This window comes from Sturnira hondurensis, unplaced genomic scaffold, assembly GCF_014824575.4.
Source record: "Sturnira hondurensis isolate 20B ecotype Veracruz unplaced genomic scaffold, ASM1482457v3 Scaffold0015596, whole genome shotgun sequence".
Lineage (NCBI taxonomy): Eukaryota > Metazoa > Chordata > Mammalia > Chiroptera > Phyllostomidae > Sturnira > Sturnira hondurensis.
The window spans coordinates 16,770,859-16,892,754 of NW_028088227.1; the positions used below are offsets into that span (position 1 = coordinate 16,770,859).

Here is a 121,896-nt window from a genome sequence, read left to right on the forward strand (position 1 = left end):
CACCCTGTGGTTCGGTCAAGTTTACACATAAAATTAACCATCACAAAACCGACAAAGTATTCATTTTTATTTTTAAAATACGGCTTCTGGTTTCTCTTGGCATCATTTAAATTGTATGGCAACAGTGGAAACTCCTTTCTACGTAGTAACAAAAAGACAGAGGTGAGTAAAGGTTGTCACTCTCCCTCTCTCTCCCTTTGACACTGCACCCCCACGTTCACTTGACTTTCCTGACTGGCTTCAGCACACATTTGAATTCAAGACCCACTAGTTTAAGCTGTGCTGCCTATAAGGGCTGATGTTGGTCTTTGGGAAGGATGTGAATGTGTGTGTCTATGTGCATGCCAATGGTTATTATTTTAGACATTAGAAGAACTAAGAGGCATATATAGAAGTTATATTAATAGAAAGACCTCAAAGGATAACCAAACTGGGGTGCACATGGCCAGCCACCCCAATTTGTCCTAAAGGATTTGAAAAACCAAGATCCCTTCTCCTGTCCCCCGACTATCCTGAGGTGCAGTGAATAACAAAAGCCACCCCAGACTGCCTTACTGGAACCACTGGGGCATCGTTCTAGGCTAAATTGTACAAATACAAGAGCATGTTATGTTGGGGAAAAGGAAATAGATGTTGAGAAAGGATAATAAATTCTACAGCTTTTGTATTGACTTGAAATAGAAGTGATTCTGAAAGTGAGTAAGTAAATACCCTAAGAGATTGGTCACTATGCACTTTTTAAATATTGATTTCTCAATCCTTAATTTCAGACAAATATTAGCTGTTTCTTAATGCAAGGAGGCATAAGTAAAGATTAAGCATGGAACCAGAGAGCAGCTTTGGGCTAAAGGGAAAGAAACTCAAACTTCATTTCAAAGTGTTGAACCCAAGTACTGAGTTAATCAGTAGCGTCTACCTACCTGGGTGCCTGGGTTCCTCTAACACCTTCTCCCACCATTAATGAATAAACCTGCAGATGAACTTCTATAAGCTTCCTTCTGAACTCTGGTGGACTCTAAGTTCCTTTAAAGGGAAAAGCATTGTATTCTTCTATTCCCCATAAAAGATCTATGACGAAAAAGATCTCCACATAATAATAGGCCAATGAACATATATTAAATGAATACATTTAATTTCTTTATGTATATATGTGTGTATATATATACACATATATATTCTTCATAGTTTAATACAACATTCATGTTAGCCAAAGGGCTATTGACTAGAAAAAAATTTAATTGTGAAAGATTATCACACACACACAGAGAGAGCTAAAGCATCCTGCCTTGTTATTTAACCAACATGGGGGTGCAGGAAGAGGGAGTCAAATCTCACATTTATAAATATGTTCTCAGTCACGTGTGTATAATCCCTTTGCAATATATATTAACTGAATTTTCTAAATATTAACAGATTCCTAAATTAACAAGGTTTTCCCCACAACCAACATGTTCACCCAATTTATACTTGATGGCAATGTTAAACACAGAATTCCTGATTTCTCCATGGGTATAAAATAATAGAGAAATTAGAAAATCAGGTGCAGAAGACCCAAGATAAAGCAAAAGAATATAGACAGGGGATTTAGGATAAAGAGAGCAGAGCTAGGTTGCAAAGCACTGTTTAAAAAGGAAATAACAGGATGACTTGGTTTTCTAGGAAAAATTAATCTAGACACTTCTTCAGACTTTCACCTTCTGAGGGAGGGGAGGCAGTAATCCAGCAGTCCAGGGCTCATATTAACAATTGCTGGTAAGAATAAAAAGACAGTGACATATACGAGAGGTTTTGAAGGGAATACTGACAAGAATTCATGCCTAATAAAGGGGAGGCGATTAAGAAATATCAAGGGTAACATCAAAGTTTCTACCCTATGTGATTGAGATAATGAGAATTGCATTAGTGTTACCGAACAAGGGTCCGAGGGCGGGGCAATACTTGACCCACCAAGGGATGCCAAAAAACTGCTTCAGAAAACAGGGGCCCCTCCCAAGGACTGTATACTAATATCTATTGGGCTCTTCTGTCCGCAGCCAATTGGAAAGACCTCTCTCAATGCCAGAGATTTGTGAAAAGGAAACAAAATGTTTATTTAATGCTATTCAGGCCTAATGCCTTCATTAAAATATTAAAGTCTTTAAGGGTATACACCTACACACACACACAGTGCTCCCTTCTCCCACTGTCCCAACTCCAGGTGTCGTAAATCAGGAAAAGAACACATGTCCGTTTTTCAGGTCGCTGGCACACCGTGAGCTGTGTCGCCTGTCCAGGCAGGATCTCCAATTAATCCAAAGTCATGTGGCACCTTCCACTGGCAAGAGTTCTTTGTACCAAGTTCCAGTCAAAGTCTCTCCTGCTTTCCAGGCCACTCAGCCAAAGGGAACACCCCAAAGCCGCATAGTCTTCTTCTACCAAAGTCACACTCCACCAAAAGCGCATCTTTCTTCTTCACCTGGCCGCAGGGATCTCCATTCTGGCAAAGCTGAGTGGTCTTCCCTTTCACCTGGCCAAGAGGGGGTCTGCACTCTGCTGAAAACCGTGTGGCTCTCTCTCCTAATGGCTACAGGGGTCTACATCTTTCCAAAACAGCGTGGCTCTCCCCCTCACCTGGCCAAGAGGGGGTCCTCACTCTGCTAAAGCCACATGCCTCTCCCACAGGCACTCTCTCAGAGAAGCAGCCCCCAATTCCATCCTGGGTAGCAGCCACTCACTTCTCCCTGGCCCAAAACTTGGCCACAGCTATTTAACATATCTATGAAACCAGTTAAATGTTATAGATATGTTAAATGAGCATTCCAGAGGTTAGCTGCAAAACTGTTGCTATGCAAAACAGCTCTCAATGGCCCTGCTCCATTCGTCCCTTCCCCCAACTGACACCTGGGGGCGGGGGTAAGGACATCTTAATATTTCCTCCAATATTCCTGTACATTATGAGTTCTGGACACCATTCCAAATCTTTTCTGGGCCCCCCCTTGGCTGCACCCTGTATCATTAGTATAATAAGATTGACAGAATTAGAGATGATAAAATTGGCCCTGGATCTGCCAAGTCTGAGATGACAATAAGCGACTTTCAACCAGTGCACCACAAGAATTTTCTAAAAATTCAATACCTGACTATTTAGTCAGGGGCACTGACCTCTTTTCCCTTATGTTGTCAAATTAAAAAAATGATAACAGCCAACACAATAATAGCTGTCCAGTGTGAATGCCTTGTCTTGAACCATAAACGTCGATATATAGATTATATACTAGAGTTGCACCTTATTTTTTAAAAGATTTTATTTATTTATTTATCTTTAGAGGGGAAAGGAAGGAGAGAGAGAGAGAAATATCAATGTATGGTTGCCTCTGGTGTGTCCCCTGCCAGGAACTGGCATGCAACCCAGGCATGTGCACTGGCTGGGAACTGAACTGCAATCGTCTGGTTCGCAGGCCCACACTCAATCCACTGAGCTACACCAGCCAGGGCTGAGTTGCACCTTATTGGTCTTATATACTTATTGCATCTTATATACTTAGTTGCATCTAAAGGTTGCAGCTGATTGGTTTTCCTGGTACCAGAAATTCTTATATAGAAGTCACACTTGATTTTTTTAAAAAGCCACTTTGGGGCAAAAAGTATAGGTAATTACTAATTTTTTTGTAAGTCAATCAAAATTATTTGTCAGATCGGCAAAAATATATTTTTTGGTGTGCTGCAGAATTTTAGCAATTAGTTTCTGTGTGCCATGAGATGGAAAGGGTTGAAAATCGCAGGAAAAAGGACGCCACTTCTCTGTGCCACCGTTTCCTCCTCTATAGGGAAAAAAGCATCTGTTTTTAAGATTTTCATGAAAATCAAACGAGATCACGTAAAGCATTTACAGCAGTGTCTGGTACTTGGCAAGTATGATCTGATTATCTATTCAATATATAAATATTCATCTACAAAAAGTTTCAGGGGTTAAGAGGAGACTTTAGATATGAGGTCTATCAACTCAGATTTGGGTTTAAGTATCACCTACCTCCTTCCTGCCTCAGTCCCTTTGTATTTGCTTATTGTTTTCACCTGTCCTTCAAATGCCTGGCTTATTTATAATCATTAATATCTTACCTCATTTGCTACCCCCACGGGAATACATATCCCTGTCTAAATTAGCTCACCCTCCAATCTCCACATGTGCTTGTCCTGTATAACCTCCTACTGCTCTCATAAACGTCACCACAATGGTAATTGCTGTTTTTACAGGGCACATACAAGAATCAGCCAATGAATGCACAAATAAGTGAGACAAAAACTTTTATATCTCACTCTCTCACACATCAAATTAAAAAATCTCAAGTGATAAATATAATAAAAGAGGGAAGATCATTTGATTGCAATCACTATATGGTTAAGCAAATTACTCAAACTACTTTTAAATGTAAAGTTAGGCAAGGTGAAGTAAACAAATATCAAAATGCATGGCTTTATTGGGCAAGTCAGAAAAGGAGAGGAGTGCAAAATCATGAAAAACATAACAGACAAAAAAAGAGGAGGGTCAATATTAAACCCGAAGAATTTAAAGAGACATTTCCCAACTTAGAGATGGAGCAGACTTCCCCTGAGCAATTCAGGAGATGCACACCTATGTAGCACAATTGCTATCTGGAGCCCAATCCCTGCACACAGTTAATTGGAATGCCCACAAAGTGTTGGACATTCACAGTCCAAGACAAGCTCGAAATATTTTGGCAACAAGAGGTCTCATAAGGCGCTTCTCTGCTTTGGTCTACTGATCAGATGTTTAAAAGATCACGAAGGGGTTTTTGTTGTTGTTGCTCTCTGAACTGCAGAAACACTGCAGTTGAAGAAACTCAGACCCTCACAGTAGAAGTGAGTGAAGTGCCTGTCCGGACATCCCAGGGCTGGTGTTTTCAGTTTCTCTTTCTCTTTTCTTTTCTTTTTTTTTAAATTTAATTATTGTTCAAGTACAGTTTTCCATCCCCAACTCCCATCCCAGCCCACTCCCCCCATGCTCCCCACCTCCCTCCCATTTCCACCCCCCTTAGTTGTTCTCCATGTGTCCTTTATACTAGTTTTTGTGAATCCTTCCCCTTTTCCCCTGAAATTCTCTCCCCTCTCCCCTCTGGTCCCTGTCAGCCTGTTCTGTATTTCAGTGTCTTCGGTCATATTTTGCTTGCTTGTTTGTTTTGTTGTTTAGCTTCTTGTTAAAGGTGATATCATATGGTATTTGTCTTTCACCACCTGGCTTATTTCACTCAGCATAATGCTTTCCAGATCCATCCATGCTGTTGGAAAGGGTAGTAGCTCCTTCTTTCTTTCTGCCGCATAGAATTCCATTGTGTAAATGTACCATAGTTTTTTGATCCATTCATTTACCGATGGGCATCTAGGTTGCTTCCAACTCTTGGCTATTGTAAATTATGCTGCTATGAACATTGGGGTGCATAGGTTCTTTTAAATGGGTGCTTTAGGGTTCTTAGGATATAATCCCAGCAGTGGAATTGCTGGTCCATTTTTAGTTTTCTGAGAAAATTCCATACTGTTTTCCATAGTGGTTGTACCAGTCTGCAGTCCCACCAACAGTGAAATAGTGTTCCTTTTCCCCACAATCTTGCCAACATTTGTTGTCTGTTGCTTTGTTTATGATGGCCATTCTGACTGGTGTAAAGTGATATCTCATTGTGGTTTTAATTTGCATCTCTCTGATAGCTAGCGATATTGAGCATCTTTTTATGTGTCTCAGGATCCTCTGTATGTCCTCCTTGGCTCAAGGAGTGTCTGCTCAAGTCCTTTGTTCATTTTTTATTGGGTTGCTTGTCTTCTTAGAGTGTAGTCCAGTAAATTATTTGTATATTTTGGAGATTAAACCTTTGTCTGAGGTATCATTGGCAAATATGTTTTCCCAAACAGTTGGTTCTCTTTTTATCTTAATACTGTTTTCTTTAGCTGTGCAAAAGCTTTTTATTTTGATGAGATCCCATTTGTCTATTCTTTCCTTTATCTTCCTTGCTCTAGGGGTAAGTTTCTCTTTTATAAGACCTACAATTACCAGCAGTGCCCTGTGGTAGCTCCCTTAATATAAAGCATGGTAACCTAAGCATTGAAACATTACATTTGTTGCAAAAGTACTAAACACAGCCACTAAGATCATTTCATAATTTTCATTAGAAATTTTCTAGGTTGAGACAAAAATCTGCTAATCTTATTTAACCAAAATGTGGGATTGTCAAGTCTCTGTTTTCTAGGCACAGGGATGTTGAGACTGACTTTAAACAATCATCAATGAACAAACAAGCAAAATATAACCAAAGACACTGAAATAGATAACAGGCTGACAGTGACCAGAGGGGAGAGGGGAGGGAATTTCAGGGGGAAAGTGGAAGGGTTTACAGGAGCAAATATGAAGAACACATGGACAAAAACTAGAGTGGGGTGGAAATGGAAAGGAGGTGGAGAGGGGTGGGGAGGGGGGGCTGGGATGGGAGTAAAACACAGAAAACTGTACTTGAACAACAATTTTTTAAAGTTTTAAAAAAATAATCATCAAGTCCTTGGAATTTTGTTTGAGAAAAAGCTCAACCATACATCAGTGTAAGTAGACAATTAGAGTCTTTTAGAACTTAGAAGATTAACTACATATTTAGAAACAATTTTAGCTCCATTTCACCTTTATATACCAGTGATATTACCCTTCTGGTTATAGAAATTCAGGCAGGAATACTGGGTCAGAGTAAGGTTAAGAGATAAATTACCTTTAGAATATGGGGCAGAGACTGGGTCTATTATGTTTGCCCCATTATCCTCAGGGCCTAGAAAACACCTGGCACATAATAAGCACTCAATAAATAGTTCCTGACTTAAAAATGAGTGAATGAACGATCACTAACTAGCTCTAAAAAATCCATCTCCAAAATGGGAAGCACTAATAGTGAATCATTCTGAGACCTTGAGTGAAAACTGAGCCTGAGGGTGGCTGAATTAGCTTATAATGATGTGTGTTTGACCTGAAAATTCCTTTATGGTTCAGGAAGCTCTGCTTAAAGAACCAGCCCGTAGCATGGAAACTTCCCAGTCTATGATTTGACAGGCCATGTCCTATCCTGATATTTGTCTCCTTAAATTATTGAATCACAAACCTGACAATCTGATATCAACAATAGCAAGGTTCATGTATACTTAATTTTTGTTCTTAGCATGGATGAAATTTGAAACAACAAAAGTTCTCTTTATTTCGCTTATGTAAGTGAGCTATTCCATCTTCACACAAAATTCTGTCTCTTCATCCCACACACAGGTAATTTCTTTGATTTCAGATTGACAGAAGGGAATAGAGATAAAGATTCCTTGAAATATTCAGCCCCAAAGGAAAATGAATTTAATTCATTTTTTAAAAATTTATTCTGGAAGTGAATATTCTAATAAATGAGTCAGGAACCCTATCCTGTCCTTCCCAGGAGAAAACTTTCAAATAAAGATTCAGCACCATCTGATTTTTTTCTTTTTGTAGAAATAGAATTGTGAGTAGACAATTAGAGGAACCATCTTTTGATTTGGCTTTCAGGCCACATTTTTCACATTTACTCTGGTACCAACTACATGATGTCCTAACTGGAGGTAGGAAATTATGCCACTTGGCCACCAAGCACCAGCTGATCTGCGTGTAAGCAAATTGCATCATCTTTAATATTCCCTTAAGGAAATGTTTAACTCGCCTTCTCCTGAGAGGCCAGAAGCTGTAATTTTAGTTGTGGAGGTTTGGGCTGTCCCACTTTTCATTTGCTCATGCAGATAACATGTATTGGTCACCTACTAGGTGCCCACACCACGCTAAAAGTCGATCACCTTCGGTGTGAGGCCAACTCTCTCTAGGACAAGGAAACCATGCAAAATGGAAGGAGACTCTGTTCATGAGCATGAAAAAGACTCAACTCATACTGCTCAGAACTTTCCTTGTGGGGGCCATTTCTACACTTACTATTCCATGTGATGCTCCTGTTTTAGAAAATTTTTAGAATGAGATTAGAGTGATTAGTCAGCTCAAGATAACAGAGTTAAGAAACAGGACTCCCCCTCCTCCACACACGGATCTCTCTACCAAACCCCATTCTGCTGCATTTGCCACCCTAGAACCAGCTGCCCTAAATCAGCATTTTCCCTTCCCCATTATATATAAGTCAGATGTGAATGAAAATGTGAGGTAAAGTTTATTTTATAAGGGCAAATAAATTCCAAAATTCTCTTAAAAATACATTAAATTTTAAAATAGGAATAAAACTCAGAAAATAAGTATAATAATTTTGTAATGGGGGGTCTGGCCAGATTGCTGGGGAGTGGAGGAAACACCAATCTGGGGGAACCCCAATCTGGCATGAGAGGCTGCTCTACCCAGAAAAGGGAGGTTGTTTGGGGAAGAAACTCCAAGGCAGGACAAGAGCCTGCTCTCCTGGAGAAGGGAGGGGCTGCTGAAGAAGGGAGATTGCCCGGGCAACATTAAACAAACCAGCCTAGTCCACCTTGAGTTTCCCCAGCAAGCAAGAGCCTGTCCTCCCCAGAGGACTCCTGAGATGGGTTGGGAAGTGCCAGAGACAGCCCAGGATAGAAATTGGAGGTTGAGTGTGCTTACCTGTCCCCTGAGAAAGGTAAACAACTAAAGTAGCTCATGACACCCTTGCACAGAGCCTGCCCAGGCTGCACTGGCCCTTCCCTGGGCCAAGATGCTCGTGCCCCTGCACCAGCTGGGGAACCACTACCTGCCTCTGGATCATGGTGGCTAGAGGAGAGGCAAAGATACTGTGTGGGCTGACACTCATGGCATATGTTGGCCTGGAATTGGTTGAGACTTGGACACTCCCACAGCAAGTGGGATTTGGGGGGAAAGATTTAAAATGGAAGGCATGCAGGTCTCTGTTCCTTTCCCCTTGCCCCTGGCTGGGGTGGGGTGCAGAGCATACACTGGACCGCCAGAATGCTGGGACTTGCATAAGGCTCTTGTCTTGTCCTGCTCTCAGGGTCTGAAGCCAGCTCGTTCGTGAGGTGCAACTCAACAGTGCTGGGCTGGCAGGGCACTGCAATCCTAACACTGCATGGCACAAGAGTTCTGGACTGCTTCCATTCTCTTGCCCTGAGAACAGCACACAGACACACAGGCCAGGAAAGTCCTTGGCCCCAGGGGTGCAAGCATTCTTGGGCACCAGGGACCCATGGAGGGAGCTCCTAGCATGACCAGCTGCAGTGATCTGATAGTGTACCCCAGCTCCTGGAGAGGGAGAAAGCTGACACAGGGCAATGGAGACACTGGCCTCACAACCTCACATAACGAGAGAGAGAGACAACTAAGAGCTGGAGAGATGCAGACACATCTTGTGAAGCAGCCTTGGGCTCCAAAAAGGACAGATAAGCTTGAAGGGGGACCTCTGGACATGGGTTTGGATTTTAGTCTTTTTAGGAAACGGGGGTTTCTGTGTTTTGCACAAGAGAATGGCTTGGAGCAGGGGATCCCTGAGCTCCGCCATATTTGGCACCCTGTTAATAAAAACCTTCTTCCTTCCCCACCAGTCTCTGCTTTATGGCTGTGTACAACAGCAGGTGGCCAAATCCCAAACTGTCCTCTAACAATCTGCAAAACATTGCTAATGAAGGTAGATAAAAATAGATTAAACATAAAACTAACTTTTATATTTTTGAAGAGATAAAGGGATCCCTATGAACTAAACCAAATCTTCCATAGACTAAGAAAGTTAAGAGCTAAAGATATAAAACTAAGTTCCTTCACGTCTTAAGAAAGAAGTCACAGGTTAAAAACACTAATTAGGATGTCTGGCACAAAGATCTCTTGAATCTGAAATTCAGACTAGAGGCCTATAGATTATATATAAATATTTTTTCAGATTAAAATAGAGGGTCTCCGGTTTAGCACGCAATTCCTTCAGCATGAAACACCATCAAAACCTGACATTGATACTTTCTTCCTGATTTCAGTGTGTCTCCTGAGCCATTAAAGTAACCCATGCATGTCCAATCACTATACTTGCTACACTGTGTTGTAGTCATTGGTTCCTTATCCATATTCCCCATACATGACTGACTGCCTTGGAGGACAAAGACTGGATCCTCACATCAAATATTTGTTGTAAATATTTGTTGAAAAATCCCCATTTTTTAAGTAAGAAAACAGGTAACAAGTAAGACATTAAATAACATGCTCAAGGCTGACAACTAGTAACTCAAATCTAGAATTCACATCCAAAAGTCTAACCCCAATGCCTTACCATGTACCCACAGCATGGCTTCCTCTATTATTCATTTTCCTAACTCCCAAGCCCAGACCCAGTCCCTACGAGGAGCAGATGTTAGATAAGCGTCGGACTGATGATTGACTGAAAGCTCAAAGCAGTTCCTCCTCCACCGCTCCCCCACAGTCTTATATCTCAGCCTTCATAGCAGATTTACTGCCAAGACTAAAATTAAATTAGATTGCTTTCCTTAACTACACCCTGACTAACTTGAGACAGCTCAGAAATATATGACGTGGCAAGGGGATAGCAGTCCAGAACCAAGTTCTCCACACATGACGCACTGAGTGGTATTTGAAAGTCAGCTGTCTTGGCTAACACATACTTAGATCCAAATATCTCAAGATCTTCATGAAATATTCATGCTTTATGTCTATGAAACCCTCATTGCAATTCATAAATACTAACAATAATATTTTACCAAGAGCAAAAAAAGGCTTATAAAATTAAGTGATTTGACTCCGCAAAGATCTGTCGGTAAATCTCTGGCTGAGACTGAAATAGACCCTATAAATCTACCCATGTGTCTCAAGAGAGAAAAACTAGTTCTCTACCCCTACCTCACCATCTCACTGCTTCACCACATTTTTCTTCTTCCTGGTTCCCTTTTTATATTTTTCCTGTGATCTCATTTCCACCCTCTGCCAAACACAGGGAGTATAAGGTAGGAAAAATAGGACAACCCCTATAGGATGCAAAAAGAAGAAAATTCCTAAATCCCTCAGAGAACACTCACCCTTTCTCATTCTACTGTCTTTGTCTTTTCCTGAAACTACTGGCTACAACCTTTTTTACTAAAATCCTACTGTGTAGGTAAATCAAGTGTTCTCTTAAATAGGCCCCCAGGCAATATTTTCTTAGCCCAGCAGACTGTCAGAACCATATCAGGACTCCAACATTCCCTATTTCCTCATCCTCTCACCCCAGAAACACCGAGACCAAGATATAAAGTCAACCTTCCACTGGCATTTTTCCATTATTAATCAAGCACCACCTTCCTTCATTAAAACCTTCTCACTGTATAAGGGGCTGCCAGAATACAACCAAGTAGTGTAAAAAAATGATATGCATATAAAATCGTATCATATAATGAGTCTTTCCAGATCTTTGTCACAGTATTAGAAACCTAATTATCATAACAGAATAAACCTGAAGGACAGGATTCCTCTTTAGTCAACAAATTCACTTAAAATCATAACATTGAACAGATCATGAAGTCCCAGTAAACTGGTTTTCAGAGCCACCAAAAAGTATCAGTGTGATTTAGATAGCCTTAAGTGTTAACAAAAAAATCAATATTTGACATATATTTAAATTTTATTTTCAAAATGCACTAAAGATTAGTGAGAGAAAATAAAATTATTCTAAGGTTCAAATTAAGTAGAGCTAATGCCACAAACAGCATATCAGTTTTACTGTTTATTGAACTAAAACTTCTAAGGCATAGTGGGGGGAAAATTGCATCATTTTCACTGGTATAATAATAATTTAACTCTCCTCTGATTGAAAAAATGAACTAAGATTAGTTGTCAGTTTTGTGAGTTAGTGTTGAAAATGTTTTACTTTTTCCATTAATAACAATCCAAATGCCTATAATTTTTTGAAAAAATTATACAGAAGTCTATTCATACTTTTTTGTTCAAAGAGTGAATAACAGAAGAAAGCAAGCAAAGATATATAAAAAGTATTTCAATGCTTCCGAAATATAATTGGGCATTTGGGAAGATGTTCAGTGTGCATTATAAAAAATTTATATGGAAAAGGGCTAATATTAGAATACTAGAATCCATGTATCAAAAAAGGAACATGCATGAGCACTGTGTGCCCTTAACTGTACTTTGGAAGGTGCACTCAAAATTACTTAGGTAATTAGGGTTCAGTGAGAACTAAACTAGGTGACTTTGTGTATCTCTAACACTGAAGTATTATATTATAATCTCTAGACAATGCTTTTATTGCAGGCCTGAGCATAAGCAGTTAGGATAAAGAAAACTTTCAGTATTTTTTGTGCAAAGGAATATATGAGAACTTTAGATTATTTTTAAGTTTCTTTTCTTTTCTTCTTCTAATGATAAGGTCTTTGGCAGCAATCTGCTCCCTCATCTTCTGGCCAGCTTGAGAATTCATGAAATTAATTTATTTTATTGTTTTGACTTTTGCTATTACAGTAGCCCCCACTATCCACGGTTTCATTTTCTACTGTTTCAGTTACCCACAGCCAACTTTGGTCCTAATTCATTAAATGAAAAACTCCAGATATAAATAATTTATAAGTTTTCAATTGCATGTCATTCTGAGTAGCGTGATGAAATCCCAGGCCATCCTGTCCCACTGTGCCCCTTTTGTGAATCATCCTTTTGTTCACCATAGACACACTGCAGGGAACCCCAGCTCGAGAGCCAGTTGGCCTCCTGAGTTATCAAATCAACTGTCACCGTATCACAGTGTTTGTATTCAAGTCATCCTTATTTGACTCACTAATACTATATTCACATAACTTTCATACCTTCCATTTTATTATTCATTATTGTTGTTAATCTCTTGTTGTGCCTAATTTAAAATTTAAACTTTATCATAGGTATATATATATATATATTTAAACTTTATCATAGGTATATATATATATATATTTAAACTTTATCATAGGTATATATATATATATATATATATATATATATATATGGAAAAAACATAGTATATATAGGGTTCAGTACTTTGCAAGTTTTCGGTGGCTGCTGGGAGTCTAGGAACACATGCCCACAGACAAGGAGGGATTATTGCACTCAATGTTGGCATCCATTTCCATTTGCACAATATTGCACATCTGGCAAGCTTCAAAATATTTTTAATGTGCAGCCACAAAAATCAAACCTTGAATTATATCTTGCTGTCCTCTAAATTAAGTTGCACAAATTTCACTAAAACACAAGGAAAAGAAAATTAACACGAGACCATTTTATTTATGCTGAGTCTTTCCTTGAAGATTTGCAAATAATTCCACAAGGATTTAGAATGTATGAAGCAGTTTTATTTGCAAAGAAATCTCTCAAATGACTAAATATCCCTTGTTTTTTTATTATTTTTGCATCCAAGTTTTGTTCCAAAAGAAAGAGAGGGAGTCCTGAGATGATGATTTCTAAGGGTTCTATCAGCTCTAAAATTCTGTGGTTCTATGAAAATAGATTAACGAAGAGAATGCCCAAGAAAGAGTTTATTGCAAAATCACTTCCATGTGACCCAGGTCTTAAAACCGGGGTTGGAACTAAAAATATTTTAAAGCCAAACAGAATGTTTCTGCATTAGGCATAAGTTGATTAACCAGATAAAGGAAGAAGCATTTCTCCTAGGACTTTGAAGAAATTTTTACTTTAAAAAGATTTTCCTTCCTTTGTTTTGTTTTCCTTTTTTCCTCTTTCATTTTTTTCTTATAATTTTATTCTTCAGGGTGATTCAAATGTCTTCCATCTGAAATATTAAAACTCCGGCTTCTTAATACTTCCTTGACACTATTTTTTTATTTAATTTTTGTTCAAGTACAGTTTTCTGTCTTATATTCCCAGCCCTGCCCCCCCAGTGCTCCCCACCTCCCTCCCATCTCTGCCCCCCACCTTAGTTATTGTCCATGTGTCCTTTATACTTGTTCATGTGAGTCCTTCCCCTTTTCCCCTGTGATTCTCTCCCCTCTCCCCTCCGGTCCCTGTCAGCCTGTTCTGTATTTCAGTGTCTTTGGTCATATTTAGCTTGCTTGTTTGTTTTGTTGTTTAGATTCCTGTTAAAGGTGAGATCATATGGTATTTGTCTTTCACCACCTGGCTTATTTCGCTCAGCATAATGCTTTCCAGTTCTATCCATGATGTTGCAAAGGGTAGTAGTTCCTTCTTCCTTTCTGCAGCATAGAATTCCATTGTGTAAATGTACCATAGCTTTTTGATCCAGTCATTTACCGATGGGCATCTAGGTTGCTTCCAACTCTTGGCTATCGTAAATTGTACTGCTATGAACATTGGGGTGCATAGGTTCTTTTGGATTGGTGCTTCGGGGTTCTTAGGATATACTCCTAACAGTGGAATTGCTGGGTCAAAAGGCATGTTCATTTTTAGTTTTCTTAGAAAATGCCTTGACACTATTTTAACTTGCTCTTAAATAGATTGCATCATTCATCTGCAATAAGCCATATTGCTTCATTTTGAACAATTAGACCTGACATCCATATTCAAGGAAAATGAATAGATATTTTACTTGGAATCACTTGAATTTTTTCTTTTTATTACTGTTTCTATAATTCAGATAAGACTGACATTTCTAAAGAAAAATTACCTATCTACTCACAGAATATTAGCAAACTAGATCAGTTTTGGGAAAACAGTCAAGGTGTAAACCATAAGCAAAATAAATGGTCCTGGAATAACAGATGCATCAGTTCAAAATAAGTTTCTGGACTCACTTTAGCTCCCCTATAACAAAGATATTTAGTTTAATACCTAAATATCTATATTATAAAATCCATACAAATTAAATGAGGAAGACAGCAGTTATTCTTACAGATTTATTTGAGTCACAAAATGTTCCTACACTATGTATTCTCCTCCTGCTGAAGTAACTTTCAACCATACTAACAGCATTCAAACAAGATTAAGTCTCTCTGAGTTTTAAAAACACACACTCCCCTCTGAATCCCACATTCACTGTTAGCTGCTGTCTGTCTCCTCCTACATTCACAACCGCGTATGGGAAAACCTGCCAGGGCCATAGAAGCTGTCCCCACTCATCATTCCCTTGTGCCCTGGTCCCTCAGTTTCACTTTTGCTCACTTCCCCAGTGAAAAAAGAAACTTCCCACAGACTGCTGTGTTACTTAGAGCTAATGGAAAACGTTTAGCCACTTCTCTGGGTTCTTCTCCACCCAGCTCTCAATGCCCCACCTCTTCAGAGACTACAGTTTCTCATTCCCCACCCCTTCCTTCAGTGGTCGGTGGTCTCCTTCCTTTGCGTGGTTTTCCTTATGCCAACTCCTCCTTGATTTACAGTTGGCTTGATACTTCATTTCTGAGCTCCAGTTACAAATATTCAACTACTTAGTTAACATCTCAAGTTGGAAGTTTCAAAACAACAAACCAGCTAACTAGCTCCTGTCGTTCCATATTTAATTTCTCTTACTTAGAGGACACCCAAAGTCATCCTTGATACCTAATTATTCCTTGTCCACATAGCCAAACAGTTTGCAGGTGCTGTTCATTCCCAAAGTCTCACACGTGTTTATTGTTTACTCTCACTCCGTCATCCACTCATCTGACCCACCATCCTCTCTCCCCCAAACAACTGGTCCTTCTAAATTATCTCCCCATATCCATTCTCCATACATTAGTGAAAATAATATTTAAAAAATTCAAATTAGGTCATGCTACCAATTTAAAAGCTTTCAATATCTGCTCATTAGGATGAAGAATAACATTACAAACCCAGGCTACACAGGCCGCATGCCTGGGACAGGCTTCCCTGGCCAGCTGATTGTGCCTTTCCTCCTCACTCCATACACTCCAGGCAAATATATATATATATAATCATATGTAATCAAATATATATATTATACATAGTCATATGTAATCAAATATATATTATATATAATCACATGTAATATATAATCACATGTAATTATATAATTGTATGAATAATACAATAAATATTATTAAAGGGTATAATATAGAAATACACATGTTTTAGAGGCAAAAATCTCACTGTGGTATTTCAAAGTATACTAATCTGGCTAATTTCCTTGGTCACTTTCTGAATTTACAATTAAATGCAGATTTTTTGAATGATTAAAATCTATGATATCTTTTACCCTGAAAATGTGTGGACCTTAAAAATTAAATATAATCTGGTTAATAACAAGCTACTTATCTTTCACAAATAGTACAATCAAAGCCTCTATTCTAAAATTTCAGCAAATCATTCCTAGAAAATGTTCAACTTCTTCCAAACTAATCAATTTTGATTACTTTTAACCCTTTTTCTCTCACGCGTGGTTTCATGGTCATCACGCTCTAGGACTTGAACCCTCTGCACCACGATACACATACTAGATACTTAAGGCATGTTTGATGTTTTCTACTTTTTTCTGAAAGAGTAGATTATTTTTCATAAGGATAAAAAGATGTTACATTGATGTCTGTTTCTTTAGATGATCAATGAATAAACCCAGACAAGAAAAGTAAGTGGAAATACTTGGTGTCTCTTTCCTTGTAATTTAATCCCCTGTGCAAACAGGACCACTGCAGTAGAGGTTGTAGCTAAACTTGTTGAGGACTCTGAAATTCAAGGTTTGCACACTATTTTTACTCTCCAGTTACTTCTAAATGTATTACATAGTTTATGAGATTTAGTATCACTTGCTTAATATAAAAAGGGAAAAATCTGAAGAAATTTAATGGGGCAATACAGGTAATGAGAGAATGACACTGTGAAAATTAAAGTACTGTTGGGGTCATGGATTTAAAAGATTTGCCAGTAGACTCCACCAAACTTCCTAGCTTTCTTTTTATTATCCTACAACAGTGAATTTTTAATCATGTTGAAGGTTATAGACCAAGACTTCTCTGTATTAATGCTAAGAAATACATGGACCCAACATTTTCAGATGAGCTCACAGGCAATTCCAATACGCAAGTATACAAACCTCAACTACTTTCTCTTTTCAGACCGGCTTTCCTCAACGAAAGAACACAATGGCGCAATTTAAATGAGTGCCCAAATTACCACCATTCTAGTTCACACAACGTATCTTTTCAAAGAGCCCTGAAAATTCACCAAAGGCACATTACCCACCAGGATCTTTGGTCTAGAAACCGTATGTTCAACTGGACTGTGAAAAACATTACAGAGAGGACATATGCTTGGCAAGCCCATTGGTCACCATCTGGGCCCTGCTTCTTCCAGGATGCTCCAGCTGGGTGATAGAATGGCATCTTTCCAAGGGCAATGGTCCCCTTTGGCCCATCAGAGAATCAAAAGACTTTGGGCCCCATATGGTTCAAGCAGCCCAGGGAGTCACCAAGCAGACACATGGTGTAAGTAGCTGCTGTAAATGGGCCCAGCCTGATACTTCCCCATGGCATGCTCTTTGGTGTCCCTTAAGTGTCCCCATTGCCACAACTCAGTTTGCAGATTACTGGTCACTTCAACTTTACCTTTGTTTTTAATGACAAAACATTCAGGTTTCACAACTATTAGTCCACTCTATGCCTCTTTTGACCTTAGGTAAGGTAAACCTATTTCCTTCATAACATTCTTAAAGAGGCTTAATGGGATTTTGATTTTTTTCTATTATAAAAATTCTTAGGTTTTTGTCAAAAGAGATTTGAAATACCACATGAAATCTTGTTCACATCCCTCACCATCACCTCTAAATAACTGCATTACATACATAAAACATTACACAGAAAGTGCTTTGCTACAATTTATGGGTGGTAAATTTAACAAGAGCTGCCCCATTGTAGGAAAATTCAACTTATCTTTTTCCTGATCCTTTTATTCTATACAGAAAAAGAAATTTATGTCAGTTTAAAAAAATCTGTTACTGCTTCTCATAACTGAACCCATTCTTTATCTCCATGATCAATCAGGTGAAAACAAGAATAATAGATTGCTTTGACAGAACCTTGAACATAAACATCTCCAAGAATCAAATGTAGAAAGTTAAATGGGTTTCAGGTGGCATTAAAACAAGAAAGGACCATCTTCGTACATTTCAAAAATCAGTGCTTACTAAAAAAATTATTCTTATTCTTAGCTGCTACAAAAAGACAAATTACATAGTATTTGAATTTTCACAATTAAACTCAATGACTTTAAAGGGTCAACTGATTAAAAAGATCAGTATTTACCTTATTTTACAAATATTTTCTGTTCATAATGGAATCAAGGGGCTCTATAATTGTTAGGCCCACATGACCCATTTTAGTTTCAATGCCACACTGTATATATGTAGTACAGCTACTTCTCTCAAGGGATTTTCTCTTGAATCAACACCTCGTCAGCATCTAATCTTCTCTGATTTTATTCAGATAAGCAAACCTCCCAACTCATCTCTAGGGAAGATGATTGATCACACTTCCAACTTCAGTGGCAAAACTTATTATGAGCCAATTGATACTTAACAATGAGTCTATTACTGATCCAGGGCTGGGCATATAACCCCAGTTTGTCTGGACAGAAAAAGAATGACTTTTATGCAAGATGAAAATGTGAGTATTTTTCCCATTTTCTCTTACCAAAGGAGAAGAGAACAGGGAACCCCAACTGCTACTGGCCGCCACCAGTGACCATGAGAATGAATGCTGGTGGCAGAGGTTAGGATCAGAAAGGACTTGGGACTTAGTGGACATCATTGAATTGCTAATGGCATTCTGCCTAGAGCCCTCCCTACCACTTGTCTTCCAGTTAGAAAGTTTACAAATTTACTCATTGTCTAATACACTTGGAGTTGGGGTCCCTGTGACTGTTCACACATCTTCCCGTTTAAAAACAGATGACAGAATATACTTCTGTTTTCTCAGGGCTGGATTCATTCATATTGCTCTACACCAGAAGATGTTTGAATATGTATTTGATTTTGTAACTACCTTTGAGAACTCTCCCTAACCATTTAATGAGGCACGAAATTTGATATACCAGTTGCTTAAGAGGATAGTGATACTCACAAAGGTTAATGCACATTTAACATGAGTAAGAACCGTCTCGTCCTGCCAGGCCAAAAGTATAGTTTCATAATCAAGGCCTGACATTATTCCTAGTCTCAAGACCTGAAACAGAGCTTGATTTATTTTGTAGTCAACTTTAAACTCTGACCTATATGCCAAAGGCACATTTTTTTAATTATTGAGAAATTGTAGGCCATTGCAAACCTACTGTTCTCTTATTTTCCTAAACAATTTTGATACTTACTTCTCAGATCTCAAAGACAATTAGATGTTCCTTGCATGTTTCAATGGATAATAACTCACCAGCTTTGCAATCTGATTCTTAACATTAAGAGATTAAAACTAATGTAGATGATTCTCAGATGACACATACTGAGGTACATAGAAAAATTCCATCATTTCCTTCTACAAAGTGAGAGAAATTTAATTTTTTTCTCAACAGCTGCTTCATTTTTTATGCATAGGAAAAAACATGTGTGATTACTCCGAGTACGGTCAAGTCATTTAACAAGGCTTTGCCATCATTGTAGTTGCAGGATATTTTGAAAGAAAAAATATCTTAAAGCACAGGCCCTGCTGTGCAGCAAAGCAATAAAATTCCTTCATAATAGCAGTCTGATGGGATCCAGTAATCTGAGGAATAATGAATAAGCACTTTAATCAGTAAACAGGAAAATGCTACAACATTACCGAGTAAAAATCAACTATAATTGGTTGATCCTTTTGACTGACATTTCAAACAATAAATAGAAATGTAAGAATCTTTTAAAAAGAAAAATAACTTTGTTTAGTATGTTCAATTTCATCAAGCAGTGAGAAAATGATAGAACATCTTAGACTGTCCTACAGTATGGCTCAGTCAATGAATGCACATGTGATTTTTTTTATAATACACAGCCAAATTGACCCTCTCACTTGAATATGTCAAGACAAACTCATTTTGCAGTTGGTTAATAAGGCTGTATTCCTGGACTAATTATTGAACTTCATTGCTACTTCATTATTTGATACTCTTCTTCCCTGTTCATTCCGTGAAATTATCTGCATACAAAGCGTCTGTTTCGAAATAGTCCTCAAGCATCCATTGCAGTGTCTCAAACGTGGGCCGTGCCTTAGGCTCTGCGTTCCAGCACGACACCATGATGCTGTAGAGTTGCTCTGGGCACTCAGGTGGTCGAGGGAGCCTGTAGTTCTGACTCAACATATGGATTACCTGAGCACCTGTCATACCTACAGATACAGAATTAAATCAACAAAAAAGTTAAAGATAAGATTATTAAATTCATACAAACATATTCTAGACTACAAAGCAAACTGATTTCCTTGGTGAAGCCAGATCTACCATCTTCTTCCCAGGCTGCAGAGATTAAATTAATTTCTGTAGTAAGTAATGTCTATATGATTGCAATTCAAGAGCAAAGGAGAAGGAGGCAATAAGCCACCTCGTTAGTGCAAATCATTGTCATCGAATTTTATCTCTTATGCTCCCAAAGGCACACAGTGTGGTCATCCTCATAACACTACCCACTAAGTCTGGATGAAGCAGTTAAAATCACACCTAAGTAAGTGACCTGTTACAGGAAGACCCACTTTAGAATTAATTACTCACCACTATAAGGCATTTTGCCATAAGTAATGATTTCATAAAGAAGAATTCCAAATGACCACACATCGGACTTAATGCTGAATTTATTAGTACGAATGGCTTCAGGTGCAGTCCATTTCACTGGCAGCTTTATTTCTTGTTTAGATTCATAAATGTCTTCATTATCTACCTGCTAATGCATTAAAAAAATCAAGCCAAGTTAAAGTATATGTGTGTATATGTGTATACTTTTAAATATATACACACGTATATATGTGTGTATACTTTATATATTTAAAGTATATAAGCATACACTTATATATAAATATATAAGCATGCACTTATTTATATATATAAATATGTATAAAGTATATACATACATATATACACATACATATACATATATATATGCCACCCTCAATCATCTATAACCTGCCACACATTAAAATTTAGAGGGAAAAGATACAATATGTGCATAGTTTAATTGATAACTACAATACCAAACTCTAAAGCTGCCATACAAGACTGAAAAATCTATAAGAGATTATTAATAAAATATTACTTGAAAGCCTACTGCGTGCTAAATATAGCATTAGAAGGAGCCTTCTACTGCATAGGGGAGAATTCATGTATGATGATACTGGCTTTACATCTGGTCTTTAGCAAATGAAAAAAGTGAAAGCAAAGCCCATCTGTTTTCTGATTTACTGCTGGTTTTGAATAAAAATTGACTTTGATAATTACTGTGTAACCACTTTCTGACACTGTAAAGTAGGATCCAAAAGATTTAAATTAATATATGAACTCACTAGGGTTCTAATTAACTTACAAAAAGAAGTGGTGAATTCATGAAGATCAAAAAGAGAATCATCTATGTACCGTTTCATGCCCCACACCCATAGGTTTAGGGTACGCTGTATAAATTAAAAATCAAATTCAGAGAAAAACACCTAATATTGTGTTTCCTAAATCAATGTCTATTAGCCTAATGTCATGCAATGGGAAAGGGGACATTGGAATTTAAAAAGCACAGGATTTTTGAAAAACTCTGGCAGCGTGAATGTTAGTCTGGCAGAAAGTGAGCAAAGGTGGGCTGGGTAACTGTAGCAAGTGTCCTACTCTTAATAAGGGGATTAGAGGCTGACAAACAGAGGCTACCGATACTTATAAGTAGACTATTGATTCAACTACTAACTTAATTACATATTCTGCAATCCTATTGATCATCACTTCCCTATTTTTTCTCCTTAGAACCAGGAGGTAGTTTGTCTGTAAGGCCTTGGCCTACGGAAGTGTTCTATGGACGACAGAACTTGGAGGAACATTGTTATAAAGAATAAGAGTAAATTTATCACTTTACTGGTCTATGAGGTTTTGCCCACCACAAAAACTAATTTAAACAAAAGCAAATCCACCTTAAACACTCTTGCAAGACCAAAATCTGCTACTTTGTAGATATTATGTTCACCAACAAGGACATTTCTGGCAGCCAGGTCTCTGTGGATGTAGTTCTGGGTCTCCAGATAGGCCATCCCAGAGGCCACCTGCGCTGCCATGTCGACCTGTTCTGTCAGGTGGATTTTTGATCCGCCATCATCTAGGCAATAAGAGAAAATAAAAGGTTTACTTTGGGAAATATTTAACCTATGGAAGTAAATTCTGGGAATCTTGATGAATGAGTTAGCAGTGAGATTAAGTACCGTAGCACTGATCTGTTGAGATTATATATATATCTTCACACAAAAGTGTTCCTTTCCTGTAAAGGATCAATTAGGCAACAGTTTTTCAGAGTCTAAACACACTCCTAGGCTGCAGTTTGCTCTTCCCTGAATGGGTCACACACAGAAATTTTCTCCACCTATATAGTGATAACTGTACTTACCTGAAGGTATTGTTGTTAAAGTGAGAATTAAAATTAGTTAATACATGTAAAGCACTTAAAACAGTGCCTGGCACCTAGAAAGAACTCAGTAAACCCTGCCTATCATTGTGACCATTGTTGGTGCTGCCTAATCAGATGTAAACAGCTTAGGACTTGCTGAGCTAGAGATGCACATGGATTACCCAGATGGAAATGCCTAAAAGAAAGCAAGCATATCACTCCGGAGTTCCAGGGAGCACATGCAGCTGGAGATACGACTTAACAGTCACAGTTTTTGAGTGAGAGTTAAACATTCGTGGATGAGAGTGCTAGAAAGCCATAGAATCATGAGAAACACCAACATTTAGAGTGAGAAAAAGAAAGTCACCACCACTGTCAAATCCCACAAATAGGCCCAGCAAGCTAAGGACTAAAGATCATTTGTTAAATGCAATAACTAGGTAGTCATCGGTGACTTCGGTGAAAGGAAAAGTTGTTTCACTGGAGAGGAAATATAAGGTGTTGAGGGCTGGGTGGGGGCTGAGAACATGGAGATAGCAAGGCAGGTGAATTTCCAAAATCTCAGTCAAGAAATGAAGACAACAAGGGCCTGGTAAAGGAAAGCAAGTATTAAATTCATGATGGTGAGGGATTGTCATTAACCAAGTACTCAGAGGGGTTTTGAGCTCATTCTTGATTTGGGGCCTATAATTAATGATGAATTCTACTACATGGTATGTGCACTTTGTACACCCATGCTATATTTTTCAATAAAATAAATGAAAGTACCACAGATATTTTTTAAATGGTAAAGACCTAAGAATGGTGTGTGTGTGTGTGCACATTTACATGTATTTTTTCTTGATGCAAGAAGCATATTTAAGTAAGATGTAAGCTGAAACTAACTAACTGCTCACTGATCTATTTGGTCTTTTTCTTCCCAAACACAGACTTATTCCCTTGCATCTTCTCTTGCAGTTACATTGGGCCATGTCACAAGTTCAGAGAACTGAAATGTTTGCGGAGAAGATGCTCATCACATATAAGACTGGTCCTTAAAATTCTGCATATCTTTCTAGCGAAAGGAGATGAATTGCTAACTGACAGAGCCACATGATGGAAGGAGTCTAAATCTCCATGTCACCATTGGAAGAACAAGTAGCTGATGCATATCAAAACTTTCTATATTTTGTTATATCACTGAGATTTTTGAATGCTGTGTTATAGCAGCTAACATTAATTATTCAAGTCTAAGATGAGATGTAAGCAAAAAGATAAAATACAACTTAATATGCTGCATAATAGCAGAGTTTTGCTGCTGTAATGGCCAAAATAGCTATTCCTCTTGCTATCAAAATGGCTCTAAGAAAATAAATGTAAAAACGTTTAAGATAAACGGGTGCCTAGTCCTGGGCTATGTGGGGGGCAGTCTCTAAAATGACTCCCAATATTCTCTACCTCCTGGTATTCACGCCCTTAGGAAATATCCTTCCATTAAGTGTGGTCTGAACCTAGTAGCTCACTTTCAACAAGTAGAATATGGCATAAGTGATGAGTATCACTTCCCAGATAAGTTATAAAAGATGTGATTTCATCTTGCTGGAACTTGCTCACTGATGAAGCCAACTGCCATGTTTTATGTTGCCCCAATGAGAGGTCCATGTAACATGGAACTTAGAGCAGCTGTCAGCCAACAACCAGCAAGCAACTGACTTCCTCAGTCTAACAGGCCAGAGAAACCAGCTCCTGCCAACAATCGCATGAGTAAGCTTGGAGGTAAAGCAGCTTCCCCTGGAGCCTCCAGGGCACTGGAGCACCTGTGGATGCCTTGAGTGCAGTCTGTGAGAAACCCTGAGCTAGAAAGCCCAGCTCAGCTACACCTGGATTCTTGGCATAGAAAATGTGAGATAAGTGTTTGCTGTTTTAAGCCACTGAGTTTTGGGGTAATTTGTTGTGCAGCAATAGATAACAAATACGGGTTAATGTTAGACTATACCATAGACGAGGACAACGGTGGGGAGGAGGATTGAATGTGGGAGAGGGGGTGGGCAGGGGAGGGGAGAGCAATGAGAGAAAAATGGGAACTGTAATTGAACAATAATAATTTTTTTAAAAAAGCAATGCCATTTACAATGACCCCCAATAAAATACTTGGGAATCAAAAAGAAAAGAAAAGTAAAGTAAATAGCATCGGCGCTATGCATATGGTTAAAAGCATGGGCTATGAAGGCAAATTTCCTAAGTTTGAATCCAGACTCAACCACCTGGAATAAGTTTCTTTGCCCCTCCATCCCTCAGTTGCTCCAACCATAAAACAAGAGCAATAATATTTACTTCATGAGGTTGTTAGAAGGATGAACTAAATTAACATGGTTCAGGACTTACAAAAATGCCTGGTAGATCATAAGTGCTATATAGTATTTTCTAAAGAAAAAATAATTAAATATGTATGCTCCTCTCTCGCCACAATCCCATATGGTTGATTTCCATGAAATCATCTCATTTAATTCTCAGAACAACTACATGAAGTAAGTACTGTTATTATTTGCCCCATCTCCGAGGGTTCCTGCTATACCAGAGGAACAGATAATGTGTTGTAGAGATTCAAATCCAGGCACGTTTAAGGCTGGAATCACATGCTTTCAAGAACTATTCTGTACTGCCTCCCTAAAACTTACCTTACACGCCACTCGGGAGCCCCCTGAAGTGAGGGGCTGCAAAGAAACTTCCATCAGCGTAGGCAGCAGCAAGTCATACAGTTGTACTCAGTTAAAGGGTGTCTCAGTGGGAACATTTCTCCTCCTTCAGTCCACTTAAGTGAACTACCAATGAGAATGATGAGCAACATGGGAGGATTTGATTTATATTTTTAAAAAATAAAACATCCTAACATATGTCAGATCTATAAGAATTTATTGGAAAGAAAACAAGCCCAACTAAACTGAAAAAAATGCAGATGTTTATCCATTTCAAAATTTCTGTAAGAAACACCACCTGCATCAATTATCCTCAATGCTAACGATTTTTGACAAGCATCTCCCATTTGGGAAAAATTTATTGCAAAAAAATATTCAGCCAAGCTTAGGGATGATAAACATGGTTCTATAGAAAAATATGTATTTCGGCTATCAAATACAACATCTAATACTATTACAGGGGCTATAAAAAGATCTTCCCTGACAGTTGTGGCAGAGGAGGAAATTGAGTAGTAACGAGTTTCCTGCCCCGAAAGAGTGCAGTAGCCTAGGAACAGCCTACCTCCACGTCAGAGCACACTTCGAGTAAAATGGCCACATGTCCAAACTGACATAAAAGTTCACAGACCTGCAACAATTTACATCTGCAGAAGGAAAACATTTTCAATTGTGTTCCATTACTCAAGAGTCTCTCAGCTTAATATTCACCATGATAGACCATTTATAAGTGGTACATTCATTAAAGACCACTTTATTGAATTTAAACCCTCTTGCTTGGGAAAGGATTGTCCATAATGAGCATATCTTCACCAGTCCTCCTTGCTGCTAAGTACCCTGGCAAATGACAGCCTTGGTAAACTTGACCCTCATGTCCCAACCCAGATGACAGGGTTCGTGCTTAGCCCCAAGGAAAACGCATCAACAAACCACAGAAATTCTCAATGCCAAAGGAGTTGGCAGTGTAATAAGTGGGTCTTTTTAAACTGATAACAAGAGGCTTAAAACAAGCTTGGCCCCAAATTAATCTTATTTGGTTCAGAATAGCCCCAGCTTAATCTATCCACTAATTGATTCACTCAGTCTTTCAATACCTAATCAGTGCATACCGTCTGTGTGCCAGATACCTCCTAACACACAAAAAAAGAAAAAGCTCTGCCCTCATGGAATTGTACTTTGAAGATACTCAAGATAAGCTACATAGTGTTGTGCAATATAAGATAATGAAGAGCTAAAAGAAAAAAAAAACAAAAAGCAGGAAAGAGGAATGTGAAGAGTCAATAGAGAGAGATTAAAATTTAAATAGAATTCAGAGGGTGATCAGTGAAGGACTCAATACAATGGGAATGTCTGAGGATATTTCAGGAAGACTTTCAGGAAATTAAAACCTGCACCATGTGGATAAGTAATGGGAAACCATCCCAGATCTAAAAAACAGCGAATGTGACGCGCCTAAAGGAAAGCACATCTGGAAGATGCAAAGAGCAGCAGAGGAGGGTGGTGTCACCAACGGGGCGAACAAGGAAGAAGCTGTGGGAGATGTGGTCAGAGAGGGAGGAGGGAGCCAGCTCACAGAGGACTTCGCGGGTTTTACAGAGAGAAGAACTGAAGTGAGCCACTGAAAGTTTTGAGCTGAGGAGAGACATGATCTGATTTACATTTTAACAGGATCTCTCTGGCTACCATATTCAGCAAAGAATAAAGAGAATAAGAACCCAAAGAGGGAACCAATCAGGATGCGATTGCAGAATCCAGGAGAGAGTTGATGATGGCTTGGACCAGAGCTGAAAAGCAGCAATATTCTGGATAAATTGGGAAAGGAAGACAATAGGATTTTCAGGTTAGTTAGACATGGGATGTGAGAAGAAGCAGAAATGACTCTTACATATTAGGCCTGAGTGTTGATATTGTCGAAGAAAGAAAAACCACAAGAGTAGATTACTGGGGATAATGCTAGCTGATCAGTTTGGGACAGGTTTTAAAATGCCTAATAGACGTGGGGGTAGAGCTGTTCACATACATTTATTTTTATCTCCTTTTAAGCACTTTAGAGAATCACACTCCCTTACTCCCTTTGACTTGATTAGGCCAAATAAAGAGGACACAAATTCACCTGTCACTCAAGGTCAGAAGCTTTAAGAGCCAGTAAAAGATTAGTCACATGCTCTGCTCCTGCCAAGGCAATCAAAAGAGCTGAAGCACCCGTCCATCCATTTTGCACATTCATTGTGAGCAAAATAAACTTGTTGTTTTAAGTCTCTGGGACTGAGAGGCTGTTTCTTACTGCATCATACCCACATTATCCAGACTGACACAGCTTTTAAGAAGAGAAGTTAAGAAAGCAATTGGATATAGGATTCTAAAGTAATGGAAGAATACAAATTGGGGGATTTTTAATTCATAAATGTTACTAAACAATGCAACTGGTTGAGATTATCAAGGGAATTACTGAATTGAAAAATAACCCTGGAAAATTCCAAGGTATCTGGGCCATGAGAGAAATTACATAAATTGAGAAGAACCAGCAAAAAGCAGGGGGAAAGGTCATTCAGCAAAATGTCCTGGAAGCCAAATGAACAAAGCGTTTCTGGAAGGAGAAACCGTCCCTTGAATAAAATACTGCTGATTGGTCAGGGGATTAAAAATTGACTATTAGATTTAATACTGTGAATGTTACAAGTGACCTTGACAAAGCTTTTTTGTTAGTGATGACCCGAGATAGCTCCTGTACTCTTATCCCTGGGAATAAGGACAAAGAGGTTAATGGTTGAAGCTGCTCTTTCTATAGAACTTAATATATACTGGTACTGTTAAATTTTATAACTGTATGCAAGGAGCTAGGTGTATTTTTGTTTTAAACAGCATTTAAGAGGCCTTATGTTCTTAGTTCTTCTAATCTACTTTTTCAGTTTAATATTACCAGTTTCACAAGTCACCCTGAAGTAAGAGAAGACTTGTATATTTCTCATATGGTCGACACATTATTCTTATCTCCTTTAACTTTCTATGTATTATACCAATCCCACTCTGACATCTGAAAAAGTATAGAAAAGTCTCTTTTTTAAGCATGAATTACAGCCAACTCTTAAACAACCCAAGTTCGAACTGCACAGGTTCAGGGGATTTTTTTCAGTAAATACCTGTACTGTTTTTGACCCACAGGAGGAAGTCCACAGATACAGAGGGACAACCAGATTCATTGACCTACACCATTTCATCTGGGGGATTTGGAGCAACTGAGGATTTCGATATCTCTGGGGAACCCCAGAAGCAATCTCCTATGAATACTGAATGACAACTGCAGTAGTTAAGTTTTGGGGGGGGAATCAAAAGTTACACACAAATTTTCAACTACAGAGGAGTCAACACCAGTAACTCTACATTGTTCAAGAGTCAACTATATTCTCTCAGTACTTGATCTCAACAACTTTAAACATCTCTTTTTAAGGCTTATCATATTGTGGCTGATGAAATTATTCATTAATAAGCATGCAAATTTTACAATGCTCTTAAGTCTTCCCTGACTACAGAAAGCAGACATAGAAATAAAGCTATAGTAGATTTCTGCTGTTTAGTCGAAAAATTCTAATGTTGCTTAATCTTGGAGGTATTTTAAACATGAACAAGTATAATGTAGTCAAATACTGACAAAGAAAAATGAGGGTACCTCTCCCCCTCTTTTTCCAAAAGCATTTTCTGTCCCCTAATTCCAGGCCACACAAAATGTTGGTCCATGACACATAATGTTCAATTAGTTATTGTAGGAAACAAAGCATCATGAAAAACAACTATTCTTCAATTTTCTGTATTACATTTAAGTACTTCAATGTGCCTGTGGTGAACAATTTGTTCTTCCACTACATAAATCTTTTTTCTTCCTGTGAGTACACAGCATATATCCTATTAAAAAGTAGTTGAGCAATTCAGGGTGAAGACATTCATTCTCACAGATATGCACATAGTAAATATCCTTTAGGTTATAGAAAGCTTTCTAAATTGACATTTATAGGACATACTAAAACTAAATTACTCTTTTTCCCCCTTTTATTAAGTCTTTAGCTTACTTTGGAGATATTCTTGCAGACTTCCATGTCTCATCAACTCTGTAATAATATAAACTGGATCTTCTAAAGTACAAACAGCATAAAGCTGGATAAGCTTTGGATGTCTTAGGTTCTTCATTATCTGGGCCTCCCTCAGGAAGTCATTTCGATTCATTGAACCTGAAATGAGAAGAGGAAGAAATCACTTTATGCTGTTGAGGCATTCCTATGCTCACAGCAGCCAGGTAGGAATCACCGAGATTGTTTCCTGCCTCTCAGTAAAGTAAGAACATTGGTGTCACAAATCTTCCGATTTATCAAAGAAGAGAATCAGTTCATCCAGGGCAACTTAGTAATTGATGTGTTGGTGCATTTGGGTGTGCAGTTTGTGTGTTATGACCTGTAGGTGAAGAAAGGTCAGCTCAGGTCCATATGAGAAACAAACAAAAAAGAAGAGACTGATAGTCTAATTGACAAACAAGGCAGCATCTTAAGAACACAAAGAGAAAACACTCTATGAACTTGAATGCTGGAGGACACTGAATGTTTAATTACTGCATCCAGAGCTTTTGGGTCAGGATGCAGGGAAGACTGATGGCCGCCCTGTCTTTGGTACCCACTGGGGGAACAGCTGTTAACAATCCTAAAGCAATGACATTCAGCCATATTTATGTCTTCAGTACTGTAGGGACATATGGTACAGACCAAGTAGAAAGCATTCAATGGCCACCCCCCAAACTTGGTGTTTTTCCACCAGTGTTTTTATGTCTATTTAGAAAGCAGTATTCAACATTTTCTCCTGTATTAGCATTTCCACAGTCAGGGTCCTAACAGTTTCATCAAACGATAAGGGAGACAGTATTGCGACCTATTCTGAAGACTCGTCTACAATACAATTAAACTGCATTTAAATGGCTCAGGTCTGACTCACCATGCAGAGTGCCAAGTAATTAACATCAGATAAAATCTGGGAGGCAAAAGGATACTTGGAGTTTACATTTCATCAGTAATTTTTAAATCTTTAACTTCTCGTGGGATATGATGTTTCAGAGGTATTACTGTAATTGAAGACATACTATAATTTTACATTTCTGTATTCACAATGAATAGTGCAAATATTTCCACTGATGCTCAGAAAGACTGTTCCCTTCCTCATCCTCTCATGTTGAAGACTTCAGGACTGATACTTTAACCCAAGCAGGAGGATAAACTTTGACATTCTAAGCTTATTAGTAAACAAGCTCTGACTTGTTTACTAATGTGATGTTAAGAAGAGTTACATGTGACCTGCAGATCATTCCACAGACATGATTTGGGTACAATCTATCCATTAACAGGCTCTTGGAGAGTCTAGAATTTCAGAACCCAGGCTCAATAAAACTCTAGATTCTGAACAAATCCTGGTTTGCTGCGTGATTTTTTTCAAGTTATCAAACATCTCTGAACTTCAGTTTCTCCATCTTTAAAACATGGCTAATAATCTCACTGGCATCATAAAATGATTATCAGGATAATAGTAATGCCTTGACCATTATTAGTAATATTATTAATATGCATATCTGGGCTAAACCAAAAAAAATCAACAGTATGCATTTTTTGACAGGCTGAGGAGGGGAAGGGGCAAAGATTTAAAAAAGGAGGATAAGGAGAAATGGCCTATTATTCTTCTTTCCATCACATTTTGCTGAGCTTCCTCAATTTCATCCCCACCATTGATTTGCTCCATATAATCAAATGGTATTCTAACCTTGAATCACAGTGGCAAAATGGAGCTGAATATAAAAGAGGCACTTGAACCATAATAAAGGACTTTATTCTTGGTTGTTACAACTAGTTTGGCCTATGGTCAAATGTGAATATAGTGGGATCCACCTCATCCCCCCAAAATAATCTGATTCATGAAGCTTCCAGTGATACCATAATCACCACTCAGACGAGTTATGTCTACATGCAATATGTTTCTATGTCAATGCTTTGGGTGGGTATCAGATTCACGGAATGAAGGACATTCAAATCTTTGCCAAATCAGACTGTTCACAATAGTTGAAACCACAATATGTTGGGAGCTTTTGCAGGTGAAGGCTGGCCACACTGGTTACAGCTGACCAGCAGCACAGCAAAGGAGACCAAATCTCAACTCTGCTTGTAATGCAACATTAAATATTAATTTCTGCCTGTCAAAGCTACTGTGGGAGTTGATTTCAGGCCCGTCTTTATTGTACGGTAGTCTGCTAAGCAATAAATAGCTGCTAAGATTGATTAATGGCCCCAGTGAAGTGAAGACATTTAACCAATCACCAAAGCTGTTTGCTGCTATTACACAGTAAATCAATAATAATTATTCCTGTTGGAGAGAAAGCTATTATGGCACATTTTTAATATAAGAACTCTGATTTTTTTTGTTCTTTTTTGACCTCCAGAAGGCTGTCCTTGGAGAGCAGTGTTAGGATGGATAGCTAGCTGCTTCTCTTTTGGAAAAGAATTAGATTGGACATTAAAGTTTAGTGTCAATTGTCAACAAGATTAGGAATCAAACACATAAACACACACCAACTGTGGAAATCTCAGGTGCTAGAACAAACTGTCCTCACCTGGGGTACTCACACAGCATCAGGCCACTTAAAAGTGCTTCTCCAGTGTTTCATGGGGCAGGTGTAAGTGCTGAGACTGGACTCCTACACTAGCGAATGTGGACATCAGCGGACATCTGTCAGCAGCCTACTGAAGCTACCATTTATTAAGAACTCGCTGCACGTATTTCATGTAAATTTACTCAATTTGTCCTAATATATATATCCTATAAAGTAGGAACTAATATAATTTCCACTCTCAGATGAGGAGATTCAGAAAGGTTCATAAACTGTCCAAAGTCACAGAGGGCAGAGCCAGGTTAGGACCGTGGTTTATCCTGCACCAAATTTTATGCCCTCAACTACTATACCAGAGGGTCCCGAAATTACTCAGTTCAGGACACACTCACTGTCTTGGTAACTTTTTTCAAAATGCCCCTTAGCCAAGATGAATGTCTAATAGTGCTATTGAGTATTTGATTAAATTCAAACAACTTAGGAAGTATTTGTATCCCTACAAAAATAATTTTTAACTTTTTATTCTTAGCTACAATTAATTACTAAAAGGATATGTACATCTGCTGGGGCTACACAGAACAGTCTTATTTCTCAGGTCTTGAAATCAGATAGAATATTGCTACCCACATTTCCTGGTCCACATTGATTTCTGTGTGGACCTTGCATTTGATCACAGCAACCGCCAAAAACCTGATTCACAAAGATGTGATATCATCCAAAGGACTATAACATGATCTAACACTAAAGCAACAAATTCCTTTACAATGTAGCAGTTTGTGCAGTATTTGAGGTGTTGACCTCAGAGCTTTATATATCCCATGATACCCTGTGAATTCCATGTGCTGCCCCAGTGGTTCCCTGGCACACAGTTTGGGAACTGTGGTGTATACTAGACTGCTGGCCTGCAGCACCAGGCACAAAAACGCTGTTATCTGGTGGCTTTCTAAACTTCTAATAATTCTGGACTAGGTCAATCATGGAGGTGCCCAGAGAGTCCTATTCTAGTTTCTGGCCATTATTCTTTCCTATGTTATTAGAAGTAGATATGGGGCTACTGCAGTAACAGTGCACTTTCATGGAATGTCGTCCCCTTGGGGTGTGATGCAATGATAGTAGTTGTGAGTTCAAGTACTAGCTCTGCCGTNGAGGTGTTGACCTCAGAGCTTTATATATCCCATGATACCCTGTGAATTCAATGTGCTGCCCCAGTGGTTCCCTGGCACACAGTTTGGGAACTGTGGTGTATACTAGACTGCTGGCCTGCAGCACCAGGCACAAAAGCGCTGTTATCTGGTGGCTTTCTAAACGTCTAATAATTCTGGACTAGGTCAATCATGGAGGTGCCCAGAGAGTCCTATTCTGGTTTCTGGCCATTATTCTTTCCTATGTTATTAGAAGTAGATATGGGGCTACTGCAGTAACAGTGCACTTTCATGGAATGTCGTCCCCTTGGGGTGTGATGCAATGATAGTAGTTGTGAGTTCAAGTACTAGCTCTGCCGTTGCGTGAGTCTGTAATAATAATAATAATTATTATTATTATAAAAGTTTGGATTGGCCGTGTACTATGAACCAGACATTATATAAAACATTTCCACTAATGACCTAATTTAATCTTCATAACAACCTGCTAGTTTGGTCTTACCTCTATTAACTCTATTTTACAAATGATAAAACTAAGATAAAGAGTAGCTCAAAATTTACTCAAGATTATATGATTAGTAAGTCTTAAGAAAGTTACTTAGTCTCTCTAAATTTCCTATCTCACCTTTAAAATGGAGGAAATAATGTCTGGTTGAATAACTATTGATTTTAGTATACATTTAATTTTTACTACTGGGAAAAAGAAGATGGAAGACAAGACAGTTCTTACATTTTCAATAGGAAATCTTTGAGATGGACCACTTTGCCTTTGACCACAGGCAATTAATTTGTAATAAAATAGTTATTTCCTGAATTAACTCCGGGATTCCACTGATGTTTTTAGAAATATTTTCAGTAAGTGAGTATTTTTTAATGAAATCTAGGGGGGAAGGGGAGAGAAGGACACTGGAGGGTTGGATCCTAACCCTAGAGAAGAGATGCCGTATTGAAATCTTACACTGGGAATATGTTAAGACCTACTTTACCGGGGAGCGTGCTCTTGCCCTTGCAGGCCAGAGCCTTGGCCTTAGGCTGCAAGGTCTGGGCAGAGAGAGCGATTGCAACACTTGTTTGGTGCCCGAATTGGCTGTCCTGTGACCTCTTGGACACATACAGCAGAAAGTTGAAATTAGAGAAATCAACATATACCATTGAACCTTTGATGCTCTCATTTTGGTACCTGGTTTTAATGTTTTTACTGCTACTGGAGTAGTGTTGTTCCATAGGCCTTCCCACACTTCACCAAACTGGCCGGATCCTAATCGCTTCAGAAGCTGGACAGAGTTGCGGTCTATCTCCCACTGGTCCACAGTCTTATATGACAAATCGAAAGGACTTGGGACTTGTATCTGTGTCACAGAATAATAAGAATACTTGTAAGAAATAAGATTCAACAATTTTTAATGCAAATAATAGTCTATGTAGTTTTCTTAAAGATATCGTTTTAAAAAACAAAATATTATCAATTTTAATTATAGTTACTTTAAAAGGAAAAGCAGTTGTGGCAGAATCTGTATAGTTACTTCTTCAAGTTGTTCTCCCCCCGCATCCTGCTGACTCAGGCACCTGCTGTCCATCTGTCCCACCCCGCACCCAGCCCTTCCCTCACGCAGGTCTGGCGTGATTTCTCTCTGCCTCTTCGCCTAGCTAAATCCTCCTAATCTTAAGGCCAAATTGAAATTTCCACCTCATTTACAATTACTTCCCAAACTCTTTGGCTTATAACAATTACTTTATGTATCACATATTTTTGCATAACTAGATTTCTTGTTTTTTAAAGTTCATTTATTTGTCTATTAATTCATTTACTCGTCCATTTAAAAAATAAATATTTCAAGCACAAACTAGGTTCCACTCTGTTACCAACAAGGCAAGGCCACTGCTCTCCTAGAGTTCGTAGTCTAGTTTACCATCTACCATTGAAAACGTATCTTGTCTCCTCTACTAAGTCATCATCCTCTTGAGCACAGAGAAGGTTGCCTATTCTTCTTTTCCCAGTGAATTGAACAATATTGGTTAAACTGAGTATTATGTAGCCTTGGTGTATAAGCTTATATTTTAAAAAGATAAAAGATAAGCTGTATCTTTTTAAGCCATGTCTTATTATGAGCTTAGATACTCTTGTGGGGTCATTTCTGTACTAACATGTACATTCTTATAACAAAATTGCCTATTAACTTGGCAGAGTTTAACTCACTATATTCTATACATACTAGGTAACATTCTTCAGCTTCTACTTGTCCATAAAATTCTGATCAGGTGTCGCCATGAAGCCTCCATCCATCCCTCAGGTGTAAACCATAGTGCTGGCTGCCCTGCTACCATATATGACACCTGGACTCTGGAGGAGCTGAGGGCTTGCTCCACTATAGTATATGACCAGTGCATAATTTTAAATACATTTAGGTAACACAACTGAACAACGAAATAATGATAGATGTGGATACACCCTAAAAATGTTGTCTTCTTTCACCAGAGAGGCCAGGTCAAAAGATCAAACTGTTAGAACAATTAGTTAAAGGATGTCTATATGCAGACAATTCAACCAGATAATTAATCGAATGATTTCATATTAAGATTCTTGAATACAGATCTAAGTAAGAATTATATTCTGGCATTTTCCTTCCCACCATATCATTAACTGCTCCAATGGCAGGATACTGTATTCATTTCTTAGTGCAAAGGATGAATATTTTCTGCCTTCAGTGCTGCCTTGGGTTAAGGGTTAGCAAACTTTTTCTGAAAAGAATGAGATGGTAAGTACTACAGGCTTTGTGGGCCACACAGTCTCTGCGGCATCTACTAAACTCTGCTATTACAGTAAAAAAGCAAAGACAACTTGTAAACAAATGAGCCTGTCTATGTCCCAATAAAACTTACAAAAGTAAGTGTGGAACAGTATCAGCACATGACCACAGTCTGCTTATCCCTGCCTTCGGTAATCAAATGACTTATTTTCCCCAAAACTGACATAACACATGAAAACTATCCAGTATCTGAAGGGAAAATGTTAACTTCAAAAATAAATGAACACAGCTTGAAAGTTTTTCACCTTTAAGCATGGTTTTCCCAGTCTGACACACAGGCCACCGCTTGTCTTTGAATAGTGGCTCACGAACTCATTCAGTGTCGAAAAAGTTCTTCTCCGGGTGAGGAAAAAGCCCCCTTCATCCAGTCTTCGGATTCTGTAGTGCTTCACAACACTTCCGTATAAAACTGGAGCCCAAAATAAGTCCTGTTAATAAACTTCTTGCCAAAGCCAAGAAGGTTTGCTTATTTTGTGGTGATCGTTTCAATGCACAGAGTACAATTTTCACAAATTCTATATATTTCTCAACTTTGCTTCAGAAAAGATTTCATTAAATTTATAAAGGCCAGGTAGCAGAATAGAAAAAGAGTTATGAAATTATAATTGAAATGGAATATAAGATAAAATAAAAGAGGGATATTAGCACTAAAAAACTGTGTATTGAGGTATAGTATATTTGACTAAAACAAGCTATAATATTGATTCTATCACTCTATCAGTGCAAAGCGGAAATATCAGTTTCAAAAAGCATAGTGTTTATGAGATAAAAATCCTGAAAGGTGTTTAGAAAAAGTTCAATTCCTCTTGACCACACCAAGACACATCATAATTAAAATGCCAGTGGTTAAAGGCAAGGAGACTAAGTGGTAGTGAAAAAAAAATAAAGATTAAATTTTAAGAAAAGAAAATTTTTTTAAAAGAGAGAATTTTAAAAGCAGCACGAGAAAAGCAGATAATAACCTACAAAGGGGTTCCCATAAGATTGGCCTTAGGCTGATTTCTCGAAAGTAACTTTGCAGGCTTATAGGGATTGGCAAGAAGTATTCAAAATGGTGAAAAGCAAGGACCCACAACATAGATTACTCAGTCCAGCAAAGCTATTGTTTACAATGGAAAGGCAGATAAAGTGTTTCCCAGACAAGATAAAGCTAAAAGAGTTCATCATCACCAAGCCCTTTTATATGAAATGTTCAAGGGACTTATTTAAGAAAAGGGAGATCAAAACTATGAACATTAAAATGGCAATAAATACAAAACTATCAACAACTGAATCTAAAAACCCAACATCACAGATATGATGCCCAGGGGGAAGGAGGCATGAGGCGATGAGGGGAGAGTTGCAGGGATTAAGAAGTACACATTGGTAGGTACAGAATAGGCAGGGGGAGGTTAAGAGTGAGTATAGGAAATGGAGAAGCCAGAGAACTTACATGCACGATCCATGGACATGAACAAAGGAGGGGATATCGCCGGAGGAGGCTGGGGATGCTGAATGGAGAGGGACAGAGAAGGAAAAATTGGGACAACTGTAACAGCATAACCAATAGAATTAATATGAAAAGGGGACAAGGAAAGAGTTAAGGAACAAAATGGAATGATCATAGCCAAGCTAACGAAATTACTTTAATCAGAATGGACTGAAACATGAGAAATAGACTTTATTTCACTTTAATGAGCCCGAGGACTTAAACTTTTGAAACTTTCAGTTTGTACATCAGTATATATGTACTGTGAATATATCCATATATCTATATGTACATAGATATGTGTATAATATATCTATGTACATATATATACATACACACACTCTTTCTAGATAAGTCTCTTAAGAACTTAGGAGAGAATGTTCAAGTATCCAGATGGCTTGACATCTGCAAGATCACCATCTCAGACCAGTAGGGAAGTTAAGAATGCAGGATCGATTTTTCTCAAGAATGTACTTTTTACTTGCAAAAACTCTCAACTTTTTTCTTCAGAACACTATCTTAAGACCCTTGAATAAAACTTTGTCATTTAATTCTGGAAGGTAGGAAGGAAGAAAGGAAGAAAGAAAGGGAGGAAGGGAGGGAAGGAAGGAAGGAAAGAAATAAAGGAAGGAAGCAAGCAAGCAAGAAAACAGCTCAAGTCTTCTTGATACAAAGAATAGGAAGAATTTTCCCCCATGAAATCCTATAACATGGACAGTGAAATAGACTAAACAGTGTCCTCCGTAGTACTTTACAGTAACATAAGAAATTCTGCAGGGCCATTCATTACACACTCTCTCTCAATGCAGGCTGACAACAGAATGTCCTATAACATTTCAATAAAAGCAGCAGCACAGGGCCTAAAACAATGGAGTCTAGGTATACAATTTTCCAGCAGTTTTGCTTAATCCAGAAGTACATGCTATAGCATCTAGAAGAATAGACCACTTGCCCCTTTTTAAGTCTCCTGACTTGTAGTGGATATCCTGTTGCTTTTGCTTGCCACCAATCATTTTCCTCGACTCTCCTGGTAATGACACCCTAATATTTCTTGAAGAATTATTGCTCCTGCAAGAGTATATGGTTCAAAGGGACCTGGTACCAACCCTGAGCCATAGAAGGCACAGTCAGGGCCAAGAAGACTGAATTCTAGGACTTGGAGAGCTCTAGAAATACAGGAAGAAATGTCTTACTTTGTTGTTTTGATTTTATTTCTGTCTAACTTCTGGGAGTTTGGAGCTACTAGAAAATGTCTTGCATTTCAGGGAAAGAAAGACAAAGGTTGCCTAAGAAAAAAAAGGCTGCTCAGTGGAATAACAGAGTCTTGATAGAAAAAATGAAGCTTAACCCCTGGGGCCAGGCAAGTCTGTTTCATCAGCTACAAGAACCAATTAATTACATTTTTTGCTTTGAACTCGTTTAAAGGACATCTTTTTGCACTTGCATTTAAAATATTTACTGAAGCTGTTCATACCTACTCTTTTACTTAACAAACATATTGACAAGTACTGAGTCGCATTTATCTGGGACACAGATACTCAGAATTGATAAATGGAGAAACTTATGCTACAACCACCCGCATGTTGGAGCAATGCTCTCATGAAAGGAAAGAAACTGAGAAGACATCCCAATCCCAGCACAGACGTTCACCAAGGACATGCCAGTGGCTAGCATGATACTTTCCTCACAAAATCATTGGCATACACCAGAATAGCTATAATAAAAAAGACATTATCAAGTGTTAACAAGCAAGTAGAATAAATAGTATACTCTCTCCCTACAGAACTGATGAAAACTGTAATTTTTACAACCCCTTTGGAAAACGACTTTGTTAAAGAATATAATAAATAAGGCCCTGGCTGGCGTAGCTCAGTGGATTGAGCGCGGGCCTGCGAACCAGACGATCGCGGTTCGATTCCCAGTCAGGGCACATGCCTGGGTTGCAGGCCGGTTCCTTGCAGGCTAACTACCAGCAAGGGATGCACAAAAGGCAACCATACATTGATGTTTCTCTCCCTCTCCCCTTCCCCTCTAAAGATAAATAAATAAATAAAATCTTTTAAAAAAAAAAGAATATAATAAATAGAAATGTACAATCTATTCACCGAAACACATAAATGAGAAAGCTTTTAGTGGCATTTTTTGTAAGGCCTAAATCTGGAAACAATCTACATGTCCATCAACTATAGAATGGACTAATAAATTGTTCTATAGTTGTCCAGTGGAATACTATAAAGATTTGTAAATAAACAAACTAGGAATACACACCATAACATGAATGAATCTCACAAACACAAATTATGTTTCCATTATTTACAGATGCAAAAACAAGCAAAACTATTGATAGTAAGAGTTGGACTGGTACATTGATAACATTCTGTTTCTTGCCTGGGTTCAGGTTACATGAGTATATTCATTTTATAGGTGTATAAACTTTCATGAGTTGTACACTTTTATTATGTGTGTCATAAATCAACTTTTAAAATATGAAAAAAAATGGTTTTCCTTAGGGAAGATGGGAGTGGAGAACACTATGCTAAGTGACATAAGCCAGTTGGTGAAAGACAAACACCATATGATCTCGCTTATAAGAGGAATAAGTTTGTTTGTTCTACTAAGAAAATAAACTACTAAGAAAAATAAACCACAGACATGGATACATGGGACAGACTGATACTGGCCAGAGAAGGTGGGTGGATAATAGTGGAAATAAGAGGAAAGGTCTAGTCCAAGAACAAGTATGAATGACCATGGACATGGACAACGATATGCGAGCAGGGGATGGGCAGGGCAGAGGAGGGTCAAGGGGGAAAAATTGGGACAACTGTAATACATAACAATTTTTAAAAAGAAAAATGGTTGTGTAGTTCATAGACAAATGGAAAATCAAGTCCCCTAAGAATTACATAATGGCACATGCTGAATTACTTCAGTTTTCAAAGTTATTGAGGCAAATGTTATATATTTCTATAATGGAATAGTATTCAGCCTTTAAAAAGAAGCAAATCCTGTCTTGGAAATACATGAATGAAACTGGAGGGCACTGTGCAAAGTGAAATAAACCAAACAGAGAAAGGCAAATACTTCATAGTATCACTTACATAAATGATCTTTTAAAAGGAAATGAACTTACAGACACAGGAAGTAGAAAGGCCGTCTCCAGGGGCTGGGAGGACTAAGAACTGAGAGAGGTCGGGAAAGGCGCAAACTTTCAGCTGTGAGATGAGTCATAAACATTCTCACAAAAATGATGTGATATAATGAATGTGTTACTTAACACATTCAATGTGGAATCCTTTTGCAATATATGCTTATAGCAAATCGTACTGTACACTTTAATTGTTTTATAATTTTGTCAATTATACCTCACTGAAACTGAAAAAAATCCTGTTATCTACATATAAAAATATTCTACATGTCTGTGGTTTTTTGTATTAAAATAGAGAAGGAAAGAGTATATTTAGCCCCTCCAAAAGCAATGTAAGTTCTTTAAATTAAAATTTTTTAGGTGTGTGGAAAACATCCCAGTGCTCTCTGATCTGTCGAGTTAGCATTCCCACTAGCTATGACTTTGGGACAGTGTTGATTGGCCTGTATAATCATTACCAAGTAAAAGAGTTTTCTAAAGCTATAGAGCTAAATTCTTAACAGATTCTTATATATGGATTAAAAGGCTAGCAAAATATCAACAAAAGCTCTAACAGTATTAGCCCCAGTTCATTGCTCCACAAAGTAATAAAATATTAGAAGTAGAAAGGTAGCTAAATATAAAGTATGTCTGCAGTTTATATAAATCACTGCCCTGAAAATTCAATCTTTGTCATTTATCAAAAAGAAAAATACACAAATTATAGCTGAGATGTCTAGCTAGCCAATAGGTCTATAATTGGAAATGATGAAAAGCAATAAAAAAAATTCCCGCATATAAACAAGATGAACAATGTCTGGTTCCAAATGGACTACACAGAAATGAAACATAAACTTAGAAATTCCTTTTAGGCACCACAAAAGCCCTAATGGTATCCAAGCTAGAGACTAAAGTTAATAGATGACTGAAGGGTTAAAGGGTTCCTTGGGATTTCCTTCACAGGGAGGAAAGTCAGGATGATTGATACGAATTATAAAGAAAGCCTAAATAAATATTTGCCAACTATTTGCAGATAAAGGCTTAAACTCTCAGTTGCAAAAACCAGTACTGTGTGATACATCTAGAGTTGCCAAGCACAATAAAAGTAATTGGGCTAATTGAAAAAGATAAAGATGAGGAGAAAGGAGTGCCAGGTTACAATTTAACTAGTATATGACCAAAATATGTCAATCACGCTGAGCCTCCATTTCTGCCTCATTAAAATAAAAAAGCAGGCTGTTAGAAATCTTCATATTTCTGAATGTTTCCACCATAGTGTTCCAACATTTCTAACAGCCGTTGGTTGCTCTCTCTACATTCCCACTTCTTTTCCAGTCCTTTCACAATACTTTCTTCTCCCCCAGAACCTTGAATACCACTAGAAAGCTTTTCCTGTGAATCTGCTAGTAACCAACTCCTTCCTTCTAGTCTCAGTTTCAGCCTTCCCCACCCATTTTAGGGAATATAACCCTGCCCTGACCCTGCTTAATGGTATTTACGTATTTATATATCCTGTGATGCTATTTATCTCAGTAGAGGTAGCTCATGTAGAGCAAAGTTTCTGCTGTCTTAGTCTGGTACCTATCTAGAGCTTGGTACAGAGTAACAATTAACATAAACATCTGCTAGATGAATGAACAATGTCACTAACTCTTGGATTTTCAGTGAAAAATATAAGTGTCTGGAATGACAGCTGTAAAATTAAATAGGTAATTATAAAATACTTTCAGGACAAGAGTCCCTGGGATTTTATTTTTTAAAGGGAGAAAAACAAACTTAGCCTGAGGACATAAATACTATTAGAGTATAGTCATTCATGTTTATATCCAACTTATTTTTTTTTGCAACATAACACAGAAACAACTTCTCCATCTCTTGCTGACATCAAGGGTATTTTTATGTGGTTCATTCAAGTTTTCAATCTAAACAAGATTGAAAGATATATATTTAAAAATTAGATCACAGAAGTTACATCAAGGAAATTCAATACATTATAGTCAGGATGAAGGCAGTATTAATATTGTATTCTTGAATAATCAAATCCAAAATATATGATTGATTTACAAAAGGGGTTTTAATTTGCTAGCTGTGAATCCGCACATTTGCATTGACATTCTGAATGAAGATTGAATTCAGAGGGTCTCAGAACTAGGAAGAAATAAATTTTCTATTCCTTTTCTGGGTCACTGTAATCTTTAATATTGAACCAAACCTACTCCAAGTTCTATACACCAGAAGTGAATGATAATACTTGTGTCATTCTTATTGAGAATTACTGTGAGTTCAAATTAGTTAAGCATTTTAGTAGTTCCACTGCAAAAATACATAAGGCTAACTATAAAATATAATGGAATCATTCATCAAAAAATTCAGTATCATGATTGAATGGACTTAGCCGAAAGGCCAGGCATCCTGAGTTCACGTCTTGACTCTCATTTATGCTGTTTGGCCTAGGGAAAAATGTTTCACCCGCCAAATGATTAATCTACCAGAACATGTCCAAAAATCAGGATGTATTGCAGAGCTGTAGGTAAGCATGTACGAGGAATGCAATAAAGGTTTGTTGAATATTGAAAGAATTCATCTATTTTTGCTCATAAGCATCTATAGGGACACTGATACAAGTCACTTGATTATTTGGCCACTTTCACATCCAGAGTAACTGATTCTGGGGAATTCAAATGACTCCCAGGAAATGGAGCCTTGTGATTTCAGTGCTATTTGGAGGCCCGAGTGTTTTTCAAGCAGTCGATGGCTACCATAGAAGCCCAACTTTCTCCTAGTAGAGAGATCTTATTTTACACTCTCTCTCTCACAGTAGAAACAGGTTCATCCACTGCTGCACAAAAGAGTGCTGTGAGCTGTCATCACACAGCCGTTTCAGAGCCCTGTCCCCACTCTACCACACCACTGATGTGTTATTCAGAACATACTATATCATTGTGAGATACATGATGCTCCAAAGTTAGGTTTTTTTAAAGGCAGAACGTCCAGAAATTACATTTTGAATACAATCAATGAAGTCAGAGTGTGTGTGTCTGAAGCACACAAAGACAACCTACTACACTCGGAGAAAAATCAGTACAACCAGGAGTTTGACATTTTAGAGATAAACAAATGGTTGAATGAGCTGGTTTTCATTTTTCAGCTGGTCCTCTGGCATCATTTGGGCATAGGCTTATTCCTCCTGACGGATCATAGTCTGTTCCCACACTGAGTAAAACAGTAAGACTTAGATGATTGAGCAAAAGATTGAAAATCAAGAACTCACTGCCCTAATCTTATTCTGCCAATGATTTGTTCTTTGACCCTAGGCAAGGAATTCCATTTCAGTTTCTTTATCTAGAGAATGAGAATAATGATCTTATCTATATACCCCCACAGGGATAGTTTGAGTGCCATTATTCACAAAGCATGATGGATATATCCAAATGTCCAATGTGTGAGTACTATATTAGAATATCAGGGTTATCAAGCAGCATTATCAGCAAAAGAGAGCCACTTCCAAAGTGAAATTTTCCACTCTTTGAACAATAATGGCTACAAAGCATAGGGATGACCAAACATATGAAGTGAGGAAAATGCTATTAATTCTGTGTGAGAGAATTCCTACATTTATAAACTCCTGCGTACTTGGTTTCTCTGTGGAAGCTTTGTTTTTACTTTTTAAGAACTATGACAGAAATAATCATTGTAACTCCTCCCAAGCAATTGCCTCAGAAATCATGTTGCAAAAAAAATAAATTGGAGATTGGGTCTACACCAATATGTAAATAACATTTCATTGAATTATTATATCGTATCCCCCATTAAAACGAAATTCAGGACATATGCATTTCAAACTGCATTTTGTTCTACAGCAAATAGAACAGGATGCTGGTATGTGGTTTGGAAAGAAGAAAGTCCATTTGTCTTAAAATATTAGTCTGTCAGGTAGAAAAGTTGTCCTCTCCTTTTCTGGGTAAAAAAGAAAAATCCACTGAAACCAAAGGGAACAAGCAGAACTCTTTTTCATGCATACAACTCAAATAGTAAATTCGCTAGGGCTCCTGCCGCCCCGCTAGGCACATTGAGTATGCTGTGGATACCGGCCAGTGAGTTTGACTGTTAAACTCGTAGGCTGAGTGAGTTAAGTGAAGACCTATTAAAAGAATGTCTATGTCAAGTGACTCAGAAAAGTTCTTAGCTCTTTGAAGAAACATCTGCTAGCTCTCCTATCCTGAAGTTGTCCAGGATTGTTACTTACTGATCCAGGAGACCAGATGAGATGCCTTTATAGTCAAAGACAACATAATCAAACTCTACACACAGAAATAGACTACCTCTTTCATATATGATATAGCATAGAAATCGTGAGTCCCAACCATATGTTTGTCCATACAGTGATGATATTTTTAGGGAAGTGTTGGTCTTATCCTCAAGACCCCTATGGTCTATCAGGGGTGCCTAACCTATGGCCCGTGGGCATCATGTAGCCCAGAATGACTCTAATGCAGCGCCAACACAAAATCATAAATTTTCTTAACACATTATGAGATTTTTTTGTGTGATTACATGTTGTGACGTAGTCAATGTGTGGTCCAAGACAACTCTTCTTCTACCAGAGTGGCCCAGAGATGCCAAAAGGTGGGTTACCCCTGGGAATCATTACAAAAATAGACCAATACCCTATGAAAGCTGGCTCCTAAATTTTCAGAATAGAATTTCAACTTTACCTTTTATATATGACACCTAAAGATGAGTACATCTGTAATTCACAATACATAACTGCACATCAGTATTTTGTCAGATAATTCAACTTAAAAATGTCTATCACACGGAAGTGGCCTTTGCAGCATGATATTGCAGAAGAAGGCCCTGAGAAACGACTAGACTCTTTATTCCTCTCAGGACTCCAACTTCTCATTCAGCATTAGATTTGCAATAAATCACCAGGAATTTACATACTTGGATTATATCAGCTCAGTTTCCTACAGAAAATCTTCCACTAGGTTATGCTTTACTGAGACGTGAACGCCAGTGCTTCTGCCTTTCAAAACTTACCCCAAGGAAATGTTTCAAATATTTGCATACATTTATTTTAGTCATTTCCCTGCTTGGCTCAAAAAAAATCCAGAGACTTGCATAAATTATGAACTTTTTTTGTAAATTCAAATGAATGGATGAAGGCAGTAGGACAGAAAGGAAAGGAGAGGACAATGATCCGGGAACAAGGCTGGTGCGCGCTTTGTGTGAGGAATTCTTTAGCTGCAGTTCATGTTCGGTAGGTGGCGGCCAAAAATTTGGTGCCCTGCACTTCTGGAGCTCGTAGCCAAAAAAGAAAGAAATTCAGTTACCTGATTCCCTGAAGAAAAATATTAGCAAAGTGTTACTCAGAATGAGAGTAGAAACAGAAATCAACAAACAAAAAAGAAAACACTACTCCTGGTACTGAATTGAGAAAGAAATTTCTCACATAGGTCCTCAGAAAGAAAACAGAAAATGCAGTGAGCAATATCATCAGCAACAGTCTTCACGTCTAAGGGCTGGTTCTTACAATGTCCGTTAATGTGGGCTCTTTTCCAACATAAAATTCAACAAAATCATTTGTATGGGAAGCTAAACAAAGTTCATCTGGGAGGAGCCGTATGTATAAAGCTGTTTACTGCGGCATTTGCATAGCATTGACTGCTATATTGTAAGAAATCTGAAAATAGAGTTAAAATACAATCACTAAAACCATGGAGTAACAAGAAAAAACATACTGTGTTAAGTGAAATAAGTGGGTACAAAATGAAGAGAATAATACAAATGTAAACCTCAGGTGTAAATCTGGCAGCTCACGCGTCCTGGGGTCATTTACCACTAAAGGAAACCAGCTGTGAGGTTCCTCATAAAAACAATAATTGCATAAGGACAAAGATGATTAAATTTGCCAACATGAAAATAGTCTTGTTACACTGGCAGATCTGTGAGTATTTTTCTATTTCCAAACCAAATGTGATGAAAGTACAGTGGCTTTAAAATAAGAACATGTACATAATACTTCTAGCTTTCTTAGAAAGGCTATGTGAGAATTAAGCACCTGAGACAATGTCCACACTGTCTGATACTTGATAGTGTCTATGTAAAGACCCACAGGAACTGATATCTCTTTGAACTTCATGCTTGAAATCAGAATGCATCTCTTCGTACACAAGCCAGTAAGAAGCACTGTTTGCCTTTTTGCCTTGTCTGCCAGAGATCCTCCCAGAGAACCTGACTTCTAAACTGTGACAATTATCTCCCCTTACACGCTCAGCAAGATCTATTTCTTTGCTCTTTTCCATTGGATTTGTCTTTTTGTTGTTGTTGTTGTTTAGCTTTATTTTATATTGTTTCAGCACTATAAGCCAACCTGAAACCTCTTGTAGAAGTAGACACATGCACCTAAAAAATAATAACTAATGAAATGAAATGACCCATCTGCTAAACATGAGAAAGAATTTCCACTGAAATTAGCTATCCAACAATGAAGTAGACTCAGGTCTCTGTTCACATGCAGTTTGACACTCTTCTTAGGAGGAGCTTCAAATTTTTTTTAAATTTCCCAGAAATAGCAATATTATAGTAAAGAGCCTTTGTGAATTCTACTACCTTGAAAAATCAAGAAAAAGATACAGAAAATAGGATGTGATATGGGAACGACCAGACAGTTAGAAATAATTTAGTCTAAATCTTTCCTCTACTGATGACAAAAACAAAGCCTGGAGGCCAGAAAAAACCTCAGTGGTTTTCAGGGCTGGAACCCACATCTAGCCACCGAGGGTGTTGTAGGAATGTCAGTAGAAACCTTTAACCGTTTGTTTCCTCTTTTCTGTTTTTTAAAGAAAAGGACACATGGACAATAACTAAGGGTGGGGGGCGGAAATGGGAGGGAGGCGGGGAGCATGGGGCGGGGGGCGGGTGGGCAGGGTTGGGAATATAAGACAGAAAGCTGTACTTGAACAAGAATTAAATTAAAAAATTATTTAAAAAAAGAAAATAATAATTTGCTAATTTCTTGGTAGGCATCTTAGATCTCAAAGTTTTCTGAATGCCATTTTCCCCCTCGCTCTAAAAATTCTCTCTGAATTCTCAGGAAGGCTTCCTTTAATTGCTCTCCTCCCCACCCAGTTTCAGTAAACAGCAGATGTGTTAAACAGAGTGAACAAGAAAGTCACTGAGAAATGTAATGCACGATAATTAAAATACCTTGGAATCAGTCTTTATCTTCCTATGAAAATACAAGGGTTTTTTTGTGTAGAAGGTAATTTATTTTCCTAGCTGAACATTGTCTCCTACATTTTTTTCATTGTTGTTAACACATGCAAGGAATCTATGGGTAATTTGCTCATTATTCATTTGTATTTTCAAAAGCAGATAGCTCTCATTCTTGGAAATTTCTTCATATTGAATGAGGACCCATGATATAAGGTACACTCCTGGTTTTTATTTCAGACAGGTAATAGATGAAGGGTATGCAAGGTAGGATCTGTTTCGGATTAGTTTCATTTGTTACTGTTCAGTGCAAACGCAGTTCAGGTCACGTTCAGGTAAACACTTCACATAAAGGACAAACCATCCCTGAGTCCCAGCCTATACTTACTTAGAAGGCTGGCCAACCTTCTTCCTAATAACTCTCAGTACTAGTTCAGGGGTGAACCAGGTGAACAACTGTGAATACTCAGCATGATCCATCACTACTCCCAGAAAAAAACAGTTCCAAGCACATGCTCCAGTGCAAAATGGGCCAACACCTCTAACGTTCTTTGCAAAAGGTAGCTCCGTTTATGCAACAATAATCAAAGCAGTTGGATTTTTATTGCGCCCTGCCCTTCAGCAAGCACTGTGCTAAGTGTTTTTTATGTAATATTTTCTTTAATCTTCATAACAACCCTATGGGATATGGATATTATTTTCATCATTTTACAGAGGGGAAACTAAAGTGTGTAGAGAAATGAAGTCATTTGTCCCTGAATACAAAGCAGGTAAATATTAGTGCTATGATTCAAACCCAGGCAATGAGACTCTGAATCCCACACTCTAAATCCCTCCACCCAGTGGCTCCCTACTTGCCACAAAGCAAGTAGGTTTAGGTAGCTCTCATAAGGCACCCATCACAGCTCTAGAAGCAAGTCAATTTACTGCTACTGTTTCATAATAAAATGGTGATAAGTAGCAGATCAAGTCGGTTTCTGCTACTGACACCTTTTAAAAGGAAACAGGCTGGACATTCCCTCCCTGAAACATTGGCTACATCTCATACCATAACTCCACTTGTCTTTTTACTACTTCTCAGGCTTCTCTGCTTTCTCTGCTCCACCCATATTGGTTCTGACCTGGGAAATCATATAATCTCTCACAACTGTTACTGGTTGTATTGCAGACATTTAGCTTCCAGTGATTGTCATGAATGTGGGATGACTCCCCAGTCCCTCTGCAATGCAGCCCTCACTCTGGCCTTCGACATCCCTGCAGGCATCTACCTCAAAGGGACCAAGTCAAAATGTTAATTCATATTATCTTACGCTCTAAGTTTCCTCTCAGCTTAAATACTCTATCTCAATGAGTAACACTGCCTTCCTGAAACCCACACAGGAAAGCCAAAGAGTTGGGGGTCACCATCAGTTCCCCTCTCTTTCCAACATTTCTGACTAAGCTCAGGTTCTACCATGGGTACTCCCACTGCCGCCCCCTTGTGGGGGGACCCCTAAATTTCTTTCTCCTGGACTACTGTAGTAAGCTCATACACTGCTTTCTCTGTCTCCACATCACATCTGCCTTCCACAGTCATCAGAGTAGGCTTTTAAGATATCAATCGGAACTCATTCTTCTATTTAAAGTTCTTTCATTGCCTAGAGTTCAGATGCCTTAACGGCGTTCTCTGTGGTACCTATCCTCACGGTATAAACACTCATCTATAATTTCTTGACTGCACCATGCTGATCCCTGTTTCTGCAATGGGCACAAACTGTTAGTGCCAACTGAAAAGCCATTCTGTGCACATACGATTTGCAAATTCTATAGTCGAGGCCCCGCTCACACATCTCCTCCCCAATGTCTCCTTAAGCAATGTCAGTGCACTTGGTCCTTCGTAGCCCACTGTACACCAACATCTATTACTGAATTCATTCCACAGTGTTGCTCCTATATATTTACATGTACTGTGCCTCTCCTACTGGATTTTGAGCCCTTTGTTTAAATTTATTTATACAAGACATGAGGTCAATAAACCATTTTCTCTTGGCCATGGCCATGGCTTCCAATAGGTAGAACATCATTCCCCATCCCACTGACTTAAGATGTGGCTATGTGACTTGCTTTGAAGTGGGGCAAACACAGCATATGGCACAACTTAGAAGAGCCTTAAATAGTCTCATAGTTTGATCTTCCCTAGCCCCCATCTTCTGCTCTCTACCATGAGAGTTTCATATCCAGGACAGAAGCTGCTCCTTTGGCCTGAATCCTAGAAGGAAAGACACATGGAGATGAACTGAGGCTTGCTACCCTGACCTGGGCAGTCCCAGCCAAGCACAACCAACAAACAGCCCTCATGGAACATGAGTAAACCACTGAGATTTAGGTCCTCTCTGACCAAGAGAGGACATTTTAAAGAAAGCAGCACTACTTCTGAATAATATTTAAAAAATCTCCAAAGCTCCAATTTTGAAGCTAGCTATAGTCATACCTAGTTGTGTTACCTTGGATGAGTAATGTACTCTATCTGGCCTCCAGTGCCTTCAATTATGAAATGCATGCTTTGAATAAATGTTCTGAAAGTCACTTTCAGTTCAAATTCTCTAATTCTATTATTCTAGCAAGGAGCTTTACAGAAATAATGCAGTCATCATAATATTCAAATGGGGTAGAGAAAAACTATGATTTCTACTTTTGGAAAGAGAAGAACTGAGGCAGCAAATTCACCATTTAGATAAAACCTGGAAATTCCGCCGACTCACCATTGTGACAAAGGGGGATCCATGGAAATGCGGTGCGTTGTACGGAGAGTAACATGCTTGACACTTGGAATTCTGCGCTGCTCATTGGTCATTCCTCCCACCCCAACAGAAATTCCACTAATGTGCTTAATCCTCATTTTTGCAACCTAAACTACCAAAACAAACAAAATAAAATGCTGAAACTACACCACAAATTCCAAACAGAAAAGAAGAAAAACAGTGTCTCCTTCCTTCCCTTGAGCAGAGCAATTATCATAGTTTGAAGGTCTCTCCATTTTGCCATGACACCAAGCAAGGACCAGGAAACAAAATCCCTAAAGGTTCATTATTGCCCAGGCCTGAATGCTAATGACAATAGCAAATATTTATACTGTTTGTGTGGTTGGCAATGTTCTAAGTACTTTTCTACTTTTTATGTATTATGAACTCATCTAATCTAAAAATGCCACCAAGAGGTAGATGCTATTTTTAATCTCCATCTTGCAGAAGAGAATACTGCAAAGTGGCTAGGTGCAAGTGTCTGAATGACTTGCTGAAAAGCCACACAGACAGTAGGGGGAAGAACCCTAACCCAAGCCTCAGGCTGCAGTTTATTACCTGTTATAAACCACAGCATCATTCATGGGAGGATCCACCTGAAGCTCAAATTGCCTATCTTTCCAACCTACATAATTCTAGCATAAAATTCTGCTTTGAGATTTCTTTAAAATTTCCATATAAGAAATCAATCCCCACTTATACTCCAACCCGTTATTATTCTACATAAAAAAAAAACAAAATGTTTCCTTTGCTTTCAACTATTTGCTTACTCTTAAAAACAAAAACAGTAACATAACGAATAAATAGATATCTTTCCTATGTGGGTGTGTCTTTTTATTTAGTTGGAATCTCCCCTCCTCTGTCACCCAGAATGTACATTTCATGAGGGCAGATATTGTGTTGTTTGCCATTGTACCACAGCCTTCTCTATACTAACTGCATATGGTAGGCATTCAATAAATATATGATGAATGAATGAATGAACAAAAATGAGTGAAGGAACAAATCACAAGTTCTTTAAGGCTTGGATCTTGGTCCCCACCACTTATAGGCTTTCAAGACAACAGAAAACAAAATATTTTCTCAATTGTACTTGTGCCAAAGTGTTTAATAACTTAATGCAAAGCATGTTTCTAAAGTGCATCAGAAATGACTTCATGATTGATGGGATGCTGATAGTTATAAAGTAGCTAATATGCATATATCACTTTAAATACATAGTTTAAAATTAGATACTGATTTATTAAATTGAACTGTATTTATTTCATTCACTTTTTACATAATAAACACATTTTATGTAACTGTCACCACATAGAAACCACATACATAAATCATTAAGAAAATTTAAATCTTGGTCAATTTTTTGACATTAATCAAGTAAAATTACCACCCATCGGGTGTGTTTTCATTAGTAGAACAAGTTGCTAGAAAGATTTTAAAATTATAAACTTGTTTTCAACTAAAAACCAGATATTCTTCCCTTTCCTCTAAGTTAATGGCTCATGAAAACTGAACACAAAACAAAGACGTCCTGTGTTGTTCACATGGTGGCATGTTGCTTCCTGTCCTGCCCCAAGAGGTTAAAGCGTCCCTGGTGGCCAGAAGCTGTAAAGGGCGGGAAGCAGTCAGTTGAAGCCAGCAGGAGTTTTGATTATAAAACAAAGGTACATATATGTGGCATTTACCACTGAAAGCACATCCCTATTTGTACAAACATCATATGAAATATGTCACTTAGGCTTAATTTTACGGTATTTTTTAAAGATTATATTTATTTTTTTAGAGAGGAGAAGGAAAGGAGAAAGAGAGGGACAAAAACATCAACTTGTGGTTGCCTCCCGTGCACCCCACACTGGGGACCTGGCTCACAACCCAGGCATATGCCCTGACTGGGAATCGAACTGGCGACCCCTTGGGTCTCAGGCTGGCACTCAATCCACTGAGCCACACCAGGCAGGGCATTTTACAGTATTTTTTCAATAACACATTTTTCCGCTTAGAGTAATGAAAAGAAAGTGCTTAGGCAATTAAAAAATGAGGCGGCCTTGAGATGAAAACACGTATTTATCATTTCCCTGCAGTACAAACTGGACCAAACTGTGCAGGTCACTGAAAAGGAGGAAGAATTGGAAGGACTGTGGGTCGCTGACTTTCATTTCCAGGGAAAATCTTGTTCAGTCAAAAACTCAACCCCATGCTGCCTCAATGTTCTTCCTTCTTCATTCTGCTTCCTTCTGTCTTCCATTGCTCCCCTCTTTTTTTAACCCTATCCTTTCTTTTTCCAGTTTGAAATCATTAAATTTATGTTATCTGGACTCAAGATCTCAAGAGACCTGGGCTCAGATCTCAGCTCTGTCACTCACTGTCTTGCTGTTCAAAAATATAATATAGCCCACACTGGATTTATCAAGATCACAGTTATAGTATTTCCAACCTAGTGCCCTGTTAGTTATTCAAGCATATTAGTGGTAATGGATGAACAATTTACAGATCTCCATTCTATTGGTTAAAAGGTTCCAAAGTCCATCACAGAAAATAATTCTTCATTTTTAATATAAGGAGCATTGTTTGCTTTTTTGAAGTAAAAACGGTTCTTAAGAACAGGCATTATCTAAGCAGAAAAGTACTATTTCTGCTCATAAAAAGTACTATTTCATTCACATTATTTCCATTTATTCTTACCCATTATTACTTATAGAGTTGTCTGTGCTCTCATTTTTCTGTGATGCCTTCCCTTATTAATCTCTTACAGAAAATAATTGTTCTTTTATCTGAGGCCTTAAAGCACTTTGCTTTGGTGTTTTCTATGCGTAATAATCGAAGCCTGATAAAGTGTGAACTAGTTAGTTCTTTGCACAATTTTGCCACATGGCAAACACAACCAAACATTCTGTGATGAACGGGTGACCAAACCAACTAATGAAAAAATGAATGGTCAAAAAGTAGTTCAAAGTATTCTTCCCAATATTTTTGAAAATTTTTCTATATAAAGACAAGATGAGGTGAGAAAAAAATCAGTACCATACTATCGAAACAATTTAACTTTCAGTAAACAAATATGTATCAAAAATATTTTTCAACACTGTGCTCAATCCTAAGTACCTTGCTCAAAGAAAGTGAAAACAAAAGTTACAAGAAGGGAGGTGCAAGGCATGATCATGCAATAGCTGGTGTTCATCCTGCAAGAAGCATAGTGTGACTTAAGGGAGAATGAATGGTTAGGCTAGAAAACGGGTTTCAGCAACATTATGAAGGGCTGAAATGTCCAAGTAGGTAAGAATGTATGTGGTCCGCAAAGGGAAGTTATTAAAGTGTTTTGACTCTTCTAGATGAGGGAGGGAGGTGGGCTAAGCAGGGGAGAACAATGGGGGGGAAACGAGGACAACTGTAGTTGAACAACAATAAAAAAATGTTTGAAGAGGTTAATGAGCTACAATGAACAAATGCAATGCATAATCCTTTATTGTATCAAAAAGCAAAGAAAAAATAAAGAGCAAGATTTGAGTATGTACTGTATAGCAGACAGTATTATTGTATCTGTGAAATTTCTTGGGTGTAATAATGGTATTATGATAATGTAGGAGAGTGTCCTTATCTGTGGAACCTACATACTAATACAAAGTTTTTAAAGGTGAAGTGACATGGTATCTGCAATTAATATATATGTATGTCTGTATAGAGAGATATACAGATATATGAATGATGGAGAGAGAAAATAAATGTCAGTGTTAACCTTTGGTTAATTTAGGTAAAGGTATACAGTTAACTTTTCAACTTTATCGATAAAATTAGGGGAGAAAAAAAGAAAGATTCTCTAAATGTTTATAGCTAGTTTTAATATTTAATGGTGCAGAAAAGAATTCTGAGACCAACTCAATTCTCAGTCTTGGTAATTACTTCCTCCTAGATGCTCACAGAATTTTTCATTTATTCTTGATATTAAAGTATTTTGAAAAGATGGCTTCGGTATGCATGTGTCGATTTGTTATGCTTGTAACAACTTTGAGAACTTTTAGTCTGCCAGCACAGATTTCTTTTTTAAACTCGGGAATTTTTCTTCTATAATGTATATAACTGTAGGTTATATTTATAACCTTAATTAATTGCATTTAATTATTGTAGTAAATTTCAAAGAAATGTCCCCTGTTGGTGCACTATCAGCCCTCACGAATTTTCATCTATTTTTCTTTACTCCCCGAGTGCATCTCAAATTTCTTCCTTACATCCTGCAATAACAATTTTGTTGTTTGCTCTCTCCCACATATTGCCTTTCATGCTGTTTTTATGCCTAGTTTCAGATTTATGTTTTCTTGTATTTTATAATTTCAAATTAAATGCTTTTAAATTTTTCATCTGTTCCTTTTAGTGAATATGGCTCAAAAGTATGAAATTTCCCTGCACGTACAGATTATTATCATCTCTTATACTATTTCTCTTATACTATTATTTTTCCCAAACCCTGTTTTACAGGGGGAAAAATGGTTCTTTAATCAACTGTCTTAGGAAACTCTGGGTTGAAAAGTTAATTTTTTACCCCTGGAAGACTTCTGAGACTTCGATGTGCCTCGTCAAGTCAGGATAAAGAGAATTAATACGAGGTGTTCTTCAAATGCATTCAACTTCTGAACCTTCTGTTCTATGAAATACTTCAGCTTATCAAAGAATTTATGTTATAGAACAGTGATTTGCAATGAGTGTGCTGCAAGAATTTCTAAAATATAAATTTCAAATATAATATCTGACTGTTTAGTCTTGGGCACTGGCCTCTTTTCCCTTAGATAGTCAAATTAAAAATATGACAACAGCCAGCACAATAATCGTTCAATGTGAATAAACCAAAATTCTACCTGTCTTTTTCATATCAGCAAAAGATATATTTTTTGGCGTGCAGCAGAATCTAGTAATCAGTTTACACGCCCATGAGATGAAAACAAGGTTGACAATCACTGTTCTAGTATGTAACTTGGAAAATTTTGTCATTGTGTACTCGGAGTTCCCATGGCTTTCCTTTTTTCCCCCATCATACTCATCACTAAAAGAAAAGGAACTTGGCCTTTAGGAAAGAAACACACGCACTGTCCTCCTCGCCCCCCTCACCCCATCCACCTGGTCGGAACACGTTTCCCTCTCACACTCACACCAGGCCTCGAAGCCTGCTGCCAGTCAGTGTCCGTCCGCTGCTCGCCTGGAGGAAGGGCGGACTTGTGGTCTGCTGGATTGCCTGCTCGCGGTAAGAAACAGAATTCAGTCCTTGGGAATTGCTAGGGACTCAATGTTTGTTTTTCCCTCAAATTCATGTGTTGAAGCCCTAACCTCTAATGTAATGGTCTAGGAAGTGGGCCTTTGGAAGGTAATTAGGGTTAGAAGACATCAGGCATGTGGAATCCTCATGATTTTATCAGTGCTCTTAGAAGAAGAGGAGAAGACCAGATCTGTCTCTCTTTCTCTCTCTCTCTCTGTCTCTCTCTCAAAATATGTCATGAATTACAAAGTGGTAGCAATTTCACCAACCTCCACAGGACTTATCAATATATTTTATATCTGGAATTGCTTATTATTATAAAGTTACATTCAAAGGGCAACAATATGTATCTCTTTTTGCTATGCTTTCCTCCAAATAGCTCAAATTACTCACGCAGAGAGATTTTTTAAATAAGTAAAACAAATTAAGCAAAACCAAAAGAGAAAATTCAGGTAAGTAGATTTCGCTTGCAGACAAGTGAAAGAAGAAAAAAATCAGACTGCAAACCTCCTAAAAAATGTTATGGCCTCTAGAAGTACAAGTCACGGATTCGCAGTGAGGCAGAGGGTTTTTCCACGAGGCAGCGCCCAAAAGAAAATGGGGTTTTGCCTGTGCGTCCATGTGTGTGCAGACACAAACACAGTTTATTATGTACTATGTAATAAACTGTTAATTTAGCTCTATAGAGTATTTAAAACATATGCAATGTAATTTATCAGTAGTATTATTAAGAAAAGACAGAAAATAACACAATTCATGAAATAGTCCACTTGCTATTATAGATGATGATATTTATAATTAAGCTGAGCCATCCAAATTATGACTTTAATTAAAAGGCATTTTGTATGATGGCACCAACATGTTTAAAATTTAATACATTTTATATGAGATATTAGAGTTATTAACATAAAAAGTTCTTTGTAGCATGTGCACTTTGTAGAAAGCAAAACATTTATAACCAATATAAAAATGCTCCTAGAATCCATAAAAGTCTCACTGCATAAATTCAGGGAACAATTTTTTCCAGCCATTTAATATTTGCCCCTACTTGGGATATACAATCATATTCACATTCATGGTTAATACTAATAGAGTTACTGACACACTCTTGTGGCCACTAGGTCCACACTAATTTTGAATGAAGAATGAATGAGTTGCTAAGGGTACTGATAATGAAGCAAACAACCTTTTGCCATCAAACCACTCTCAGATTAGAATGCGTCAACAGACCTAAAAGTTTAGAAGCAATAATGGCATCTCAGTGGTCGGTGGAGAGTAAGTTTGGGGCTGAACACGGTGCCAGGCAGACAAAAGATACAGAGCCACACCGCCAGTGATAATCTTTTCCAATCTTGCCTGCCCTACAGAAGTTTTATTATCTGGATACAACTAGCCGTTCAAGGCGAGAAACTGTCCCTCGAAAACAGGTCTGAAACACAGCAAATAGGAGAATGACATGGTCTGGACTTCAGAGGTTTGGGGAAGTGATGGTGGTCTTACCTTTGTTCCTGATAGAATACAGGGTAAAGAGGTGCGTAAGCATCTGCCATCATTATAAACTTCACTGGAAACCAGGGAGACAGGGAAGAAGCAGGAACAGAAGCCATAAAAGAATCTTTGCTCGAGAAGTTAAAACCTAGTTTGAGAAGTACATTTTTGCCTATGTTGAAAGAGTTACTCATAAATATAAATGAATCTTTGAATGTGTAAGTTCAGCCTGAAGGGCACACACAAGGTCAGCGTGAAATGGTATACATCTTTCCCAGTGAAGCTACTGTTGTCCTCATTACTTCTTTAATTGCTTTCAGAATTAATTTATAAGACAGGCAGAAATGCTTACAAAGTATTAAAATACACGGTGTCGCTCAGGTTAATCATTTAGATTATTCAAAAAGTTGCTTCAAATAATTCTAGCCATTTTCAAGTATCTTTAATGAACACATAATTGCCCCGGCCAAAGGCCTTTAAAATACAGTGATATCTTTTCTATAAAGATACATATACCATTTGTGCAATACTTTGAGCACTGGCAACACTGAAGAATAAGACACATATTTAGTCCTAAAAATTCCAGTATACTTATTGAAAAATGAAATTATGTCACCACAGAAGCATATTTCATATCCTTAAGAAGGGACTTCACAGCAGCCACCAAGTGTTATAAAAGTCCTGCATATTCCATGAGATCTTCATGTTCATTGTAATGGAAATTTATCATAGTAAATACTCTGTTGAAAACCAGCAGAAACAAGTCAAAAACATGATAATGCTATTTGTACGTTCACCTGCAATTGCCCCAGACCCCTCTGAGCTTCTTTCCTTTGCTCCTCTCTTCTCTCTCCCTGTACATCGACCCCTTCTGTATACCTTGTCTTGATAAAGTCACCACTCTGCCCCCGGCACTCAAATCAGAGATCTGAGAGCCAGTTCTAGATTCTGCATTCTCCCTTATTTTGCCCCGTTTATGATCAGCTACCAATTCCTGTTTGTACATATCTTCTAAATATTCTTCATTTCCATTCTCGACTCCCTACTTGTCATACCTCTCCCCTGGGTCAGGCCACCATCTGTGGAGATGAGCAGGAAGGTCTAGTAATAAACCCCGGGAGCTTTCCCTGGGCCCACTGGGACTGTCCTACCATCACCCCCTATGCCCAGCAAGAGGACCTGCACCTGAATTCAACTTCCCACAGACCCCATGGTTTCCTCTTCCATGAAAGAGGAGCATTAAGTTCCCACCATGCCCAAGCCCATTGGTGCTGGGGTTTCCAAACAACCCTGCAATTAATTGATATCCAAACTCACTCTACTTTGCACCAAAGCAAACACTTTCATTCCTACTCCTAGGGCCACACCCACACTTGCCTCATAAAAGACAGGAGAGCAACCCAGGGGCTTGTGGCTTCTGGAGACATCTTGTGCTGGAGCCCAGCGCTAAGGCAGCCCGGGGAGCTTGGGTTCCATTGCCCTTCTCTGCAGAATGCTGACGAACTCCACTGTCTCACACTTGTGATTTTGCACAGCAGCAAGTGATGTCACTGCCTTTGTCTCTCTCACTCCTCCTCAGACTATTCTCTATAAATCTCTCGCCATGCTAGCAAAGGTCAGACCAGGTCACTTTCTGCCTAAGACTTCCTTCTATAGAGTAAGGGCCAAATTCCTTAGCGTAACATGCAAGGCCCTGAGCAGTCTACACACACCTGCACACACACACACACTATCCTCCACCCTTTGCTCCATCGAACACCAGACACGTTCACAATGCTGTGCCCTTGCCTTGCCAGGACCAATCTTCCCACACGGCTAATTTGTGACACAAATTGACACAGAACCCAAATGCTCTGTCCTCTGTGAAACCTTCCTGACTCCCCTGGGGCACTTGGCCCCTGACCTCTCTTATCTTACATCAAGACACTGAATTGTAATATAACCCTCCTGCAGACTGAGCTCAGGGCCTGGGGCCTGTTGTCTTTGCTGCTCTTCACCCAGCAAAGGTCTAGCACACAGTAGGCACCTTGAGTGTCTGTTGAAGAAATAAACAAATATAGAAATAAATGATCTCCACTCCTAGATGAATCACACTGAATATTGCTGATGAGCTTTTATGCCTCATGTGCTCAATGTAGTGATTTTTCAGTCAGAGTCAGTCTGTGATGACTTGCTTTTGAGAGGATTTCCCTGAATGGGAATGAATCTGCAGAGTTGTCTAAAGTAAACTTACAATGTGCAATGTGGAATCTCTTCTGAAAAACTCACCTACAGCTCAGTTCTAGTCCTCCGAGTGCATTTTCCTTAAAATGTACTTTAAACAATAGTACAAGTGCTTATGGGATACCAAACATTGAATTAATATTAGTGATAAAAACAATAATAGTTTTCTTTAAATGAATTGATTGAAGTCAAGAAATAGCCAAACTAGTTCACATGCAGTCAGAATTTTATATTTTTCTTCAGAAAAACAATTCGCTACCAATGACAAATAACAGTAGGGCCACTAAAACTACCTGTCACCCATCTAATGAAGACAGATTCTCCAGCTGCCACATATAATATATGTGACATCCAAAAGCGCCTCTGTAATTCACAGCTAATTAGTGTCTTGCCGTTATGAGAGGTGTCACGGCCCTCACTCTCTTCCCAGATCTACTCAGACCTCACAAGAGCCCACAGCCAGGCAAGGACCCACAACAAGCCAATTAGCACCCACTCCAGCTTTGAGCTGCTGCTTCTGGAGTGCCCCCTCCCCACCACCCCGCCTCAGTAAATCATAAGCTTGTTTCTGACAGCTGCAAGCCACAGCCGTCCAAGGAACAAAGACAATGCTTCTAAGGAAACTCACGTGGGAAAGAGGCAGAGATAGAAAGGAGATATTATTCGCCTGTCTTGAGCAGCATGGCAGTCAGCAAAACTGAAGACCATCCATCAATCTGACTGATTAAGGAAGAAACTGCCCCACGAAACAAATCCATGAGTGGTCTGTCTGAAGATCCTCCGTGGTAATCAACAGTCAGCCATTAGATTGTTTGTTTGTTCATTTTAATGTAGATATACTGAAGACCATTTTCTTTCCATTTTCCTCATGTATAGCCCTCCTTCTGGCTAATAAGAGAACTTTCCTTTCAGTATAGCATAACGGTCTGCATTTACTTTGTCCCCCTGTGAATACACAGCGATCAGATAATTTGTTTGAAACACTCTAAATTGTGTGACTTATTGAAAAAGAATCTGTAATGATATGCTGATCTCCAAGTAGGGCCTACAAAGCTCACTAAATCCGTAAGCAAGCGCTAGAGGATTCTCAGCACCTAACAGCCAACACCGTTGTCATTTGGTCTAAGCCTATAAAGCTGTTTTGTGCCACAGCATTCTACTTAGACAATTTTCAGAACAGCCAAGTATTAGCTTGAGTATTACTCAAAGATGTGACTCAGCTAATTTCACTTTTAGTTTGTTTTTCTCATGATGATGTTATTATTCTATACTTTAATGCTAATCTAAAAGATTTAATCTAGCTTCTGGCTAGATAATGACTACCTCATTTGACATGTAAATACTGGCAAAGGCAAATAAACAAACATGGATGCATTAACGTCTCTAAGGAATTATCCTGCAGCTCTTCTTATCATTAGACATAGAAATTTCAAAACAATTTCTCTTTCTTTTTCTAAATATAGTATTCTCGTGGAAACTCTTCAAATACTTATCTTCAAGGATATGCATTGCATCTTATTTTATAACAGCAATATAACTGAAAATAATGAAAATGCACAAAATATGAAAGTGGTTAAATAAATGATGACCCTCCCAAACGTGGAAAGTAATGTGACTTCTAAAAATAATGATGTAAAAATATTGAATAATGTGAAAAATGTTCACAGGATACTGAGATACAAGGAAAATGAAGCCTAGAGCCACGTCACATACACCCACTCACACATACCAATGCATATAGATTGGCATATACATGTAGGTACACACGCGTATGCCTATATGAGGGGGGACAAAAAATAAAACCAGAATTATCTTCTGGAGGGCAGGTCCTTTGCAGTACAGGCTTCCCCTGCTAGGTGAGTGTTCAAGGACCCATCTGTATTGTTGTTCCAGCTGGCATTGTTGTGAGAGGCTGCATTCGGCTTCAGTGACTTTTTTTGAAGACTCTTTCAACGCATTTGCCAATTTCACGATGGGTGATTTACAAGCGCACCTGCCCGTAGCATGAGGAGTGTTCATCAGTTTGCTGACCAAAACCAGCATGACCCCTGTGCCCCCCACTCCCTTTTCACCTGATCTTACCCCAAGTGACATTTTTTTGTTTTCCCGGATGAAAAAAACTCCTGAAAGGGAAATGTTTTGCTGATGTGGAAGAGGTGAAACAAAAAAAGGGTAGAAGTACTCAAAGACATCAAAATCAACAAGTTCCAACCCCATTTTCAAGAGAAAAAAATGTCTCAACAGGTGTACTGAATCAAATGGAGAGTACTTTGAAGGTGGCCGACATTTAAACATGTAAGAATAAATACATATTTTTATAAATAAATTCCAGGGGTTTGGGGGTCCCCCCTCACTCATATGCACATACACATCTGTTTATATTTTTATTTATAGTATTATCTCAATTTTGTTTTCTGTATGTGTGTTTTTCTGTGTGTGTATTTAAATTAATATATTTAAAGAAGCATAGAAAAAACCTTGCCAGAAAGGCAGTTTAGTGTTTAAAATATATCTTCAGAAAGTTTTATTGTAAATTATTCTTCTTTGAGCTTTCTGTTTCAATAAAAATGATTATATTACTCTCATAGTCAGAAAAAATCTATTATACATAATAAACTGTTCACTTACATCACCTGGATGTATACAGGTGTGGACCAGTGTGAAGGCCCCGCCTGTTTGGGTCAGTTCTTCGTACCTAATGCCCATAACATATATGAGCCATTAAAAATTTTATCACCCTGGGAATTCCAAAATTAGAAAGGTCAGTGTCACATCACAATTGGGAAGGTTTCAAGAGTGGTAATTAGAGAACACCATTTTGTAACTGGGTAGGGGTGGAGCTACATCCACAAGATTCTGTAACACCATGGTGACTAGGTGTCAGAATAGGCAGGAACTGAAAGACAAAACCTGGAAAACCTGCCTCAATACTATTGCCTTTAATTCCCTCCAGCTCCCATCTACCTGCCCTGATATTTGGGACCATCAGATATAGAAGAAAATAGATACCAAACACACCACCTGGCCTTGGTTCAGGTCAGATCAAAGTTCCCAGTACTCGTGGGCTCAGGACCAGGTTCCATACTGTGCCGCGCAGGCGTCCTCACTTCTGGCTCAGAGAGCCAGGCAGACACAACAAGGTGTGTGGGCATGGTGTTCAATAAACTTTTGTTACAGGGCAACAGGGATAGGGGAAGGCAAAAATCTCTTCCCCCAAAAGGCTTGCATCTGGTTGGTGAAGCAAAATAGATGCTTCAAAGGGAATAACAACACAAATGATTAGACAATACAGAGGTCAGAGAAGGGTGAGGAAAAAGTCTCACAGGAGAGATGGACTGGAGCCGTTCTTAAGAGAGGCCATTCTGCAGCATCGGGACACACACCAAGAAGCACAGATTCTTGAAAGCAGAGACATGCATGTGCCTGTCACTCTTAAAGATAATTGTCAGGACTTCTGTGCTTCCTTCCTAGAGCCCTGTAAATTAAACATGTCCTTGACTCTTAGCTGAAAAACTACATTTGACAAAATGTTAGTAAGTCATGGAGTTAATCAAATGCATTTGCATTCAGCATTTCAATTCATTTTCTATTTACCAGACAAAGACAAATGAAGTGCAAAAAAAAATGTATTATGGCCAGGCCAATTTTGACAAGAGTATAGTTTTTGCTTCTTCCTTATTATTTCCCTGGAGGAATTGGATCCTTGATAATGCAAGTGAGAAAAATGCAGCCAGATCCATATGTTTTTTATTTCAAATCTAGAGTGCACGTTATTTGAAACTGTTCATAGAGATTTCTAGCCATAGATATACATTCCAGGCTAATTTTTATATTACTCTGGAGTAGCTCAATATATGTGATTTGGTGCTATTGTGAAAAATAAGAAAAAAGGCAAGTTTAAAATTAACATGTCCAATTCACACAGTAGGTTCGTAACTATAGAAATCAAACCCATGATTAAATCATACAAAACAATGCCCCTACCTGAAAGGGCGAAATCTCCTTTCTGGCTTTCACTTTCTCTGATTAGAAAGGCACCTGTCTGATTTTCTGAATATAATAGTTGCTTTTCTGCATCTGCTCTCTTGATTGCTCCAAAGAACCACCTAAAAAGAGGAAGATGTAAACTTTAATTAACCAATCAACATTCATTTTTTAAGAAACAGGAAGCGTGACAAGAAAGAATGCTAACATAGAAATGTTTGATCATCTCTAGTGAAACAGCTATAGGTATACATGCTTTTGAAACTTAAGATGACTTTTCAGAATGTTTGTAACCCCCACAGAAGCGTCTTTTAAAACGTTGCAGACAAGAAGTTCGGTTGCTTGCTGGCTCCCACATCCTCCTCACACCTGCATTGTCTCCGAGCCCTGAGGAAGGTCCTCAGCCCTTTCATCCTATCAAAGCCTCTGGGTGGGTCCACCCCATAAATGTGGCACATTTCATTACTTCGAAGTTACTCACCATCACCATCCAACCACCCTCTACCTCACCCAACCCCTCCTGGGTATTAGGAGGCAAAGATTCCAATCAAAGGATTCATACATTTTTCTTTAAAGTGTGAGCAATTGAAAATGTAGTACTCTAGACACGAATTCATTTATTTCCTCCCCCCACCATAATGTGATATGATTTTGCATATTTAGGGGGAACTTATTAACATACAGGAAACTTTCATGCATGGAGAGATTATGTGAAAAAGCTGCTTTTGCCAAGGAAGTATTTTCTTAGTCCCACCTCCACTTCTTATCTTCACCCTCTTATCCTTTCAGGCAATAAGTAAACATTCCAGAAATACGAGTCAGATACTGAACACACAGTTTCGAGAATGGGATTAAGTCACACCAACAAATGACTATGACTATTTTAATGTCACAGCCAGTCTGAAATGCATATGGAGTCAGTAGGCACCCGTGTAATAAATAAGGGGGAGCTGAGAAAGTGCCCTCTCACCAACAAGTCCCCACTACAGGGTCATAATGTTGATCTTTCTCAGTAAAGGTTTCAGGTAAAACACTGATCTTTCACCTTTAAAAATGTCAACTCCTCAAGAAAGGAAATGCTGACTTGAAGGAAGAAATACAAGCTGGGTGAGAATTGCAGGCTGGAAGGGGAACTATAGGCCACCAAAAATGGTTCCAATTGGTTTGGCAGGTCTTGAGTATTGAGAAATATGAGTGATGTAGTTAGAAGGAGGGAAAAGGAATTAAAAATAAAAAGAAACATTAAATATAAATACTACCATCTAACAAATGCATGGTGTTTCTTTACCACTTCCTCAATTACTAAATTGCAAATCACGTAGTAACTGTTTCAGTGAGGATATGCCAGGTTATGTTGGAATAGTAATAACTCCAAAACTCTTGGTGGTTTAAGACAACCAAGATTTGTTTTACACTCAACTACATGTCCTCAGGGTTTGGCTCCACATCCATGTCTGTGTTTACAGAGACTTTGCATTTCCACAGGCCCATGATTGCCAGGGCAGGATTGGAAAAGGTGGCAAATCCCCTACTGGTTCCTGGAACTTCAATTTAAAGCTTCTATTCAGGAAAGAACTCACTGACAAGAAAGTCTAATCTCTGGTCATGCTAAATACAAGGAATCGAAAGTGCAATCCCACTACTTTCTGTAAGTCAGAGAACGAGAAAGAGTTGGCGGGCTACACTGACTACTACATTGGTCAACCTCAGGGGCCAAATTTATGCCCGTGGACCATTGTTTGCCCAACTGAAATTTTGAAAGGCCTGGAAGCATTCTGAGGACGATCATGTAGGGAACTCACGGGAAAGTAGAAATGCATGTTTTCTACCACTGCAAAATAGGTCAACAGAATATTGGAACATGACAAAAATTTCACACAGACTCAAGCATATAAATTAGTGATGAAAGGATTAATTATTCAATAAATGGTGCTGGTACTATTAATAATCCACAAGAATCCATAAATCCATGCTACCTACACTATACACAATGATTCTATACAGATTAAAGACCTAATAAAAAGTGCAAACATTTAAAACTCTGACAACACTGGACTAAGAAAGTTTTCTTAGAAAATGCAAAAAGAAAAAGACATACAAATTTTAAAGGAAAAGATTGATAATGTTCAGTACACCACAATTAAAAACTTCTACAACAACAATATTACTATGAAATAAAACTAAAATATAAGTCACAGACCTGAAAAAATTTTTCAAAATATATAACCAAAATAATATTAATTTTCAGATTATATAAAGACATGCAAACAATAAGAAAAAGACAATACATTGTAAAAACTGGCATAGGATATGTTTGACAGTTCACAGAAGAGGAAAACCCAATAACTAATTTTTAAAACAAGAAAGAAAGCACAGCTTCTCTCTGTGTTGATAGTTAGAAGTATTAGGTATGTTAAGAATTAAAAACAATAAAATATAACAACATTCTTCAGGCTGACAAAATTAAAAACTCACATCCTAAAAATTAAAAACTCTCAATCAGTTATTAGGAAAATTGAAAAAAGAACCTTAATACAATGCCAGTGGCAATATAATTAGGCATAAGTAGCTCAGAGACCAATTTGTCAATCTCTAGTAAAGGTGAATATTTGTATAAGATTCAATTTCCTTCCTAGACCATATGTTAAAATATATGCTGTATATGCTACAAGAACATTCACTGAATAATTGTAGCATTAAAAATTTGAAAATGACTTAGATGTCCATAATAGGAAAATAGATAAATTTACTCATAGATCAAATGGAATACTATGCATCGGTTAAAAATAAATTGTTGAAAGGCAAAAAGAAGTTGAATAACACACTGTAATGCATTTTTGTCAAGTTTATGCAAACATATAAAAACACTACATATTTTTGTGAGTGCACACATACTTAGTGAAAGGTAAATGAATAGTTAAAACACACAGGCATTTTTTTTTAGACTTCATTTCCAGAAATGGAAAGATTTCTTTATGCAAATGTTTCAAGCAAAGAAGCAACAGGGATTAAATATACTGATCAATTCCATGCATCTTCCTGATTCCAAGTACATTGAGTATGCATAAATAATAAGATGTTTGATCAAAATGTAAATATGTAAAACTTTATAAGAATTATAATTTATCTAGCAGAAGTATGATTATATCTCCTACAATTCATTATTCTCAAAATAAATACTCCATTATATGTTTTATGTACACACATTACATTTGTATTTTAGATACTACAAATGATGTATTTTCTCTGCCCAGTTTATGTACAAGCAAGCAGTTTTTGTAAATCAAATGATTAGAGATATAGTAATTTTACTCTTGACAGAGAGAAATACTATATTTTTTTAAAATCCTTTCTGACTCACCAATTCTTTAGCCTTGTATAATACGTTGATACAATGACTTTACAAGGTAAAGCACATCAGTATTGAATCCATGATAACAATACAGTGGATGTAAACATTTGACTGGATGCATCCGCTCACTCGACACCTGTAATTTTACTTGGCTGAGCTCCCATCAGAAAGTGAACATAAATAAAAACTTGCTTTCTCTCTGGATACAGTGACATTATAATGTCATCCTTCATATTCAAAGAAGACATAATTGCCACAGTTTGCACTCAGGAGAGCACCTGCTGCTCTAAGGACTAATGGGCTTGTTCCACGCTCTGCACATGTGAAAACTGGTCCTTATCTGTGGGTTGAGCCTCCGGCAGAACTGTCATTCTCTTCAATTCTGTCTTTGGACACCCTGCTGTCCCTATTCTGGGAGGGTGTGCACATCCCAGGTCTGGTTGTCCACCACAGCCATTTCCAACACCCTTGTAAAGCCATCGTTCTTGTCTGTGGTAAACAGCAAGTGCTGAGAAGGGCCAGGATGTCCTGGGAGGTTTGAAGTATGTAACTCCCAGACCTGGAGCATCAGCACCACACGGAGGAGACTGGTGAACTCTGAGGAAGGCGCCCTGCAATCCTGGTTTTCATAAAGGTCCAGATGAAACTATATAAGTTGAGAACTGCTGATGTACAGAAGTAGTCAAGAAGTTAGAAATTTACACAAGATGGCTAAGAATAAGTTACAGTTTGGCACCTACATGTAAAAGTTTATCCAGTAAAATGACAGCATACATGCTCACATACACAAATCCTTACTGATACTGAATATGATATTTCAATGAAAATGATCATTATTGCTATGCCATATGTGCCAGGAAAGAGATCTTGTTTAAGAACCAAAAAAAAAAGAGGAGACCCAAAATAATCTACAACCTTGGAAAATACTTAATTACATGAAAACAGAGCAGGGAGTATGTGACTGAAGTCAAAGATTTGGTTTATTTTGCAAACATTCATCCACCATCTATTGTGTAGAAATTCCACAGCATGGACACAGAAGGAGCTACAAGACACACTGTTCAACAAAAAAGGGTTATGTGCAGGGTGATAGGACATCCTAGTTTTACTTCTATTTTAAAAGCCAACAAACTAAAAACTATACGTACTTATTTTTCTGGATCTTAGTGCGAGATGAGAAAAAGATGACAAAGGACTTTTACTTTTTACTTTACATTCTTTGTAATTTAGATATTTACAATAAAATATAGTTTTATATCATGTTACAAGTCACTTAAACATAAAAAAATAAAAGAAGTCAGGCGGGAATATTCTACAAAAATCTGTGTTTTAAAGATCTATCCTAGAAACTTTGGCAGTTCGAATTGACAGACACAAGGAAACTCTCAAAGGAAAATGGGGCAAGTGATTATAGATAATACACCGGGCAACACCTCAGAAGTAAAAGTATAATAATGGTTAAGAATTACCTATGGCACCTTTTGGAGGAAGTTGTTTTCACTTCCCTATCCCTGTATGTCCTCATGTGTTAGTAAGAATAAAAATAATTACCCTGTAGGCTTATTTTGAGGTTAAAAAATAAAATAAAATGTGTAATGTGCTTGATGCTCAGTAAATAGCACCTATTTGAAGATAATTAATTTAAGGGAGAAATTGTATACTTGGCTTGGATTTGAGGTCATGGTGGAACACAAGTGAATGTACATACACACGATCTCACTTCCCTTTGTATTGAAATTGAAATTTTTCCCCATGTGACCGGCCATTCTTGACTAGGATGTATTTCCACCAGGTGGCAGTAGACCATTTTACTAATCCAAAAGGCTAACAGAAACTTAGCATAACTTTTATTTTATAAAAAAGCCAAGATAAATCTTTTTTAAAAACAACAGAATGTATGCAGTGTTACCTACTATCAACATTTAAAGAGTATAGATATGGGTCAAAATGTAGAGAAATCAACATAACGTTGAGCCCTCCACTCACTGTCTGTCACCCACCATTTCGTCAGTATTATCTTCCCTGACCCTCTGGGCTCCAGGGAAAATTTCCGCCCTTACTGCTTGTTACTCGTAGTGGCGCTGCTTAAACTGGCCTACCCAGAATGCCTGCACTACTGGGTGACTTCCCTTCTATTTTGGCATGTAGTGTGTGCACTAGCTAATGCTGCATTTACTTTCTTTAAATTTTTAAACTATTCCCTGTGTGCACTTGAAGCTGGCAGCCCCCCTCAGCACCAAGACTCGGTCTGCTACAGGCCATGTAGCCTTTGGAGCAGTTAAATACTCACTGAGGAAATAATTAATACATTGTACCTCGATGTGGGCATTTCATAGAGGCTTTCGGTTTCTACTGAATGTTGAATGTTAGGTCAGATAGTGCCTACGTTTTCACGAGGTAGTGCTTGCCACACAGCTTGGAGTTTAAAGTGCTTGAGGGAGAAGGCTTCTCTGCTCCTTTCCAGTGGCAGCTCAGATTCCAAAGTTACTGGCCTCAGACCACAGATTCCAATGTAACCACTCTCCTCTCCCAAAGAGAACACTTGGTATAATGTAAAGATCATAAATGAAACTGACTTCTCTGTCCTCCAAAACACAAACACATCAGGGCTTGGCATGTGTAAATAATGTGTAATAAAGTGACAGTATCTCCCACAATCTCTGAACCAGCATTTGCAGTCACGCAGAAACCAGGAAGCTCCTTGCTTGTGTCATTTGATAAAGGGTTTTTTGTTGTTGTTGCTGTTGTTCACTTTGATAGTCATTATAAAAGGGGATTTTAAAGGAACTTCCCCGAAGAGGAAGTAAGGTAAACTAACTGGTACTTTGCTCCGGGTGGAAGGTACGCTGCTGCGTGTTCATGAAAGAATGTGATTATAACCTGGGAAAATACCTCACCTTACAAGACACCACACAGGTACATTCTGTTCTTTTTAATAAGCCTTTGAGTAGTAGTATTTATTTTTTAACAGTTATACGGGGCATTATTTCCAGACAAGACAGACTACTTGGTTTCCTAGCCCCCCAAAAGCTTTTTCCTTTCATAAAACATTGTCTTGATATTTTGTAATTTAGATATTTACAACAAGGGAATATCTTGCTCTTGGAAATAATTGCTTTTATATAGTTGAGAATAAATATAATTCCCAAGAGGAAAAAATAAAAGGAATTTTAAAATTTATTTAATTTTGGGAAATTTTAATTCCCAGTGTCAGGAATGATATCTCATCTTACTGTATTTAGTCACTGAGTATTCTTTTTAAACTGTACAAACTAACTAGTTCTTTGGGAACTACCTCCATGGAATAAACAAGGTCAAACAGTGACCTCAGTCAGCTGGTAATCTGCAGCTGCACCCTGCCCCAGATGGGTTAGTAATACACTTTGGACTTGGCAGCCCCTTCTGCCTTTCCCCAATCCAGGTTTCTCTTATAAAAATAAAAGGAAGTTTCTGTCCTTTTTAAGTGTTTTGCCTACACCAGGTGATTTTCAAAATATTTTGTGACTGATAAAATATTTTGGTACCCACCATCAGAACAGACGCCAGCAAAACCAGGGACTTCTGTCTGTTTCAGCGAGGTAGCACCCATTTTAACTCTAAATGATGTCCTATATCATTACCTACCTTTCTTAAAGCCTTATCCCAAATAAATAAATCCTTATTGCTACCAGGTACTACTGATACAATTGCGCATGTGCTTTCTATGTTGAAATGTATCAGTAACATTTATTTCATACTAACTATATGGAGGATAGATAAAAAGGCAAAAGAGGAAAAGAAGAATATATTTCTCTTTCTTTGAGAATCTTAGAGACTAGGGAAGGAATAAAAGACCATTTTAACTAGGTAATGTGTCCAAAAAAGTGATAAAAGCAAAAAGGGCATTGAATTGTCAAGGGTGTGCAGTCAGAGAAATGAACCAGCAGGGTGGTAATGGTGGAAGCGTTCTGAAAGAAAATACACTCTGAATAAATGTTTGGAAAAAATGAGAATTTCAGAGACATGAAGGAAGGCCAGAGGTGTAGGACCGCAAGGTCTCTGTAAGATTGGCTTAGTGGGCCATGGTAGGACAGGAGGGTCCACTAGGGGGAAAAGCAAGAAAATATAGCTCTTTGGTGGTTATAGGTAGTTCTGTGTGGAAATGACTAACTTCATGGGGGAAGTGGATCTTCAGCAAAGTAGGGAATTCTAAGTTCTAGGTTCATCAGAGAGAAAAAAAGGCAGGAAAATTTAACTTGTTCTTTAAAAATTGCTTAATGAGCAAACTTAAGAGGTGAAAGTAGAGGGGAGAGCAAAAAGAAGTCTGCCATGGGAGGAAGACAGAATTGTAGAGCTGGAAAGAAATTTTGAGGATCCATGAGTAAACCTCTGAAACTTGTTGTGAACGTGTTTTAACGTGCCTGCATTTTCCTAAGAGTCTGGTGTTTTATTAAATTCCCAATGATGCCTATGACAGAAAATACTCATCTCTTTCAATAAGGCTTAGTGTTTTCTCCAGGTCCCCAAAACAGCTGATGGTAAAGCTATAGCCATAGCCTACCACCATAAAATTAATCCACTCATTCATTCTTCACTCAACAATTGCTTATGGAGCACCTACTATGTGCCGGGCACAGTTCTCATTTGCAGAAATGCAGCAGTGAATGGAACAGACAAAATGTCCTGCCTTTGTGGAGTTCACATACAAGAGGGAAAGACAGACAATAAGCAAAATAAATAAGTAATTACACAATGTCCAAAGGTGACAAGTGCACAGGAGGAAAAAATGGGCAAAGTGAGGAAGGAGGAGAATGCATTTTTAAAATCATTTTTGGCGGGCAGTGATATGTGGCAGGTGAAATTCAGGGATTTTCCTGTGTGTTCTTAAAGTCAAAGTCATAGGAGAATAAATAGAGCTGTGGAGACAATTACACACCAGCTTTGAGAGACCGCACTAGTGAGAATCATATTCCACATTAGGACTGAAGCCTCTATCCAGATCTCCAACTGCAGCTTGGCCAAGATCTATGAGCATTTCCTTCTAATTAAGAAATAAGCAATGTCCACCAACTTCACTCATTTTTATCACTGATGTTTCTGGAGACACAAAACACCAGAAGTTACAAATATCCTCCAGGGAAGGGACTATGGCTCTGCAGACAAAGAAAAGTGAGCAATCTGTTTAACAGGAAGAATACTCTTTTATGGAAAATAACTATACACAGAATAGAAGCCATATTTCTGATCATAATAGAATAATTTAGGTAGGTTCTTCATAATATCTTTTAAATCCATCTAAAAATAAAAGTGTTTAAATGAAATTATTGTTTACACTTGGCAAATACAATGAAGAACAAAGTCTCTACTGTCTATTCCTAACCCATATGGCACATATATATGTATGTATGGGAATGTGGATGCATGGAGAGTGTGTGTGTGCCTGAGGTGTCTGAAGCTACATCACAGATGTACACTAGTTTCATTGCCTTTCTAGGTGTTTGAATCAAGCAGATATCCCCACGCAGACAAGGGGTGAGACAGAGTCCATTAAAGGTCACAGTGGACACACCCATTCTCTTTCGCTTTTCTATTTTTTTAAAAATTGACCCTGTGCACAAAGCTACCCACTAAACATTACTATAATTAATAATTACCAATAATAATACCAGCATGAATTACTGGAGGTTGTTTATAACCCACAGAAATGTTACCCACTGGACTTTGAAATTGTAGAAGTTTGAACACATCTACAAAGTAGCTTGTTGCTATCCAAAGGAAAGTCAGAAGCTGTGCCAGAAAATACACCTTTTGTTTGCAGTGCCAACAAGCTCTTTGTCAGGGAACAAAAAGAAGTCTTGGCCAGCCGTGGTGGATTTTTCAGAAACCTGAAAATTAGTTTGGGGCTTGTTTTTGCTTAGAATTAGAAGGAAAGGCACTTTGTGCAAGTATATTACAGCCTCATTCGTAGGAACTGCTCTGCGGAAAGGCCAGCTGAGAAAAGCAAAAGTGCCCTCCACCCGCAACCCATGGCACAAGCGCACCAGCTCTACTGAACTTCCTCCAGGGTCTCTGCTCTCAGCTCCAGTTGCCTGAGTATGCCCAGGAAGAGTGTGTTCCAGGCAAGGGCTCATATTTGTATTGGTACATACTGGCTGAATATAGCCTGGGTTATAGAATAACTTTACATTTGTTAAAGAAATGATATTTATAATTCAAAACTTTCCACAAAGAAAACTTCATATCCCCAGGGCTTCACAGGTAAATTCCACCAACATTTAAGGAAGAAACAGTATCAATCTTACACACAAACTGTCAGAAAACACAAGACAAAATATTCTCCAATTTATTTTGTGAGGCCAAAGTTATCCTGATATCTAAAACCAAAGGCATTTCCAGGGAATAAAACTACAGAAAATATCTCTCATGTGCACAGATGCATAAAATCCTTAAAATATTTTAGTAAAATCAAATTCAAGAATATAGAAAATAGCCCTGACTGGTGTGGCTCAGTGGGTTGACATCTAGCAAACCAAAAGATTGACGGTTCAATTCCTGGTCAGGGAACACGCCTGGGTTGTAGGCCAGGTCCCCGATTGGGGATATATGAGAGACATCTGATCATGTGTCTCTCACATTCTATATTTTCTGTTTCTCCCTCCTTTCCCCTCTGTCTAAAAAATAAATAAAATCTTTTAAAAATATATAGAAAATATATCATAACTCATTGCAGTTTATCCCAGGGAAAAAGATGGATTATACTTAAAAATCAATAAAACTGATCATGTTAAGGGGCTAAAATTAAAAACCATATAATTAGCTCAATAACTGCAGGAAAAACTTTTGAAAAATTCAATACCTATTCAGGATTAAAAGCAAAAATAGTCAGCAAATTTAAAGTAGAAGAAAATGTCCTCAATCTTAAAAAGGACAACAATAACAACAACCAAAACTGTTCACCTAACATCATACTCCATGGAAAAATAAGAACAGAACAGATATACAAGCAATATTTTCCCATGAAGGAGACAATGTTTGCAGTTAGATTCCAAGCACCATAACTACTCACCATAAAGCAGAAAGCCTGCAATTTTCAAAGGAATGTGATAGAATCCAGAGTAACTACAAAATGTCCTGTATTCAACAAAAAATTGGCCATATTGCAAAAAACAAGAAAGTATGATTTATACTCAAGGAAAAAGAATGCAGTCAATAGAAACTAACTCCAAGTAGGCCTAGATGGTGGGTTTGAAAATGGGCAAAAACTTGAACAGACACTTCACTAAAGGAGATATAAGATTGGCCAACAGGAATGGGTGTCTGACACCTTTGCTTTGACCATTAGTCACTAAGAAAAGGCAGATTGAAACCACAGTAAGATATTTCATACCCAGATGATGGTTAAATTTTAAAAGACTGAGAATATCAACATTAGCAAGACATAAAGCAGCTCTTATATGCTATTGTAAGAGTGGAAAAAGTATAAGCCCTTTGGCGAACTATTTGGCAATATTTTACAAAGTGAAACATAAATATACTCTATGACACAGCGATTCTGCTTTTGGGTATTTACTTAAGAAAGATGAAAACATATGTCCTCAAATAGAGTTACACAAAAATCTTGGTGGTAGCTTTACTCATAATGGCCAATGCTGGGAAATAGCCCAAATGTCCATCAACACGGGAACAAAAAGATGACCTGTACATTGAACTAGCACAATGAACTAGTATTCAGCACTAGAAACCAAACTCATGCTACATGCAACAACATGTTTCAGTCCCCAAATCATTATGATGAACAAAAGAATCAGTATACAAAAAAAGTAAATGTCGCATGATTGCATGTATATCAAGTGCAAGAGTAAATGAAACTAAATGCCAGCGATAGAAACCACAACAGGGCTTGTCCAGGGCAGAGGGATTATGAGGGAACCTTCTGAGATACTGGGCACGTTCTACACCTTCATTGTTGTGTTGTTTATATGGGTGCATACATTTATCAAAATGTAGGCTTCGGATTGTGCACTTTATATAAACTATACTTCATAAAATTAGGTTTTCAAAAACTACGCTATGCTGTTCTTATAATCCAAATATTTACTTAGTTAGACTTGAAAATACCTAGATTGGCATTTGTGAAAAAGATTCTGTGGAAAGTTTGACCTCAGAAATCTCCCCTCAGGTGCCCTGGCACCTGAGTACGCCCCTCCTCCTCTCCTCTTTGTATTCAACAGCCCTGTGTGAATAAAACTTGCCCGCTCCTCCTTCCCTAGGGTCCTATTGCCAGGTGAGGAGTGGGAACAGAAATGTGACTCTCTTGGGGATATTGATATCTGCTTCCCTGGTGAGATATTCATCTAATTTTTTAAATCTTTTGGAGAAGGGGCTTTAACTCAAAGGACAGCAAAAATTTCCGACTCCATGAATAGGAGAAATTGGAATTAGTGGAGTCCCAGAACATCTGTTAAATGATACGGCATAGACTGCCACAGTTTCTTTGCAAAGGTATAGACATATTCCCAATTTTTAGAGGACCAGATGAAGCTCAAAGCCTGGAGTCAGGGAAATAAATATCTAATCTGTAACAGGTTATGCAAAGTTATGCTTCTTGTACCCTTTATTTTAGAAAGGATATATTAAGACTGAGAAACAAATAAAAATATATTGTTTGCTTTCACTTTTATTATAAAAATAACTATAAACTTCATTTATATATATATAATATATGTTGTATTTAACTAAAAAATTTATTTTAAATTTCAGTTCTAAAAGGAAACTTTTATTGGCATTGTTGAAGTCATCATGAACTTATGCCTGGACCATAAACATATTTTCAAAATAAGATAGTCCTTTCTAGAAATAATAAAGCTTGATGCCACACCCTTATAATTTTGATCTTTTGACCGTGTGATTGAATCTTTCTTTGTGATAGTCTGTTTTCAACAGTGTCCTTAATATGACTAAGCAATTGTGTGTTATCCTTTGTTAATATAAGTGATCTACCATCAGTTCCATAATCCAGGATGTTAAACACTCCGAGAAGAAAAAGCTACAGTTCTCTGTTTTGCTCGACTCCAAAGTCTGCCACTTACCCACCGTAAATGAGTATGTTTCACATGTTGCATGACTTCTGGCCTCAGTTTCCTCCTTGACACTTTTATTGGAAGCTCCTCATCCCATATTCTACCAGGAACCCCATAAAGTACAGAGAACAAGGGTCCTATCTCTCCACACTGTTCTTTCCTTCAGGACAAAACCTGGAGAAGAGGGAGGCATTTTGTGTTTCTTTGTATATAGACTATGGCCTATTCATTCAAACATTCATTTACATAGTTTCAACTTTGAAATCAAGGCTACTGATTTCAGTGGAGAAGAGTTATTAATTAAAATGCACTGCTCTAATTAAAATGCTCTAATTAAAATGCACTGCTATACCAAAACAAGGAGAAAATCTTCAGGGTCCTGGCAAAGAGATCATAAACATTTTATAAAAAGCATGATTCATAATAGCAAAACATGGTAAGTTGAACCTCAGGAAAATTAAAAACTTTTATTCTGTGAAAGATCTTTTTAAGAGGATAAAAAGACAATCACATACCAAGAGAAAATATGTAAGATATTTGCAAACCACATATCTGACAAAGGACTAGTATCTCAAACATATAAAGAACTCTCAAAACTCAAAAGTAGAAAAAAATTGATTAAGAAAATGGACAAAAGACATAAAGAGATATGTTATAGAAGAGGATATACAAAGGGCAAACAAATACATGAAAAACTGTTCACCACCATTACCCATTAGGGAAATGCAAATTAAAATAACAAGATATCATTACCACTTATCAGAATAACTAAACCAAAAATCCATGACAATACTTAATGCTGGATCACTCACACATTGCTGCTGGGATTATAAAGTGGCACAGCCACTGGACAAAAATTTCATAGATTTTATAAAATTAAAAATGCAACTACCATATGCTCAGCAATTGCATTCTAGGGAATTCATCCCAGAGAAATGAAAACTTACATTCACACAAATCCTGTGTAAGAATATTCATAGAGGCTTTATTTGTAATAGCCAGAGAAAAGAAAATAAATTGGGCACCCTTCAATGGGTGAATGGTTAAACAAAACATGCATGTGCATACCACGAAATACTATTCAGCAATATAAAGGAATAAACTGTCAACACAAACAGCAACCTGCATAAATCACCAGGGAATTGTGCTGAGTGGGATGCAAAATCAATCTCAAAGCTTATGATTCCTGGGGAGGGCTGGGTAGGTGGGCTGGAATGGGAGTAAAAGACAGAAAACTGTACTTGAACAACAATTAAAATAAATAAATAAAAATTTTATTATTCCATGTATATAACATTATTGAAATAAAACTAAAGAAGTGGAAATTAGTAGCTGCCCATGGTTAGTCCCAGGGGCTGGAAGAGCCAGGGATAGGAGGCTGAGAAGCAGGGCAGTGAGGACTACAAAGCAGTAAGAAGAGGGAGTCTTTTGGTGATGGAACTGTCCGAATCTCGACTGCAGCAGTATCAATAGCCTGGCTCCGATACTGCAGTGGAGTACAGCACAGTCTCAGCACCAATTTTCCAGTAACATGTTTGAAGTCAGTGAGATGATGAATAAGACATACTAATCAGTAAGGACATTCAAAGCGACTTAAGAAGAGATGAACCTAGAGTAATTCTTGAGTTATAGTGCAAAAATTCAATCTCGTTGTTATTTAAGTAGTCCCCACATTCATGGCAAAGCATAACAGGGGCAAATAGAGGGGCCAAAGTAGACCAAACATGAATGATAGAACATACATATATAGATGATAGGTAGGTAGATAGATAGATAGACAGATACAGACAGACAACTATTCGGTTTGTTTTTTCTGTCAGAAATGTGAATAAGGCATCCTTCAAGGAGCCAAGTTCTCTGGGACTCATGTTAGAGCTGGCAGCTCTTCCAACAACAGTGATCAAGAAAGAAAAGGCTGCAAAAAGTCAAAAGGTAAGTTATTAAAGAGAAAAATCCTTGCAAATGATTTAACAGAATAAAAGAAAGGCAGCACACAAATAAATGATGCCATTAATTGGGACCTGGAAAAATGAAGTAAGATGTGTCAAAATGGGGTAAGAATGAAGGGTATAAAATAGAGATGCTAAATTCATAATAAATCTCAAAGAGTATTGGATATTGACCATCATGTTTGCTTTATGCAGAATGATGTGCTTCCACAGAGATAGGAGCAGGACTTAAAAGAGCTGACAAAGGGCCATCCTAAACTGTGAGATGTGTTGAAAATAGTTATTGTTTCACGTAGTGATTGCAAGGACTAATGAGAGAATATATTTAAATTATCTAGCAGTGTTCAAATACTCCTACTATTTAAGATACTAATAGGACAAAATAAAACAGTCCCAAATAAAGACCCTCAGCAGAAAAAGAGACAAGGAGACAAAAATTTTTAAGTACCAAATAGCAAAATAGATAATATTTATAGTAATATTACATAAGCAAATAAATATTATATAATGAATGATGGCTAAAGGCAGCCCAAATGGTCCAATAGGTAATAGAATTTAAGATTGGTTTAAAAAATCTAATTGTATGCTTATTTCTTGAAAAAGAAATAAACCAAAGATATTGGTTTAGTGGCACCAAAGGTAGAAAGAAACAGAGATGATAAATGTTAGACAAATATGTATCCATGTTTCCTAATTTAGAAAAACAATATTACTTTAGAAAAAGTAGAGTTTGGAATTTTTCTTTAGGGCAACAAAATAAAGAAGTTCTTATAATTGGCACCAGTCATAGTGAAAAATTGAAATATGTTAATATACATAAAGTAGGGTAAATCAAAATAACATTCAGTAAGAACTACTTGAAATTAAAAAGGAAAACAGGACATATTTAATCTAATTTATAGGTCTATAATTGATTCAATAAACAGAAAATCTTAATGGTTTAAAGGAGTAAAAAGAATATGATTTTTAAAACATTAAGATGAGAAGACATTGGTTGAAAACTTCAAAATGAAATAGGAACTTTGAAGTTTGTTTGTTTTTTTTAATGCTAAGGAATTGTTCAGAGATAGGTTCAGGGCTCAAGAGTGTAGCCAGGCAATATCTATAGGGAAAGAAACTGAAAATCATCATAATATTCATAAAAAGTACCAAGGAAGGGACAGTACAATGTCATGTCATGAGGAGATGGTTGCCTAAGGCACAAAGCCATTCTAGCCACACGTTGCTTGAATAAAAATTAACAATACAGATATTATGAATGAACAGAATCCCCAAATAGTGCCACCTAGGGAGTGCTTTTGGCCGAGTTCTTAGATTCATTGGAAGTAAGTTAGCGATAGCATAGCATGGTCAGGCATAACACACCAAAAGAAACAGCATTTTATGGGATATGTGAAGGATCATTTTCTCTCCTTCCCCACTGCCCCCACCTTAGGACTTCAGAGAAATTCTTGGAGAGGGCTGAACTGTGGAGTGGTGGGCTCATCGTCATCTTGCTATCTGCCTGTACTACAATGAGGCAGGAAAAAATAACCATGTAGCACACAAATGCAAATTATACCTTCTTAAGAGGGATCCATGATTCATAAATAAAAACTGATCAGGTTATGCTACCAAAAAATTCAATAAACTTAAGAGTATTTGCACTGTGGGGTTTTTTTTGTGACAGTCAGAAAATAAGACCTAGAATTACTAAAGTTAACTTAACCAGAATCATCAAGAGAGAGAGAGAGAGAGACCCAGATTAATAAAACTAGAAATGAAAGAGAAATGACAACTGATAACACAGAAATAGAAAGAATTATAAGAAAATACTAAGAACAACTATATGCCAAAAAATTGGACAACCTGGGAAAAATAGATAAATTTGTAGAAACATACAATCTTCCAAAACTGAATCAGGAAGAAGCAAAAAACCTAAATAGGCCAATAACTAATGAAATTGAAGGTGTAATCAAAAAACTCCCAGCAAACAAAAGTCCTGGACCAGATGGCTTCACAGACCAATTTTACCAAACATTCAACTTATCCTTCTCAAAATATTGTAAAAAATTCAAGAAGTGGGAAGACTTCCAAGCTGTTTTTACAAGACCATTATTACCCTAATTCCAAAACCAGGTAAGCCCAGAGACATATGAAAGCATTACTGGCCATCAGAGAGATGCACATTAAAACCACAATGAGTTACCACTTTACAGCAATCAGAATGGCCATCATAAACAAATAAAAAAACAAGTGCTGGTGAGGTTGTGGAGAAAAGGGAACCCTAGTACATTGTTGGTAGGAATGCAGACTTCTGCAGCCACTGAAAAACAGTATGGAATTTCCTCAAAAAACTAGAAATGGAATTGCCTTTGACCCAGCAATTCCACTGCTAGGATTATACCCTAAGAATCCTGAAACACCCATTCAAAAGAATCTATGCAACCCTATATTCATAGCAGCACAGTTTGTAATAGCTAAGTGCTGGAAGCAACCTAAGTGCCCATTAGTAAATGAGTGGATAAAAAACTATGGTATATTCACACAATGGAATGTTGTGCTACACAGCAGAAAGAAAGAAGCAGCTCCTACCATTCACAACAGCATGGATGGAACTGGAGAGCATTATGCTAAGTGAAAGAAGCCAGGCAATGAAATACAAATACCATTTGATCTCACTTATAAGTAGAACTTAATCAACAAAACAAACAAGCAACCAAATATAACCAAAGACAGTGAAATAAAGAACAAACTGACAGTAACCAGAGGGGCAGGAGGAAGGGGATAATGGGAGAAAGAAAGGAGCAGGGTCATCAAGGAACATGTATGAAGGACACATGGGTAAAGCCAAAGAGGGGTAGTAGGATCAAGGGTGGGAGGTGGGAATGAGTAGGGTGGGGAAGAGCGGTGGTGGGGGAAATGGAGACAACTGTACTTGAACAACAATAAAAAAAAAAGGTACAACAAAGAAAGGAAACTATAGGCCAATATCCCTAGTGAACACAGATGCTAAAATTCTCAACAAAGTATTAGCAAACCGGATCCAGCAATACATTAAAAAGATTACACACCATGATCAAGTGGGAGTTATCCCTTGGATGCAAATCAAGAAATGTGATGTATTACATAAACAAACTGAAAGATAAATATCACATGATCATATCAACAGATGCAGAAATAGCATTTGATACATTCTAGCACCTATTTATGACAAAAAACTCTCAGCAAAGTGAGAATGGAGGGATGCTTCAACAATATAAAGGCTATCTACAAAAAGTCTACAGCAAACATCATACTCAACAGCCAAATACTAAGTGTTTGCCTTAAGATGAGGAACAAGACAGGGATGTCTGCTTCCACCCCTCTTATTCAACATAGTCCTGGAAGTCCTAGCCACAGCAATCAGACATGAAGAAGAAATAAAAAGCATCCAAATTAGAGAGGAGTGAGTAAAACTGTCATTATGTGCAGATGATATGATATCGTACATAGAAAACCTTACTAGACCTAATTACTAGGTCTAATAATAAGTGAGTATGACAATGTAGTAGGGTATAAAATCAATACTTAGAAATTAATAGTATTTTTATACACCAATAATGAACTATAAGAAAGAGAAACAAAGAAAACAATCCCATTTACCACTGCAAGAACAATAACAACAAATACAGTACCTAGGAACAAATTTAACCAATGAGGTAAAAGACCTGTACTCAGAAAACTATAGGACACTCAAGAAAGAAACTGAGGGAGATACAAATAAGTGGAAGCATATAAATTATTCATGGACTGGAAGAATTAACATCATTAAAATGTCCATACTACCCAAAGCAATCTACAGATTCAATGCAATTCCTATTAAAATACCAATGGCATATTTCACAGATCTAGAACAATTATTATGAAGATTTATATGAAACCAAAAAAGACCCCCCCCAAAAAAAATAGCCTCAGCAATCTTGAGAAAGAACAAAGTTGGAGGGATCACAGTACCTGATACTAAACTACACTATAAAGCCATCGTAATCAGAAGAATCTAGTACTTACATAAGAACAGACACATAGATCAATGGAACAGAATAGAGAGCCCACACTTTTTGGCTTAATTAACACTTGACAAAGAAGGCAAAAGCATATAATGGAGTAAAGACAGTCTCTTCAAAAAATGGTGTTGGGAGAACTGGACTAGTACTTGCAAACAATGAAACTACACCACTGACTTACACCACACACTAGAATAAATTCAAAATGGCTAAAAAACTTACATATAAGTCCTGATACCATAAAAATCCTAGAGGAAAACATAGGCAATAAAATTGCAGTTATCTCACTTTGCAATATTTTTGCCAATATATTTCCTAGGACAAGGAAAACAAAAGGAAAAATAAACAAATGGGACTACATCAAATCAAAAGCTTGCACACAGATAAAGAAGCCATCATCAAAATAGAAAGAGAACCAACTGTATGGGAGAACATTTGGCAATGATAAATCAGACAAGGGTTTAATCTCCAAAGTATATAAAGAACTCATATGACTCAACACTAGGAAGACAATCCAATTTAAAAATAGCCAAAGGACCTGAGTAGACACTTCTCCAAGGAGAACATACAGATGGTGCATAGACACAGAAAAAAATGCTCAATTTCCTCAGGCATCTGCAAATTAAAACCACAATGAGGTATCACCTCACCACTGCCAAGATGGCCGTCATTAATGAGTCATTAAACAAGCGTTGGTGAGGACGTGGAGAAAAGGGAATTCTTTTGTACTGTTGGTGGGAATACAGACTGCTGCAGACACTGAGGAAAACAGTATGAAATTTCCTTAAAAAAATTAGAAATGGAGCTGCCTTTTGACCCAGCGATTCCACTTCTGGGAATATCCAAAATTTTAGTACCCCAAAATACCAAGTCAAAAGAATATGTGCACCCCTATTCATAGCAGCTTTATTTACAATAGCCAAGATTTGGAAACAGGCTAAGTGCCAATAAGTAGAGGAGTGGATAAAAAAGCTTTAGTACATTTATACAATGGAATACGATGCAGCAGTAAAAAAGAAAGAATTCTTACATTTTGTAATAGCATGGATAGAATTGGAGGCTAAGTGAAATAAGCCAATCAGTGAAATACAAATACTGTATGATCTCACTTACAAGTAGAATCTAATGAACAAAATAAACTTAAGAGCAAAATACAGTCAGAGGCATAGACACATGGAAAAGAGTAACAGCTGTCAGAGGGGAGGGGGAAGGTGGGGACTGCTTGACAGACGGTGAAGGAGTTTGTCAAAGAACATCTGTACATGACCCCTGGACTTGGACGACAGGGACTGACTGTGGAAATGGGGCATGGGCTGGGTGGAGGGGAGCAAGGGGGGAAAAGTGAGACAACTGCGATCGAATAAACAATAATGTATTTAAATGAAAAAATTTAAAAATAAAAAACCACGAAAATAAAAAAATAATTGGAAAATTAAATTCTCCTAAGAAAAATCAGGTTAAAGATTTATTGTATCAGAATACAATAGAGTATTTTAATTTCTAGAAGAATGATGCCAAACTAAAGAATCTCCAGACAGCAAAAGGGGCAGCTAGTATATTCGGATTTGGATTCCAGCCCTGAGTCTTGCTACTTAAAAGGTTTCTAATCTACATTTGTACAGAGAATTGAAGGAAGGAAAGGAGCAAGACTCACAGACATCTAGTGAAAGAATAGTCCAGGCAGAGGAAAGAGAAAGTGCAAAGTACCTGAGGAAAGACCGTGCCTACTGTGCCCCAGAAGGAGCCCAGTGTAGCTGAATGAATGAAACATTTAGCAGGAAGCTCCACATCTAAACTTTTAGCTCCATGAGGGCAGGAAGTTTCTCTTTCATCCCTGCTTAACATTGTAGGAATCACTACATAAATGTTCATTGCCTAAATAAATAATCAATAAACATTATCAATAAACATTGATAAGTGAATTACTGAGTAAGTTGAATTATGTTCCCCTAACATTCATATGTTGAAGTCCAAACTGCCTGTATCTCAAGAATGTGACCCTATTTGTAGACAGGGTCATTTCAGATATAATTAGTTAAGAGATCATACTGAAGTAGGATTGGGCTCCTCAGCCGATTTGACTAATGTCTCTATAAAAATCAGACACACACACACACACACACACACACACACACACACACACGGGCAGGATGCCATGGGAACATGATGTCAGAGATCCAGGTGATGCATCTACGAGCCAAGCCAAAGATTGCCAGAAACCGCCAGAAGTTAGAAGAGAGACATAGAAGATTCTCCCTCGTAACTCTCAGAAAGAACCAAAATCTTCATCTCAGACTCCTAGCTTTGAGAACTGTAAGCCACCGAGTTTGTGATACTTTGTTGTGGCTGCCCTAACACACTAATACACTCAATGAATGTTTTCCTTTGACAGAGCCCACCCACAATGTTAAAAAAATAAGACCCAATTTTTAAACATCAAAGGATTAAAAATTCATTACAGGAAAGCATAATGAGTAAAAGATCAAGTGCAAGAAGTTCAAATTTGCTAGTATAAAAAGTTTTAGAAAATTGTAATTTCTGGTAGAAAAATGATGATAATAAGTGGTGACAATGTTTTGAGAGAATATAACTATTATATATGGTATCAGTGGACTCATCTTTTGAAGGAAATTTGTCAATAAGCACTAAGAACCTTAAAAATGTTCATTACCTTTGGCTCAGTAATTCAGATTCTGGGGACATACCCTAAAAAATCATACAAAATATGAAAAAATTTTCATATAGAAACTTATTCATTGCTATGCTATTCAAAACACTGTAAAAATAAAAATGAAAAAAACTAAATGCTAACTATTAAGAAAAGGGTTAAATAAACTATGACACATTTACTGATAAGAATGGTATGGAAATTACAAAAATTAATATAAAAACTGTGTAGTAGCATTAAATGCATAGGGGTAAAAAACAGAATATGTACACTGATTATTTTCATGCAGAATAATGTGCATATGAAAACCAAAAATACATTTTTATATTTTTATTTCTTTTGTATATGTGTATCATTTAGGAAGTGTTTTAAATAATTTTCAAAATATCAACACAAGGCAATATATGATTAAGTCCCAAAAATATGAGAATTTCAGAGAAGCAAAAATCACATCTAGCTGTAGCAGTGAGGGAGTGATGTAATATAACAAGTGGATCTAAACTGAACCTCTAATTTGCATTCAGAGAAATGAGAAAAGCACATTCAGAACAATAATTTTAGTATCTGTGCCATTCTCCACATCAGCCCCCTTTAGAGAAGGAGGGAATCTACTCAGCAGACCTATGCACATCTGGGCCCATCAGAATTAGGGCCCACAGAGTTCCATCAAGTCGTGTGACCTCCATTTGCACCACCAAAAAGACATGAAGATCAACTGGTAGTAGATGCAGTGTAGTTTTCTTTCAATCTGATATTTGGAAGCTAAAACTGTCACAAAAGTACATTATCATTAGCTTTAACCAATCATGTACAAAATCCGACATAATGGATTGGGAATAAAATTTGTTTTAAGAAATGTCATGATCGTTCACACGAAATATGTCTCGATATCTCAGATAGAAATTCCTGAAATATGTTCACTATGGCTTCTGTTAGACTATTTAGTACAAGATGTCAGTCTAGCAAAGTAGGTAGTAAACTGAACACTCTAAAACCTACCAGTCTTTCCATTCTTTCCAGACTTATGGAAAATGACTTATCATTACTCCATTCTAATAGAGCCTCACTATAATTCTGAAATTATAATGAAACTGAGATAGGAGGGAAAGTAATAGAGAAATTTCCAAAATATGCTCTCTTTGTTAGGGAAAAATAGTAATAAGAATTTAGGGAGAAAATCTTTCAAACTCCCCTACTGAATCCTGCCGTCTGCGTCTCACTCCTCACACTTGCCCACAGTGTTGGGCACATGGAAGGCAACAAATTTCCTTCTGAGAAAATCAACACAGGCAAAAATCATAAAATTAAGGACTTTAAATAATAGATAATATGTAAAAATTATAAACTATATTTTAAAAACCACCATATCAATCTCAAAAGGTCATCTCTATGCTGAAAAACATTATTTGCAACATCTTTGAGAGAAAAAGGGTTGTTTTCCTTATAATGTTCTCTTATATATGAAAAAGAAAAGATCCAAGAAAAAAGAAACAAGACATGAATGTCAGTTTACAAAAGGAACATTTTAAATAACCAATTAGTAAAACAAATGTGTTCAATTCTACTAATTTTTAAAAATGCAAACTAATGAAAGATATTATTATTTTTCACATAACAAAAATGCAAAGGTGAAAAGGAAAAACAATATTAAGTCTAGGTGCAGGTATATGGTTAAGGGGTGAAGATTCACCCAGTGTATACAGTATAATGGATTATTTTTTCTCTAATAAAAATCTATGCACTAGGGTTGCCTTTTCTTCACATCCTCTCCAACACTTGTTGCTTCTTGCTTTGTTTATGATGGCCATTCTGAATGGTTTGAAGTGGAACCTTAGTACATTGTTGGTGGGATTGCAGACTGGTACAACCACTATGGAAAATAGAATGGAATTTTCTAAGAAAACTAAAAATCGGTCTTCCTTTTGACCCAGCAATTCCACTGCTAGGATCATCAGAAACCTGAAACACCAATCCAAAAAAACCTATGCACCCCAATGTTCATAGCAGCACAATCTACAATAGCCAAGTGCTGGAAGCACCCTAGGTGCCCATCAGCAAATGAATGGATCAAAAAACTATGGTACATTTACACAATGGAATTCTATACTGTAGAAAGAAAGAAGGAGCTCCTACCCTTTGCAACAGCATGGATGGAACTGGAAAGCATTATGCTAAGCAAAATGAGCAAGGAGGGGAAAGACAAATACTATATGATTGCACCTTTAACAGGAACCTAAACAACAGAACAAACAAACAAGCAAAATATAACCAAAGACACTGAAATAGAGAACAGGCTGACAGGGACCAGAGGGGAGACGGGAAGGAATTTCAGGTGAAAAGGATGAACGTTTTGCAGGAACTAGTATAAAGAACACATGGACAAAAACAAGTGGGGGGCAGAAATGGGAGGGAGGAGGGGAGGATTGGGGAGGTGGTCTGGGATGGGGAAAAAGACAGAAAACTACTTGAACAACAATTAAAATTTAAAAATCTTTGCAAGCACACATATACATATGTCAATAATTATCACATGATATACATAATTCCTATATAATATATAGGCAATTCATATGTAGAAAGAAGAGAAAAAGAGAGAGAAAGAGAACACTGAACAAGAAAAAAATTCTAAAAGAAGATACACAGATACACATAAAAATGTGGACAGTTACTGCTTCTGGATGTTCAGAGAGGAAATTTCTCTTCACATTTTTCAATGTTGTCTGAAACATTTTGTAGAGTATATTTATTAGTTCTCATAATCAGGAAGAAAGTAAACCATGTTGAAAAAATAAAATACTAACATAACCCAAACCAAAAAATGTAGGCAGCTTTGCTTCTCCTAGAACCACACTTCCAAAGCTACCTCTCACCTTGAGGTAGCTGGTCCCTCAACCCCACCAGCCTAGACTTGGAACCTACCAGCAACACCACCATATCCAAGGAAGCAGTGATATCTACAGAACAACTCAAGAGTCATGTAATGGGCATCATAAACTTGCTCAATAATGCATGATTCAAAAAGAAATCTTTAATAAGCATGGGATATATTAATGAATGTGCCTGATCTACTCAGCACTGTTATTACACTTCATGTTTAAAGCACTTCACATTTCTAATTAATGTTGGTTAACATTAGAAGTCCTGTTCATTACAACTGAAATGTCAAGTAGTATTACAGCAAACACATATTGATTTATATTTCATGACTGTTTTTAATTCTTAGGGGAGGGGGAAACATATTTGAGATACCGAGAGTAATTTTACATAATGACAACACAGAATTGACTCAAATTATACTTTGTGTGTTCAGACCTATTTTATGGGTGCACATATTACATTGAATTTATGATGAAAAATTCTTATTTAAAGATATAAATAAGAGAAAAACAGAGGCAATATCAAGGATTTTGAAATAACTAAGACTAAAATACAGATATCTGTTTACTAACAACACAGCCTTTTGTTGATATTATTAGAAGTACAAGAGACTATTTTGTATACTCCCAGATTTTCCCTTCTTGCACTTAGTATTCTTGAGCCAGAAAGACTGTGTTCTTAAGACTGTACAATGGAACATAGGTTGCCACTTAGGAATGACAATCAGTTTCAAATGGCAAACACAGATGAAACATCAGCAGAAGCTAATCAAAAGGCCACTCTTCAACTTCAAATTCTAAGTGAATGTAATAATTTCCCATGCTACCAATAGACCTGAAAGTGGCTATGTTCTCTAATATTCCAACAAATGAATGTATATATATATGTGTGTGTATTTATATAATATATGTATAGTGTATTATATATATATATAGTACGACAAATATTACAAGTGAATGTCCATATATGTATATAACATTACATAATACATATGGACCAAGGAGGACATTTTCTTTTTAACAATTCAGGGTTGATTTGGCCATACCTTGTAAATCAATGTTCAGGGTACAGCAAGGTTAGTACCAAGCTGCAAATTTCAGCTTTTTAATTCTATTTGAGCAAGTCGTTTTCTCCGTATTTCTTATACATTTATTAAGCAATAATAATTCAAATTCCAGGCTCTAAGCAAAATTTTACACAATCATTTTTATCTAGACCTATACTTCTCCCCTCCTCACCCCCCAAAAAGTTTTGTGGCATAAGTAGAAGAATCCAAAAAGAGAGAAACAAGGAATAAAGCCAGAGTGGTAATGGTGGAGAGCAGGGACCATAACAAGCAGACTGGGGAGTTAACACCAAGTGAGAAAGGAAGTTGATGGGGAATCTTGAGCAGAGAAGTAATTTCAATTTTTTGGCATTTCAAGAGTCACTCTGCCTGCTGGGTTGAGTGTAAACTATATTTATGGCAACAGTCAAATCAGAGAGACCAGTTAGGAAACTATCACACTAAGCCAGATTGAGAGATCAAGATGGATGGGACCAGATGGTGGAAGAGGCTGGTGAGAGATGGTTAAATTGTTCATATGTGTAGAAGATGAAGGCAAAATAATCCACTAGGAGAGAGATGTAAAAGAAAAATGAGAGTCAGGGCGATTCCAAGATATTTGGAGTGAGCAACTGAAGGCCTAGTTGCTATTCATAGAGCTGGGGGGAGACTTTGTGGGACAGGAGTGAGAGAAATGTAACAGCTCAGTTTTTAAAGCATTGGAAATGTCTAGAATTTGGAAACTTCCTTTTGGATAGAATAATGTCAAATAGATCAGTGAATATGCATGAACATACATGTCTCACATTGAGCAAGATGAACAATAAAGTAGGAGCAGACAGAAAAGAGGAGCAAGATGGAGGGCTGGGCACTCGGATGGCCGGTGGTCGGGGAGAAGAGAAGGAACCAGAAAAAACTATCTTGGTCAGTGCTGTAGGAGGAAAACAGGCAAGTAGTTGTCCTGGAGATCAATTAGAGGAAGTTTATTAAGGGTGTTAAGTAGTATTGATTATCAAGTGTGTCAAATAGTATTGATAAGATAACCAAAATGAAGGCTAAGGACTGCCCAATGGACTTTGCAACATGGACTTTCCTTGGTGACCTTTGATAAGAGCAGCTTCCTGGAGTGATAAAAGTCTAATTGTAGTGTGTTCCCAAGAGAATCTCATGAGCAAAATCCAGACTGTGGAAAACTTGACAGGCAAAGGAAATAAATTTCAAGGAAATAAATGTAGAGCAGAGAAACATGTTAAAGAAGATTAAGGAAGAAATCAACCAATTGTAACATGTAGACTTTATTTGGATTCACAAACCACAAAGTAAATCTCAAAAGAAAAAAGAAACAAAAAAACCTGTATTCAAACAATCAAAGCATTAAAAACAGTTCGTAAGACTATGGGAAGGTTCACACTGACTGGATAGTTGATAATATCAGGGTTATTTTATTTTTTAAGAGTATCATTATATTTTAACTGTTTATTTGTTAAGACATTTCATGTCTTTTAAAGATACCTACAGAAGAATTTACAGATAAAATTATATGATATCTAGGATTTGCTTCAAAATAACTGAGTGGTGGGGTGAGGATAGGGGTAGGGAGAAGGCAAATAAGGGTGAAATGAGATTACCATGTGACAGTAACTGTTAAAGCTGAATGATAGATAGTACACGAGGGTACTGTTTTCTACACCTTTGTAAAGGTTAGAAATTTCCCACAGTAAAAGTAAATGAGAGAGAGAGAGAGAAAGAAAAAGGGAGTGAGAGCAGAGAAGAAGTCAGGATGCCAACTACAGGCAACTTTGTCAAAGGTTTGTACAGGGGAGAAGATGAATGTGCCAGGGGAAGAGTAGAGTTGTGTTTAAGAATGTCTATTTTATTAGCTTTCTGATGAATAGCTTTCAAAAAAATTCTGAAAAATAATTTAATTCTTTATAACTAGAGTTTAAATCATGATGGTGAATTCAAGAGAGGTCCAGAGCGTTTATAAGAAACCACTATCCACGTATGTACTCAATTTCCATTGAACATACAGAATGCTTAGGGGTCAGGCACATTTTAAAATTACTAATTCTTTTCCAATAGGACCACATCCATCAAAAACACGCTTTCGGAAACCTTCTACTTAACAACATTGATTGAAAATTCTCTTTCAAAGTTATAATCTGCTAACACATGCCTGAATCAAAAAAAAATGAAGCAAAGAACATTTCATATAATTGATATAGCTACTACTTAAAATCAAACTTTCCAATCATTGACCTCTTAATAGAGTTATTATGAAATGTTCTCCTTGATTCTCTACAATACAACTTTTCCCCAATAGTGAAGCTAACAGGCACAAAGCTTTTGTGTTGCAACGACTACTCAGGAATAAAGAGTGAGCAGGTGTGCGTCTGTTTCTATGGTTTCTGTTTACAGTAGAACATTCACAGTGACTGTTACTTTTCTTTGTGGTAGAAATTGAAATACTGCCTTCTCCTCCCTTACTTCTGGTGTATTCTCCCTCATCTTGTCCTCATGCCATCAATTTCCTTTCTCTTCATCGGGCTCTTTTTCTCAATGACCATGACTTCTAAGTTCCATTAAACATGATTTCATTTCAGTAATCCGTTCCAGAGGAAGCAGCTGGACAGAAAAGGAACACGCAGTCGCTCTGTCTGCTATTTTTTAGTCACTTTGACCGAATACTTTGCTTCTGAAAATAGATCAGCAATTTAAGAAGAAATGTCAGTTTTCCTTTTTGCTTAGACAAAGGCTCTTTCCAAGACAAATGCTTGAGGAACAGGGATAGTCTGTGCCTCTCTTTCAGTGGGTTCTGAGATCCATTAGATAAAGTAAGCCTCAGGAATGCGGTGAACTTTGCCAATGAACTTGGATTGCCCTCAAACAATATATTGGCTTTCTGCTGGATCAAACTAAGCCATTCATTATTTATATTCTTATTTCGTTACAATATAACACAAAATTAGAGCAACTAAAAGTTGCTAAATATGTCAAGTGGATAAAAATATAGGTTTAAAAAACCAGGCTAGGTTTATTTTTCTCATGCAACTCCCTGTACAAAGCTAATTCACTGTGTTCAATGATGTCTATCAGTTACAACAATGCAGGTAGAATGCTAAATGCTTTCTTGAAATATTTTATCTCCCCAGAAGTATTAAACAAAGATTCCTAAGAGACGTTCTTCTTTTGCATTTGAAGTTACTTTCAAAATCAAGAAAACTGAAAATACTTCTTTGAAAAAAGAAAAAATAGTACCTTGTTCATTAAATAAGTGGCATAGCTTGACCAGATAAAAGCCAGGCTACTTAGCTGCAAGTGTAAATAGACAGATAAGGTGGATGAAGCAAGTGAGCTCTGTCCTCAGAAAAGCCAACAACGTGACCATGCATAAGCTAATGTAAACTTTCCTTGATATATGTTCAGCTACTTTTTCTTTTAACTCCTCAAAAAGCAATTCATATTCTACATGTGAACATACTATCAGAATAAAAATTGTCTTTATTATTATTAACATAGTGTTTCTTTGACTGTTAAATTGGGGAATAACAAATCCTCAGGTATGCCCTAATAGAAAATGTCAGGCACACCCAAATGTGTCACTACTTTCTTTGTGACACTTCCTAAATTACTGGGAGCCAAGCACGGCTATTCAGTTCTTCTAATCCCTACAGAAGTCCTGTGTTTTACCACCTTACCAACATAGGGAATTTTCATTAGCAGATGTAAAAAACTTCTTAGATCACTATTAAGTTGTTTTAGTGCAATTTGCCCACCTTGTAGGAAGTCGATTAATTTTCAGGTCCCTGAAGTCACCCTCTGTACAATAAGTGGTGTATTTGAAGGGATTGTTTTCTTTGGACATGGTGAATGATAATGAACTCTAAAGTGTAATCTATCATTCGGGTGGTAGAACGAAGGTAAACTGAAGGAAGAAAAGGATTAAATGAGCATTTGATTTTGTTCACTATGGCCCCAACTGTAAAGCTTGAATTGAAAAGTTGCATCTGGTTATAGTCTTCTGAAAATAAATCCTTATATAACACACATGCAAAAGCTCCGGGGACATTTTTTAAATAAAGTTAAAATCATATAGGCCTAGAGTGGTGATCTTCCCTACGTGCCCACATTTGTCTGACTTATTTCCATTCTTAACACGCTGTCATTATACAGTCTCCCCTCAGCTAGAACAAAGTCATTTTATTATCTGTCTGCTCATCAGCTACCTTTCTCAATCTCTCTACTTTCTCAGACATTCTCACCTTATTTTCCTTAAACATCAGCTTTTTTTTTGTTCTTAGGGGATCTTCTGTTTGTTCCTTACGTATTTTTTATGTTAGTTAAAATTTATCTGCATTCCTTACCCACATTTTCAAACATTGAGTCTCCTCCTTCCTTTTGTGTCTATTTTTTTCTTGTCTCCTTATCTGTTTCTCTGCTAATGGGTCTCACACAGGGTTGAACCCCTACCAGGAGTACTTCCTGTCTCACTCTACAGATGAAGAGATGAACAAACATACACTGACTGCAATCCCAGAAACAAGGAAACAGGAGTGGAGGGGGTGTCCAGCAGACAAAGATTCATGCCTGCTTGAAACTGAAAAGACATAAAACAAACACGGTAAGAGGCAAGAGAGAGAGAGCTCCAACCAGTGTTAGACACAGAAAAGCAAAGTAGGAGCAAGGTAAGGGAGTGGCCAGGGAAGTTTTTTGGCCAATAGTCATTAATTGTATTTAACCTTTCACGTTTGGCTTAAAATTGTCTCTCAGCCAAACTCAGAAAGACAATTTTAAGAAGTGATTCTTAATTAGTACATAGGTTAAGATATAAATCTTTTTTCTTTATAATTTAAATTTCTAAACCATAAAACATGTATAAACTAATTGTTATGTATATAATAACAGACCTCACAAAACTTAACATATGTTCTATAGAACAGGAATTTTAAAAAGGATTCAGAAAAAGAAAGAATGAGAAAAGGAAGAAAATAAGCCAGGTAAGCTCAAATATGTTTGTTGTGAACAAGCATTTAACTGGACTCCGAGCTTTCTGGGAACTAAGAATTAAATATGTGTGTGTGTGTATATATATATATGATGTGCAATAAATTCTATGCTATAAGGAAGTAGATAAATTTTCAAGAGGAACAAACTTTGCACTGATTTTATAACACAAGTTCTCATACTTTTTAAAATGTTATTCCTTTAGTATATCATAAAACCCATAAGCCTTATCTTAAAGAAATGCAAAAATATACATCACACAAATTTTATGTTCAATTTCAGAGGGTTCACGAACCATCTCAGGCCCATCTCTGGAACCATGAGGAGCCCATGGTCTACAGCTTAAGGAGTCCTGTCATTGGAATGCGGGGGAAGAGGGACTTAAAAGTCATAGTAGATAATGACAACAGATATAGCAAAAGCTATATCTTTTTACATCTTTCTTAGTTATGTCAAGATCATAACAAATGGTAACAAGATCATAACAAGATCATATTAAATGGTAATTCAGTAAACATACTTTGGTGAGGAAGGTAGAGTCACAATATCTATATATCTATATCACAATATCTATACTCGACCTTTTGGCCAGCAGAATTGCTATCGTTTATTGTTCATGACGTGAGTGACTTCTATTCATATCTTTAAGTATTCTACAGAAGCATAGAATCTATAATGTCGAATGAGTAAGTCAAACAGCTCTGTTTACCATTCCCCTATTTTATTTTATACTTTATTAACATGCATGCCCAAATAATGCATTTTTTAATTCCCCCTATTTGTAGACATTATATAATAGAATCATATTATTTGCAATCTTCTAAAAGTTTCTTTTCACTCAACATTATGCTCCTAAATTTGGCAGTGCTATAGCGTGCAACTCAATTAACCACTTTCACTGTTGTATAATATTTTATAAGTAAGTGAACTATGATTTATCCCACACCCCCTTATTGGTGGACATTTGGATTGAGTTGTTTTTGCTATTAGAAATTGAGTTTGTATCAACATTTTCTAGGTAAAAGGTTTTACTCTGGTGATGGATCAAGGAAGGAACTTACAGGCCCATTATCAGTAATACTTTAGGTCACAGGTTAGCTGGTTCTATGGATAATCCTTAATCATTATGCTTTAAAACTTACCTTCTGTTGCAGATATTCTTTTGTACTTATCAAACACATTTATTTAAAAATGATAATAAAGTTAAAAGAAGCCACTGATAAACTAGAATATACTGTATTTTTAAAAATTTTGGAAAGTGGATATTCTTTAAAAGATATCAGGAGTTCACTAAACACAAGAATTATAATAAGTAAAAAATTATCTGTTGGGATTTTTTGATCTCCAATCATGATTATGTAACTATTTTGCTTTCTACCATTTTACCAGGGCCTACTAAATCAATAGCATGACTTTCTCTTTTATAGACTTCTTTACATATTAAGAGATAGCAGAGAGTACAAACTGATTCAGCATCGAAACCGGTATCTGCCTATTTATAGCTTGCCCGATAAACTACTGCATAACACAGATACAAGATATTGAGTCAATTTTGTTTTGTTTGTATCTGAAACAGCAGCATTGTAGTCACTGTATTACAATAGCCCCAAGCTAAACAGAGAACTATCCTATAATTATAGTATACGATAGAAGGCAATCGGGGCTTACTTAACCCACTCCCCAGCTGTCTTCTAGGAAAATGCAAAGAGCACCACATATATAGAAAAGACATTACTAGAATAGGTGGACTTGAATGAATTATTTTTATTTTATAAAATAGCACTACTACTGTGCCATGGAAAAGAAGTATTAAAAATGTAAGTGCCATGTATGTAATTAAGTATTGAGTATTTTGGGAGCTTTTAAGATGACTCGGAGTTTCCAAGTAAGTTGTGGCCATGATGGCTCCTTAACATGCTTCCCCGTATCTCCCCTGCACAGACTTTCTTTACAAGTTACCTATATTATCTTCCTCTAAATTAAGCCCTAGAACTTAGCTCAATCTTCCCACATGAATGACCCCAGAACTTGGGACTAGCCCTCAAGGAAAAAACATTAATTTTTCTACCAATTTTAGGAAGATCAAACTGCTGAAGACGATATTTCAACCTATCCTCACTCTGACCCAAAACCTTTCTTGACATTCTATCTTCTTATTTCAAAAAAGATGCTCTTTATTTCTTTCTACTTTTATGAATTCTTCATTGTTTCTTCAGTGTTTCTTCTTCCTCCTTGTATTAATTAGGTTTTGCTTCATAAGAACTACTTTGTTCATTCATGAACCTAAAGATGAGCAATTTGGGATGATCTCTGCTGATCTTAACTGGGCTCAGTCATGAGTCTGTGGTCAGCTGGTGAGCCAGCTGGGACAAACAGGACTTCTCTTCCCATGGTCTGTCATCCTCCAGGAAATTTGCTTCGGTTTTCTCATGGTAATTGCGTAACTTCAAGAGCAATAAAAAAGCTAGCTCCAACATGCAAGTGATTTTTCAGTCTCCGTTTTTGTCACATTTACTGTTGTCCTATTAGCCAAAGCAAGTTGCTTAGCCAAACTGAGAGTTTCTATGGAAGGAGACTACCAAAGATTGTGGATGCAAGAAGGTGTGAACAGACAGGGCCATTACTATGTACAATCTACACAACACACCTACTCACCTAAACTATGGGCATTTCTAAAGAGTTGATCTTTGGCTCCTTCTCCTGTTTCTTAAACTCTCACTTTATGGTCTTATAATCCTTGTGAAGTCTACATTACTCTGTATTTCTTATATTTCCATAACATCTATAAACACCTCTGTATAAATGTATTCAAAAAAATCTCTATAAAATAGACTTGTTTCTTTGCCCCACTCTTCGTATTTCTAAATCTCTCCTAGACATCTTCACTGAGATGACTTACTAGTACTTCAAATTCGACATGCCATAAAATGAATGTATTGTCTTTCTTTCTATTTAACCATATGCCTCCTGTAAAAGTTACTTTATGAAATGTCTGTCTCTTAATATTTCACCATATCCCAAGTCACGTATCTTTTTCATCCTTTCTCTTTCTCTTCTACATTTAATTTGTAGTTTTGCCTCTACCATTTTCCAGGTAGAATACTCTTGGATTTATTTAAATTTGAATTTAAAATTTTTATCAAAAATAGTAATAAGCAAATTTGCTTTGCAAGATTATTATAAAAATTAAATTAGCCCCAGCTGGTATAGCTCACTGGATTGAGTGCAGGCTATGAACCAAAGAATTACAGTTTGATTCCCAGTCAGGGCACATGCCTGGGTTGCAGGCCAGTTTCCGGCAGGGGATGCACCAGAGGCAATCATACATTGCTATTTTTCTTCCTCTCTCCTTCCTTTCCCCACTAAAGATAAATAAATAAATAAATAAATCTTAAAGAAAAATAAAAGACTTAAAAAAAGAATTTTGAGGAAATAAATTTCTTCAAAAAACTAAATTAGCTCATGTATGTACTTTTGTGTGCTTGGCACATTGAAGGCACTTAAAAATGCTAATTATTTTCCTTCCCCTAAGTCTTCTTGATTTTCATTCATGAGATTGTTCCAATCCCTACACTTCTTTTTCTTTACTTTTTTTAAAAAACAATGTCACGAGTTCAAATTAAACCTTTATAACCTCATGCTGAGGACCTTTGGAAAAACTTCCCTACCCTGCCTAGTTTCTCATTTCTTCGATTCATTCCACATCATCAGTCTTTTCAAAGCTCTGCTTTCCATGTATTTCTTATTAGACAAAATCCAAATCCTTTAACCTGAAACACATGTTCTAAATACTTGTTTCCACCTCTTTTTTCAGATTTATTTCTCATTGCTCTCTCCATAAATGCTTCAGATAAACCATACAATTTACCAATCCCTGAACATATTTTACTTTCCCTCCTTTATATTCAACAGCTTGTACTGAACTGTCAATAAGCACTGCGTAAAACTCATAAGACAGCATTTTCACTACAGGGAATTTACAGTTTCACAAGGAAACTGATGGTCCTACCTCCTGAGCTTATAAATTCTCTGGAGCAGAAACATGTCTGAAATAGTTTTCCAAGCATGATACAGGAAACACAAGTATCCTTCCCCCCAAAACTTCACAGTCTTATACGGATGATAGAAATTTTACAACCAGTCACCATATGAAAACAGTACAGATTCTGGAGGCAGGCTGGAAGAAAGCAACTATCAGTGCCATCATTTATTAGCTGTATAGCCTTGAGCAGTTGACAGCACCTCTCCTAGCTCCAATCTCCTCACTTATAAATGGAAGTGACAAAGGTATTTTTTTCATAAGGTGGTAATATATAAAGTAATACAAGTGAAGTTATTTGTGTGGTGAGTAGTACATTGGTAAGACCTCAATAAACATCAATTATTATTAACTAGTGCTTTACTCACAAGAAATACAAAATCATGAGAACAAATTATGAAGGTTAGAAAAAGCTTCTTGAAAAGGGGTCATGTGAGGTGAACCCTAATAAAAAGGTGTGATTTCCCCAAATCAAGACTGACCTCTTCTACCTTTGTACACATTCATCCACATATTTGTTTTTATCATTCAACCATTAAACAGTTTTTTTCAACTGCGTGCTTCCCGATGGACAGCTCGTGCTACCCCTATAACATTTATCAGCAACTGTGTCGCGCCAAATGAAAAAGAGAAAGGCAGCGGTTGACATCCAGGAGTCAGCCAGGCACTTAAGACTAGGCCTTGCTGTTCTCCTGTTGAACATAAACAATCTCACAGAACATCAGCATCAGACAAGGCTGCCCTGTGACTGTGATGGATCAGAAAACAAGATCAGATCACTCCTAATCATGTCTGAAGACCCATAATAACATGGATATATTCCAACCACAAAAATGCCCACTCACTTATCTTGGTTAAGATAAAGTAAATGCTATTTCTTTACCAATTACAGCTTAAGTTCAAATAAGATATCAAACTATACATTTATTCCCACTTTCTCACAACAATTAGTCTAGAGTAAAGCCTTGCTTCTTAAACCCTCCCCCAAATCATACACCTTAAATGCTATCATGCACCTATCTAAGAGGGTCCTGCTGAGATGCTCCACCGCTGCCCATGGTGTATGTTCTCCTTTCCTGCAATGAGTAGTAAACCACTACCATGGATTCCTCGTGGTCTGTGGCTAAAGGTCATTGACATACATTTTTGGTACGAGTCTTACCTCCAGAGGTTGTAAAATTCTCTAGAGGAGCAGTTTTATTCATTTTGGTATCTCTCACTATACAAAAATCAGTGCTTTAATAAAGCAAATATATGTGAAAGGATTATTGAGTGAATACATGAATCACATAGGCTCGATCTTCATTAATAACTAAAAATGCTGAAAAAGATTGTGGAGAAAGTGGCCTGAGTCTTACTTCACAGAAATGACACAGGCACCCTCCAGAGATGGGCTCCTGACAGTGATTTTGCAAGCAGTACAATTCTTGGGCTTACAAGATTATCTCCCTCCTGTAATGGGAATCTTGGTCTGTTGTAATCGATTATTCAGAAATGATCAATTCATTTACTGATGGGCATCTAGGCTGCTTCCAACTCTTGGCTATTGTAAATTGTGCTACTATGAACATTGGGGTGCATAGGTTCTTTTGGATTTGTGTTTTAGGGTTCTTAGGTTATAATCCCAGCAGTGGAATTGCTGGGTCAAAAGACAGGTCCATTTTTAGTTTTCTCAGAAAATTCCATACTGTTTTCCATAGTGGTTATACCAGCCTACAATCCCACCAACAGTAAACTAGGGTCCACTTTTCCCCACAACCCCTCCAGCATTTGTTGTTTGTTGCTTTGTTTATGATGGCCATTCTGACCAGTGTAAGGTGGTATCTCATTGTGGTTTTAATTTGCATCTCTCTGATAGATAGCGATATTGAGCATCTTTTCATGTGTCTCTGGATCCTCTGTATGTCCTCCTTGGAGAAGTGTCTGTTTAAGTCCTTTGCTCATTTTTTAATTGGGTTGCTTGTCTTCTTAGAGTGGAGTCGAGTAAGTTCTTTGTATATTTTGGAGATTAAAACTTTGTCTGAGGTATCATTGGCAAATGTTTTCCCAAACAGTTGGTTCTCTTTTTATCTTAATGCTATTTTCTTTAGCTGTGCAGAAGCTTTTTATTTTGATGAAATCCCATTTGTTTATTCTTTCCTTTATATTCCTTGCTCTAGGGGACATATCAGTAAAAATGTTGCTGTGTGAAATATCTGAGTGGGGGACGGAAAACTGTACTTGAACAAGAATTAAATAAGAAAAATATTCAGCCCTGGCTGGTGTAGCTCAGTGGATTGAGCACAGGCCTGTGAAGCAAAGGGTCACTGGTTCGATTCCCAGTCAGGGCACATGCCTGGGTTGCAGGCCAGGTCCCTAATAGGGGACACATGAGAGGCAACCACACATTGATGTTTCTCTCCCACTCTTTCTCCTTCCCTTCCCCTCTGTCTAAAGATAAATAAATAAAATATTTTTTAAAATATTCAGAAATGGCAAGAAGACATAGTGAGATCAGAATAGCATTACAGCAACTTGAAATCTATCAACAACATTTACCCTTCATGGGAAATATATTCAATTTTTCTGAATCAACCAAACTATGCTGACAATGTGATAGGCAACATTCATGTAATGGAAATATTTATTTTGATATAAGATTCTAAATGCCTTTCAAATTAGAAATCTAATATAAAGTTTGAAAGTTCTTAGAAACAACATTTCTCGAATTGCAAAAGTTCTTAATAGTACTTCTTAAATTGTATTCTTCATTTAACCTTAAAAAGGCAGAGTATTGATGAAATAAATCCCTAATTGAAAAATCCAGCCTGAATTTAAAGGCACTACTAAAATAGGCTGCATGAATAAAAAATAAGAAATAAAAACATTAGAGAATCTGAAACTAAATTAATTCAATTTTTAAATGAGAAAATGGAACTGAAAAACTTTGTAGAAAAAATGGCTTTATGACAAAAATAGCTTACAGAAGAGAGAGCCTATTATAGTATTTGAAATGAGCCAAACAAGCAAGAAGGTGGGAAATATAGATCACATGACCAACATCTGCATCTATGCATTTTAGCAAAATTCTTCTGTTCCATTAATCTTCACAGAAATATCCACATAAACTAATTCTAAAATTGCAGGCTTCAGGAAAATAGCCATGAGGAGGTCGTTCAAGCTGCTATTAATCTGCATAACTACCTTCTCCAGAAAAGCCAGCCCAACCCTTCCAGTGCTAAAAAGTGCTAAGAAGCCACATTAAAAGTGGGAGTCAGAGAATGCTGCAGAAAAATTAGCAGCTAATTAGTAAGAAAACTAGTAAAAAGAATAACAATTATTTTGTTAGGTAATATTTTAGAATGTAACAGTGAAAAATCTATTAATGTTTAGCAAAATAGTCAAATTTCAGTATGTACAAACTGAAAATTATATTATATACATAATAATTTGAAATTACATATGTTTAGCACAAAACCAGAATTTACAAGTCTGGCCAACAGCATTATTTTGTAAATAGGGTTTTGGTATTGTGTTCATTTAAAACTTCAGGCTGATAATTCCTTTATTCTAAATATAATCATAGTTTAATTAGTATAAATGTGATTTTTAGATACCACTTCAATGAGATTCACAATCTTGCTCCTAGATTCATATTCATTCTACATTACAAAGAATATTCATATTGGTCTGCAACCCACACATTTTTTCCCCGGGGGTGGATTAGAGCACTAATTTCTGGAAGCCTGGATTATGCTATTATGACTATGAGTCTAACCAAAAATTAGGGCATGAACATTTCAGAGAAAAGAATGCAAAGGAGCCGGTGCCTTTAATGAAGAAACTCAAGAGATTTTCCTTGTAGGCAAAAAAGCAACTTAGAGAGGAACAGTGAAGAAAAGAGATGGCTCTGTCAGCTGCTCTTTAAAACCTGAGATTTTTAGTTAAGCAATCATTCACTTAATTATTCATTTACTCAATCAATATTTATGAGCACTGATTATGCATGGCTCTGGGCTTAAGGCAATGAATGCCACACTAAGCTCTGGGGCTTAAGGCAATGAATGGTTCTCCTTCCCACCAACCACATCCCAACCTTATGGTCTTGCAGAAAATAAATTTGCAATAATGACAAGAGAGGTTAAAGGCTCTAAAAAGGACTGCCTTATTCAGTTTAGAATCTCAGGAAAGGCTGCAGGGAGAGAGAATCAGACAAGATGAGACTTAAAGGATGCATAAAGGCTGGTCAGGAAAATAAGAGGAGAGAGGCAGGCAGGAGAATATCCAGCCCATGTGAAGCCCAAGACCACAGGTAAGGGAGAGTATGGAAGAAAGGCTAAAAGATGCTCAACATGTGAGCTGAGGCTAGAGTGGTAGTGTATGATCCACGTAGACAGAAATAAATAAGGAGCTGCCCAACTAAATAACAAATAACAAACTGTGTGTCAGTTTCTCTATGGTGCACAATTTCTGTACAAATAATCCCATTCTGTCACATAACAATCGTACAAAATAGGTATTATTTTTATTCCTATTTTACGGATAAGAAACTGAGGCAAAGGGGTCAAATGATTTGTTCAAAGTCACACAGCTAAGTCATGACAAAGCCAGATCCATAAAGGGCAACCAGCACTATATTGCAATCAAAATTCTACACTCCTAATGTTTGGACCTAGGTACAATATCCACCAGAAAAAACACAAAGATTACTCTGACTTTTAGTTACCATGTAGATTCTCACTATAGTATTGGTAGTTAGAAAATATGAAGGGAATTTTCTAAGCTGATAACCAGACAGATTTAATTGAGAAAAAGTCTTGTGTGTTTTGTGTTTGTTTTTGTTTCACTTTGTTTTTTTGTTTTTTGGGTTTTTGTTAGGGATTTTTTTGTTTTTTGTTTGTTTTTGGTTAGGAGCCTCAGGACCTAGTGGACAAGGTGTAATAGTTGCTTAATGAAAATGAGAACATTTGTCTACTTTGACAAACCATTGTCACTTCATTGCTTCTCAGAGGTATTTTGAGATTTCATGTAATCAAGTTTTACTGCTGTTAATCAACTATTTTAAACTACTATTAATTATAGTTATAGTTTAACTGTGATTTTAATGCAGTTCAATTGGTTCCTTTTTCCTCACTTCTATGACTTGGTCATCATTTTTTAAAAAGATTTTATTTATTTATCTTTAGAGGGGGAGGGAAGGAGAGAAATATCAATGTATGGTTGCCTCTCCTGAGTCCCCTGCTGGGAACTGGCCTGCAATCCAGGCATGTGCCCTGACTGGGAATCGAACGGGGATTGTGTGGTTCGCAGGCCCGTGCCCAATCCACTGAGCTACACCAGCCAGGGCTTGGTCATCATTTTTATAAAATTTATTTTAATTTATCAGTTATTAGCATTTTCTTAAAAATGGTAACACTTTCACAAAAATTTATTACATAGAAAATTGAGATAAATACAATTACATTAATGTAAATAAAGTATAGTTGTATTAACATAACAAATCATATAATATTATACCTGAGATATAATTCATTATAAGTTAATTATCTTAGCAATATATTTGTCATTGTTATTTTTACATCCAAGGATAAGACAAGAAGAATTAATCATAATTCTACAGGTAATGCAGTCATTTAATAATAGACTTTTCTAATTAATTTCTTGGAGAATATATATGCTTTTGTTGATTTAGATTATTTGTCTTAAAATTTGTATGGATTTATCCAAAACATTTAATATACAGACAGATGTATTTTTATAATGTCTTTTACTTATATATGTAAGCCTATTTTTTCTTGGTTTCTAAAATTATGGTGTTTAAGTATACTTTTTTCTAGAACTGAAAATGCATTATTTTCATTTCTCACACATATACATTTAGTTTTCTCTGAAAACTAATACAAAGGAAGGAAATAAATGATCTGGATAAAGAAAAAATTTTGGACTGCTTGCCCATAGGCAATTTTCTAGTGATTTAAGCTACTCAAAGTAGATATGTCAGAATAGTTTGTAGATATGCAGATTCATTTTTGAACCATTGTTCTTCTCCTTTTCCTCAAAACTGGCTTCTTTTCCCAACTGAGAAAGAAATTGACTGACATCCAGGTTGAAAATAACCGAGAACACTGTGTACAACTTGTCTTGGATAATTATTAAGTTCAGCAATATACAAATCAAATAGTGAAGGTGCAGTTCCACCTTAAAATGCTAGTGGAAGAGAACCGTCTTTTTGAGAATATACCACTTTATTTCTCCATGCCACTTTCATCAAGCCAGACTATGGCAACAAACTTCTATTAGATAAAATATTGAAGGAACTCTAGTCTGACACATTAAAGAGGAACACAGTTAGAAATATATACCTTAAACAGGATGGAAAGAAATTTCATTACATTATACATTATAAAATTTTAACACTTTTTTCCCTTAAGTGTAAATTATCAACAAAATTACAAGTTACAAATATATATTCTCACTTTCTTTTTCAAGGCAGCCCATAAAAGGGTGAGTAGGAAAGGAATTGGAACTCCTTTACACGGCAATAGGAAGAGAAGACGCTTTCCAGCATAGTCCAACATAGCATAACAGTGTGTGGACAGCACCTAAAGCTCCTAAACCATTAGGCAAACATCTGTATAGACTGTTTGTATACAAATGATGCTAGGGGTAAATTATACAATTGTTAATTATTTCGCTTTTCATCAATGCATTCCTTGAACTTTTACATTGAAAGCAATGGAATTGAAAGTCGTTGTTCTTGGTTCTAAGATTGATATGTAACTTACATATCATGATTTTCTAGGTGAACTATATATCTCTAAAAATTGTGAATAAAAGAGAAGGAAAGGGTGTTCTGAGTAATCACACCATAAAAGTAACTTTTTGGAGGGATTCCATATTGAAGATGTGGAAGAAGAACACTCATCTATTAAAGGATCTTAGAATTTAAATTGAAAATAAAATAAGCATAAGCATTCATTGCAGAAACAAAATAAATCATTAAGAGTGGGTTTATTCAATTACTACTAAGGAGACTGGATCAGTAATCAAAATCTCACAATGAAGAAAACCCTAGGACTAGATGGCTTCACTAGTGACTTTTACCAAACATTTAAAGAAAAATTAACATCAAACCTAAACTCTTCCCCAAAAAATCAAAGAGAAAGGAACACTCCCAAATTCATTTCACAAGGTCAGCATTATCCTGGTATCAAAACCAGAAAAAGACATTACTAAAGAAAAAAAAACTACTATAGCAGACCAATATCCCTGATGACTATAGATGCAAAAATTCTCAATAAAATTCTATCAAACCAAAGTAAGCAGCACATTAAAAGAATTATATATACCAGACATGATCAAGTGGGATTTATCCCTGGGGTGCAAGGAAGAAGGTTCAACATTAGCAAACTGATCAGTGTGATGCATCACATTAACAGAATGAAAGAAAGGAACTATATGATCATCTCAATAGATACAGAAAAGCATTTGACAAAATTCAGCATCCTTTCATTATAAAAACTCAACAAATTAGATGCAGAGGGAACATACCTCAACAGCATAAAGGCCATATATAATGAGCCCACTACTAGCGTTATTCTCAATGGTGAGAGGTTGAAAGCTTTTCTTCTAAGATCAAGAGCAAGGCAAGGATGCTCACTCTCACCACTCTTATTCAGCGTAGTACTATAAGTATACAGTTAGAGTAATCTTGCAACAAAAGCAAATAAATAAACAAAAGGTATCAGAATTAGAAAGAAGGAAGTAAAAATTGTATCTATTTGCAGAGGACATTATTTCATTTAGAAAAAATCATAAAGACTCAACCAAAAGCCTGTTAGATCTAATCAATGAATTCAATAAAGGTGCAAAATACAAAATTAACATACAAAATCAGCACACAATCACAATGTATTTTCTCAAAAAGAAATAAAGAAATATTCAATAGATTGCATTTACAATAGCATCAAAAACATTGAAATACCTAGACTCTGACAACTACAAGACATTGATGAAAGAAATAGAAAAAGATATAAATAAGTGGTAAGTTACCCTGTATACACTGGCATTTTTGACAAAAGTAGAATAGCACTCCTGAAATGTATATGGAACCACAAAAGATCCTGAATAGCCAAAGAAATCCTGAGAATGAAGAACAAAGCAAAAGGCATCACATGTCCTGATTTCGAGCTATTCTACAAAGCTATAATCATCAATGTAGTATGGTACTTGCATAAAGACAAAAAATAGACCAATGGAACAGAAGCAAGAGCCCAGAAATAAACCCAAGACTATATGGTCAACTAATAAATGATAAGAAGCCAAGAATACTCAATGAAGAAAAGGTCTTTTCAATAAATGACATTGGAATAATTGGATAGTCACATGTAAAAGAAAAATGAAACTGGACTCATATCTTATACCACTCACAAAATTTAACTCAAATAGATTAAAGACTTAATCCATTACATCAAATGGATGTAAGACTTAAAACCATGGAACTCCTAGAATAAAGTGTAAGAATAAAACTTCTTGACATGGGTCTTGGTGATGATTTTTTGGATATGACACCTAAAGCACAAGCAATAAAATTAAAAATAAACAAATGGAACTACATTAAATTAAAACACTTTTGCACAGCAAGAAAAACCTTCAGCAATATAAAAGACAACCCACAGGATGATAAAAAATACTTGTAAACCATATATCTGGTAAGGGGTTAATACCCAAATGACATAAAGGATTCATACAACAGAATAACAAAAATAGTGATAATAATGTAATTAAAAAGTGGGCCAAGAACCTGATTCCAAAGAAGCCATGTGAGATATCTTCTCATGACATCTCATGAAAAGATGCTCAGCATCACTCATCACTAGAGAAATGCAATGTAAATCCACAACAAGATATCACCTCACACCTGCCACAATAGCCATCGCCAAAAAGACAAAAAATAACCAGAGACAGAGGAATGTGGTAACAAGGTATGAACTTCCAGTTATAAGATAAATAAGTCCTAGGAAAGTGATGTACAACATAATGCTGAAAGCTAACACTGCTGTATGATATATAAGAAAGTTATTAAGAGAGTAAATACTATGACTTCTTATCACAGGAAAATTTTCCTTTATTTTCTTTATATTGTATCTGTATTAGAAGTTGGATACAAACTGAACCTATCCTGCTGTGCATTTCACAATATATGTAAATCAAACCATCCTGGAGAATACCTTAAATTTATATAGAGGTATTCTATTTTTCTCAGTAAAACTGGAAAATGAATAAATAATAACCTTTCTGGTCCTGGGGAATACAGCCTAGAGAAAGAAGTGGGGGGAGTAAGTTTATTGCATGGCTTAATAAAAGATATTCAGGAAAGGAAAAGCATATATAGGTGGAATAATAATCAATTAATCAATAGGTTTATCTTTTAACTATAGTCTAGTTCATTATTTGACATCTCTTTTCCTGGTTTTACAAATAAACAAACAAACACACCAAACACTAACAACTTCAACTGTTGGCCCCAGAACTAATAACTCCAAAAGTATTTGCACTGTTTTCTTATTAATGCAAGTCAAGAATAAAGACATAAACATATGAACGCTGTCATGCACTGCGTTGAACTAGGCTAGTTAGGAATTAGATGACAACTCTCATTTTTTCCCATTGCCTCTCATCCCACACATGTGAATATAAGTATTAATCGTTACTGAATGCTACACATTGAGCTCATTGTAAAACAAACTGCATTAACTTTCACGGTATTCATTAAAAAACATGAATAAAAAATTTTAAAAACTCACTGAAGACAGATATTAAAGGAAGCCATTTTTGTATAATTTCCAAGTATTTAGGCATTCAGTGGGCTACTTGGGCACCCTCATTCAGAAGACTATACAGTTAAAATCACTTCCACTTGAAATGGAGGGGAATTCAAGAGGCCATAGCTACCTGCTAAAAGTCATGAAGCAGTTTAGCCATTTGATGGCGAGCACCCTCCTTAGTAACCTGGGTTCACAGGTGAAGAAGGCCATGGTGAACACTTAGAAGAAACAAGTGGCCTGTTCTAACCAGGAGGCACAGCACCAGCAACGTGTGGGCACCAAGCTTTTATTCCATTGGATTCGAAGGTCCTGAGGGAAACCGGCCATAGAGACACAGGACAGTAATGGCACGTGGGAACACTGCTGAGAACTAATTCCAGGACAAAAGGTCAGGAGTCCTGTGTAAAGGGAAAGAGTATTCTTGGCTACACATAGCCCCTGAGAATCAAAAAATAGCCACATTTTAATTGCTTTTCTCTGTTTGTTAAGATTTGAAAGTGTGGTTTAAGGAAAATCTATGATATACCTGCAAATGAAATTCAGTTCTGTTGCTAAAGTGAGGGAGTCATGACTCATTTCACAGCCAAAGAAAAGGTACAGTATTAAATGCACCATTTGTTGATGCAGACGAAGTTGCACTTAGAGTCTGTGAGTATACATACTGAAATAAAAGTCACATCAACAACAGTAACCTGCCCATTTCACACTGACTTAGCACAGGGAAGTGTGTTTCAGATAGAAGGTTCTTGCCAGTATTTCCTCATAGCTTCTAGGCAGCTTTTTGGAAAATAGGGAATTGCAGATAAGTACGAAGGAAAACTCATTACCCACCCTCAGAGAGTAGAGAAATGGTGTGGGTTTGTAATACTCACGGCTCGGCCTGTAGGCTCCTGTCTTCAGCCACATAGTTGGAAGGAATATATCCCTGCAGCTGCTGGCCTGAGCCGTCTCCCCTTTTCTCCAAGTACCGGGCCCACCACCAGCCCTCGTGGGAAGTGTCCAGGACTTGGAACTTATCACCTGCTCTGAAGCTCAGGTCCTCTGCAGTCCGAGCCTGGTAATCAAACAGGGCCACAAAGTAGTGGCCCTGTGGCTTGGGAGCATTAGGGGGGCAAGGGGCCCCTACGTTCTCATTCACCACCGGTTTGTCTGCCTCCTGGACAAAGCAGGGGAGATAGGATTTCAAGTACGCCCAGAGCCTCAGGCAGACGCTGCCCATGTTGCCCTGGTGGAGAGGAAGGGAGAGGGGCTTCTCCCTCTCCCCTTTGTCTCTGCAGATTCACTTTCTTTTCCTCCACTGGGCAGCTTTGAAATCAGCACCAACTCATCAGGCTTCAGAGAGTGTGCAAAGCCTTGTTTCCCAACAGTCAGGCAGAGCTGGCTGCTTGCAGAGACTCACCAGCTTGCTTTCTGTGGCTGTAGCTGTAGTCCCAGACCAAGCCGAGTGGGAGCTGGGCAGCTGCTCAGTGGCAAAACGCCTCTTCTTCTTGTCTACTTAGGAATCCCGCAAGAAAAATAAAATTAAGAGGGCTTTATTTAGACAAATGTCTGAGAACAGAAAAAAGTCACCTTGCCTTTTGTCCCAAGAAAAAGTTAACAAGAGAAAGATGTTAACTCCAGGTAAGATCTGCACGTCTTGCCTTCGCTGGGAGCTCTCTCCCTGCTTCAGGTCTGTCTCCGTAGTTTCATCAGTCCTGACCCCCAGGGCTCTTCCCCTTTTGCTAATGAGTAACCAACAAGCCAGGACTATTGCCTTTAACATCCTGAGCTATGCACAAACTCTAATAATTTCTCCTTACTTCCTGGTTTCTTTTTCTCTGCGATCTAAATGGGATTCCCTCCCTCTTTACCTCTCACTTCTCCAACACCCAAGAGACCAGCGCCCTCATCAGGGAGCCAAACTCTTAAAGCAGCTGCCCAAATCCCTGCTCCTGGACAACAGGCTATCCAGGGAGCTTTTTGCCTTGCTATGTTCTCTGCATGGAAATTAATGGGGCATTCCCCCCAAACCCCCTTGCACCCCCAAAGATGAGTAGGATTGTTTTGCCACCACTAGGGAAAATAAAAAGGCAAATTAAAATGTTGAGGTATTTGTTACTAGAGAAAGGGCAACTGGGAAAGAACCATTGAGTTCCTACTTTTTTCATCACTATAAACATGTTTTAATAGCTTCAAAGTCTATTTACAGTCTGGAAAAGTATGAAAGCAGATGACTAAAACACTGAGAACCCAAAACATTGCTTTCTCCCACAGAAACATTTCATTTCCCACCTCTCCTGCACTATTTCTGAAACACACACACACACACACACACACACACACACACACATGCACACAAACTAGGAGACCAGTGGAAAGGGAAGTGCTTTGTGTATGCCGCTGTGTTGGCTCTTTCTGCTGAAGTCTGACCTCCAGGTGTATATAGTTACTACTAGCTTTGTTAGCAGGAGCTCAGGACTTAATGAAGCTGAGACCAGGACACCATCCCACAGGCAGTGGGTTTTCCTCTGCTTCCCTAGTTCAGGGCGGCTGGCTCACATTACACATGTGTGTCCAGGATCCCAAGGATATAGGCAGTGAGTTTGGATGCATCAGTGCATTGCCATTTTCACTAGTAGAGAGCACAGCAAACTTGTTTTATGATGTGTCCCTTGTTTTTGTATGAGACATTTATTTTTAAATTGCTGTTTTAAAAATAATCTCTTTCTTGGTGGAGTCTTGAACCTAACCCCTAGTACAATCTCTAAACTCCTGTTTTGATTTTTGTCTTTTTTGTCAAACAGCAAGGCATTTTTAGTAATCAGGAAAACTGAACTGAAGAAGAAAAAAAAGGAGAGAAAGAAACCCAGAAAACCATGGCTTCAGTCCCACCTGCCATTACCTTGTACTAAAATGAGGCATTTATGGCGGACAGAGCATTTGGTTAGGACGGGATCTCAGGTCACGACCCCAGGTTTCTCCGACCATTTTCCGAGTCAGAGAAGTACCAATTTGTCAGGAATAGCAAACCAAAAGCTGAGCCAGGTTTGTTTAGGTGTCTGTTTGTCATATGGGATCTAAAATAGAATTCCACATATAAAACATAAAATAGCAATTATATAATACTGAGAAACCAGAAAAATATGTTGTTTCAAACACAATAGTAATTGTAAAAGAATAGGATTCTGTTAATGCTCCTGGACAGAGACATAGATGCTAAAGTTTTTCCAGAGATACCTACATGATCTGAAAATGAAATAATATTTGGAAGAGAAGTACTCAAAACCAATCTGTAACTGGAGTTCGAGGCTTCAAATATTTGAAGGTTCTAAATTCATATAACCCTCCATTATGGTTATAACAAGTAATCCCAGAGAAAGATGAAGGGGCAGATCTGCACAGCACTGTCCCTGAGCTGTGAATGGCATTGAAAAAGCGACTGACCATCCGAAGACGTCAGGCGAGCAATGGCCTGAGAAAACTCAGTCAGCGGCGAGAAGAGACAGGGTTTCCTTGTGTCCGTAGCACCAGAATTTTGCAGTCACCCAAGCTTGAAGCCTCTCAGTCCCGTTTTGTTCTCTCCCTCATTTCTCTGAGCTAATCAATCACCAAATGTTGCCCAGTCTTTCTTTTCATTTACTTCACAGGTTTTTTTTTTTATTCCTTCTGGATGACAGCTGGGTACTGAGCCAAAAAAAAAAAAAAAAGAAGAAGAAGAAGAAGACTATTACTTCTTAGGTTGTCCCCAGGCCTCCTAACTAGTCTGCCTTCCTCCAGTTTATCTGCACGTCTCTGACTCACTTGCATACCGCTCCATTTTTTATAATAGTAACAGAAGCCAGAAGTCATGTGTGTGTGCTGGTAAGAGTAGCCATCAGTTTTAGAGGGCTTTCTATTTGTCAGACACTGTGCTAAGAATGTTATAAATGACACATCACTTAATCTTCAGAAAATAAAAAACAACACCTATAAGAAAAGTTACATTTTCTTTAATCTCAGTGAAGAAGAAACTTGGACTGTTAAATAACATGTCCAAGGTCACACAGCCACCAGGTAGCTGAACCATGAGTAACACCCTAGTCTCTCCCTCTGACTCCAGAGCCTCAGATTGTAACTCCTCAATTTCAGTGACTCTCAAACAAAAATCTAATGTCAATCTGCCATGTAAAATTCTTCGGGAACCTCCAACGTGTTTGGAATAAAACCTAAACTCTTTAGCTGGCCAAGGACCTGGTAACTTCTCTAACCTCACAGCCCTTCTCTCCTGCCCCAGCGCCCGGTGACACAGGCGCACTGAGTAACAAGCCGCTCCTGAGACCCGAGGCCCTCCTTCCTCTGCACCTTTGCTTTGCCCTCTGCCTGCTTCCCGGGCAACTGCCTTGGATTTCCTCGAGACCTCCTTGTGACTTTCCTAGGCTGGGTTCACGTGGGACCTTCTCTGCCACAAGGGATTAGAGGGACTCTGCTGGGTGCACCCCCAAAGCCTGGTGCACACTTCCATTTGTTTGCCTTTTGAATTCCACTTAGTTTTTTTTTGCTTCCTTGACTTTCCCAAGAAAATAAGATTTCTATGAATGAAAAAAGAGTTCTGTGGCAAAACTGACGAGTTCGGCGATAAAAAGTGACTCAGAGTGATTTAATCGTAAATTCCTTGACTGGACAGGTCATGACGTCAGGCCCAAGCCTAGTAACTCTTTTGATAAAGGTTTATCTGTGTCCTAAACCAGCCCAGTCCATTGTTGTTGTGCCTCTAAGCAAACACGTTTTTGAAATGCCAGAGTAATCCTCTTTTTCAGATCCCTCAGAGGCATAATCATCCCCAAAGGAGCACATAATCTGTCAACCATCCTGTGTGAAGCCTGAGAGGAAAGGACACCTACTAAGAAGGGGTCCTAGTGCCTAATTGGACTCAGATTTTAAAAACCAGAGCCCCACAGTCATTTTGTACAAGGACCGCAAAACTGCAAACTGTGCTCTCACACCAACGGCAATTTACAGAGAATCTGGCTTTGAACTGCCTTCCTCTGGGCTGAACTGCCTGCCTGCACTGTGTTTCTGCTGTCGGAGCCAGCCCTAGCAAAGGTGTTTCTGGAATCCTATTTCAACTATTAGGATTGAGGATTTCCCCATCCAATCGGCCAATCAGAACAGCTCTATTCTGACCAACCTAGACGGTGACTTTTGAGCCAAACAAACTGGGAGGGTTTGGAGCCCTCATCTGCAAGAGGATGGATCAATCTGGGATCTAAGGGGTGGAGACACCTGTCCATATAAGCCAACTTCCTTCTGTCTTGGAGAGCACACTTCCCACTGAAGCCTGAGGACTGTTTCCCAGACTAGAGCTGAAACACCAAAGGTGTCTTGCCAGAGCAGAGTTCTGCAGACCAACGCAGGGCAAAGCAGATCTACACAGAGAAGAGCAGAGCAGAACAGACCATCAAGGAGCAGAACAGAGCTGTCTAGAAGAGAGGGGCCTGGCCCCAGCTGTTCCACAAGTCTGCTCTTCTCACAGTCATGCTATATCACAGTTCAGCTGTTGTGCACTGAATGAAGTCTCCTTCTTCGCTGAACCCTAAATTGGGGATTCCTGTTGGTAATGAATTAGTGCCAACAACCATTGGTTGACAGTCCAACCCCTCCCCCCACCTTGCTGTCTCCTTCTTTCATGTAGTCCCTAAATTCCAAAAGCATAAAAGAAACTGCAAATTGCTGTTCTTCGGAGCATTTGAGATCTTGCTTTCTGGCATTTGTCTTCAGTTTGTTTCAAATAAATTCGTAAAAATTCTCTACAGGTTTGGACATTTCCTTCTCAGAATTTTCAGGGAAAAATAAATTCCAGTACCTAAGTAATAAATACTCAGTAACTACTTGGGCGGGGCAGAGATGGAAAGGAGGGAGGCAAGGAGGAAGGAGAGTAGGAAAGAAGCCACTGGGGTGAGATAAACACATGCAAGAACTCACAATTGACAGAAAATGTTCCACAGTGGGAAAAGTGCTGAGAGCACAGAAGGAGTGGTGTTCTGTTTATTGCCTCTCAGTCCCCTTCTTTCCTCTCTTACGGTTTTCTGAATATGGAGTTTCTTTGCTAGCCTCCTAAACCAGTTTTACTGCCTATCATCCTTACAGCAAACTGCCAACACTTTAATCTTCTTAAATCACTCTCCTGCTCCATAACCTTCAACAGATGCTCTTTGCCTGGTAGATATGGTTTGGAATTTAGAGCTAAAGAAATTGTACTTTATCTGATCTTTATCAGATGTATCCTTCAACATCCTCCTACTATTACTGCCTTCTTTTAGCTGCCCTACTCAGTCGAACTGGTTTACTGTGTCTCCCAACTATTCTTGTCCGTGTCCGAATCTCATTCTGTCTCCTTTGCCATCCTTTTGGTTGGTATTCCTCCTCCTCCCACAGATTCCTGCCTGCGTTTTGAGATATGAATAAATATCCCACACCTCCTTCAGATCTTCTTTGTCCATTTTGGCCAGAATAATAATTTTCCTCTTGAAAGAATTTTTCTAGTCCCTGCAATCGCCCCCTCCCAACATTGAATTTTAAAATACTCCTATATCTGATTTGCTGAACAATGCAACAGAAAAATTCCGCAGCTATTATTCCATTTTATACCAGGATAAATCAATGATCTCCCACTCCTGCTAAGCCCTTAGCACTGCTCGGCAGTTTTTACATGCCAGTCCAGTCGGCTGCCTTCTGTTTATTTTCTCCTAGCACTGTTCCAAATCATGCACCATTTTCCTCAGGATCTCTGCAGATAGGTCTTTTAACCGAGTATGTGCTAGTCACAGAAATTCACAAGAATTCCAAATCTATTCGACATTAACCAATTAAATTTCCTTTTCTCATGTCAGAAAATGTACCTCCATCTGCAAATCCTTGTACCTTCCTCCAGGGGAAAAAATTTCTTTTTGCCTACCCAGTGTCCAGTTTCTTCTTCCTCACTAACAGAAACTTACTTTTACAGAAACACAAAGCTAGACAGCACATTTCTCAGCTCTCCTTGCAGCTAAAAATGCCCAATAAAAAATAAGCAGAAGTCTCTTAATGGAGGCAGACTCAGATAGGAGGTTTATTCTTTTCCCTTCTTCTTTTCTTTCCTCTTGCCTGGAACTCAGTCGAGATCGCTGGACCTTCAGCAGACATCTTGAACCATAATGTGACATTAAAAATAGAAAGAGCACAAATAAAAAGGAATTTGTATCCCAGGTGTACCTACCTTCATACTTGTTCACTACATGGAAGTCCAATTATCTTCTTCCTATGTAAACTATAATTATTTTGACTTTTTATTATACATACCTAAGGCTAATCTTAACTGATATGTTTTTAATGACAGAAAAGGTAGTTTAATCTCATGTCTGTGCTCTTGATACTATTCTCTGTGGAATGTGATCCTATCAGTTAACTTGCCTCATGCCTCTCTCAGCGTTTTCCTCAAAGTCCATAGTGAAGCTCAAGTCTCTCAGGCATTGAAAAAGAAAGGAAAAAAGAAAATTACTAAATCCCTTATCCCACCTTAGGTATCACCCTGTCTCTCTCTTCAGCCACATTTCTCAGAGAAATAGTGAATGTTTTCTCCTTTTCATTTTTCTCTTCCTTTTTTACTCATAGTCTTCGATCTAGCCTTGTTTTATGCTGCAGCACCTTGCCATTGGCCAAATCATTCCTTTTTTATCTTTACCACACGTGAACACTCTTCACTAACTGACAAAGGCAGTTTTCTAAGCTTCTCACAATGCTGTCCCCTTGGTTTTCTTTCTCCGACAATCCTCGATATCTGCAAGTTGGTCTTCCTCTTCCAGTCCCTCAGAGTGGATGCTGACTAGCAGTCTCAGCTGGAGCCCTTGGCTGGGTTCTATTCCTCCTCTATACACACTACTGAGTGCCCATGCCGTCTGGGTCTGTGGCTTCAACTGCTGATAACTCTCAGACTTTTCCCTCCTCCCCAGGCTGATCTGCTGAGATCCCAACCTACCTGATCATGGCCTATAAGGAATGTCCTACACATACCTCAATTTCAAATTCACAAATCCAAATTTGTGTGATTCTCTCCAAACTTTTCATTTTTATGCATTATCTGCCTTAGTCAAAATCATGTCAAATAAAAACCTTAAGAAGCGTCCTAAATTCCTCTATGTTCCTTATTTCCTATAGCTGATGAATGGACAAATTATCTGAATTCATACTGTTTAATATCTTCTCTATTTATCATTTCCTCTCTATCCCACTAATGCTGCTTGAACTCAGGACATCTTTGGCTCTTTCTAATTCTTTAATAATCTCTAAACTGTTAACCTTTCTCTCTTCATTCCCATTCTTCCCCAACCATAGTGTCCTCTGTAGACAGAGTGATTTTGCTACAGTATAAATCTGTTCATATTGAACCCTTTAAAAAATACTTCAATAAAAAGAATAAATAGATTCACTATATCAACATGCTGTATCTACAGTAATCAGGACTGTGTGGTGTCATCAGAGGAATGGGCACATAGACCAATGGAGCAGAATAGACAATCCAGAAATAAACCCACATAAATAAGCCCAACTGATTCTGGACGAAGTTAGAAAAGTGATTCAGTTGAAGAAAGACAGCCTTGTCAACACAGTGCTGGAGCAGTTGGACATCCAGACCAAAAAAAAAAATCTTCATTAACTCTCATACTTTATTCAAAAATTCAAAATGGATCATGAACTTGAATATATATATACAACTACAAAATTTTTAGACGAAGATATAAGAGAAACACTCAGGATCTAGGGTTTGACTAAGAGTTCTTAGTCTTAACACCCAAAGCATTATCCATAAAAGGAAATTTGATAAATTAAACTTCATCAAAATTAAAAATTTTGTTCTGTGAAGGATCCTGTTAAGAGAATGAAAATACAAGCTGTAGACTGAGAGATAATGTAAAGTACTTACATTATCTAACAGCTAGAATATACAAAGGACTCTCCAAAATCTATAGTAATAAAACAAACAACCAACTTGAAAATGGACAAAAGACATAAACAGACATTTCACTATGCAGATGGGAAATAAGCACATGAAAAGATGTTCAACATCACTAATCATCAGGAAAGGCAAATTAAAAGTATAATGAGACACCTAGTAGAATGGTTAAAATAAACACTGACACAACACCAAATGAGGATGGTAAGGATATAGGGAAAATAGATCACTCATACACTGCTAGTCGGAATATGAGCTGGTACAGTTACTCTGAATAGCAGTTTGGTAATTTCTTATAAAACTAAACATGTGGATATCATACAAAGCCACAATTGTACTACTGGGCAACTATCCCTGAGAAATGTAAACTTATGTGCACACAAAATTTGTTGTTTATAGCAGCTTTATTCATGATAGCTCCAAAGTGGAAGAAACCCAGATGTCCTTCAATGAGTGAATATTATAGAACAATTAAATGAACAAACTATTAATATACACACCAATCTGAATAATTGCCAGGAATGTATGCTCAGGAAAAAAAACTGATCCCAAAGGGTTCTTTATTATATAATTCCATTTATATAACATAACACATCTTGAAAATATAAAACTTTAGAAAATAAGACTCTATTAGTGGTTTCCAGAGGTTAAGGAGGGGGTGGAGATGAGAAGGAAATAGGCATGACTATAAAAGATCAACGTGGAATTCTTGTAATGATGGAAATGTTCTTTATCTTGGATATGTGTGTGTGTGTATATATATCAGTATATATGTATATATGTATATATATATATATATATATACTGATTGTATATATGTGTATTATATATATATACTGGATTGTAATGTTGTACCATAATTTTGCAAGATGTCCTCATTTGAGGGAAGGAGGAAAAAGGGTCCATGATATGTCTTTGTATTGTTTCTATCAAATACAAATCTACAATTATTCAAAAGTTAAAAACATATTTTTTTCAAAAAAGAACATTACTCTTCAGTGTTTATTCATTAAACAGCCACTGGGGTCCTGCTGCCCACCACCACCCTCTGGCAAAATTCCAGAGGCAAAGATTTGGTGATAAAGGAAAGGAGTCTTTATTCGAAAGCTACACAACTTTGTAGTACAACTTTCTGCAGGTATTTGCCACTTATAGCTTTAATCACTTAAACCTACCAATGAGCACTAAAACTTTAACTCCAAAGGTCCCCTACCTTTTTAGTTTTTTAATTATCTTATTTCAATAGGATTAATTTACAAACTAAAACAACATAAGATAAAAAAGCTACACAATTCTGGAAGAATGGCAGGCTTCTGCCTCAGAGCCTATCATTTCTAGAACACCTTAAGAACAACCCTGCTCCCCTGCCAGGCCAGCCTGATCCTAGGCTCTGCCTGGACTTTTCTTCTGCCATCCAAAATCCACCCCAAATACCAGCCTTTGGGAAAGACAAGCAACTGCAGCGCCATGGTCCAGGCATCCTCGCAGAAGAGAGCCAGAGAGCCAGTCTCTACCCTTCTTTTATTTTAAATGTTCTGGTTGATAATTCCATGTGCACTGGAGGCCTTCAGCTTCTCAGCCAAATTTGTCATAGGCTGTTTCCCATTGCCCCCCGGCAATCTCCTCCTCTCTCCTCTCTCTCCTCTCTCCTCCTCCCCAGGGATGTAACCAGATCTCTCTGTATCAATTTGAGTTCCTTTGCTTACAAGTAACTCAATTTAGTTTTGAAGAAAAAAATTATTTAAACATTCCTTGGCACTACCAAAGATGTGAAATAAGCATAATATATCTAGATTTCAGCAAGATAACTAAAAAATATTCTAGAGATATCAGCAAAGGGGATTAGGTGAAAAAATTAGCTTCCTAAGAAGACTGAATAATATATACAATCTCTTGGAAGCAGCTGATAAGCCTTTTCTAGAATGGAGATAGGTATCCAGGGCCCTTGGCTGTTAAACGGATACGTGGCTAATCCAGGTTCTCATCTGTCTACCAGGAAGATTGTTGTAGTAACACTGAGGGGACAGACTGTCTAGTCTCTTAGAGACTATCATAATTCCTACAAATGGTAGAAAACCGAAACACCTCGAAGTCTGTTTGTTTTACTTTCCTTAAGCCCTTTCTTTTGTTATTATGAAAATCTTAAGATTAATAAAAAAGGATTTGTGGTAGAGTGAGCATCAGCATATATATCATCAAAGTTCCTTTAATATTAAAGCCTCTTACCATTAGTCTTGTAGGTTTCAAAGTTAGATTAGCAGAGCCATGCCTCTGTTGGGGTGTAACTCCTTCAAAAATTAATTTTTACTCTATATTGCCATGGAAAACATTTTTTTAATTATAGCTTAGATAACAATAAAATTAGAATTACAGCTGGCTGCAGAGGTGGACCAAATGGCATTGCTTGTAAATCCGTGTCCCTTGGTTGGGAGTCCCTGCACCCTGCTACAGGGACATGGAATGAGCAGGGTGAGCAGTCCTGCGACTTGGGCATTCTCTGTTGGCTTGGATGAATTATTGACTGATTAGCTTCAGCTTCTTCACCTGTAAAACACTGACAGCTCCTTGACAGTAATATGTGCCTCATAGAGTTGGTAGGAGAATTAAATGAGAAAATGCATTAAAATGTTTTGCCCACTATCTGGGACATGCTAAGTGCCCAATAAATATTACCTGTTATTGTGAAGACATGTAAGTGGGCCCCCCTGGGGTAGCTCTGCCCTCTCCTTTTACCACCAAGACCACTTATAAAAAATTGTTACATTTTCTTATCAGAGGCTCACTTTCCACCTCCAAACAGAAACAAAGTGCATACCATACATCCAACTCCAAAAGCAGCACCACGTCAGTAGCTAAAATTATGGTTCTATGAACAAATGAAGGGGATGGTTACATTGCACTATGCACTAGAAAACATCTTTAAAATTCCATTTTAAACATCTCTGCTTTCCCCCCAGAATTTCTCTCCATACGACTACTGTCCCATCTGTTATTTCCTAGCCCTCAGCTTCCCCAGTTGTATCCCTCTTCCCATGGCTCCTTATCCCTTCATCTACATATTCCTCCCCATTCTTATAAGTTAAAAATATTAATCTATGCCCTGGCTGGTGTAGCTCAGTGGATTGAGCACAGGCCTGTGAACCAGAGGATCAATTCCCAGTCAGGGCACATGCCTGGGTTGCAGGCCAGTTCCCAGCAGGGGGCAGTTCCCAGCAGGGGATGCACGAGAAGCAACCATACCTTGATGTTTCTCTTCCTCTCTCTTTCCCTTCTCCTCTAAAGATACATAAGTAAAATTTTAAAAAATGTTTAAAAAATATATTAATTTATAAGTTTGTGTGAAGTAAAATAGATTATATCTGCATCACCCTCAGTAGATCAATTAAAGTATACTTTGATTATACTTTATATCTTATAGTTTGTGTTAAGATTCGGTGTCAAAAGATTATGGAACACTAGAATGCTTTTGTTTACATCCACTAGAATGCCAGAGTGGATGGATGCTTGCAATAGGTTCACCTAATTGCAATGATCATATTGGCCACAATATGTTGTTCATCAGATACTACCCTTCAGGGGGTGATCACCCAATGCCAGGGCAAGGAGAAGGGACCCTAGTGCCAGCAAGCACTTTTAAAGGTGTGTTTCTGCCTTTTAAGGGTATTACAAATGCTAGCATCTCAGACTTTATGCAGATTTCCCTTTTCCCAGAACCCTTTGGCCCCAAAGCAGTGGGTACGCCCTAGCCCCATGGATGAAGTGGGGGAGTCTCTTTCTTGCTCTTGCTTCCAACATGGAAAAGCCTCTGAGAATTCTGAGAAAAGGTCTATATGAGCCACTCGGATGGACAGCCTCACTGAAAAATAGATTATGGGTGTGTGCACTTGCCTGTGGGGGTGTATGTGCTACAACTTCTCTGTTGATGAGATAGGTTGGAACCTATACTACAGAAGGAGAAATCTATCCCAGGTAGGCATGTGAGAAAAGATAGTAATTGGAAAAAATAAAGTGACATCTAAACTGACACTTGAAAAAACCATCTGAATTACCCAAGTGAAAAAGGCAGTGAGAGAAAAGCATCTCTAGCAGAGAGAAAGTAAGTGTAAAAGACCCAGAGGCAACAGATAAGCTGGCATGTTTTTGAGAAATAAAGGCCAATCTCAGGTGGTATTTTCAGGAAGTTTTGTCCAGCTACGAAGCCTGCCCACTCTGCTGAATTTCTCATATGAAACAAGAAAGGATTCAGGCGGGGAGACCTGTAGATGGTCAAGAGAAACTTGCTGGGGCTCTGGGCCACCTTCTGTTCTTCTTGTCTTTGACACAAAGCACAGGTGGGTGGGTGCCAACATTCTCGCATTTGATCTAGCCCAGCTGCTTCTCGGTCCTTAACATTCACGTGAACCATCTGGGGGTCATGTCACAATGTCGAGCCTGGTGCAGTAGATCGGGGGTGAAACCTGCCTCTCTGAGAAGGGCCCGGATGGTGCCCAGGCGGCTGACCAGTTCGGTGACTCAGATCACAGCTGGCTTCTCTGAGTAAGATGCCAGCACGTCCTCCGCTCACAATTACTTATTTAGGAAAGTAATGTTGTTACCTAGTCTCTTTGATTTTTCCTCTTGGAAGACACTTTAAATACCAACTGGTCCAATTACTTCATTTCAGAATGAAGGAAACAGCCCAGAAATGACAGGTGACTTGCTTCAGGTCACAGAGCTATTAATGATAATAAAATCAGGAATACTCAGCATTCTTGCCCAGGAGGGTCTTTCCTCCCCACCATACAGCTATTCCTCTTCCAAGAGGCCAGTCAAAGATTACATGCAATCTTTTGTTACATGGTTTGGGGAAGAGGTTTCAGAGAGTGGAAGAAGAAAAGAATTTGGTCAAAACTCATATTCACATGACCATCCATGGGATCCTAGAACCAGGTTAAGTTCAAATTGGTACAGGACTTCTCAGTCTAGGCAATTTATTCTGTATCTTTCTAAGTATGTGTCCACAAATTAAATAGCCTGAACCACATGCTTTGCTTTCTTATAATGCTGCATTTATTGGTATACAAAGTCCCAATATCATTGTTCAGCATTTTTAGTAGTTGCAAAATTCCAGTAATATTAACAAAATCTTAACCTGACAGGGGAAAATAGGGCCATATGTCCAAATAGCATTCTCCAACTGAAAAATATATGTAATAAGATTATTTCTGTTATGCAAGCTGTAAAAATTTTAGTCATTAGCAACAACAACAAATGTACTGGTTCTTACTTATACATACATGATTTTATATAGAAACAAAAAATTCTTACACTAAACTTCCCAGATTTAGAATTTTCCAGTATCCATGCCAAGTAATTGGGCAGAGCTTCAAGAATTTCCTTTTCATCTAGGCCTTTTTTTTTCCTCTTGGTTAATAAGTAGAATACTTGGCATTCTTTATTTTGGTATTGAACTATCCTAAGCAACCACATTCAGGTTTCTGCTCTTCACTCATATTAACAGGCACTGTTTAACTGTCCTTGTGTTTTTAAGCATTTCTTTTCATTTGTTCCTTGATTTAAAAGGAAAACAAATCCTATTGCCCTAAAAGTTTTCTACTATTTAAAGTCATGTTTAAAGAAATATTTTGGTTAACTTTAGATAAATTATTCTAATAAACTTTTAAAAAGTATTTTTATGGTGGTTGAATTTTTCTAAGCACATGGCATTTTCATAACTAAGCTCATAAGAATGATGCTTTAGTGACGGTTATATTGAAAGTCTCTTAACAAACTATGTAATGTAGTTGTGTGCGGTGGAGCAACTTACAGACCTGTAACTTGTGAAATGATCAATAAGATGGAGTTGATCATTTTGGAAATATAAACAAGTCTCAGAGTCTTGGAAAATCATCAAAG

General features: G+C 37.6%; 1 protein-coding gene across 2 annotated transcripts; it reads right to left on the bottom strand.

The window, feature by feature from the left end:
- Positions 1-17,725: 17,725 nt before the first annotated feature.
- On the bottom strand, positions 17,726-108,910 carry FRK (fyn related Src family tyrosine kinase). Of its 2 annotated transcripts, none has more exons than XM_037065079.1 (8): positions 107,927-108,910; positions 63,231-63,352; positions 35,946-36,109; positions 34,074-34,242; positions 29,185-29,343; positions 21,982-22,163; positions 20,591-20,759; positions 17,726-20,211 (listed from the first exon to the last, which is right to left on the bottom strand). In XM_037065079.1, exons 1-8 carry the CDS (start codon positions 108,271-108,273, stop codon positions 20,006-20,008), a joined length of 1,518 nt encoding a protein of 505 aa, XP_036920974.1. In that variant the 5' UTR covers positions 108,274-108,910; the 3' UTR covers positions 17,726-20,005. The 2 variants fall into 2 exon arrangements, with proteins under 2 accessions (XP_036920974.1, XP_036920976.1); XM_037065081.1 differs by having other exon boundaries at positions 20,591-20,756; positions 107,927-108,909.
- Between the last annotated feature and the right edge of the window lie 12,986 nt (positions 108,911-121,896).

What these genes read in the sequence shown, in the direction of transcription:
- FRK (XM_037065079.1), bottom strand. Translation starts at nt 108,273, where the DNA reads ATGGGCAGCGTCTGCCTGAGGCTCTGGGCGTACTTGAAATCCTATCTC. An exon ending in GTCTTGCAAGAGTGTTTAAG is followed by an intron (nt 20,760 to 21,981) that starts GTGGATTTGCTT and finishes TTAATGCATTAG; the next exon opens with CAGGTAGATAATGAAGACAT. An exon ending in TGGCAAAATGCCTTATAGTG is followed by an intron (nt 20,212 to 20,590) that starts GTGAGTAATTAA and finishes CTGTATCTGTAG; the next exon opens with GTATGACAGGTGCTCAGGTA.